This window comes from Leuciscus leuciscus (genome assembly GCF_965113295.1).
Source record: "Leuciscus leuciscus genome assembly, chromosome: 23".
Taxonomy (NCBI): domain Eukaryota; kingdom Metazoa; phylum Chordata; class Actinopteri; order Cypriniformes; family Leuciscidae; genus Leuciscus; species Leuciscus leuciscus.
Genome location: NC_138747.1, coordinates 30,306,941 through 30,451,119, shown reverse-complemented (window position 1 = coordinate 30,451,119; position 144,179 = coordinate 30,306,941). Strand labels below are relative to the sequence as shown.

Genomic DNA, 144,179 nt, shown 5'->3' with positions numbered 1-144,179 from the left:
AGAACCACGAGGCTCGCGAGCTTGGCCGAGCTGATCAAATATAGCAAGCTGCGAGCGCAATACCCTCAGCGGCAGCTTCTCACACTCGCTACAAGCGGCTCCCTCGAGAGCCGCTCTAGCGTGCTGCGCGCCGAGACAATGCACACACATGAGGTGTGTGTCCGTGCCCGAAATGAAACGTGGACACGGGTGCACACACCTTTTAAACTGCTCGCTTGCCATTGATAATAATGCTTGTGAAAACCTGGACAAACAACACCAAATAAGACTCACAGAACACAGAGCGCTTTAGCTGAAGAGCAAAAAGCTAACGTGTGTTTGAGCCAGCGTCCCTTTGTATCTTCCGGGCATGCCGTCATCTACTACGTCATGACGCAGCACCTATCAGGATTGGACAGATTTCATTCATGCTTCAGATGCGTTACGCTGGGGGCGTTCCCATAGTGTCGTCACGACGACGACGCAGTGCGAGTTCCCTCGAAGGGGAACCATACCATTATCTCCTCCTTGTAAACTATGTTTTTGTGAAAACGGCAACATCATGCACATGTGTGTCTATAGTCATGTACAAATACTTGACAACCACAACAACAAGTGTTTATTAACACTTTCACAACATGAACATGAACACAACATGCTTTCACCATCTTGATTGTTTGTATTCACCGCTCTGTAGAAGAATGTTTCTGTACAAATTGGCATTGCTGACTACTGGCCTGGCATGCATAATACAGCGTTTTTAGTCATTTTCGGGATTCCATCTCAACAGGGATTTTTTTTTTTTTGTGTCTTTTCAAAATGTAAAGAAAAAAGTTTTCCGTCTTTAGTACATTGTTGTCGTGTAAACGTCCCCTTAGTTGACATGCATGTGCAAAGTTAGTAGAATTCCTAAATTGGACCATCGAAATAAAGTTTAACCAACTGGGTATTAGGAAAATTAGGGGAATAAACAAGTGGCACAATGAAAAAAACAGACAAAGGGCCCTATTTTAAGGATCTAAGCGCATGGTCTAAAGCACACGGCGTAAGAGCACTAATGGCGCTTTTCCACTACACAGTACCAGCTCGCCTCGGCTCGGCTCGACTCGACTCGGCTCTGTTTGGTTTTCCACTGTGTAAAAGTTGTACCTGTACCTGCTTCCAGGTACTTTTTTTCGTACCACTTCCGGCGGGGTTCTGAGCGAGCTGAGGCGATACTAAAATGTGACGTGAAAACACAGCAGACTGCTGATTGGTCAGAGAGAATCGTCACTATTCACTGCGTCATCATTGCACGCGCCAGACGGAGTATCCTGAATAAAAAACAACAAAAACAAAAACATCCAAAAACAGCATACACTCGATTTCCTCCATTGTCCTGTGTGTGTGTTTGGGTAGCGGGTGTGTCTCGCGCGTCTCGCGTAAAAGATTAAGTCACGGCAGTTTCCTGCGGCGTCGCTATGACGACCAGGTACTATTGTGGAGGTACTATCTGCAATGGAAAACGGAGCGAAAAGCGAGCCGAGCCGAGCTGAGTCGAGTCGAGTCGAGTCGAGTCGAGTCGAGTCGAGTCGAGTCGAGTCGAGTTGAGCTGGTACTGGTAATGGAAAAGCGCCATTAGTGTGAGTCCGAATCCACTTTTGCTAGTTTAACGATGGGAAAAATGGTCGGCGCTCCCGTCGCATGGTCTAAGTCTAAAAGGGTTGTCCATATTCTCTTATAGTAATGAGTAATGGGTGTGTTTTGGGATTTACGTGCGTTAATCAGAGTCTCTTCTCCCATTCCCTTTAATTCGCTATTTACATGACGGAATTTGCAAGCAGAAAAACTGAATGCTTCTCTAGCGAGGAAACGGATCTGCTCGTGCACAAGGTTAAAGCTGTGTGTGTGTGAGTGTGTGTGAGTGTGAGTGTGAGTGTGAGTGTGTGTGTGTGTGTGTGTGTGTGAGGGTAAAGCGCAAGCAGACCATCTACGGGACAAGCCGGATTCCCCCATATCTTTATGTACACAATAATAATCTTTTACATTGTAATCCTCTTATTTTTGATATTTGACATATTTGTGTGCTGCTGCGCATCCCTGTGTGTATAATAAGCAGAGTGTGCGTGTAATAAGCAGAGTGTACACGCCTATAGGCGCACATTACTAATGCGCTCTTTAAATAACAAAAAAAATATTGCACCATTGACTGGCTCAGTCTATTTCTGATTCCTCAAAATAGCAACGCTCCAACAATGCGCCTGAACACACCTCGTTTTCACACCAGCAGCCCATGGGCGCACAAATAGGTGCAAATGCATTTGCTATTTAAACAACGTGGCACAGGACGTGAAAATGAAAACTGCGTCGGACTGAAATCAGCAAAACTCACTTTTGTCACGCCTGGCGCTGCATTGCACCGGATGTATGATAGGGCCCAAAGAGTTGAGTGAGGCAGGCATAGAGAACCAGGCGCCAGAGAGAGTGAGTGAACGAGAGAGAGAGAGAGAGAGAGAGAGGGAGGGAGGGAGGGAGGGCAGAAGTTTTGGGGGAAAGTTAGCACCCCACTGGGGCTGGCTTTAAGAGTTCAGTCCTCGTGAATGAGGGGAGGAAAAGGGAAAAGCAGGGAAGGTGGATCATATAGGCTGTGGGTTTGTGTGAATTTCATGCCACTCTTCTCCTCTCACACTTCTCTGGAGGAAATGTGATTATAATGAGACTCATGAGTCAGCGATTACATTTGATTCAAAGTGCTATGCTGCAGAAATGCAACAAACAGGGGAAATTGCTTATTTCAAAACACTAACAATTAGTCTTAATATAAATAGATTACATGTTGTTTTACTTAGGAAAATGACAAGCTGAAATGTCTGGACATTACATAAAAACAACACAAAAACATCTCTGTCATTATTAACTCACAGTTTCCTCACTGACACAGTCTGTAAATACGTGAAACGTTTTTTTATCATCCTTTAGCACTGCTTTCTAAATAATGCACAACACTATGAAAAACATGTCAAAGTAAGAACATTTGATGCAGACTTTGGCTGGGTCAAGTCAAGTTTAGAAGAATAAAGAAATGCAATACAGAGTCAACAGGGACAGTTGACGTAGATTTCGGCATATTTCAGTAGCGACGGATTGGAAGAGTTACCGCAGATCTGGACAGCATTAAGTTGTGGTGCACTTGATGAAATGAGAGAAAAATAAAGATGATGTAGTAAACCCGTGGAGGAGAGGTGAGGTGAGGTGAGGGTTTGGGGCGATGATGATGATGATGATGATGACAGTCAAAACATCACTGAAAGACAGGCTTGAAGAGCTTGAGTCGCTTTAATGTGGCGAAAGTCTTCAAATAGTCACACTGTACATCCATAACCCTTCACAGTCAAACCAAAGCATATTTCTTCTCTGTAGAACTGGATGGAAACTTTCAGTTAATCTATGACCTTTTATTTTATGCAATTTTATTGAGAAAGGACAGGAAGTGAACAGTAGAAGAGGGAGGAATGCGATCTGAAATACTGCAGATGGAAATATTCCTCATGTTTATGGTTTTTTTTTTGTGTGTGTTGCTATATGAATATTTTAATTGTTATAGTTGACTGTTAAGCAGCACTAAAGTGCAAAAGGCTATCACAGCACATCATGTAATGTAACATCATTACATCTATGTAATGTATTGTATTTATGCCTATATTGAGACCCATTATTAATAAAATCGTTGTGTTTATTTGTTTAGAGATCAAATTGGAAAAAAACAACTACAATATAAGATTAGGATAACATTAAGACATATTATTAATTTCTGTTCATTTTCCGTAAGTTAAAATCATTTAAAATCATTGGCCAAAAGGTCCAAGACCACTAGTGAAAATGCTTTTTGTGTTTTCTTAGTTAAATACAAATTGTTTCATTACAAATTATATTATTGGAATATACTTGAGTGAACAGTCTGAGTGAAAAGTTGAACTGAATTAACATGAATTTCAGCATAGAATGTTACACATATATTTGCATATACTAACATTTAAATGCTAGAGAATCTTAAATGTTTTTTCTTCGTTTTGTGTCTTTTGTTTAAAATGTTCTGTATATATGATTTTTGAACTTTTTGGATAAAAGTCAGAATTGAAGAAGTGGCTCCTTGTATCAATATTACAGTAATTCAAAGTTGTTTATCGATTTCCGTAAGATAAAAAAAAAAACATACAACTTTAATATTTTGAAAACTTTTTTTCAAATCTTTCATAAAAGGCTTTTTGACAAAAATCAGGGTTCAATTTAATTTAGTAGCCAATAAGTTCATCCCTTAAAACTCATCTCTGATCACCAAAATTACATATCTAAAAGTGTTTTTCCCAGCCCGTTCTCATCCCAAGGCGTCATATATTGACGCTTTTGACATTTCGTCTACATCGAACGCACATGGCACCCTTTAGCGTCAATATGAGACGCAGATAGAAATGGGCCAGAAGGCGCCTCCTAGCGGTCTAACCCTATCCCTACACTACACCTAAACCTACCCATAACCGAACAAAGCTCTGTGCGTCTCATATTGACGCTAAAGGGTGCCATGTGCGTTCGATGTAGACGAAATGTCAAAAGCGTCAGTATTATGACGCCCAAGGATGAGAATGCGTTGGTTTTTCCTTGAAAGAAATTATTCATGCCTTAAAATATCTTGAATGTAACTCGACACCCTTGCCTCATTTAGTATGCGCGGTTCTATGAATATGCAAATGGGCCCCGCCTCCACTCACTCACTCCGCTCAGAGATCCACTGGTTGACGATCACACGTTGATCTGATTGGTTACAAGGTAATTTGTGACGTCAGAAACACCAGCGATTTCAAAGCGTGTGTTTGAGACTGTCTTTGGTTCACTGCAGTTTTAAGGAGAAAATACTCAGCAATGGAGTCGACTTATGAACTTACACATGCTTTGTCTTAAAGCATATTAAACACACCACATAGACACATAAACAACATTAAAAGCTGGATTTTCACCACAGGGGGACTTTAACTTATTGTATTCTAATTAGAATTACATTCCTGCATGTCAACTCATATTCAGGAAGTGTAATTTAAAAGGCATTCTTCAATTCAGTTGCACAGCCCTGTGAGTATCAACACTTTCGCATGAACGAGTGCGTCTAGAGAAAAAGAAGGCGATATATTTCAAAGGAAGAGTGCAAGAAGATTGATAGATAGAGGGAGTGAGAGGAGGTCATGTTGTTTGTTTTCATTTGCAAAGGTATAAAATATGATGCAGGCTGACAGATTGCTCTAGCAGAAAATGGAAGGGAAAGTTTTCGTCCTTCAGCCAACCACAAAAGCACCCGCCTCCCTCCCTCTTTCCCTCCCTCCTTCACTCCCTCGCTCTGTCATTCCTCTCCCTCTCCCTGCGTTGTGGGCTGAGCTAAAGCCGAGGCAAGTGAAGGTTGTGGAGACTCAGTGTGTTAGCTGACACTCAAGAGTCCTGACAGTTTGATAAAGCTCATGAACTCAGACAGCAGAGAGGTGATGATCACTATAGACCAGCGCTGGAGCCGTTTGACTCGACGGAGAGAACAGAACACAACAGTTCCAGTTACTGAGAGAAAACCAGTCGGCTAGAGTGACAGCTACACCTGAAACAGAAGTCTCAAGTCCTTGAGACTTTCTATTGTGATTGATAGCTTTGGCAGCCGTGTCAGACTGACTGGAGGACTGTGTTTGAGTGGGTCATCGTCTGCTGGATCTGCAGTTCTCCGACAGCTCGAGACTCGGCGTTTGGGTTGGTGTTGAAGACTGGACGTGATGTTTGACTGCGTGGAGGCTCTCGGGGTCGGGGCCAGACCCCTGTTCGACGTGAGCGCTCAGAGTTCATGCATGCTCAGGAAAGCCAGCTCCTTCTTCCCTGCACTCGAGTCCTTCTCATGGAGCAACACCACGAGCCTGCAGTGTAAGTGTGAGGAGTCTCTACTCTCTCCAGCTGCACGTGTTCATATCTCTGTGTCCTCTCCAGCATGAGCATTAGTTATTCTCGGAGTCTGAGCGAGTGTGGTGTGTGTGCTCAGCATCTTGTCATGCGCTAACTGGCTTAAATGGTACTTTTGTTAACTTTCTAAAGGCCAGGCCTTTTGCCTAGTCGTCAGAACAAATTTACTGATGATGATGATAAAATGCTGATCCTTTTGCATAATATTAATATTTCTGAATACTGCCATTGTGATGGATGCTTAGTAATTAGTGATGATAATGACAACAATTATAAACAGTCCTGCAAAAGTGACGTTATTAATAGTGGAGTGTTGCAAATTCGTTGCGATGACTGCAAATTGTAGTTTCATGCTCATATTTGGTTGAAACAGTCAAAAATGAACATATAAATACAGGCCCAGGGCTTTTAAACGCTGTATAACCTTTAATTGTACGCAGAAAAAGGTGGTAAAACTATGACACGTCAAATATTATATCATTATCCTGATTATTAAAGAAAATATGTATTTATGGTATATGGTGATAAAATTAAATATATACAAAAATGAAAAATGCACACACTCTAGTTTTAAATAATGCACGGAAATAATGTACATTGTAATGTTTTATATCTTTTCATAAATAATTGCAAGTTAAAATGCAGTATATTTGCAGATTCTTGTTACATCTGAAATTTGTTTGTCGTATTTTAGTGCATTATACTTTCTAAAGGTGTAACAGAGAATCAGTAAGTATTATAATGTATTATAACTGTGGTTACAATTATTCATGATATCATGCATTGCCTTATAAGGTGCATTACAAAGTATAATTAACTCATTAAAACACTTTTATAATGCATTATATATATACAGGCCTCAAGTCAAGTAATCTCTCGTGTGTGTGTGTGTGTGTGTGTGTGTGTGTGTGTGTGTGTGTGTGTGTGTGTGTGTGTGTGTGTGTGTGTGTGTGTGTGTGCTCAGAGTCTCTCAGCATCATTTTGACTTTAATGGATGTCTTTAATTATTTAATTATGAATACAATGAACTCAATTAAAGGATTAGGGAGCCCGATGGGACAGAAACCAGGAGAGAATGGGAGGATTAGGGGTTTTTCTGCTTAACATTTGCCTCTCTATGATCACAGGAAAATCCTTTGGCAAGTTCATTCAATATGGAAATGCTCCACATTTATAAGGTTATTTAAATGCCACGTAATGAGATCCAAGTTATTTAGTTGATAGTAAATAGCTGAACTGAAATATGACAGTGAGTAAGAGTTGTGATTATCTTAGTGCACCTACATGAAAAATATTCAGTGTCCTTCATATTGTCTCCATCTTTGTCCAATCATTTGGAATTCATTACATATTTCAATGAAGAAATAACTCATTGACTCTTGCAATGTCTGTCATCAAGTTTAAAGCACGCTCAGGGAACTAGAAAGAAAAATACAGAAACAAGAGTCGTATATGAATCACAGCCATGTGTCTGCGTCTGTGTCTTATTGTATGTGCGCGTGAGTGGATTTCACACGGTCCTGCTGGAATTTGTCTCTATGCCGTAATGCCATTTTATAGCCAGACTGACGGCTTGAAAGAACATCGCACCCCACAACAAGGCCCACCTCACAATGAACCGTTTACAATAGTCTGAAGTGTCTTCTCACCCTCAGAGGAGCAACAGCTGAGTCCTACCTCTCCATCTAAACTTGAACTTGTTCGCTTTTGCTAGTTCATTACCCTTAGTAGTGATGCACGATATATCGGCCACCATATCGGTATCGGCCGATATATGTTCATTTTTAATGTTATCGTTATCGGCCCAATAAGAAAATCTGGCCGATATATTAAAGCCGATAAATAATGGGTTATTTCCTCCAGCTGAGACACTTCAGATGCGAGCTGTTCGACGTGATGGTTTTGAATTGCTTGAAATATGATTGGAATCACTTCAAAAAAGGAAAATACAGTCAAATGCAACATTCACAGCACAAGTCTGTCATATAGGCTACATACAATTAGAATGAGAATATTATAATTGTGTGCTTGGGACATGGCTTTTAATGGTGAGACTTGTTTTTGTAATCAGGCTCTCAAAAAGTTTATAAAAATTGGGATTAAGGTTTATTGCCCAAATATATCGGTTATCGGCTTTCAAATACTATAACAAATTATCGGTCATCGGTATCGGCCAAAATGTTCATATCTGTGAATCTCTAACTCTTAAGATCTGTTGTTGTAGAAAGGTTGTTAATAACTCATAGTTCTCGTCTACATGCTTCAGTTGATACGTTAGATGCAAGTTTAGTTTCCTCTTTTGACTGTTGCTTATGGCTCGATGTTTTGTAGACCTTCACATCAGCAAACCCTTCAAGACCAAGCTGTGTTACTAAATGCAAAGTGATTTACTTCAACAAAGTATGGTTTGCTAACACTGCTGAACTAACATGGATGCATGGAGATTCTTCATCATACATTCAGCATCTTTTTTAAAACAAATTGTGATGTTTTGTCAGGCTAAAGTTCATGTCTGAAGGTCAGGTCTTGTCTGGATAGGATGATTCTCTGGTCGATGTTGGGTTCTGGTCAGTGACCAGTTGTCTTAGTGTTTCGGTTGTGTGGGGTGTAATAATGTGAAGGTGGCTGGGGAGGGGGTGGCCAAATGTTGGTTCAGCTTCATCCTGAAAAGGCAAAATAAAAAGGGTCAGTTTATGAGGTACTATAAAGAAGAAAGCTTTGTATGCATGCAGTTGAATGAAAGGGGCAATCCAAGTTTAACAACTTGCTTCTAAGAAAGACAGCTCCTGTTTTACCAGTCTGCGTTCATCCCATCAGGACATGTGCTGGTCCATGTGTGCAGGAGATGCTGGTTAAGCTTTGAGCAAAGCTGTTCTTCAGTGTTTCATAAACTGCTACTTTTAAATGAGAAACTGAAACCATGGTTTACATTCACTGATATAGTCAATCCTTATTCGATCAGCACATTTTGTCAAAGAGACCAAAATTGCATGTCTGACTTTACTACATATATAACCTAGTTTTAGGATGCTAATTTAGAACAAAATGTCTTTTAATGCTACAATGTCTGTTTTCACCGTTTTATCTCTTGGTCATTGCATTTCAAGTGCTCCAAAAATGGTAAAGTTAGTTGCTTGGCCATTTTTAAATTAGGCCAAATTTAATTTAAGGATTACCGTTTATGTGTTGGTATTATTAAACCACTATTTTTAAATGTTCTTTTTAATTTTAATCCTGAGCTACGAATTTGAGGTTTCTGTAAACATCTGTATAGCCCAAAGTTTGTTGTGTGCCATCACACAAAGATGGCCGCTATGGTTAAACCAAGCAAAGTACAAATCAAAAAGAATTTGTGGTTTTGCTGTACCTTAAGATAATCATAAAAAAAAAAAAACTTTAGACCACTTGAGATGGATTGTCAACCAAACAATGAAGTCCATAGAAAAGAGATCTGCATATGCAAATGTCTGCAAATGTCTCACAAAAAATGCTTTTATTTAATAATAGCCACAGAGAGATAAATGCAGATGTTTCGATCTTCTTCAGTCAGGACTTACCACTAAATCATTCAAACATGTCGACATATTTATCAATAATGATCAGTGATGGCTTTATATATGGGTTAAATAATAGATTTAAATATGTGTGTGCCAGATTAGGTCTGACAGACCACTTTATTTTTTTTTATTTTTTTTTTCCTCTGTCTCATTTGTAAAAAAAAAAATGTTTTCATACATTTCAACTTAAATTATTAAGTATAATCAACATGGTTGTACATGTCATTTAAACTTACATTATATTAAGCTGATCATTTAATCTTGTATAACTCATAAAAGTTTAAATTGCTTAAATTATTTCGATAAGTTACAGTAATGTAAAAACACAAGTTGCCATGACGTACTGATCATATATTTTTATCACAGTATCTACAACAGACTAAGAATATCCCCTAATTCAACTTTTAAAAAATTAGTATAATCAAATTGGCCGTACAAGTCATTTCAGCTCATTTAAAAATATTGCCTATAGTTAAATCATGTATAAAAAAATAAATAAAAAAAAGGTTAAATTATTTTGATGAGTTTAAGTAATAGAAAAACATGTGTTGTCATGACTTATTGATCATATCCTTTTTTTTTTTCAGTGTATTAATATCCAGCAGTATTGGTGCTCGGTCTGGTCATATGCCGACAGCAGAACAGGTCGTGTGCATTAGTGCATGTTTAGTATGTAGTTTCACACAGGTGCTGGTTTGACTCGAGCACAGCTTGTTACAGGATTAAATGAGCTTTTAGTCTCTCCAAACACTGTGGCCTTTGTTATGTGTATCTCCTGCGAATGTGAAAACAAGAATCGGCTCAGTCCACAGGCATGAGCATTATGTGTTCTGAAATATTTAAGGGTGTTATTTTCAAAATGTTGACATGCCAGGGCAGGGAAAAGCCTGTATGTGTGTGTGTGTGTGTGTGTGTGTGTGAGTTCACCGGGAACATACAAAGACATGCAAATAATAATGCTGGGAGAGACTCCAACACCAGTGGTGTAGTCTACGTGATACGCAGGTATACGCCGTATACCCACTAGAAAAGGCCAAGGATTTGCGTATACCCACTTAAAAAAGCGTGAGGATACGTAACAACTTCGTTTTGTGTCAGAACTTTCACTTTCATTCATAAATTCACCCCGTCTGTGTTTGCGAAGCGACACGGATCGAATCGCGGAATCCAGTCACAAATGGAACTTGCTATAGGGCAGAACGTCACGGATTTTGGCTATTTTTGAATGAATAAATCAAAAGTAGGGCTGTACAATGAATCAAATCTCGATATGGACTAGTGTCTATGAATATTAAAGCTAAAAGAGACTGCAATTGTTCTACGCGTCTCTGGGAATGAGCGCTCAATGTGTGCTCCACCACACACACACACACACACACACACACACACACACACACACACACACAAGCACGGGTGACTCACGCTCGTGGTTTTTTCAGCGTTTCACTGTATTGAGACATTAATGATGTAGGCTACACATGTGCATTTCATCGCAGAGCTGCTATGAGAGTCACTTGACGAGAATTTCACCATTTCATTTGATAAAACTATCGTCATTCATTCGTTTCATATACACACACAGAAACTGTTATGTCTTTACGACAACCTGTCAAAATAAAAGTTCGGTATAACTTGAAGAAATTATAACAGAAATATATTACTATTGCACAGTAGAGTATACTTCAGGCCTAATAATAATAATAATATTAGTTTATTAAAACACACAGAAACTCAAATGTCTACAACCCACCAAAATAAAAGTTCGGTCTAACTCAAAGAAATTAGAAAGAAATTGCACAGTAAAATGTATTTTAAAATAACACTTTTTTTTTTCAAAAACACCATTTCTAAAAGAAAATTAGTATTTGTGCCTATAATGTTTAAAAAAAAATTTTTTTTTGACAATTGTCAGCTGATAAAATCTGTGCTTCAGGGACCATTATTCATATAACATCTAAGGCTAAAGGTAGCTCTTAACTGACTTAGTTAGATGGTGATTAACACTAAACAGTAGAAAATCAGTCCAGCCTCCCCAGCTGTAAATGTCATTGGCTGTTAAAGTCTTGTGTTGCTTATAATAAATTGACATGTTGATAACACTTAGTATTTCATAATGCTCTCAATTACATGTCGATGCATACTGTATGCATAGTGAGTGTGGTGGTGCTTATGGGGTGACGCCCTGGGATGGGTGAGTATGTGGCGTGCGGTGGGGGTATTAGAGTATACGCACTACAAAAAACCAGACTACACCACTGTCCAACACCCCGAGACCCTACAGAGGACAAGCGCTGTAGATAACCCTGATCTAAGCCCTACCCCTAAAACAATCTTATGACAGGTTTTATTACAAAAGGATACACACACACACACACACACACACACACACACACACACACACACACACACAGAGAGAGTGATTGTGAGTAATAATAAATTAATGACAGTATTAATATTTCAAACATGCATGAAAGTAATTTTGCTGAGGCATTTAGTGCTAGTCATTTACATTTTGTAAAGTGTCTTGCAGTAGTCTCTCAGATCTTCAAAGAGATCTGCAAAAATTATGTTTATTATTATTAACACAATATTGATGTAAATTAATGTGACGGCAATTTAGTTAATTGCAATTACAAAAAAGAGAATAACTTGATTGCTTGTTAGTATGTTTGTTAAAACTAATACGTTGTTGCTCTATTATAACTATTACAGTCCTGAAAATATTTTAGACCTAATAACAATTTGTTATTTGAGGATTAGGAAATCAAATGAGGTTTTAATGCCTCAATCCCATATCTAATGTTCAGAAGCGTCCAAGCGTTAGGTTTTGGAAGCAAACCTGAATTGACCCAACCTGTTAAATTTCTCAGCAACGCTTCAAGTCGAATGTTGGTGAGATGTTACAAAATCTAACAACATGCAGAAAGCCTGTAAAATCCACTGTGTCAGCATTTGACTAAAAAAAGAGTCAGAACAAATACTGTTGTCTTACCAATGTATTTTTTTTTTTTTTTGGTAAAAAAGAGAGAAAAGAAGTACTGTTTAATGTTTGCTGTATTCAAATACATCCACACAACTGATCCTGCATGTTCTTTCAAGTTTTCTTCTTCATTCCTTTATAAAATCAGTTCACTTCAAATCTGTTTATGCACTATTTGCTTTCGCTCCATATTGGAATTCAGAACATCAAGAGTTTCATGAACGCCTTTTGTAGTTTTTAGTGACTCAATCATGCAGTTCAATCCATCCACACATACAGTACAACCACGCAGAAGAAATGAAAGAGCCATTCATCTCTGCCCTCAGTCTGCAAACCATTATGTGTGTGTTTGGATCCAAAATATGCATGACAAATGTATGAGCGATTTTGCTTTAAAAACAACATCCTTTTTTGTGCCAGTGCATTCATTATGACATGAGGAGCACTTTATTTAATTATATACATAAGAGAGGAAACGATGAACTGAGAAATAAAGTACAAAGAAAAGATGATAAATTCAAGACTCTTAAAGTTCATCAGGAACATAAAACACAAGTGATGCACGCTAGATTTATTCTGTTCATCACCTGCTGGAAAAACTAGGCCTTTTATACTTGTATGTAATACATATTTTTATGTTTGAATAGACACTGAAGCAACCTTTGTACAAATATAGTGTATGTAGCCATATATTAATCTATTACTAATTCATTAAATAATAATAAAACATCAGAAACGTAATAGTCTTGAGCAGATGTTGCATTACGTGATGCTTCTATTGAGTGATGATTTGCTTCTTTCTGATGATGTCAGAACCTGTTTACTCCTGGTATAAAGATGATTGATCACAAGTAGACGAGGGAGACAGATTCCCGTTTACACCTGGTGTTTTAATGCGTCTCTTTGTCCACTTTCAGCCACTTCTGAAAAGAAGTTCAACAAAGTTTAAATCCTGTTTGGCTAGTGCGCTTCCCATAATGTTCACGTATTCAGTCAATAGGTGGAGAGAAGCCTTTTTCTGCTGTTCGAACACATTTGACTACATGAGCATCTACAATATGGAAGTAATGTGGTCGAATGTGTTTTCGATTACCTCTGGAAGTGTTTGAAAGTGAACAAGCTCAAAATGTTTTAGACCCCGTTTACACCTGCATTTAGTGTCGTCCACTTGTGATCCGATCGACCAAAACGCATCTTAAAGAGGTCCTATAATGCCCCTTTTCACAAGATGTAAAATAAGTCTCTGTTGTCCCCAGAGTGTGTGTGTGAAGTTTCATCTCAAAATACCCCACAGATATTTTTTATAGCATGTTAAAATTGGCACTTTGTGAGGGTGAGCAAAAACATTCTGTTTTTGTGTGTGTCCCTTTAAATGCAAATGAGCTGATGCTCCCGGCACAGAGGGCGGAGCTTCAAGAGTTTGTGTGTGTGTGTGTGTGTGTGTGTATGTGTGTGTGTGTGTGTGTGTGTGTGTGTGTGTGTGTGTGTGTGTGTGTGTGTGTGTGTGTGTGTGTGTGTGTGTGTGTGTGTGTGTGTGTGTGTGTGTGTGTGTGTGAAAATTTCAAAAACTTTTAGCCTTTTATGTTCAAACCGGAGTCGGACAATGATGGAGAGACTCAAGAAGAAGTGACAACATGTAGAAGCAACAGGACATTTCTGAATGGTTAGTTGATGAATTTATGAAGTTGATGTGGAGTTAACTATCTTCTAGTCATTGATTAGCATATTCTGTCATTATATAATCTATAAATTGCTTTCTGGGGGGCGGGGTTTATGTAAATTTTACAGTTAATGATGTCACTAACCTGTGAAGAATCTCATTGTAGTCCTTACCAGCCGTTTGTTCGAGTCCTTAAAAAGCGATTTCTGTAAAAGCAAATATCTCCCTTTTTTTTGCACTCTGAGTGTCGTAACTTTGCAGATGTTGTTTATGATCAAACAGCAACATTACACACTAACTAAAGTTGAAAAAGTTCAATCATAATCAACCACCCCTTTAATAGCAGGTGTAAACAGGAGCTCACAGAGACGGTATCGCCTGATAGTGTTGCTGAGTTTGCTGAAAGACATGGATATTATCAGTGTTTCCATGCAATTCGAGCCAACAGAGAGAACTTGGATTGTCAAGCTGAAGCCCTCGACTCCTTTACTGATAAAACCTGCATCACCTTTCATTGAGTTTGTTGTCTAAACAGTGCAGACACACAGTAATCTGCAGAAATGTGGACTGAGACCACTTACAATACAATCATAACAAATAAATCATTTTCTTTGTGTGTAATTCAGTGCTTTAAAGCGCCCCTATTAGGCATTTTCGAAAATTCCCTTTCATGGAGTGTGTAATAGAGCTGTTTGTGACTGTAAAAGATCTGTAAAGTTTCACAGATCAGTGCAGATAAATGGAGTTTTTGTCGCTCAAAAGAAAGAAGTGATTCTGAACTGAAACGGGTGGTCAGTAACTCCAGTCTCACTTCCTGCTGAATCTGCGTAGGTTTGTAACAGATTTGCATAATGCCAGTCTATGTTCTTCATTGGCTGCCGTGAACAACGTCTACTTTGACCCTCAAACACTGTAGTTTATCTGAGACTGGAAGAGTTTGGTTTGTGTTGTTCATGTGGAGAAGACGCTGTTTTCTGCTGACAAAGCAAATCCACTTTGATGAGATTGATCCGGTAAAACCGACGCCATCGTTACTGTTCGTATCACTGAGTATCAAGAGCTGAGGAAGATCCGGAGCTGAAATTCAGATATGATAATGAGCGTTTGGTTTCTGACACGGTCGACCAATCACAACAGACTGGGCCATCTGACCAATCAGAGCAGAGCTGCTCTCAGAGAGGCGGGGTTTAGAGAGACTGAATCCTTGATCGAACTGTTTCAGACACTGAGAGAATAGAGCTGATGCTGCAGTGGAGATTATGAGGAAATTAAAGTGTTTTTTGAGCTTGGATGCATGCAAACCTGTTGTAGGAGACGCCAAAAAAATTAAATAAATCAGGAATCTTTAAAAAAACATAATAGGGGCATTTTAATGGAAGTCTATAAAATTAATTCCAGTTCAAAAAAATTATTTTTTCATCTTTCAAATTAGTCTTTTTTTTTTCAGTACATTTTTAGTTTGTTCTGAAATCTGATTATGCTGTCAAGTGCCAATTCAGACAATAAAAAAAAAATTTTTTTTAACTGTTTCTTCTGAAAACTCCACCTGCTTTACTTCAAAATCGACCATAGACTACTTCATGTATTCTCCACGAGTCATGTCAAATATAACAAAGAGGGAAAATGGAATGGGAACAGAATTGCATTCCTTCTTTCTTCCCCTTTACGTCTGTCAGTCATTCCTCTGGTGGCGCCAGGTTTCCACTCCTCCAGCACAAAAGAGGCTGATGTTTTCAGAACCGCTCTGTGTCACTCGAGCATTGCTGCCATATAAACACATAAAGCCAATTCAGACCAAGTTACTACATAAACACAGTGATCAGGTTGCGTTCTCACCCACTCACTCGCCCATCACCCCGACCTTGTGTTTCACAGAACATTATGTGCAAGAACTACGTCTATCAGCATTCCAGAGACCTAGAAGTCTTGCATGACAGAACCACACAAAATCCAAAGAAAAAACTAAACACAACAACACACAGTATCAGTACTTGATCCTATTACCTACTGCATAATGCACAATAATACACACACGCATCAGACGGATGTCTTTTCCAGCTTCATGAGTATTGCTTTTTTAAGATGGTGTGTCAAGCTAAAATTAGTTAAACTTTTAAAACCGTGTCTTGTGACCCTGCGTTCTCTTCCATTGCGTCTGTTTGTGAACACAAGAATGTCCTGTTTGAACACACACTTGTATTGTAAGAAAATATGTTCTACAAGTTACACAATAGACTATTATACTTAATAATAAGTCAATAAGCAGGTCAACACAATACAATCTCAAGGTCTTAGATCATGTCTAATTTGAACAACTAATGTTTACTGTTTTTTGTCTGTTTTTTTCTCACTGGAATTCTCAGTGTTTCAGCAAATACATTTTGTGCCTTAATTATGAAACGAGAACAGAATGAAATGTGTATTCTTGCATACACATTTGTAAAAGTTTGGGATTTTGAATGACGTCTCAACAAGGCTGCGTTTATTTGATCATACGGTAAAAACTATAATATTTTGAAATATTATTACTAATTAAAATAACTGTTTTCTATGTGTATATGTTGTAAAATGTAATTTATTCCTGTGATTTTTCAGCATCATTACTCCAGTCTTCAGTGTCACATGATCCTTCAGAAATCATTCTAATATGATGATTTGCTGCTCAAGAAAAATGTATGATTATTATTAATGTTGAAAACAGCTGTGCTGCTTCATATTTCCGTGGAAACCATGATGCGTTTTTTCAGGATTCTCTGATGAATAGAAAGTTCAAAAGGACAGCATTTATTTGATTATTTTTTAAACAATATAGAAGTCTTTACTGTCACTTTTGATCAATTTAATGCATCCTTGCTGAATATTTTTTTTTTTTTTTTAAATGGTAGTGTAAGTATATTTATTAATGTATGCATCTGTTTAATAGTTCTATGAACAATTTACACAGAAATGTGCTTTTGCTTCATGAATTCGGTCCATTGAATGCATTGTTCATCCTCTCACAGCTTTGTTTTCATTCCAGTCAAATTAAATATGGCGTCTACCCGGAATAAGGTCCATATATTTTGAAGTTCGAATATCTTCTGTTCACAACAAAACTGGGTTGTGACTTTGGAACGTCTCTAGCACAGATTTCCGTGCTGTTTGGAAAGGAAATATCCTTTCATAGTTTGCCAAATGTCAGATCATCAATGTAGCATATTTTATCTCCGAGGTCGCGATTAGATCACTGGCAGTGTTTGTGTGACTCTCGGTTCATGTTCATGTCTTGAGAAGCCAAAGCCAAGGTCAAAGTGAAACTCACCCTCTCTCACACATTCTTCATCCGTCTCCCCCAACCCCCTGGTTTTTATGAGATTTCTCATCTATACCTTCTCTCATTTTGCTCTTGTTAAACGGTGCCCGTGGAGGGACAGAGGGAGGAGAAGAACGAGAGAATGAGAGGCACATTTGGGGGATTCACTCCATTCAGTAGGAGGAATGGCCAATAAAATCTGCCCCGTTTTAGCTGTTTTTCTCCCATTTTTTACAAGTGGAGAGTGAGGGACAGCTGGTGCTGGTGTGAATGGCTGGCCAAGGTGACTCTGCCAATAAAGAGCCGGTCAGGCAAGCCTCGGGCTTCGGTCAGACCACAGACGGGCTTTACGGGGGATCTCGAGACTGGACCTCTAGTAAAAAGCCAGTCATCCAGGCCTGAGGAATTTAGGGTCCAGGAAACAAGAGCATGAGGGGGGAAAGGGTGTCTAGAGGTGAAAGTTGAACCGAGTGACAGCGTCGACTTACACAAAATATACACCACTGGATTCACACGGTGGTGTTTAAATTGGGCAAAGCGTGTTATATTATATGTTTGCGCCTGTATGGCTGCTTTCCAGGATGTTTCTGAAACTGACTGGTGCCATTTGGGCGCGTGACAGCGAGTTGAACACATGCTGAGGTGTCAGTCAAAGCATGTTATTCATTCATCCAGTAACACTTTACAAAAGGGTTAACATTAGTGCTACATTAGTTAACATTAACTAGCAATGAACTAATTCTACAGCATTTCTTTATGCATTTTGAATAACACGAACAAACAATGATCAATTGTATTTTTATTAACTATAACATATTAGGGGTGTAACGGTGCACAGGAGTCACGGTTCGATAGGAGTTCGATACAACAGGAAAAGCTATTCATTCATCTGTCGTGTTAGTTCATTTTTCTCATCTCTCTTCTCTTTCAGCACTCAATGTGCTCTCATAATATTTGTCTTTGAGCTCTGACCCCTGGACAGAGGCTTCCTAATGCATTTGACAACTTCATCCTTATTCTCTTACATTCTTGATAAATTAAAGAGGACATATTATTGCACTTTTTCAAAGTCTTGATGTTGTTTTTGGGCTCTACTAAAACAGGTTCCCTTTCGAGGGAACTCGCGCTGCGTCGAGAATCGACACATTGGGGAACGCCTTCAGCGTGACGCGTCTGAAGCCTGTATGGAACTAGTCAAATCTCGATTGGTGTTGCGTCATTACGCCGCATGTGACGCTGATGTGGAAGCTATAAAGGGACGCCGGATCACAACAGCGTCAGCTTCTGATTGGTCGAAGCAAGTCGTTCTCAGGAGCGCAGGAAGTGTGGCCGAGGGACGCAGCGTCTCGTTCTCTTCTCAGGGAACGATGTTTACAGTCGTAACCCAAGATGTTCTCTTTCGAGGGAACTTGCGCTGCGTCGAGAATCGCTTGAATGTTCAAAAATATTTTCCTAATATTTTGTTGCACATATTCTCTTCCTCTTGGGTGTGTTTCCCGAAAGCATCGTTAGCCAACTATGATCGCAAGTTCCGTCGTTATTAGCAGTTCAACGAGTCTGTGTTTCCCGAAACCATATTTCCAACAAACATTCGCAAACAGCATCGCAAAGTTGTGTGTTTGGAATGACAGATCTCGACCTGTGGTTCTTGTTTGCCTGACCTGTGGACTTACATAGATCATGCTCTTGAGCAAAATATGCAAGCTGACATTCAGTACAATCTATATCTTATATTTTGAATATAAACACATTTAAATGACATTCTTTAGTTTGTCAAGAGATTTAAAGCACCATTTTTAAAGAGTGCGCATGTGTGAACGTGCTCTAGTGCGTAAGAACGAGCCTATGACTGAATATGGAAATAAAGCAAAATAACTGAGAAAAATGATAATTAGTCCTCAGATGCCATGTCTGTAATTTATAGCAAAAATCTACTCCACCACTTGTGTGACATCATTAACCAGTGTTTGAACGACTAATTTGTGACAATACAGTTTCGGAAAACAGTTAGTTGACTAGTTGGTTTCTTCAACGACGCATCGTACTATGGTAGTTAAGCAGCGAGTTATGTCGTTGTACGGGAAACGCACCCCAGGATAGTTCCTGTCTCTATGAAGCCCCTCCTTCTGAAAAGCACACTGTGCTCTGATTGGTCGGCTGGTGAAGTGTGTTATGATTGGTCAACTGCTTCAAGTGTGTTTGAGAAATGTCCTGCCCCTTACCATAACCGCCAGTTTAACACACTACTAACTAACTCAACCAGGCCCCGCCCCTTTATTCTACGTATTAATTATTTAAATGAGGAATATTGTGACGTGTTCGTTCCCGGAAGAAACTCAAGACTACAATGGAGGCGTTTCAGGGAGTTCAGAAACACTGACACTGATATAGAGAAGATCTCCTGCTGGAGGGACTTTGTGCTTTGTAACTTTGCAGAGCTTTTTCATGCTTAAACAGCAACATTACACACTAAAGAAAAGTTGAACAAAAAAAACAAACAAAAAAAAGCATAATAGGTCCCTTTAATATTCTTTAAAATAGCAACCCACCTGAATTCAAGTCATTATTTTTGACGATGCACCCAATAATGTTATATAATCAATCAAGAATGCACCATAAACTCACCAATCCAAAATATGTGAAGGCGAAAGTGGCTTTGTTTTTTAAAGAGTAAGTGCATGTTTTGAAGAGTGTGGGAGTGATGTTTGCCAGTTAAAAACTTGCCTGTAGGGCTTGAGGATTTGAAAAACCAATAGAGATTCTTGTCTTAGTAATCATCTCTAAATATCTTGTCCTTTTCTTCCTGATGTCTGCAGCGGTGGAGACTCAGAGCACAAGCTCAGAGGAGATGGTTCCCAGTTCTCCTTCTCCACCTCCTCCTCCTCGCATCTATAAACCCTGCTTTGTGTGCCAGGACAAATCTTCTGGCTATCATTATGGAGTGAGCTCTTGTGAGGGCTGCAAGGTACACACTCTTAGAAGAGACAGTTCGTAAACATACTTTATCGCTAGAAAAAAATAAACAACCCATTAAACATGAAAGTATTATGCAATCTTTTAATTTTTTTCTCCTCATATAGAACCTTTTGGCATAAAGGGTTCTTTAATTTTGAGTAAAGAACCATAGGATTCTATTTCGAACCCAAGTGAAAACATTTTTTATACTTTGGACCAAAAAAAAACCAAAACCATTTTTTTTCTCAAATTATTATATTTATGGTTTGTTTCAAACCTTAAATTTGAATGTAAACATTAATCAAAAATGCTATTTCTTTTCACAAAAACAGACATTCATAAAAAAGTAAAAAGATTATTTATTATAAAGACCATATCATACTTAATCAATATATTTTCTTTAGACAGAAGCCAAAATGTTAATTAATGTATGTATAATTATTAATGTAGCATTAGATAGCATTAGAAAGCTCACAGTAGCTTATAATGACAGCATGAGGCTGCTGCTAAGAGTTCCAAGAGACTCCAGTGCAAGCCATATGTTTGTTAGTGCCGGGGTACCTACCTGTGCTGCAGTCTTGCGTAACTTAATGTTTAGATTTATGGGTAGGGTGTCTGAGTCAAAAAATGACCTAATTGCTGTGTTAACTAACCCTAGACGAAGTTCTGTAAGATTGTCGTCCAGACTGTGGAACCATTGGGGTACATGTCTGTATGTTAGACATTGAACACGGTGTGTTTTACTATGTATGTGTTTTTGTGTATGTGTTTTTTAATATGTATGTGTTTTGTATTGAATTATGGATCCCTCTGGGTCTGGAAATAAAAGTTTATTATAATGTAGGTCAATATAATTATTCTTTGGCTTTTTACAACTTAATTGAACCATTAACAAAAGCTAAATTAGCTATATATGAAACTTATGTTAAAACTAACAACATTTTGTTAGTCAAAGTTTAATTTAGTTTACTTACTAAAAATAAAGATAACTCAGAAAGACCTTTTTAAATATGCATCATATTTTCTGTTATGTACCTAAAAAAAAGAATTTCTTTTACCAATGTTCTGCACATCAGCACTCTGGTGTTAAGCTAAAATAGTATTTAAACAAAATGGTTTATTTTAATTTTTCAAACTGAACAAAACAGGTTTAAAAAACATGACTAATATTATAATGCACTTAAAAATAAATGACTCATTCATTAATCAAAACCTGAGAATGGTTAATTATGTTAGAATCCCATATTGGCAAAAAGATTTGAGTCAAATACAGCATACCATGAAGACAAATAAGACAGTTATTATTACTCTGTGTTTACATTATAACAGCACATGATGTATAACAGTGGGCAAAGGTCACGGTTTGAGTGCTGCCATCTAGTGTTACTGTCAAGTTGAAGAATGTTGATTTCATTCACACATCTATAGTGCCCTCTGCTGAAGGCTCTGGTGAAGTTCATCAAATCTGGCCACTATTAGACAGAAGATTTTGAGTTATTGTCATGACCTCAGCTCCATGTTAATCGTAACGTAAATACTTATATTTCTTTGTTTCTCTCTCTCTCTCTCAGGGTTTTTTCCGTCGCAGTATCCAGAAGAACATGGTGTACACCTGCCACAGAGACAAAAACTGCCAGATCAACAAGGTGACGCGTAACCGCTGTCAGTACTGTCGACTGCAGAAGTGCTTCGAGGTCGGCATGTCGAAGGAAGGTAAACCTCAGAGCAGTTTACATCACTAACTATACACTTCTCACTTCACAACACTGATGAAGACAGAGGACAGTCAGTTCACAAGTCTACGACTGTACGTCTTGGCATGAAGAACACTGCACTCAACTCCAAGATCAATTCACTGCTGCTTCCAACATGTGTTTTTTTTATGTACAGTATATTAAATTTGTTGTTCTTCTTTTAGCAGTGCGGAATGACAGGAATAAGAAAAAGAAGGACGTAAAAGAGGAGGTGGTTCTTCCAGAGAGCTATGAGCTGAGTGGAGAACTGGAAGAACTGGTTAATAAAGTCAGCAAAGCGCACAGGGAAACCTTCCCTTCGCTCTGTCAGCTGGGAAAATACACGACTGTGAGTCCTGAGTCACTTCATCCTCACACACCTCCTTCTGTCTGGCAGATTAACAAACACTGCAATATTTCAGAACATTACACATCCATTGAACCACAGCAAAAATAAAGAGTGTGTTTTTATTGAGACAGAGACTTTGGTTAACATTTTTATAAATGAATAATGGCTATCTTTGATGGTGTGACTAACCACAACAACTCTTAATCACTCTATTTAATCATCTTTTGCAGTTCAGTTAAATTCTGTGTGACAAATGAATTATTAGAAGTTCAGAGAAACATTTTAGTTTCTCACTTATTATGAGGTCACAGATAGACTTGGACAAATATATTTCAATGTCAAATATGTCCCACATACTCACATAACTGTGTGTAATTGTTTATTTAGTGCAACAAAATGAATGCATATAAAAAGTGGAGTAGAACTGTAAGCGGATACTAGTACTATTGCTACTATAAAACTAAACAATACACATATTCTCACATTCAAATACAAGTAGAGTATACATACAGAAGTTGTAAGAAGTTATATTGACAAACTGTGACAAGATTTAACAAGCATTATGATTCCCATAAAAAGTTAAACTGAATATTAAGCATATGCATCCATTTGGAAAAACATAATTATATTTTTGCTAGTAAGAATTGCATTGTGACTAGTTAAAACCAGATACTTAAACCTTAACTGATAACATATATATAAAACATACATCTGTCTGTCTGTCTATCCATCTATCTATATGAAATATGAAACATATGTATATGGTCACTGCTATAAATGTTTCTTGAGTGCTTTGAGTTACACTCATTCTCAAATATATCTATATATTTGACCTGTAATAAATAATTTCATAATTTCTGCATGCTATTACGACTAGACATAATTGCAACTGAACAGTTCTTGAAGTGCATTATAACTAGATCGAAGTAAAATCTAAAATAAAATGAATAAATGAAATATGAGCCTGGGATTTTCATTAGTTAAAATTGCATTGTAGATTTCTTCCATGTGAATTATTAGTCAGAAATTCATTATAGATATCTGCATTGTGAATTATTAATAGTCAAAATTCCCAACTGACTAATCAAAACTGAAATGTGAATAGTAACACTGAATGCATTAAAAATGCCCTGTTCATCTTCTATATATCTCTTATACATTCACTGCTGCTGTACATCCACACACTCATGTTTTTATGAATCAGTGATTTAACAACGATTACTGTTTAAGAGATATTGGTGCAATTGTATGGGAATGCATGGAGAAGTGTGCTCAGTTTCCCTGTTTTACTCTGTTTCAGAACTCCAGTGCGGATCACAGGGTTCAGCTGGATCTTGGACTGTGGGATAAGTTCAGTGAACTCTCCACAAAGTGCATTATAAAGATTGTGGAGTTTGCCAAACGTCTGCCAGGTTTTACTTCACTCACCATTGCAGACCAGATCACCTTACTGAAATCTGCCTGCCTTGATATACTGGTAAATACAACAAAAAACGATATGATTAACAACCAACAAAGTTGTCTCATCTTAAAGGTCCATTTTTTGGGGGCAGTGGAAACAGACTCATTCTTTAATTCAAAAACAGCTCGATGCAGCACAGTGCAAGTGGATAGAATTCATATTTATTTTAAGTTTTTCGTTTAGATGCAACCTCTTAATTCAGTGCAAATGGTGCAGGATTCTGAAAAAACAATGACACATTTCCTCATTGTCAACTTCAACTTTATTAGATTGACTCTGTCTTGATGCTTTGTTTCCCGCAGATGTTGCGTATTTGTACTCGCTACACTCCAGAGCAGGACACTATGACCTTCTCGGATGGGCTGACCCTCAACAGAACACAGATGCACAACGCTGGTTTTGGGCCACTCACAGACCTGGTGTTTGCCTTCGCTGGGCAGCTCCTGCCTCTGGAGATGGACGACACTGAGACCGGGCTCCTGAGTGCAATCTGCCTCATCTGTGGAGGTGCTGCAGTCTCGCCTTTAGGAGTCACTTTAGTTCTTCTACTTTATGCATAGAAATTGAATTGCATCAGGAAACTTTAAATTGGGTTAACAATGCATAATTGTAAAGGTCCTTGCACACTGAGGCCGAAATTTTCGTATGCGTTTTTTCTTATTGGTCGTTCGGTGGCTCTGAATTGTTAAAATACCATAAAAAATGCTTGCTATGGATGCGAAAAATGCAGAAAATCGAACCCGATCCGAATTTTTTTATGACGGACGAAAGTTTCGGAGGCAGTGTGTAATCGTGATTGACATAACGTGAGGTCGAATTTATTTTTTAACGTCCAAAAATTTCAGACACGAATTTCATGCAAGGACCTTTATAGTGAAATTCTTTTGAGTGAGTGAGTGAGTCAGTGAGTGAGTGAGTCAGCGAGTGAGTGAGTGAGTGAGTGGGTGAGTGAGTGAGTGAGTGAGTGAGTGAGTGAGTGAGTGAGTGAGTGAGTGAGTGAGTGAGTGAGTGAGTCAGTGAGTGCCTGAGTGCCTGAGTGCCTGAGTGCCTGAGTGAGTGAGTGAGTGAGTGAGTGAGTGAGTGCCTGAGTGAGTGCCTGAGTGCGTGAGTCAGTGAGTGATTGAGTGCCTGAGTGCCTGAGTGAGTGAGTGAGTGAGTGCCTGAGTGAGTGAGTCAGTGAGTGAGTGAGTGAGTGAGTGAGTCAGTCAGTGAGTGCCTGAGTGAGTGAGTGCCTGAGTGAGTGAGTGCCTGAGTGAGTGAGTCAGTGAGTGAGTGAGTGAGTGAGTGAGTGAGTGAGTGAGTGAGTGAGTGACTGAGTCAGTAAATTAGTCAGTGAGTGAGTCAGCGAGTCAGTGAGTGAGTGAGTCAGTGAGTGAGTGAGTCAGCGAGTCAGTGAGTCAGTGAGTCAGTGAGTGCCTGAGTGCCTGAGTGCCTGAGTGAGTGAGTGAGTGAGTGCCTGAGTGAGTGCCTGAGTGAGTGAGTCAGTGAGTGAGTGAGTGAGTGAGTGAGTCAGTCAGTGAGTGCCTGAGTGAGTCAGTGAGTGAGTGAGTGAGTGAGTGAGTCAGTCAGTGAGTGCCTGAGTGAGTGAGTGCCTGAGTGAGTGAGTGAGTGAGTGAGTGAGTGAGTGAGTCAGTAAATGAGTCAGTGAGTGAGTCAGCGAGTCAGTGAGTGAGTGAGTCAGTGAGTGAGTGAGTCAGCGAGTCAGTGAGTCAGTGAGTCAGTGAGTCAGTGAGTGAGTGAGTGAGTGAGTCAGTGAGTCAGTAAATGAGTCAGTGAGTGAGTCAGCGAGTCAGTGAGTGAGTGAGTCAGTGAGTCAGTGAGTGAGTGAGTGAGTGAGTGAGTGAGTGAGTGATTGCTTATTTTATCTCTTGAGTGCTATATTCATTTTATACACCTTCAGTAGTAACTGCTCCAGTTGCCCTGTTTCTTTTATAAACATTTTGACTCCCTGGTTGGTTTATTCCTTGTGTTGTTGTCAAACTCTGATTGGCATGTCCTGCTCTTCTCTTACTGGTTGAATGAGTAGACCGCATGGATCTGGAAGAGCCTCATCGTGTGGATCAGCTACAGGAACCTCTGCTAGAGGCGCTAAAGATCTACGCTCGCCGTCGACGTCCCAACAAACCTCACATGTTCCCACGGATGTTGATGAAGGTCACTGACCTCCGAGGCATCAGCACTAAAGGTAGGCATTGTTCATGTCTGTATGGTTTACAATATAGTTTGTGTGGTTCACTAAGTGTGATAAAGTCATGGATCTTAAAGGAAGGATGAATTTCATTAACCAAACAGTTGATGGACCCCATTGACATCCATAGTATTTTTTTTCCTACAATGGAAGTCAATGGGGTCCAACAACTGTCTGGTTACCGACATTCTTCAAAATATCTTCTTTTGTGTTCAGCAGAAATTTACACAAATTTAAAACAAATTGAGGGTGAGTCAATAATGACAGAAGTTTAATTTTTAAGTGAACTATTCCTTTAACATTGTGATATCTTTAAAGTGTGCTTGACAGCAGCTGCGTTTTTTTAGAGTTATTAAAGGGTTAGTTCACCCAAAAATGAAATTTCTGTCATAAATTACTCACATATGTCGTTCCAAACCCGTAATGCATTCGTTCATCTTCGGAACACAAATTAAGATATTTTTAATTAAATCTGAGAGCTTTCTGTCCCTTCATTGACAGCTACGCAACTGTTTTCAAGCCCCAGAAAGGTAGTAAAGACAAATTGTTAAATACATTGTTACATGATACATTCATTTTTTTTTTTTTTTTGCACAAACAAAACACTTGCTTCACTTTTATAAAATCGAGATTAAATTACTGGAGTCACATGGATTACTTTAATAATGTCTTTACTACCTTTCTGGGGCTTGAAAGTGGTAGTTGAGTAGTCTGTCAATGGAGGGACAGAAAGCTCTCAGAAGTATAGAAGTTTACCCAACTATGACGACTTCTGCTTCTGAGGATCCTGGAAATGAGAAAAGGGTCGACCAGTCGTACTACCTACCTTCTTGCTGCTGCACAAGCTCATGATAAATAAGTAAAATATGAACCTAAATGAAGAGATTAAAACCTCGAAGCATAAGGTCGATCATGCCTGTGTGTCTCTGTTCAGGAGCGGAGCGAGCCATCACTCTGAAGATGGAGATCCCAGGCCCGATGCCTCCTCTGATCCGAGAGATGCTGGAGAACCCTGAGGCCTTTGAGGAGAAGTCTGACTCTAAAGACAATGAAGCTGCCGCCCCCCTGCCTCCTCCTGCCATCCAGGCCATCAAACGCGAACGGGATGAGGAATCTGCCCTGGAGGACGAAGAAGACGAGGAGGACGAGGTTGTGGAGGAGGGACGGGACAGGGCAGGGGACAGTGAGGATGAGGAATGGGGGATCCTGCAAGTGGACATGAGCGGAGCTAGAAAGAGTGTGTCAGGACGAGCACAGTGACCGCTGCACGACAGTATGTATGCGGGTCTGAGACATACACACAACAGCAGACAACTTTAGATTTCAGTTGATGCGAACCGATTTTCCATCATTCAGTCAAACAAACAACATCGTTTCCCATAATGACTTTCTATGACACAAATAAGCATGCACAACTTTGCACATCAAGTTTCCCTCAACCACCCAAAAGCAGTAAGAAATTACATCATGAAAACTGAGAAAGACATGCCAATGTTACTTTAGACAGTGTTTCTCTGAATAGAGAGAGAAATTAAAATGATTGCGAAACTAGAGAAAGAAAGGCCATTATGCCATATCTGGATGTTACTTGGTATATGCATATTTTGTTCTACATTTGGAGATGCCAAATATTTGAGAATGCATCCCAAAGCCTTGTTCTCTATAAGGGAAGCGATTTTCACGACTGTATATGGATGCATAATCAGAGCTGATCAATGAGAAAATAGAAAAAACAAGAAACAACCACATGACCAATTCAATGGTCTAAAAAACTTTTTTTCTAGAGATACATTTACTGCATAACTTTGTACTCTTGATGTTGCATTGTCTCAGATATATTACATTTTGTATATGCATACTTTTCAACAGCTCTATTCTTCTTTCAGTGTGTTTCTATGTGTTTTTGAGTACTTGCTTTTTACTAAACGCTCCAACAACATCCTACAGCCATACGCTACATCTGAATTTACCATTTATACCAATTTTAGGGTTTGGGGCATTAGAAGATTAGAACATAATTGTTATTAGGTGGATATTTTGAATTGAAAGTAAATTTTTTAGATTTATTACATTACATCACATGATTCATTTCATTATTACAAATCAAACTTTTCACTCAGGGCAAATCAAGGACCAAAGGTGCTCTACAGTCTCTAGATCAGAGCATGCGTGCACTAGCTATTCACGTACATTTAGATCTTTAGTTATACTGTATCATTACGCAAAAATTACCATTAAAAGCTGAAATGTAACATTTTACTCTGGGATCTAGAAGAGTTACGTGATTAGGTATTAAAAGCAATAAAAGCTACACTGATATGTGTTACAATGTAAGAACTCTATAGTAATGTGTCAAATATGAGCCGAGCACATGTGGCGTGTAAAAGCGATGTGCACTTTCAATCCCATAACTGTCAAAAATGTTCCTTTGTAGGTAATGTGGGAAAATGCTAGTTAGGCGAATCTACACTACACAGATCCAGCAAGGCTTCAAGAAAGTGTTTTGCTCAGTTCTTTAACTCTTTCCCCGCCATTCACGGAATTTTCCGTCTTTCCGTGTTTTCACTGTTGTACGGTAGGGGGCGCTATTACACATCTTCTGAAAGAGCACTGAATCTCCTGATCAAAACACAGGTGAAGAAGAAGCAGCAACAAGCGCTAGCATATGCGTTCATATGCATTATGTAAAATATTGTGATCATCAACATTAAACAGCATACCGCCTAAATCAAAACTAATGAAACCCTAATGAATGAAATGTCGACCCAGGATGAACTATAGGACTGTAAAGCTTTTTTTTTTTTTTATTATTGCTTTTTTATTAAACTTACCCACATTCAAGTATTGATAAAAAAAAAGAATGCATGAAGCTAGAATAAAGCTGGTACCTTTTTTTTTTTAAAAGCAGAGGGTCTGTTCTTTCTTTCGATATGTTGCATGTTCAGATATTCATACAACAAAATATCCTGGGAGCCATTAAACTCTAGTGAAAATGGTCAAAAATGCTGGCGCTGGCTGGCAACTTTAAAAAGAAACGCTGGCGGGGAAAGAGTTAATATCTGTTTGTCAAATTAATATATTAAAAAACTGGATTTTAGACTACGTCAGTCAGTCGACATCATTATAAAAATGTAATCTCTCATAGAATACCCATACCAAAGAATACAATCTAATCTTCTTTTTGTTAAAACTAATAAACAAAAACCAACTATAACATACTAAAATGTACTATGGTAAAACCATGCCATTCTTTAAAGTGGGTTACAGATTTCTGTAAGACTATGGTAATCATTCAGTATCATGGTATTACTGACTGTATATTACAGTCCTAAATTTTAATGACAGAATATAGTAAAATAACATTTATATAAAAATGAGTTGAGATAAGACAAAAAACACCAACTACTGTGGTGTCATTTACATAGTAATCCACGGGTCTTTACAGAATACCATGGTACCATGTCTGAAAAACATGCAACCGTATTTATTTGTTGGTGAGAGAGATTACAGAGTAGGGTGTTATTGATGATGAATAAGAGAATAGAATAGACAATAATAGAAAAGGCAAACAAAATGAGATTTTTTCCAGTGTCCTTCTTCATCCTTCCATCCCTGCTGAGGTTTGTGTGCGCCGCTGATGACAACATTATACCTCCGTACATGACAGAACAGTGTTGCCAAAGCAAAGTCATAAGCTTCTGATCGCTGCGCATTCTGTGAGATATTGGGGATAGAGCCATACGGTTTAATGTGTAAAGATGTGTGCATGTATGCTATTTGCTGAACTGTAAAGATATCTTCTTTCTACTTGTATCTTTCTACCGTTGCGTCACTGCAAACTGTTTCATTTGATGCATCAACAGGACATCTCAGTTTTTATTTTTACAATGTTGTCTTTTAAAATATTTCAAATATAAACACACACATTATAGGCTATACATGTACTTTTATTTATTACTTATTTATCCTTGTCTTGTTACATTTTTGTTCTATCTGTAATCAGTGATGCATGTTATGAACGTTTTTTTGACCGCTCCCATAATTCCTTGTGTGTCTCTATAGAGTGTGGAGGAGTATTTCTGTGTGTACCACCAATGTCATGATCAGCCACTCTTCAAATGTGGTTAGACAACACAAATGAGATCATTTCAACTGACCAAAACGAATGCATGATTACCACATAGTGTGCTGGATAAACCTGCAGTGATCATCGAGTCTAGCAGCTTCATGTAATGCACTGATCCGGATACGTGACAGGGTAAATATGACCTGCAGCAGTAAACCGTGGTAAACATTGGCTGAAATCATCTCTTCTAGTGTCTATACTTCCATTTCCACACCAAAACCAAGTTTGAGTTTAAGTTCAGGCATGTACACGTGTCCAAATGTGTTGTAAATACCAAGGGAACACAGCCATATCTCTGAAAATATGATAAAAGTCCCTGGAAATGCATTAACCATTCCGTGTCCGTTTAATTTTGACAAATGTATAAATGTAGCAGTCCATGGCAAAGTGTAATTCAAAAAGGCCGGAGGATATTACTGTTCTTGTGAATTATACGAGCAAATGTTTTTAATTTGTTTTTCTTTTTTGTACATTAAACATGAGAAATTGGATTTAACATCTGAGACTTTTGTTCTTTCTTTTATTTTTATTTCTTAAATCGTGTTTACCTTTTGTGCTTATATTTGGTCATTTATTGCATAGAGTGCAAATTTTTTCCTTGATGAAGAATGATTTTTGTGGTGGTTTGGAATATGTGTATATTACATGTTTGTTCGTTTGCATTATTTGTTGCTGAATTTGTCATTTTATTTGTGACTTTGTCTCTCTTTTGGGTTTTGAATCATAGGAAACATGGTGGGTCGTTTAAGGCTTCCAAACGCTAAGGAGAATAAACACGTTAATGTTTTAATGCACATTTGTAATTTTACAAAATGATCTTTTTTTCTTTTTTTCTTTGTGCTCTTAATATGGTGTTACAAAAGCAGCCTAGATGGGTTATTTCTTGTAAAAACAATCCCTGTTTCTTAGCAACACTTTTTAAATATAATAGCATTTAACATTTGTTTTTATTCTCCCCATAACTGTGTGTTTCATTGTTCTTAATATTTCTCTCAGTTATGTGCCTTGCAAAAACGTTTCAATCGTCTTGCACAAATCTCATGGAAATCTTTCTGTACATCTACATGAAAATCCTTAATACAAAGACACAAGTGGTATTGATGACTGTAAATGATGTCCACATCATGTCTGGACTTCTTCTTTAAATGCATTTTCTGTATGTTTTCCAAATGTTATGATTTTATAAAGAAATTTCTCATCATTCTCTGTATTGTCATGATTTCCTGCTGAACTAAGAGAGGAACATTTTTACGCTCCCTTATTTAATCTTTACCTTCGCCGTGAGTGTGTGTCATAGATCCAGATTTTGCTTCAAGATGTCCTCGTCTTATGCTGTGCCATTAAAGACACACAATCAAAGCTACAAAAGAAACCTGTCTGATAACAGGAGCCATCATTCTTCTCCCTTTTCCTATCGCATATCAGCTTGGAGAGGTGTTTATTTAAAAAAAAAAATATTAGAAAATATTCATAAAGTGGAAATGAAGTGCCTAACAGGTATTTAATAGTGGGCATAACATGTTTAACGGGCAAGGTTAGAAGGACTTTAAAGACAGGGACAAGCAGCATCCATTTACAGTATGATTTTAATTCATATAATCATGTACACGAAATATGTTGTTGTTATTGCGTACTGTTTTATAAATACTACTATACACTGAGGTGCAAATAGTATCTGTCACTATTTCCACTAAGTAAGCCCATACAACAACTAAAATACTGCTATTTTTAACTATTTTCTGCCAAATCGAAATTATTCAGATAATATTAAATACTATTAAAATCAATCAATCCAACACACTCCACAAAGGAGAGGTAAAACTTACTGGACAGAAATTCAGTAGTCCTAATATGTCATGGATAAAGACACTGTTTAGTATTTCACTAAAACAAAGCCATAGAGAAGTAACAGGGTGACTGAAACCTATAGTTATAGAGGAACTGCTATGAACACTTTTAAAACATCAACCGAGTTGCCTCTTAATTTCATGTAGGATTTATCTTATTTTAAATATACAAAATTGTAATAAATTTTTGATTAAAACCTAGCTCTGCAGGTCTCTAAATACAATCACTGCGTTCGAAATCTCATACTGTATTAGGTCACTCTCCCACCGGAACTAGACTCGCGTACGGCCGTTACCAGAAGCCAGTGATCACTGTAAAATCCAACAGTGAATCTTTTTAGTTAACTTAATGTCTTAACTTAATTGTAAAAATCTAGTAATCTGTACTACAAGGAATTGTTTACTCAAAAAAAAAAAAAAAAAAAAACCCAAGTAAAGATTAATTGATTGGTTTGAGTGCGTTTTTCGAGGCGGAAAAATCTTAATGGACGTTTCACTCATTTCCTCCAATTCTGCAGTTATTTTTCTCTGTTTGCATTTACTCATTTCCCTAAGTCATCTTGAATGTTCAAGTGTCAATATAACTGAAAAATTTGAGAGAACGTCACATAAGCTGACTTCATAAATTGATGTTGATCCCCCCCCCCAAAAAAAGTCACCATTATGGTGATCAGTGTTCCTTTATTTGGGCACTTGGAACTTCATTTATACTATTGTAATTCTCTTCCCATTGATGCAGCGATGTAACAAGAAATCAGTTATTCAGTTTCAAAGGAAGATAAGTAATATTTACATATATGTATTACTTATATGATTGTATATTATTATATATGTATATGTTTTTGTATGTATGTATGAATGAATGATGCATAACATAACTATATTTCATGTCAATTAATGATCTTTTATAATTTTGCTGCTGACACTTATTTCCTAAACACCTTGTAAAACTTTTAATTGGGTTTATATAATCCCTCTACATTTGTGACAGTCTTGCACTTGATCATACTTGAGTCACACAGACTTCAACATTCAGCATGCAAACACACCAGTGGTAACTGTGGCGAGCAGGACGAGAATGCATGATGGCGGCGGCACTCTTCTTCCTTCCCGGGTTTCGGCACCAATGTAACACGGTTCGTTGTTATGGGAAGAAGGAGGCGGGAACCGGCGAACATTTAAAAACTTTAATAATAAAATAAACAAATACAAAATGAAAGTAAAAGACAGCAGTCGTCCGTCACATATAATAAAACATAAAACACAACACAAGTCCAGGCCTGGTCCTCTCTCGATCTTCACTGTCGTCGCTCCTCCTTTATGCCTCCGCTCCTCCACTCATCATTAATCACGCCACCTCGTCCTGCTCGCCACAGCAACAATTATATTTTAATTTGTGGGGGGCTTATCTCCCCCCCCCCCCAACCCCCCAACCCCCCAACCCCCCCACAAATTACGCCCCTGTTTGTCAGTACCACATACTATTCCTATTTCACTTTACTTGTTTTTTTAAGGCAATAGGTTTGCATGTTTTTTTTTTTAAAGTAAGTAATTAGATTTTACAGTGTATAAAGTTATAAATATGGATATTTTTCTAACAAAAACGCATGGCTTCTCTTCAGAAGACCTTTATTAACCGCTGGATTCGTATGGATTTCTTTTATGATGGCTGCGCTTTTTTGGCCTTCAAAATCTAAGTTACCATTCACTCCCATTATAAAGCTTAGAAGAGCCAGGATATGTTTTAATATAACTCTGATTGTGTTTGGCTGAAAGAAGAAAGTCATATACACCTATGACTTGAGGGTGAGTAAATTATGGGATAATTTTCATTTTTGGGTGAACTAACCCTTTAAGCACAACTTTAAAAGTTATACTCTTGAAGTGTCACACAACAGGACAAAGCAATATTGAATCGATCCACCTTATTATTATTATTATTATTATTATTTAATAAGAAATATGACAGAAAGAGTTTGCCACTAAGAGATTTTAGCAAGAATAGGCAGTCGGAATAGAGTCCTTGAATGCTTCTGTTGAAATTAAACAGACTTACACATGAGATATGCATCTTGTTTTAGACTCATTGGCACCACAGGAAAGATGATTTTGGTTAGGAAGATCATTATAATGAATAGAGAACAAAAATACAGAGAAACAGGATAAGACTAATTAAATCACTGCCATAATTAAGGTTCTTTGAACAGAGATCAATAATGTGCTAGGTCCATATATTATACAATTTTACAAGCTATAGCTTTTAACAACCTCATTTATCTGACCACCGCAAGGGCTGTTTCCATAGTAACTGAACATGTTAGAGGGGTTCTGCTGTGTATTTTATTCCTTAGTTTTATGTGTTTCTGTCTTCATGAATAATTGATATGCTAGATATAGCACTACTGTAATATAATGCAAAACAGTAAGGACCTGCTGAGGAAAAAAGGTGCTTTTATTGAACCTTGTTTATTGCCTTGCTAGCATTTTGTGCTTGAACTTTAAATATATCTGTGTGCAAGATTAAATCTAAAAACCTGTTGACAGTATTTTACATTAGTAATTTTAGTCTTCTTGTTTCAGTGCTGGAAAGGTTAGCCAGCAGATACCTAGAAACTTAAAAATGATGGAAGGAAGTTTGGCATAAATTTGCTGATAGGAAAGGACAGATGCTCGAGGTTCAAAGATATAATAGACATCCTGAGGATCTCTATGTTTTCTGTGTGTCTGATGGTTAAAGGTAAAGGAGCAGAGGACCATCACTCCACCTTGTGTTTAAAGGTTCAGAGGAGACAGTAAAACCACAGTTTACCACAGATGATTTCACAATGAGAGAGAAAGAGTTCAGGACAGGAGTGGAAGAGAACGAGATGGCAGATAATAGAAGGGGAAAACAAAACATAAAGGAGAAAGAGATATAGATAAAGACAGATACTATGTAAAATAAAATAAATAGGGTTTCTACAAGAGACTGACTACCAAATTTATTCATAATTAGTCATAATTTGGAGGTGGTTGAATTTGTAATATTTCTATGTGGTTTATCATCGCATTGTGTCAGTGATAGAAACACTCCTGACTTGTTTTCAATCGAATTTGAATTTAAGTCATTAAGCATGAACCAATACATTTTTAAGCCTGATCCATTTTCTTGCCTTTATCAAAAAAAAAATAAAAAAAAATAAAAAAATTCCGATAGACTACACATTTATGAAAAATCTCAAATGTTGAATAGAGGCATTATAATTAAAATAAATACATACACAATATACACATTTATGTTGAAAATGACATATATATATATATATATATATATATATATATATATAGTATGCTATTGTATGCTGTTGTTTTTGTATATATGTATATACTGTTGTTGTTTTTCTTGGAATTTCAGGTCCAACCAGTCTGAGGACATATAGAGATTAGATCAAGGATGGATAGCATAACAGCATCACAAACTGGGAAGAGAACAAACAGTCACAAACTCTTAAGATAAAGTGTTTATTTAATAAATAAATTAAAATCTAAAATGGAGAACTGATCATTTAAATCCACTTATGTAATTGTCAGGTAATACAAAACAACCAACCTACAACCAGCACACCTATCTAAACAAAGAGATCACATTCTTAACAGAGAAAACTAAAGTGAAATCAAAAGCTAAACTGTCTCCCGGGTAAAGATCGGAATCAGTCGCATCAACTCATCTGATCAGAAACACTCCACTTGCTTCCTCAAAATCCAAAAAGACTAATTTCTGCCTCATCAAATATATAACAATTCATTCCCATTATTTAAAATATAAACTTTGTATTATAGCACTCTGTAATGGCATTTCTTTGTCATACGGAACTGATTTCCATACTGAGCGCGCTATATATGGCATATCTAGACATCATACATCATTTACATCACCTTCCTCTTAATGCAGACTCATACTGACAGACACTTTCACACAACTGGAACTACCACAGACCGCACTCTTAGCATCGATTAAATTACATAATAAGTCAGCTCAGAAAACTCTTTTGATATTACACACTGATGATCTTCATGTGCTGATGTAAACACAGGTTTCTTCTGTCCACCTCTGCTTCGCCTCAAGGGGGCGTCAGTAAGACCACTGTAGGGAAGACAGAGAACATGTTGTCTGAGGCCACATCCACACGAAGCCAGAGCTTTCCCTATCCGATATTTTTTTTTACCGTTCAAAAAAAAAATTCCGTAAACACGGCGTCGTCTCAAGAAATATCTGCGTACACACGAAACCACTGAAACCGACTCAAAACGATGTAGTATACATGCCAGACCAGTATGTGGCGCTGTAATTCTGCCTCAGACATACACTAAAAACGGAGAAGAAGACTTGGAGCTCGCGCATAAACCTTGCGCGCTGTATACAACAATAATATTAGGCACAGCAGCTTCTTTTTTCTTTTTTAATCAAGAACTTTGTTGAACAATATGAAAAACCATAAATGTAGTTGCTGTGACTTAACGGTGTCTGACTAGTTGACACTTGGTGTGATGACATCATCGTTTCGCAAAATACGGATTGGCCGTACACACGAAAACGCAAGGGCGGCGTTTTCAGATTTATCCACCTTGGGACCCGGTTTCAAAAAATAGCGGTTTCAGTCTCCGAAAACGCCGGATCCGTGTGGACGAAACGCCAATACGATAAAAAATGTATATACAGCGAAACGCGTCTCCGTGTGGACAGGGCATGAGTTTGTTTTCACACCCAGGTCGCTTGGAGCATTTCAGGAACCTAGTGAGTTTTCTTTTATCCCTTAGTTTGGTTAGTTTAGGCATATATGTCCCTGTCCCAAATGGCACACTTCATATGCATCCTTGTGGATGTATAATGGCTGCCGTGTGCGCGTGTCCGTTAAGTCCATGAGACCGTAGGGTGTCCAATTTGTAATTTGAGGTATTTTAGGCCCTCGATGCGCACTTCTGCCGAGCCCGCACTGGTGCTAGTATACGAGTAGTACTGTATTCTAGTATGCGCTTCCAAATTGAGCGACAGGTCAGAGAAATTAGTGTGACGAAAGGTACACAATGCTACAAGCCGTAACCCTGACACTCCTGTATTGTCTTGTCTGTGTGCCTTGTTTCATGTGCTTTCATGTCATGTTTTGTCTTGTGCTGTGTTGCATGCAGCTTGTGTTTATCAATGGCTGTGTGCTTTCATGTTGTCGTGTCGGACTTGGTGTTGTTGTGTGGCAGTGCTTCACATTGCCACCTAGACGCCTGTAGCCTAGTGCATACTACATCGAATTTCACACACTTTTGCGTCACCATATGCACGCAGATTTCCCCCCCATAACACTCGTCTAAACGCAGAATAAAAAGTGATAACGCGACGCCACTTTTGCGTTTTCTCTTTAGATCGTTTCCGTGTAAGCATAGCCTTAAGGCCAATTTATACTTCTGCGTCGAGTGTACGCCGTAGTGTATGTCGTAGGCTACGCACGTAGGCGACGCCGTCATGAGCATTTATACTTCTGCGAATGTCTGTGTTGCTCTGCAGTTACACCGCCGAAACGCTAGTTGGCGCGGGTGGGTTTTAATGTTCCACTGTGTTTACATTCCTCGCAGCTGTTTTGAGTTTAGGTTTCTACGAGCAATGGCGACTGAAGGAGTCATACAGATGGCTGTATTTCCGCACTTCTTCAAGCAATCTCTCGGTCACTTGGTCTATTTCCATGGCTCTTCACTGATCTTCGGAATTTAAAAATGGCGGGCGGGCGGTGCAGAGTGCAGAAGATCATTCCGGAAATGCGTAGGAGGAAACGCGATGCTCTCCAGCCGACCAATCACAGATCTTGCGGTCCGCGTCGCCGCGACGCGTAGTTACATTTTTGAGGAGGTGCGCGTCAGGGTACGGCGAAGGGTACGACGTATGGTATACGTCAATGCTTATGCTACGCCGTACCTTCTACGCGCACCCGACGCAGAAGTATAAATTGGCCTTTAGTCTCCCTGTGTTTGCAGTCCTGTGCTGGTTTGTTGTCGTAACTTTACCCTGTTATGTTCCTCCTGTAGTCCTAGTCCAAGTCCAAGTCCAAGTCCAAGTCCAAGTCATCCCCCTCGGGGTAGTTTTTGTTGTCTGTTTTGTTTTGTTGTCATTAAATACCCATTGTCCTGCACTTGAGTCCTTGCTCCTTTCACTTACCCAAACCCTGACAGTACCATGCAGTGGTAAAGCGCCATAAGACTAACCCTACCCTACACCGTCAGGCAGCTTTCATGACCGATTGTAAAGAGATTTCAGCATGCGCATTACTCTGACCTGCAGATAACCACACTTGGGCCCTGTCCCTAATGGCACACTTCACGTGCACTAGTGGTCTTTCAGTGGCCGCTGTGTGCACGTGTCTGTTAAGTGTCCCATTTGCCATTTTAGGTTTCAGAAGTGTGTTTGCGAGCGCCACGATATACTCTCTTTTGCGGTCACGACAGTGTGGATTCGGAGGAAGATTGTGAGGGCTTATGGTTCCATCTGGGACAGGGCCTTGGTTTTAATTGCAGCGAAATTACAAAGTGACCAAAAAATAAATAAATACATTGCTCTGTTAAAGATTTGAAATTGCAGTTAGTCAGTTCTTGTGATGAGTAGTGAGAATTTAAGGAGCTGATGGTGTGAGATGTACCGGTTTTGTAATAACATTACAACATTAAATTATAAAGAATGTAGTGAAACACATTACAGATGCAAGTCATATATATTCCAAACACTTATTGTTCATAAGGAACACAGGAACTAATGTTCCTTAAGTATTAATATGTTCACAGGCTTGAGTTATTCAACAGAAAAACTCAGTGTATCATATCACCTGAAGACTGTCTTTGTGTTCAGAGAGCAGTAAAGGTTTGTCAGCAATGACACTGGAATAAAGCTCCTCTTCTAGATCCTCTTGCTTTTTATAAGGGGTTTGGTACAAAAAAAAAGTTAATCACATGTTTTATGTATAAACTTTCACAATATATGATGAAAACGTAATTATCTATGAAGATAGAAAGTAAAAGTGCTCTTTTCAATTTAAATATTGCACAGATTATAAGCACTAGATTATTCTAAAAATACACTTTCTGGGTGTTATTAACTTGTTGGAATTCCATATTAATTTGAGCCTATATATCATGTTGCAAAGGAAACATCATTCTTATTTTGTGATTAAGATCCCTTTTGAGGGCAATACTGTGTTTTTGGATGTCATGCTTCAAATTCTTTTGTTAAACGTTGTTTTTAAGTTTAGTTGAATATAAATCAATTAATTTCATTTTTGTGGTACTTGCCATCATATCGTTCTCACTATCCTTTTGGCTTTGCTCTGTTGACCCATGAGAGCTGAACTGTTCACCGTCTTGCACACTTAAAGACAGCTCGGGTAAAGACTCTTGTTGTGGCTTTTCTTCAGTTGATGGAGGGCTATCAATGCAAGCTGCAAGAAATAAGATGATGATTTACTGTAATATCACAAGCACTACATCCTTTTATGTATGTCTGCATAAAGAGAAGAAATGATGGATCATGAGAACTGACGTGTTGGTGAAGCCGCTGCCTCCGTCCACTTGGCATCTGTCTCAGTGTCCAGTCTCAGCTCCAGCACACGGATATGATCCAAGAGCTCCTGTTTGTGAATAAAACACTAGCAGTCAGCAAGCATGACATCAGTTCAGATCAGTCAGACACAGATTCAGAAAGCTTTGACCTGTTTCTCCAGCTGATTCTGCTCTTGCTCCTTCTGCAGGGCTCTCAGACTGGCTCTCAGTTCCTATGATTTACACACATGATAGAGAAAACTTCATTCATTATTAGAGGAGGGATTTGATCTCAAAGCGTTTGCTAGCAAACTCCATCACTTATCAGATTCATGCCTGTATTTGCCTAAGATGCCTGTATAGGTATATGGTCATCATTGCCTTTTGAATTATAATGTCTAATATAATTGAATTAAATTATAACGGTCAGATGTAAACGTCTACCACAGTGTGACATCAATGTGGAGGAATAAAAAAATAAAAAAATAAATGTGGCAGCTTGGTTTCAACTAATTTTGTAAGTATGAAACTTGCAGTATTTTTTTACCTCTTATATGTCAAAAGAAAAATGTATGTAATATGTCATTAATGAATCCTTTAACTATTTTAGCTTGCAAATTAACTTAAAGACACCATGAAATTAAAATTGACAATTCTAGTTTTTTTTTTTGTAGAATATCATATTTATTTTTAAAGATTTATGATGATTTATCTGTGCACATTTTTTAAGTTCACGTGGCTCATATTCTGTAATCAAAATAACTTCCCCTCCCTCTTGGTACCGAGCAGAACCTGAATTGAAATACAACATGTTCCTGGATCAACATCTTTGTTGATCCTGGAACAACATTCCAGTCAACCAATCAGATTTGAGGGACAAGTTTACAGATTATGTCAAGTTTAGGGTTACAACCAGGGTTAGGTGCTTCTACATCAGTGTTATTCACAGATCATTTCCCTCTTATTTTAGGGAGAAGTTATGGGTAGGGTTAGGTTTAGGGGTAGGGATATTGTTAGGACAAAATTTTTGGACAGGAATGTTGTTCTAGGATCAACAAAATATGTTGACCAGGAACGCGTCAAACTCAATGACATCTCTTCTCTTCTCTAATGACGAGGGTGGAGAAACCTGTCACTCACATGAGATCCACCAATAGCAAGCAACAACCAGCATATCAGTTCCACACAGACAAAATCAAGCCCCGCCCACATTTGTTTTTGTTCCAGAAGTGTTTCACTCAGATATATGTCACAATAGCGAAGACGATAGCAAATTCTGTTTCATGCCGAAATTAAAATATGTTTCCACATTAAATATTTCAAGATCAAGTGTTTTATTAAGTTTCTTATCAACCAAGTTAACTAGTGTGTCATGGCATCCATTCACATGAATAATCAGGGGGGAAAACACTTCTGTAAACATATACATGTGCAATTTATAGTGGTGTTTCAGATCTATTTTGGTCAACTTATTTACAGTTTTTTTTTAAAAGCAACACATGACTCATACTGGTGTTGCTTCAAGACCAGTAACCTGACCCACATATGTGCTGGGTATGCAGAAGGCTCTGAACGAGGTGAAAGTTTAATTATAGGGCCATGCATGTGTCATGGAATATTTACCCGGTTACAATCCTTCTCATTCCCAAGCTCCACTTCCAGTTTCTCTCTCTCCGTTCTCTCTTCCTGGAGCCACTCTTCCTTCTTCTGAAGCTCACGGCTCAGTTTCTGGACACGATCCTTATCCAGCTTTAACAAGAGCACAAACATTTTGAGTCACACACTTACTAGTAAGTGTTATGGCTGGACCATCCTGATCTCACAGCAATCCATACACATTTACGAGGTGGCTAATTCGTACGAATTCATACGACCTCACTCGTACGAATTCGTACAATATTTGCTAAATCGTACATATTTTACAAGTTGCCCAATTCGTATGAATTCGTATGAATGACCTACACCTGACTCCGCCCCTAAACCTACCCATCACGTGGGTTTCAGCCACCTATTAGCCACCTTTCACTCACTTGTACAAATTTGTACGAATTGGTCGTGAGATATAAAAGTGGTAGTACTGTAGTAACCTCAGCACTGTGTCTCAGAGCCTCTCTCTCCTGGGCCCAGACGGCTTGTCCCTCACGCAGAGCCAGGTTGGCCTGGGACAGTTGTACATTGATCTGTGCCGACTGCAGTCGGACTTGGTGCAGCTCTGCATGGCTGTGGCTCTGCATGGATCCCAGTTCACTCAGATCCCTGCGGAGGGCATCAGTGCTGCGCTCACTGGCCTCCAAACGCTCCTGTAGGGTCTGCAGATCTATGTGTATCTGCTGATTCTCAATCTGCAGAGGAAATACTCATTCTCATACAAATCATGCCATTTTACAGCATCAGTCCGAGATATCAATTCTGAAGTCCACATAAAATGTAGCACTGTTTTTAAAAAAAGATACGCCATTAAACTTTTTTAAAAATCATTTTAACGAAAAGCCAATACATCAATCCTTCTTCCAAAGGTGTGTGTGTCTGGTGTGGGATTTTCAGAGGTTAGATGTCACAATGAGTGAGAAAGGTTGACATGGAGCCTCTAAATCTCCAACCTTCGGGGAATCACCCATTTTAACCAAACGCTGAACAGAGGAGAGTCTGCTGGAGAAAATAAAACGAGACAGAGCTCGTAATAAAACAAGAATTAACATCGGCTTGGTTTTAGGACATGGAGAGAACTGAGAGATTTGAAATGTTGTAAAAGCGATGCTGAGATTATGGTGTTTAATTGCTCTACATGTGAGTAAGGTGTTTTATTGAACAGATAAACTGTCATATGTATCTCTCAGAGTTCACTGTAAAGTATTATCTATTGTGAAGATCATTTCATTATGTTGTTGTAGCGCTGTGCTGGATGGGTAAAGCTGCAGTAATGTCTTCAGCTAATCAGCTTGAGATCCTTTTTAAACTGGTTATACCTCTTAAGCTTAGTAGTGAATGTTTAATGAGCAGTAGGAGAATCATATTCATCCACACTGTCAGGCAGAGCCGAAGCACAACCAAAACAATGTTCCTCTAAAAAAAGCATGAAGTTTTGTTTTTGAACCGCTACCTTTAAAAAAAACGTGATGTGATCACAGAATGCAGAAAATAATACAATGCCGAATGTAAAAAGTTATAACATTCCGATGTTGAATTTCCTACTCATTTCCAACCCCGTAAGACCTTCGTTCATCTTCGGAACACAAATTAAGATATCTTTGATTAAATCTGAGAGCTGTCTCACTTCTCCATAGACTTCTAAGGGACTGAAACTTGCTGGCCCAGAAAAGTTATTAAAGAGATCGTTAATATAATCCAAGTGACTACAGCTCTCAGATTTAATCAAAAATATCTTAATTTGTGTTACGAAGATGAACGAAGGTCTTACGGGGTTGGAACAACATGAGGGTGAGTAATTACTGACAGAATTTTCATTTTTGGGTGAACTATCCCTTTAATTTACAGTTATTGAACTGAACTGAACTAAATCAACACTGAACTGAATAATTTTCAGTAATTTTATTGATTTGACTGCACTGACACTATTGGATGAGAAGAAAGCTGAATTGAGCTGAATGATGACACTTCTGTTTTCTGTAGAGCTGCTTCACACCTGAATCCACTTTGTTTCATAATTTGTTTCATAAACCGAACTGAATCAAAACTGAACTGACTTGAGCTGAATAATGACACCACTGTCTTTTTTAGAGCTGATTTAAAGCAGAATTAAACTCACTAGAATTAGATTCTGTTTGCATCATTTATTCTGTTGTTTTCCTCTTTATTGAATCTACTTTGAAACAATCTGCATTGCATAAAACGTTAAATAAATTAAGATGAATTGACCAAATTTATATATAATATAACTCACCTGCAAATCTTTCTTCTCCTTTTCTTCATCTCGCCTTTGTGTGGTCATCTTTTTAACTCTTTCCTTCATTCTGCAGAGGAAAATGGCATGTTTCTATCTTAATGTGTTTTCTTTTCCTTAACCGCTATTTGACTCAATCAGTTAGTTATGTTATTGAACTGAACAGTCCATAAACAAAGTGTAATATAAGTCGTAAATCACCTGTCCAGCTCGGCCTCTATGTCCTGTTTTTGTGGAGTCAGAGTGGCAGCCTCATGTTTGAGTTCTCTGATCCGCTGATGGTTTTCAGCTCTCTCTGCTAGAAGTCCATTAAGTTCAGCAGACATGTTTTCATGGGTGTTCTGCATATCCTGATGGTAAATGGTGTTTTTGTTTTTGCTTTTCTGATTACAAATTTGTGGTGGTCCAGAAACATGCCCAAAAAATGTATTGGGTAATACTTTACAATAAGGCACCACTGTATTAGTTGAAAATTTATTCTAAAGCATTTATTAATCTTAGATGATGTTATAGGGTTAGTTCACCCAAAAATGAAAATGTTGTCATTAATTTCTCACCCTCATGTCGTTCCAAACCCGTTAGACTTTCGTTCATCTTCGGAACACAAATGAAGATCTTTTTAATGAAATCTGAGAGCTTTCTGTCCCTCCATTGACAGCTACGCAACTACCACTTTATTTATAAAATATTAATTTCCAATGCGCGTTCACACAACAACATCTGCTCTTGCATCAACACAACACGCATGTGTCGTGGTGCTATATGAACGCATATTGGAGATTAATATTTAGTAAATAAAGTGGTACATTTTGTGTTTTTTGTGCAAAAAATCACTTGCGATAATTTAATAAATCTTAACTAACTTTCTGGGGCTTGAAAGTGGTAAGGCGTCACTTTTTGTCACTTTCAACCATGCTTCAATATCTGACGCTCAAAGCACCCTTTAGCGTCCATATGAGACGCAGAACCCTACCACAGACCTAAACCTACCCAACCGAAGCGTCTCATATTGACGCTAGGGGGTGCTTTGTGCGTCGAATATTGACGCTTCCGAAAGCGTCAGTTACATGACGCCTAAACCTACCCATAACCGAAGCGTCACATATGGACGCTAAAGGGTGCTTTGAGCGTCAGATATTGAAGCATGGTTGAAAGTGAAAAAAAGTGACGCCTTGGGTGTGAGAATGTGTTGGATTTCAATGGAGGGGCAGAAGGATTTCATCAAAAAGATCAGATTTCATCAAAAAGATCCTCATTTGTGTTCCGAAGATGAACGAAAGTCTTACGGGTTTGTAACGACATGATTGCGAGTAATTCATGACAGAATTTTCATTTTTTGGTGAACTAACCCTTTAACTTAAACTTTTATGAATACATTATTAAAATGTTAATACAAAAATGTTAATATCATTTAACAAATCTAAGCTAAAATGCACTAACAATGAACAATTGCATTTTTATTAAATAATGTTTAGAGAGACTATTAAATACTGTAACAAATGTATTGCTTTTACATTGCATTAACAAAACATAAACCAATGAAACCTAAAACTTTGATTGTACCTTTTGTTTTTGCTCCAGTTCCTCAATTTTTTCAGTGCTTTGCCTCAGGTTGTCTTTTAGCTCGTCAATCTGTATCCTCATCTTATTTCGTACACTTTCAAACTCATCTCTGTCTATCATCCATTTCTTCCTCTCTTTCTCCACCTCAACATCTGCATTCTCAAACCTCTTATGCAACTCATGAATATCACGCTGACATCCTTCCAAGAGACTCTGTGGATTTTTTTTTTTAAATAGGAAGAGAGTAAGTAAAATATTATGGCAGAAACAGTGGCATAAAAAGTGGCATAAAAAGCCTGAATGTCATTGCTAAATAACATAGAATATATCAGTAAATGATACTAGAGCTAACTCACTTTTTTAACCTATGTTGCACCATTTGAAACTTTGCTTTGTGAAACTTTTGTGATATTTTGTCATAAGATGCAATGACAGACATGTTTTGCATGTGTCTTCTTAGGTGTCCAAATATGAATTGTGGTGTTTGAAAAGCATTGTTACAGTCAGATCTGTTCTCTGACCTCTCGTGTTGAATGAAGCCTCACCTGTAGGATCTGAGCCTTCGGCACGACCAGCAGCAGGTCGTCTCCATCCTCCTGTTCCTCGCCGTTTTTCTCCTGCTCTAGCATAACAAGTTCATCCAGAGGTCTTGGAGCACAGAAAGAAAATGGAGAACTGACTGCAGATACCTCACCATGTTCATCCACATAGACAAACTGATACGCCTCCCCACCGGGTTTTGGTAGATAAGATGCTGAAAGATGGCAGGAAAAGTGGAATAAAGATCAGAAACCAAAAAACATATACACATAAATGTCCTGCCACAGCCTTGTAGTGACTGAGACAGTTCAGACACACAATTTAAATTTAACAAATAATCCACAATACCCCTCACCCAACGAGCGAAGGTTTACAACTCAAAGAAATCATAATCCTATAACTTCTATATATAATCACTTGAGATATGTACAATCTCCCTATGTAATCATGCATGTTCTTTTATCTACTAATCCAAACTCTTTGAATGAATGCTTTACTTAATCAAGATCACATGTATATCATGTTTGGTATCTATGATCTTTTCGATCTATGATTTTTCTTGAATGATCATGTACATTATATGTCAATAATTATGCAGCATATTAGTATTATAAGAATCTTTAATAGTTTCTCAATCAACAACCAATCAAATTATCAATCACCAATCACCATACTAGAAGACAAAGGATCGTAAAGTTTCCCTCCAAAGAAACAACTCTTCATTGGCTCATTCGCCTCTCACTTGTGACATCTTCACTTTAAAAGATCTCTGATCACAAGGTCAGTCCCCCTTTTTTCCCTTTGCTGATTCTGAGAAATTGAAGATGGGCTAGAAGTCTTCTAAGGAGCCCTAAGTTTGTGCCAGGCTGTGGCCTTGTCTTTCCATCCATCAAAGATCATCTGACTCCAATTGGTTTTCTCTCATCAAGACAACTTCAGCAAAGATAAACTGGAGCCTCAACAAATTGCATCAGGACAGTTTTATTCAAATGGCCGAGACATGCAATTATCAAATCATTAAGTATTCCCTACTTCTTTTAATGAAGTGTGCATTAAAACTAAGAAGCCGATGGTTTGCTCAAGGCTGTTGATCTGCTGAACAATTTCAAACAATGCTATAACTTCTTGCTTTCCTGTATTCTACCTCAGCTCTCTTTCCTTTGCTAAACTGTATGCATGTATGTTAAGTATTTAGTCTGTTTACTAAAGACTTGTTTTGTCACACGTAAAGTTGTTTGTGGTTCATGCTCATATATAAATCATGCAGATTTTGGCAACATGCTCTGAGTAGTGCTCCGGAAATTAACCCTGGAAATTAACATTTCTTAGAATTAAAAAACTATTAACTCTGAGTTTTCATTAGTTGATTGTGGTGTTAATTCTGCTACATTAAGTTAATTCTTACAGCTGATCTATAATATTTATAATATTTATAATAGTTATAACTACTCATATTTCCTTAAAGATGTCAGGCACTTGCAATCGTGTTGCAATAGTTATTAAGTATCAGATAACTTGAGTGTTCTTGTTCTACCAAGAACTGCAGTTGTTATTTCACTGGTGTAGGACATGTGACAGCATGCATGCCCAGCAAATGTATCAACTAGGCTATAAACAAACATAAATAAAATAGTATATCATATATCAAATATAAACATACAGTAAAAGGCCACACTACAGTTGGCATCCGTTCCGGTTTGGTACCCTTCTGGTGCTAGAGCCCAGGCAAACGTGTGGTAATCTTTCAATGTCAGCCATCCCACCTGTGAAACAAGATGAGTTATAACAAAAAAAAAGATTTGCTTTGCAGGTTCATCCTTTCCACTCATTAGCTGTATCCAAATTCAGAGGCTGCATCCTTTTAAACGGAAGTATTAGGTTTCAACTTACTCAACAGTCACACGCTTGACCGTCCCATGTAACAACGCCGGTTCGAACTTCTAAGGATGCGGCCTTACAGCTATTGTGTTCTGTAGTGAATAAACACTGTGTTTTACCTTAAATAGACCTATCCAGTCATGACTGCTCCAATCGTGTTGACTACTTATAGTGTAGCGACAGTCCACCCTCGTATCTGAGAAATAGTTCTCTGCAACATCTCTGAAGTTCACAGTTCTGTTTTCCTCCATAGTTATAAATCAGCTCAGATGTCTGCACTGACAAAGAAAGCAATCAAAAACAAAAACCTACTTTGAAAACTCTTTTGGTTATGTATGTTCAGCATCCAGGACCATAACACTGCTGTTCGCATGGATCAGATGTACGGTTACTGAACATTTTCAGTCCTTCCAAATAACTCAAGTGTCTGGAAATATGAGTCAGCACAATCATGTTTGTGTAGTCAGCTATATTTAGTGTCTTTCCATTAAACTACAAACTACAGGAATGCTTGACACCGCAGACGACTGTATTATATGTCCATGTGTTGTGAAACTGCATGAGAGATGGGGTAACAGAGTTCTGTCTGTGGATGTTTACACAGCAGAAGTAGCTGTCAAATCAGATCAGACTAATCATTCTCATTTCATGATCTTCAACATTTCTAATATTTTAATTTAATCACTGTATAGGTTATTGCTAACACAACCACTGGGTCCCTTTTGTAAAAATCCATAACAGTTATTAAATATAAAGTCTGGTATTGACAGCTGAATTTTTACTTATTGAGAGCTTTTCAATAAGTAAAATGCAATATTTCACACATTAATTAACATTTATGCATTTGGTAGACAGTTTTTAACAAAGTGAGCATCAAGTTTTTATCACTATGTGTGCTGCCTAGGAACTGAACCCATGACCTTTGTTCAACTACAGGAACACTAATAATGAACAGCAGAAAATAAGCATACAAACGAACAACAATAAACACTACAAGGAAGTTTTTCATGGTCTAAATCTGCATCTTAAAATGCCATAGGAACACCATGGCTAAAATAACACGGTACATTTTTACTCTTACCTTAATAAAAAGATAGGTTTATTGCAGAATCAGATCACCTGAGACCGTTCACGTCCCTGTACGAGTGCTTATGATCTTGATGAGACTTAAACTGACAGTGTGAGAGCAACAAACAATAACAAATGCACATGTTGATGAACTGCCCCCTCTGTTGCACTCTGGGAAGTGAAGTCCAAAACAGCAACAATCACTCAGTGAGATCACATGATCTCATTGCCACATTTGTCTGAAAACTAACCTGTGCATTTTGATTGCATGTCATATGTGTGTGTGTGTGTGTGTGTGTGTGTGTGTGTGTGTGTGTGTGTGTGTGTGTGTGTGTGTGTGTGTGTGTGTGTGTGTGTGTGTGTGTGTGTGTGTGTGTGTGTGTGTGTGTGTGTGTGTGTGTGTGTGTGTGTGAGATATATTCCCTACTATGTGGAAAAAAAAATGAATTTAGATCTTGTTTGGACTGTAGGAGTGGGCTAATGTGGAACAGTGATAATAAGGACTACAGAAACGGATGATGGGGAATTTTGAGATTATGCATAGAAGACATAAATCATCCATAAATTATGTGGTAGGAGGACGAGAGTAACAGGAGCAGTCGGGGAGAATGAGGAAGCAGTGTGTGAGTGACAATGTTGTTGATGAATGGCATAAAAAGCACTGAGAAATGAACTGGGGGAAATGTTGTATTAAGAGCAGTAGAAATGTTCCCTATATGACAAGAATGAAACGGTAGAGAAAGTATAAATAGTGAAGAGTGAAAGATTGAGGGGCTGAGGTGGTGGTGGGTTAGAAGGAGGGTTGAAGGTACTTAGTATGCAAAGCCAAGCTTCACCATCTGCCTAGTGCAGCGATTCTCGTCATATAACTGTCTCTGCGCTTACAGCCAAATGAAGAATGTTCTGGGTTTAGTCATTCCACAAAATTAATGACAGCTGTGTGCTTGGTGGGCCAAGAGGGAATGAGGAATAGTGAGGAAACGGGAATAATGATTGATTGACCAAATCCCCTGTTTTTTTAAGGAGATTTTCTGTATTCTTGTCAAGAATCTCACCCTCAGTTTATCTAAAAGACACACTGGAGAGCTGCATTAGAAATTGAAGTTGTAATTATAATTGAAAGATATACTTTCACTGTTATTTTCATGTTTAACTCTTTCCCCGCCAGTGTGTTTTTTTTTGTTTTTTTGTTTTTTTTAAGTTTCCCGCCACTGCCAGTATTTTTGAAAATGTTCACAAAACTTTCATGGCCCCAAGAATATTTTGTTGTATGAATATCTGAATATATTATAGCTTAATATAACAAATCGCAAACATTTTGCTGTGATCAGATGCTTTCTTAACTGCTGTTTTCTCACTGCTGTCATTTTTGTAGTGTGTTTATTTTGTTTTTGATAGGAAAGTGCACAGCAAGCATTTACATTTTCATCTAAACGTTGTCAGGATGGTGTCAGGATGTGCACTAACAGAATACCTCTTAAAGGTACTTCATACCTTGGTTTTACCCCTAAGCAAATAAAAGAAAAAGAACTTTACAGTGAGTATACAGGTCCTTTAGAAAAAGATGCCATTCACCCCATTATCTTTGACCCACATCACCTAATCACCAAACAAATCATTAAAGACTATGATGATGGACTGCATCACCCAGACCCAGAGAGTATGAAGTATGAAGCTCAAAAGATATTGGGTGCTAAAAGGACAATCTGCAACAGCAACAAAAAATGTAGAGTGCAACATCATCCCCACAGAAAGGCACATCTCCCACCTGCCCGCTTGTGAACCCACTAGCCGGTCTTCTAGTAACTGATATAGACTGCTTTGAACCATAGAGGCGGGAGGTCGGAATGATAAAAAATGGGGGTCATTTTGAAGTGTATGATCCAGAGCAGTGCATATTGATCTCGATTCTCCTCACAAACATGGACACTGACTCGTTCCTGATGGCCAACAGCTTTATCTTGAGGCAAAAATAACCCTTTGAAATCCTGTCTGATTTCAAATGTGGGAAAAAAAGGAGTTAAATTCCCCCTGTGGTGAAAATCAAGGTTTTAATATTGTTTATATGTCTGTAGTGTTTTTTTAATGTGCTTTAAGACAAAGCATGTGTAAATTCATAAGTCGACAGCATTGCTGAGTATTTTCTCCTTAAAACTGCAGTGAACCAAAGACAGTCTCAAAAACACGCTTTGAAATCGCTGGTGTTTCTGACGTCACAAACTACCTTGTAACCAATCAGATCAACGTGTGATCGTCAACCAGTGGATCTCTGAGCTGAGTGAGTGAGTGGAGGCGGGGCTCATTTGCATATTCATAGAACTGCAAATACTAAATGAGGGGAGGGTGTAGAGTTACATTCAAGCTATTTTAAGGCATGAAGAATTTTTTTTCAACGAAAAGCGCTTAATCATTTTGGTGATCAAATATGAGTTTTAAGGGATAAAATGATTGACTACAGGGGGACTTTAAGAGAGTCATTTGCTGCACTGCATCCAGAGCTACAAGTTAAATTTGTCACCTAGCAGATTTTTTTGATTTTTTTTATACATTTATGTTCATCCCACTCAGCACATCACACTTTGGTGAATGTTAGGAGAGTGAAATACAATCTCTAAAGGCAAACGGTGCTGATAGAAATAGAGAGGTCCTCAGCTTTTAGCCCATCGGCTATATCTCCTTATTGCTGACCTCATATCTTGATGATGGGGCGGCGAGATACTTCACTCCCCCAAATAATCTGAACTTCTGAGCCGCAGAAGATGAAGACACAGCCAACTCTTGGCAGACTACTTCTGGAAACATTTCACCAGACACTACTTACCCAGCCTCCAAATTCATCAGAAATGGAGATCAGAGGGAACTGATGTTCAGGTCAGCAACACTGTCATGGTTGTTCCCTTTGGCCAGTTGGAACAGTCAGCCAAGTCTTTTCTGGGTCAGACAACCAAGTCAGATCAGCAGAGATAAGAGTAAAGGACGAGACCTTCATACGAGCAGTGGTCAAGCTTATCTGGATTCCCTTCTGAGTAACAGTAGTCCCATTTTTCTACCTCTGTAATCTGTAATCTAAAACCAATTTGGACTGCAAAAACTACAGACGATGCAGGATAGATCACATGACGAGTGATTACATTCGTACTGAGACGTGTGCTACTGGAGTAAATATGTGAAATGTAGACCTTCTCACTTACACACACCTCTTTGCTTTACCCTTGTGTTTAATCCTTCTATGGAAATAAGTATTTTTTGGTGAGCATGAGCCATAAAGTGGCCCTGGAGCAGATCGGTTGTAAATCTTGCCATAAAAATGCTATGCGGTCAGTGGTGCCATCAGCCATCAACTGGCTTTTTCGCTGCTCTGATTAAGGAGAAATAGACAATAAAAAAGCAGCATTTTCTGTAAATTGCACCCATCCTTCCATTTGCAAAGTACTGCAGTAGTATGGCACTAGAATTTTAATGGTGGACAAGTGCAAAAAGAGAGATAGAGAAAGAGAGGGAGTGTGAAAGAAATTGAGAAGCAGAAAGTTAGAGGAGAAAGAGTAATTATCTTGTACAGTTTTCCTCTTTATGGAGATTCCAACACTAGTGTCTCAGGGTACGTTTACAACGATGTACTAAGAGCGGAAAGGTTTTTCTTCGTGAAAGATTCGTGAAAACAACTAAAAACACTGTATTCTGCTGGCAGGCCAGTAGGTGGCGATGTCACTTTGTGAAGCAACACTACACACCTATAGACTGATCACATTTTCAAAAATGTGTGTTTTCAGGCCCCCAAAACTCTGTTGTGGTGTAAATGAACGGCCAAAATACAATACATTTTTTCCAATTTTAGTTGAAAACTGTGTCATGTAAACGGCCCCTAATGTTTTAGTCTTCAAACACTCTAAGGGTGTTACACGTCAACTCAGAACTGAAAACTTTGTATATGTTTTGGCCGTTCATTTACACGACAACAGTATTTTGGGGGCCTGAAAATGCAAACTTTGGAAAACGTGTTTCACAGTGCCAGTTTTTGAAAACAATACCATTATCATCTCCATGTAAACTAGAATGCAGTTATGCACATGCATATTACATGTATAGTCAACAGGTGCATAATGTTTCTTTACAAAATGACATCGCCACCTAGTGGCCTGGAATGAATATTACAGCATTTTAGTCGTTTTCACAACCCAGCATATTTTAAAGTGTACTGTTATTTTTGCAAATAGTTTTTCATTGTTCTTCAAAGTTTAGAATTAGAGATTTTTCCAACCACTATCCACAGTTTCCAACTATCCAACCACAAAACCAAATCCATTTTGTCAGAGCAGCAAAACTCAACTCCAAACTGAGAATAGTTTTTCTAATAAAATGTATGTATTCTATTTTATAATAATTATCTGTTCTTCCCTACTATAAAATCTCTACACTAAGTATTTTGTCATGATAGATTCTAGTCATACCAATTATTATGGTTGTGGTATTTCATGAAGCCAGATATGTAACCAAACATATGTTAAAGAAATATATATAAAAACATTATATAAAATGTAGACATTTTTCTTTCTTGTTTTATTCTATTTGTAAATGTAATTCTGTTCATTCAGAATTAGATGTCTATTTACATTGAGATTTTGGGATCTTTGCTGCCACCTACTGCATTCTGGCTTTCACAAGCCTCCAAACTCTGTTTTTGCATCTGCATTATGACAACAAAATGCTTGCTATTTTTATTTAATTTTCCTGCTATCCTAGATGTACAGCAAGTCACATTCAACCATTTTAGGGCTTAGCAAAGGGCCATAATTATACATAATTATTTTAATTTCAGACGGTCATGGGAATAGAGTGTGACTGATCAGAATCTTTTTAGATTGTTTAGTCATCATGCAGAAGTCATGCATTCTCCCTAATACAGATAAGTGTATTGTGTACGCCTGTCTGCTCATGTAGAAGTAGCATATCCACTCGTGCAGCACAGCAATAAACCTGAGGGCACACAGATCAACAGACACACTATAATAAATGTCTTTTCCATGGTTGAAGCAGTTTCTCAGGCATGTTATATAGGCAACTGAGCTTCATACTTATTCTACATGCATCTAAGAGAAAAACTGTTCTGAGAATGTCAAGTTCTTCACTGTGATTTAATTAGGCTGCCACAGATTTAATTCAGAATCGGATGTGCATGCCTTTTTGTCCAGTTTCTTTAAGCAAGCAAAGCTCATGACCACAGAGTCATGTTAAGATATGGGGTTTATCTATAGTATTTTGAGCCTCTACCACAATCTTAAAATGTGGGGGTTTTATGAATGAACAGCTATGGTAAAGTGGGGGTTGGGTGAGGAAACAAAAGACAATTTTATTGTTGAAGTTCTTTTTTGCCTGCAAGGTGGCGCTGCTGAGCACATAGTGGAGTTGGTTTGTCTCGCATAAAAGGGGGATGAGAGGTTTCAGAGACAGAAAATGTGGATTGCAGACTTCTGACTCATTACAGCAGTAAATCTTGTTGTCATTGATAACATCAAAATTTGAATGGTCGCCAAGTTGTAAACAATGAGTTCTCTCTTTAAACACACCAAGCTTTTCTCTGTAGACAGAGTTTTTATGTCTTGAGACATTATAAGACTGTTCGTATTTAAAGTCATTTTTCAAAAACACTGTTTTTATTGCCCTACATTTCCAAGCACGCTAAGAGGATTGTATTGTTAGACATCCACATGGAAAACTGCCTTTGTATCCTCCAAGAAAACGCACTTAAATTTACAAAGTATTCAATAAAATTAATTTGATTCAATAAACTGCTTCTCGTGCTTGAATACATACTGCTAAATTTCGACTTCTACTCGAAAGGCAAGAGCTAAAGAAACATTCAAAGTAACTTGTATTTTTAGGACATGTGCTTTCTCATTCTTGGCTAGACTTAGGTGGCCTGGATATGTCTTCTCTTCTTCTCACAGACTGTCTCTCTCTATTTCAGTGCAAGGTCATAAAAGTCTTTTTGAACTACTGTGTAAAAAAGAGCACCTGCATACGAACACACAGTGAGCTGCTCTCTAATGCCACTGGCGCATTTATGATGCCATGGTTCTCGGCATCCAACACAAATGCTTGCAAATGATTTCTGTCGCACACATAAGCATTGGATAAGTCTTGTCAGGACCACCTCTGTCAAATATTTATTTTCATGAGATACATCATTGTATAACAACTTCAAAAAACAGAAACAAGTATGAAGTACTAAAACAAATCCGTTTGCCAGCCTGGATTTCCTAAAAGCAACAGAAGAGGTGGGAGAGCTGAGATGAATGGAGAACTTCAAAAGAACCACTTGTTTTTTAAATATCGTTATCAGCTGAGAGTCAGATAATTGTGAGCTTTAATAATGTTAACAAGTGTGACAATTGTCTGAAGCGTGAATAGAATCACAGCAATTCATTGAAAAATGTGGCCACACTCACTGAAAAAAATGATTTGTTGAATTTAATTAAAAAAATTATGGTAAGTGGTTGCACACAATTGATTTAAGCTACATTTAAACAAATGCATTAAGTTGAACTAAAATTAAGTTGAACTTAATGCATTTGTTTAAATGTAGCTAAAATCAATTGTGTGCAACCACTTATGATAAAAAATTATTAAATTCAACGAATCAAGATATGACCAGTGTTGGGGAAAGATACTTAGTTGTGCATTACAACATTGTTTTACTCCCTAAAAAAGTAACTAATTGCGTTACTTAGTTCTTTTTTATGGAAAGTAATGCGTTACATTACTTTTGCATTTCTTTTTCTCACCTGGGCTTGTTTGTTTTTAATAACAACAAAAAAAGTTAGATTTTTGGCAAATGTAAAGGCCCTTTCACACCAAAAATGAAATGAATTAGCCTCAGGCTGAAAGAAATGCAAATTCACACCCGTACAGTAGAGGATGCAGCTAAAACAAACCTTTCAGAAGAATAGGATGTAGAACAAGAAAGTGTAACTTTCTCAAATTACTCTTACTTCAGCAATAAAAAAAAAGAAAGAAACCAAATGTGATGCTTATCTAAAATCATTTTTGCTTATTATATGGTTGAAGTGGTTTACGAAGGTCAGCAGCAAAGATTAAATAAAGTATATTTTTGTATTTTAATATACTTAATTATTGCAGAATTGTGTAATATTCAGAGTTTGCATTTCACTTTTTATATTAATTTTGTGTAAAACTGATTCAGGTTTTTTTTTCCTTCAAGTGAAATGAGTAAATGCATGCTCACTTTGATTCTGAAACTGCAATAACCATCGTTTACACAGCGCACACAATGCCTCTGCACTTACTCCCTATTTCTCTCAACACGAGGACAGGAGAGCTGTCAGTAAATGGATAAACAAAGAAACATGTTTTACTTATTTGAAAAAGTAACTCAGATATTCTGTTGTAAATTTAAAAGTAATGTGTTACTTTACAAGTTACTTGAAAAAAGTAATCTGATTACATACTGTAACTCAAGTTACTCAACACTGGACATGACACAAAAAATAAATGCAGCTGGCTTCAGATACAAGCAAAGCCCTGTAGAGGTAAGGAATGAGTGAGGGACTTTGCAAGTGTCACAAAGCGGAGGACTGCAGCACATAAAAGGGAGGAAAAAAAGACTGATGGTGGTGGTTCATGTTTATCTCGTCCTCTGACTGCAGAGGAAGAACAGTTTTGCCCATTCCTGGGACCCCAGGCATTGGAATGGATCCCTGGAGGAATCCCTGTTACTGTGCAATTGCTCCCTTTCCCTGACTCACCTCACTCTGAGAGATCCTCATGTGCTGAGTGATGTACAAAGCATGAGAGGAGGTCATATACATAGCTGACTCACTTATGTTCCTCAACAGTTTTTCTTCGTCCCTCCGCCACCCCGACTCCTCACTCTCGACTTGCTCCTATCCCAGCCAGGGGATAGCCCTCCCTTCGGACAGCACGCCAAACACGCACGCTCTTTTACTCTTTCTTAATATTTGTAAGCATGAACTCGTGAATAGCTATGAGAAGCAAATCCAGCATCATGAGGAGGCTATGGCATACAGGAGGGATACATTAGAAATATTACAGCAGGCCAGCTAGCCCTCTTTATCCTCTTTATACCAATTGCATTGTACTCTGTATGGAAAGTCAAATTATGATTTGTGTTGCTGATTCTTCTGTAACCTTTTTTGAAGTGTTGTTTTTCACAGGTCCATAGGAGTAAAAAAAGTTTGAAACTATGTCTCTGCATTCGCTGCTATTTCTTGGTGGGTTCCTCAAGGATCAATCCTTGGTCCGACTCTGTTCTCACTATATATGTTACCCCTGGGGTCTATTTTTAAGCAGCATAATATTAACTGTCACAGTGTCTGTTGTGTTCCACTGGGTGTCACTAGAGGTCCCTTCCTTCCAGTCTCCATTCTTCCTGGAACCACATTTCCCATGATTCTTTGTTTGTTCCCATCACTTGTGATAACACCCAGCTGTTTCCATTTATGTTGTTAGTGTCTGTGCATAAATACCCTGTTGTGTTAGTTCATGTCACGGAGTCATTATTGTATGTCATTTGTCTACACTAAGGTCTGTTTCTAGTCTGTTCTCGGTTTTGTTCTGGCTTGTTTTGTTTTATTGTTATTCTGACGGATTAAATGGTTTTTGACACTGGCATGGATGACTACGATTCTGATTATTATAACTTAGACGCTTGCATGGATGACGATGATTTGGACTGCCCTGAGTACTGTGTTGCTGCATTTGGATCCACCCATTTCTCCACTAGCAATCATGACAGAATGACTCCGTCGTCAAGTGGATCCAGCAGCATGAACCTTCTACAGGCTTTTGCATTTGTGGCCCGTCAAAGGGAGGAGGCAATGACGCTCAGGTTTCCCAAGGACTTTTCGTCCAACGACGGAGAGTCGTTTAGAGGAGAGCGTCTGGCCCGGTTTTCGGGGACCCGTGGAGCTCGCAGAGGAGGAAGTAGTAGAGGTGAGTCCCGGACTCAGTCTCTACTTCGGTCTTCCTTCGACCATGGGTCAGTGATACACAGACCAGAACACCCTTCGCCGCGGGTCCTGTCCCGTCCTGAACCTGCACCTCGCCAGGAGGGACGATGGAGGAGGAGGAAGACTTCCTCCGTGTCTGTTCCGGTGGTCCCAGTTCCGGTGGTCCTGAGTCTGGTGGTCCCGAGTCCGGTGGTCCCAGTTCCGGTGGTCCCGAGTCAGGTGGTCCCGAGTCAGGTGGTCCCGAGTCAGGTGGTCCCGAGTCAGGTGGTCCCGAGTCAGGTGGTCCCGAGTCAGGTGGTCCCAGTTCCGGTGGTCCCAGTTCCGGTGGTCCGGAGGCGGAGGAGGAGGAAGACTTCCTGCCTCCCCAACGTCCCGGAGGCCGTCCCCTCCGAGCAGCCCACTGTCGTCCCGGAGGCCGTCCCCTCCGAGCAGCCCGCTGTCGTCCCGGAGGCCGTCCCCTCCGAGCAGCCCGCTGTCATCCCTGAGATCGTCTCGGAGCCGCCCACCATCAGTCCTGCCACGGCCAAGAGAGTGGTCTTCCTTTTTTATGCAGTGGTGGTACTGCAGGCGTGGAGGAAGCACAGGACGTCTGCCGATCCAGAGACTGTTCTTGAGCCTGTGTCTTCGGACAAGATGGCCGCCGCCGAGCCTGTTCACGTCACGCCTGCCGAGCCTGTGTCTTTGGACAAGATGGCCGTCGCCGAGCCTGTTCACGTCACGCCTGCCGAGCCTGTGTCTTCGGACAAGATGGCCGCCGCCGAGCCTGGGTCTTCGGACAAGATGGCTGCCGCCGAGAGTGTTCACGTCACGTCTGCCGAGCCTGTGTCTTCCGACAAGATGGCCGCCGCCGAGCCTGTTCACGTCACGCCTGCCGAGCCTGTGTCTTCGGACAAGATGGCCGCCGCTGAGCCTGGGTCTTCGGACAAGATGGCCGCCGCCGAGCCGGTGGTGTCTGTTCCTGAGCCGGTGGTGTCTTTTCCTGAGCCGGTGGTGTCTGTTCCTGAGCCTGAGCCGGTGGTGTCTGTTCCTGAGCCTGAGCCGGTGGTGTCTGTTCCTGAGCCTGGGCCGGTGGTGTCTGTTCCTGAGCCTGAGCCGGTGGTGTCAGTTCCTGTTCCTGGGCCGGTGGTGTCAGTTCCTGTTCCTGAGCCGGTGGTGTCAGTTCCTGTTCCTGAGCCGGTGGTGTCAGTTCCTGTTCCTGAGCCGGTGGTGTCAGTTCCTGTTCCTGAGCCGGTGGTGTCTGTTCCAGTTCCTGAGCCGGTGGTGTCTGTTCCAGTTCCTGAGTCTGTTCCAGTTCCTGAGCCGGTGGTGTCTGTTCCAGTGCCATGGCCGCCCGAGGGGTCGTCTCCGCCATGGCCGCCCGAGGGGTCGTCTCCGCCATGGCCGCCCGAGGGGTCGTCTCCGCCATGGCCGCCCGAGGGGTCGTCTCCGCCATGGCCGCCCGACGGGTCGTCTCCGCCATGGCCGCCCGACGGGTCGTCTCCGCCATGGCCGCCCGACGGGTCGTCTCCGCCATGGCCGCCCGACGGGTCGTCTCCGCCCTGGCCGCCCGAGGGAAAGTCTCCGCCCTGGCCGCCAGATGGACTGACATTTCCGCCCTGGCCTCCCGATGAACTGTCATCCCCTATGTCTATTCCCTCCCATGGTCCTGATCCTCCGTCCCTCCCCCTGATCCCCCACAGTTCCACCTCCCTCCTGGACTTTTGTCGAGTTTTGTTTGCTGTCGTGGAGCGTCTGGTAGCCGCTCCGTAGTGGGGGGGTTATGTCACAGTGTCTGTTGTGTTCCACTGGGTGTCACTAGAGGTCCCTTCCTTCCAGTCTCCATTCTTCCTGGAACCACATTTCCCATGATTCCTTGTTTGTTCCCATCACTTGTGATTACACCCAGCTGTTTCCATTTATGTTGTTAGTGTCTGTGCATAAATACCCTGTTGTGTTAGTTCATGTCACGGAGTCATTATTGTATGTCATTCGTCTACACTAAGGTCTGTTTCTAGTCTGTTCTTGTTTTTGTTCTTGCTTGTTTTGTTTTATTGTTATTCTGACGGATTAAATGGTTTTCGACACTGGCATGGACGACTACGATTCTGATTATTATAACTTAGATGCTTGCATGGATGACGATGATTTGGACTGCCCTGAGTACTGTGTTGCTGCATTTGGATCCACCCATTTCTCCACTAGAAATCATGACAATTAACTATCACTTGTATGCTGATGATTTACAACTGTACTTTCCTTTGGAGTGTGATGGCTGTGAATCTTTTACTAATTTTTCTAAGTGCTTGACTGAGGTAAAGGGATGGCTAGCAAATATTTTTTTTAAATTAAATGAGGATAAGACTGAGTTTATTATGTTTGGGAACAAGGAGATTGGGATTGGTCTGGCTGGAAATAATGGACCATTGTCCAACAATATGCAAAGTTATGTAAAGAACCTTGGAGTATTTTTCGATTCTGAAATACGCTATCAGGAAACGTAGGGATGCTGATCATGAACGCAGAGCAGAGTAATAGCAGAAAAGGAAACAGAGCTATGCCAGTGACATTGACACATAAAAAAGAAAGAGAATAAGTGATTTGAGTGAAAGGGTGTAGAGATATGAATGCAAGAGGGTCCGTCAGCAAAGATGCAGGCAAAGAGTCAGAGCAGGAGCACTGAAGTGAAAGAAGCGTAACATACGACTGCAGCGTGCAAATCTTGACAGCCCAGAAGAACACAAAAAACACAAAAAGTTCTTCAAGGTCAGCAAGTCAACACCCGTGTCAGAAAAGCCCTGAAATATCACTTTGCTGTTTTGGGAGCACTGAAATACAAATACAAAAGTTTTAAAGACACAAAGTCAAAACAAAGTCTTGCACAGCTGGTATCAGAGAAGCTGATAAAAAAAATATAAATGCAAGACATACTGCAAGAAGCTCATCGGTTGTGATTCTCGAATCATCAGAAAAACAAAGCAAGTTCAAGAAACTGGCATACAGAAGGAGACTGTAAAATCTGTCAGACCATTTTTTCTCAGGGATGACGTCAGCAGACTGACTACAGGGAGGAAGAACACACTAACTCTCAAGAAGATTCAGAGACAGAGGAGGCTACTGTCTGATTCTTTGCTCAATCTCCACAAGAAATATGTATCTGAGCACCAAAAAATTTCTTATGTTTTCTTCTGCCGTCAGAGACCATTTTGGGTGGTTCCACCAAATGAGAGAGACAGAGAGACGTGTCAATGTAAGACGCATGAAAACTTGCAGGTCATGGCTGACAAATTATACAAGCTGGGCATTTCAGACTCAAGAAACTTAGAGGAAATGTCTAACAACACTGTCTGCAGCATCTCCAAGACATGTGCGTATGGTGATTGTTTGGACTACAAATTGTCAGCCTATCCCTTAAACAGGTCTTCAAATAGGGTGGTGACTCTAATCCAATGGTGCCAGGAGAAGGTGAACATCTCACTGCAAGGTGGAGAGACAAGAGTGAGTACAATCACTTGTGGCACAATTCCAGGACCGGCTCTTTAAATTCAGGAGACAAATTTTTAATATTCACTGGCAGTACAGCGAGTACAGGAATCTCAGAGAGAGCCTCACTGCCAAAGACTGCCTTATCCACATCGATATCAGCTAGAACTATTCTTGTAAATACTCCAATGAAATCCAGTCAGTTCACTTTGGGGAGTCACATCAGCAGGCAAAGGCACATTTATCTGGCAGAAGGCATGACCCACCAGCTATATGGGCTCATTTGGATCCTTTTCTTCATTTCCTGAAAAAGGACCACACTGATGTCCAAAACCTTCACTTTTTTAGTGATGGCCCTGCCGCCCAATACAAAAACTGCTTAAACTTTTACATCATATTCACGGAGCCACACCAGAGGTGTTTCTCGACTGTGACATGGAACTTCTTTGAGGCAAGTCACGGTAAGGGTTCACCAGATGGAGTGGGGGCTGCACTGAATAGAACAGCTGACGCATTAGTTTGTCAAGGGAAAGATATCCCTGATGCACAGAGCTTTTTCCAGCTGCTGAAGGACACAAACAAGGTGAAACTCTACTATGTGAGTGAGGAAGAAGTTGAGAAGAAGGATGGAGGTTTAAAGCAAGTGCCCCTATTCACCATTAAAGGCACCATGAAAATGCATGAGGTCCTTAGCTTTTCTCCCGGCATTCTCAAATACAGGTACATAAGCTGTTTTTGCCAGGCTGCTAAGGGGGTGTTTGAGTGTCCATGCCACAGCCAAGAGGAGGTTAACTCTTGTAGCTATGGATGCAATCAATCAAACAGGCAAAGATTTTAGACCCAATGTCATCGAACAGCATCACACTGGGCAGTGGTGTGTTGTGCGATATGATGATGATCCCTACCCTGGCATCATCCTGCAGGTGGAGGAAAACAATGTGCAAGTCAAATGCATGCACCGCAACGGAGTGAATACGTTTTTCTGGCCATGCCCCAGAGATGATGTTAACTGGTACGGTGATGACCAGATCATATGCCTGATTCCAGAGCCCATGGCACTGAATAAGCGTTCAGTTCAGATTGATCAGCGGTTCTGGGAGTTCATTATGGGGCAGTTGGGCAAGTAAAAAAAATATTAAATGGGGACAGTTCAAAGTTCCCTTTCAAGGGAACTCCCGTTGCGTCGAGAAATGACGCTGTGGGAACGCTTTGCGTGATGACGTCTTGAAGCACATGTAAAATCAGTCCAATGGTGTGGCGGAACGTCAGAGGCGGGTGACGTCACGTACCAGGAAGCTATAAAAGCCGGCCCGAAACAGAAACGAAAGCTTTCTGAGTCTTCAGTTGCGCTCTGTGTTGAAATCTGTCCTTGTTATTTGGTGTTGTCTGTCTCTATATATATATATTGATTCAGTTATGGCGAGCAAGCAGCAGTATCGAGTGTGTGTCCATCCCTGCCCGCGTTATTTAACGGGAGGTGACACACACACTCTTTGTGTTGTTTGTTTGGGAGAGGAGCATGCCCAGTCAGCACTCGAGGGTGGTGACTGTGAGCATTGCTGTGCGCTTCCATTGCGTACGCTCCGATCCCGTTTGGCTCGGTTCAATCCCGACCACGTTCCCCAGGGCTCGGGTCCCGCCGCGGCTGAGGCTCGGCGGCGATCTCAGACCTGGGGTTCGCAAATGGATCTGTCAGTGGATGTTGAGACGGGCTCTGCCTTATCTCAGCATCAATCTGACAGATCCAGTGCCTCTCATCAGGGTGCGGAAGCACGCGCTGCGGTTTCTTCCCCCCTGATAGAGGCACCAATGCTGCAATTGTCCAGCTCTGAGGAGTTGGATGTTGTGAGTGTTGAAGCTGAGTCTGAGGATTCGCCACCTCAGTCTCACGCGTTTGAGGAACTGCTCGATGTTATTACTAGAGCAGTTGACAGACTTTCCATTGAGTGGCCAGAGGATAGGCAGGACGTTCGCTCAAAAAGCAAGCTTGACGAACGCTTCCTGCCATCTCGTGCGCAGCCCCAGCGCAGGAGTCTTCCGTTTTTCCCCGATCTCCACACCGAGGTGTCGAGATCGTGGGAAAAACCAGTGTCGTACAGAGTATTTTCACCACACACATCCCACTACTCTTCCATTTATAAATATAAAGAGCATGGTTATGGGGAGATGCCGAAGGTGGAAGAGACGCTTGCGAGCTATCTCTCTCCAGCAACGGCATCTTCCCTGAAGACTCCTACACTTCCATCTAAGCCAGTAAAAATAACATCTTCCCTGGTTCATAAATCGTATGCAGCCGCTGGTCAGGCAGCAGCGTGTCTGCATACGATGTCTATTATGCAAGCCTATCAGGCTGAACTGCTGGGTGATTTAGAGGAGGGCGGGGGTATTGGTCCCGACACTGTGGCTGAACTACGCAGAGCCACAGATTTGTCTCTCAGGGCCACCAAGGAGACCGCCAGATCAATTGGGCGGTCTATGGCAGCCCTGGTGGCCACTGAGAGGCATCTGTGGCTCAATCTGAGCGACATTAAAGATAAAGAAAAAAATGTTCTCTTAGATGCTCCGGTCTCCACGGTTGGTCTATTTGGCGATGCAGTTAATAGTGCAGTAGCAAAATCACAGGGGGGTCCTGCCCACAGTGGTGGGCCCCGAGCAGGTTCTGGTTATGGAACAGGAAGTAAACACTCTGTTAGAGAAAGGGGCCATAGAATATGTACCTCCCTCCAGCAGGGAAACCGGGTTTTACACCCGGTACTTCATAGTTCCAAAAAAGGACGGGGGATTGCGTCCCATTTTAGACCTTCGAGTTCTGAACGAGTCAGTCATGCAGCTCAAGTTCAAAATGTTAACATTGAGGCAGATCGTGCCACAGATCAGGTCCGAGGACTGGTTTGTCACGATAGACCTCAAGGACGCATATTTCCATATATCCATCCGTCCGTGTCATTGGAAGTTCCTGAGGTTTGCTTTCGGGGGCAAAGCATACCAATATCGAGTTCTTCCATTCGGCCTAGCTTTATCACCCCGCACTTTCACCAAATGCATGGATGCAGCTCTGGCGCCACTGCGCCTCCAGGGTATTCGCATTATGAACTACATCGACGATTGGTTGATTTTAGCTCATTCGCATCAGATGGCGGTTCAACATCGAGATGTTGTTCTCGCCCACATGAAAGAGTTGGGGTTACGGCTGAACGCCAAGAAGAGTGTGCTTTCTCCACTACAGAGGACCACTTTTCTAGGCGTGGTTTGGGATTCTGTGTCGATGCAGGCGCGCCTGTCACCGCCACGGATAGATTCCATCCTTGCAGCTGTGAAAAGTGTAAAGCTAGGTCAGCTACTCACTGTCAAACAGTTCCAGAGACTGTTGGGTCTCATGGCAGCAGCTTCCAACGTGATACCTTTTGGACTGCTACACATGAGGCCCCTGCAGTGGTGGCTCAGGACCAGGGGGTTTTCCCCGAGGGGCAACCCATTTCGCACAATCAAGGTCACGCGGCGATGCCTACGTGCCTTGGTTATGTGGAAGAAGCCTTGGTTCCTGTCCCAGGGCCCAGTGTTGGGAGCTCCTTGTCGTCGCAAATTGCTAACGACGGATGCTTCCCTCACGGGCTGGGGAGCGATCCTGGAGGGTCGCTCGGCTCAAGGTCTGTGGGAAGACCATCATCGTTCCTGGCATATCAATCGCCTAGAGATGTTAGCTGTCTTCCGGGCTCTGAGGAGCTTTATCACAGATCTCAGGGGGCACCATGTGCTAGTACATACGGACAACACATCGGTAGTCGCCTATATCAACCACCAAGGGGGTTTGCGCTCGCGCCCGTTATCCAACTTGGCACGCCATATCCTCTTGTGGTCCCAGGGGAAGTTACTGTCACTCAGGGCAGCTTACATCCCCGGGGTACAGAATATAGGAGCAGACACTCTGTCGAGGCAGGGGCCGAGGCCCGGGGAATGGAGGCTCCACCCCGAGGTGGTGGAGCTGATATGGAGGGAGTTTGGCCAAGCACAAGTGGATCTGTTTGCGTCTCGAGAGACGTCTCACTGTCCACTTTGGTTCTCCCTCACGCATCCAGCTCCTCTGGGACTGGATGCTATGGTACAGACGTGGCCGAGGCTACGTCTGTACGCCTTTCCCCCAGTTGCTCTGCTCCCGGGAGTTCTGGAAAGAGTTCGCAGGGACCGGGTCCATCTACTTCTTATAGCCCCGCGCTGGCCGGGCAGAGTATGGTTTCCCGATCTTGTGTCCCTCCTCGACGGGCATCCTCTGGAGTTACCCGTCAGGAGGGACCTTCTGTCCCAGGCAGAGGGCTCGATATTTCACCCTCGGCCAGAACTGTGGAACCTGTGGGCTTGGCCTCTGAGGGGGCCCAGCTCATAGAGTCAGGTCTCTCAACCGAGGTTGTTGAGACCATTCTACAGTCCAGAGCTCCCTCCACGAGGAAACTTTATGCCCTGAAGTGGAGAGTTTTCACTTCCTGGTGTAGTGACCGTCGGTTGGACCCAGTCCACTGCCCAATTGGTACAGTGCTGGAGTTCCTGCAGGACCGGTTCACTGCAGGTCTGACCCCGTCCACTTTAAAGGTTTATGTGGCGGCCATAGGTGCTTACCACATTCCTTTGGGTGGAATGTCTGTGGGGAAAGACCCTCTGGTATCTCGTTTCCTTCGTGGCACTTGGAGGCTGAGGCCTGCAGTTCGCTCTAGGGTGCCACCTTGGGATTTGTCCTTTGTGCTACAAGGCTTATCCCAGGCCCCCTTTGAGCCCATTGAGGAGGTTCCTGAGAAGTTTCTTACTCTGAAAGCTCTTTTCCTTCTGGCTATTTCTTCTCTTAAGAGAATAGGGGATCTTCAAGCATTGTCGGTGGCTCCGTCATGCTTAGAGTTTGCTCCGGGTATGGTTAAAGCGTTCCTTCATCCGAGACCGGGTTATATCCCCAAGGTCCCCACTAATGTGGCTAGACCTATTGTTCTGCAGGCCTTCTGTCCTCCTCCCTTTCAAAATGCTGACCAGGAGGCTAATAATTTGCTTTGCCCTGTGCGGGCGTTAGACGCTTACGTCCACAGAGCTGCCCTGTGGCGTAAAAGTGATCAATTATTTGTGTGCTTTGGGTCCCCTAACAAAGGGGGCCCGGTGTCTAAGCAAAGGATGAGCAAGTGGGTGGTCGAGGCTATCTCACTTGCTTATGAGGCGGCTGGGCAGCCTTCTCCTTTGGCTGTCCGGTCGCACTCGACGAGGAGTATGGCGGCCTCTAAGGCCCTTATTTCAGGAGTTTCTTTACAGGACGTCTGTGATGCGGCAGGCTGGTCCTCACCGCACACTTTCGTCAGGTTTTACTCTCTGGATCTAGACTCTGCTCCAGGGTCTCATGTTTTGTCTTCCTAGTGCTGCTCTACGGATTTCACACAGGACAGACATTTGTAGCTATGGAGGCGTTGGTATAGACGTTCCCACAGCGTCATTTCTCGACGCAACGGGAGTTCCCTTGAAAGGGAACGCCTCGGTTACGACTGTAACCTCGGTTCCCTGAAGAGGGAACGAGCGTTGCGTCGCCCTGCCATATCTCCTTCATGCCTGTCAGCTCGACTTCAGACTTTTACGAAGCTTTCGTTTTCTGTTTCGGGCCGGCTTTTATAGCTTCCTGGTACGTGACGTCACCCGCCTCTGACGTTCCGCCACACCATTGGACTGATTTTACATGTGCTTCAAGACGTCATCACGCAAAGCGTTCCCACAGCGTCATTTCTCGACGCAACGCTCGTTCCCTCTTCAGGGAACCGAGGTTACAGTCGTAACCGAGGCGTTTTCCCCTCTTAGTTATTACCTAGTAAGTAGGTACAAAAGCATGACATAAAATAGTCACAAATGGACAATTGCAGTTTAGACAATGTACTTTGTTGTACATTTTAGTTGTTTTCTAATGAAGTTAAAATGTGTTTTTAAAATGTTGTTTATGATATTTTACTAACTGCTTTCAGTTCTTGTGTTATGTATGTCACTGATTTGTTGTGTCAGTGGTGTTACTGTGGTTTTTTTTTTTCTTTCACATTAAATAAAATGTCACATGTGACATGATAATAATTTTTAATTCATTGAATTCTGCTACACTCAAGAGTTAAGCTTTAAAGGATTGTATCATTACTTGTTTAAAACTGTTTTTCAAAAATGTTCATTGTTATAGCAAATACATGGTTGCGCAAATGAATCATTCAGCCACACTTTTAACAAACCTGATAAAAATAAATAAAACATAATCTCCTTAGCCTATTTGTTAGATTATCCTTAATTTTCTGTAACTCTGACTATATCTACTGAAAAAAATTGAGAAATAATATTTCATAAAAACCTTTAATATTGCTAAAGAAGTAAGGTAACACCAGTGACAAAAATAAATAAATCATAAAGTCAAAGGGTAATCTAATAATGTGGTCTAAGTTTAAATGTTAGAAAAGGAAATACATTTTAAGACATCTTGCCATACCAAAAGTGGACGTTTCTGTAGAATGACCCAAATGCAGCCACCAGAAGTAAAAAAGCTAAAGTTAGGCTATAAACAAACCGCACGGTCCCACGAGTTCAACGTCACCATCACTAAGTTACTGACTCTTTCAGTTTTTATAAAAAAAAAATTCACAGAACGTTTGAGTTAGAAAAGTTTATAAGAGCACAATTATAAGCATATTGAGGCTGTAAAAGCGGTCTGAGTTTATCTTTTCGTCATAATCTCCTCGACAGCCTATAGTCCCATTTAAGCCACTTGCTAGCAAGTGGCTTAAAAATCACGAGTGGGGTAATATTTATGTATTTTATATTGTAGAATCAAACGTGAAAGTGTCTTGAGCTTGTGTTCACCGCAGAACTTATTTCAGCCATTTAACCAAAATCCCATTCAATAGGCTATATGACTCAAAATACATTTCTTATTTCGGTAGCCTACTCAGATGATTCTTTAAATGGATTCTAACTGTCATAATAAAATAAGTGCATTTTGAATGCTGAACAATGGCAGCTTTACAACCCTGCAGTTTCATCGCGGAAGTCAAGCGTTCTACATAAATGCCTATATCTCTATGATAACATCATAATAAGAAAATTCTGGCTTCCAATGAAGATCCTTGAATTGCTGCTGGTTGTTAACCCACACTTTCAGAGGGACACACAGTGAAACTCTGCCTTAAAAGCAGTGCATAGCCTATATCCGATCTCCTCATCTAGATTAAACGGTTTATAAATTGGCCAAATCAAATATCTAAATCATTTAGATATAAACTTGATTTGGCCAATTTATAAACAGTTTAAATGGAGTTATTTTCACAGATTCTGCGTTATGTTTATGTTTCATTATCCTGATATTAAAAACTATGGAAATATTATGAGATGTCCTCACTAATAGTGAAACAACGTGTCACTATAGCAGGACAAAGAAAAATGGCGCTCAAAACTAAATGTTCATAAGGCTTCATTACAAAATCTTTAAACAAATATGTTATTTGAAACTGCCAGGGATTTGCTGGGGCATTGCAATGTATTTGAGCAACAATTGTATAGTCCTAAGGATTGCATATCATGTTTAATTTTCTATATTTATCGAAGAGAAGGTGTTCAGACGTGTAGAGTATCGTGGTATTTTAATATGACTTCGGAGATGAAACCTTTTCCGTTTAGCTGATTTACACAACTGGGCGAAACATGATGTTTAGTCTGTGAGATGTCCATATAAATTTGTAAAGAATTTATATTTCCATTTTTAATTTAATGTGTAGCTCAGTGGAATGTCCTCAAATACTGCATGCTTAAAAATATGTATTTAGTTTATCCTCTTGCCTTTTAAAATACATTTTTTAACCTATTGCGTAGTTTTTCAGTGCAAACTAGTGTTGCTGAAAAATAGCATTCTGCTTATCTCTGAACAGTTACTGGCAACGGATTTTTTATTAATATTATTATTAAATGAATCCTTTGAGCCATGAATGCAATTTGCAAATCTTTGTCATTGCAGACCACCCCAGCAAAGTTCTGTCCTGAAACATATACGACTTGTTATAACGTCAGCCATCTTACGGTGCCTTCCTCTGAAGTTAAAAAGAGCTTTATCCCAGTTTGACGACCATTGTGTGGTCTGGAGTCTGGACAGAGATCCCTTAACTTGAACTTGGACTTCTGCAGACAGGAATCCTTGTGGTGGTTTGAGCAAAGACTGAAGGGCTGTTTTAGCTATTTAGTTTAAATGCTATAATTTAAAGAATGGATAGATCGTGATTATATAGTTAATCTAAACTTAAATCTACAACTTAGGCTATAATTATAGTGCACATGATCAGTCTATATATTCCACATGGCTTCCATAACGTAAATTATAAAGATATAGCCTAGCAGTTTGTAAGATACATTTTCGATGTAGAGATTTTAGGATAGCCGATAGAAACTCACAAATGATAGTGGAAATAATCAACAAACATCGACTTTTCCAGTTGGCCTCATCGTTAGGATTTTAAAGAGACTGAGCAAGAATGCTTGCAGTTGACTAAGAGACTTTAGATATTATATAAAATATATGCGTCCTTATTTTCTGAACAGGCTTAAGAACTGATCGGTGGTATAAATAGGCCTATAGACTATAATAACCTTATAAGGAGGTATATGCGTCTCATTCACAAATGAACAACTACGATTAGGCTAGCTTTCTCTATATCATTTTCTGAAGGCATATTTGTAAGTTTCCGTTTTCCTCTTACTATACCAAGCATCAATCACATATAAAGTTTAGCCGATTTAAGTTTTTGCGTTATTTATTTATTACTAATATTGGGATATATTTGAACGATCTCACGTCTAACTAAAATATTTAAATTTAAACGAGAATTCGCAAAGATAATTCGCGGTGGAAAAGCCTCAACAATACGTTTCTGCAGCGAATTCGTATGATTCCCGTATATAATTTATGCCCCCAATGATGGTTGTGTTTAGAGGTGAAATTATGGGTGCTGGTTCATGCTTATTTTAATTAAATGTTATTATATTTTCGATTTGATAAGATTAGGCTACGAATACTTTTTCTTATAAACATCACATGCGAATTCGTAATTGCGACTTCGACCTTGTCGTGAGATCGGGTTGTAATTTATCATTGATTGTCAATGATATTAAAAGGGTACTTGATATATTTCTTCTTATTTTTTGTGATAGCCTATTTCTTGTTAAATTCTTGTTTAAAATGGTTAAATTTCCGCAAAATTATTTTAACATGTCACGCCGAAAGATGAGAAATCTGTATAAAGCAATTCTGTATCTGTATTTAAAATGTTGATACATAATGAACAATATCTTTTAGCATTTTAAGTTAATTTGAGAATATTCTACATATTTTAAAATTAATTATACATAGGCTAACTTTAAATTAGTTGATGCATTATGAGCAAACAAAAATTCATAAATTAACATTGAGTTAATAAATGTTGTTATTGGTATAATACTATAACTTTCAATGTAAATTCAATGTAAAGTGTAACCATTTGTACACTTTTTATGGCAAATTCTGAAGGAATTCAGAGTCCTGTTGAGGAAAGCCTACTTTAAAGTCGAAATATATTTTAAATATGTTATTATAAGTTTCAATCGAAGGTCCCTCTGGTAGATTTAGTGATGATTATAGTGTAAAGATAAAGAATAGGAAGGAACCATTGAGGACAATAAGTGTCTATATAAAGTCTAACTGTAATGTGCAATTGAACTCGACAATGTAAGTGTGAAGTTCGTTCCTTCTGTCTAGACGTATTACGACACTCTTTGTCCGTTTCCACCTTGACCTTGGATTTCCTTGCAGCTGGTGGCATTTGGACGATTAGCCATTATTTAGGCTACTTGCGCTACCACAGCAAATAGCCACTTAATCGAATTGTATGCGTTAACTTTACATGTAAAGTTCCGTGCAAATAACATGCACAACTAAAATGTGAAGTCCTACGAAATTAATCTTGGTGTTTGTAAACTTTAAATTATGCTAGGCCTAGCGATTACCTCCTTTTTTATTTAATAGGACTATTACTTTTTTCTGGTTAATTATCAGGGGTTACAGTGTTTGCATATTCAATAAATATTGTGAATAAATGTCGTGAATGTGCATGCGATTTACTTGATCTAACCCTTAAATTAACCTACAGTTGTCCTACCAGTATTTTGGAATTAGGTGAAACCAATTTATTTAGATGTTACACTCAAAGCGAAATGTACAGAGATAGGGTGGGTTATGGAGTTCTCTATAGACTCAGAGAACTATTCTTACTTCCATGTATATTCTTTGTCATTTTATTACTTTTATCCCCATTTTATCCCACACTGAGACACTTCATCGAATTCCCATAGTTCCCCTGCTGCAGACAATCACATTAGCGTGTTTTTGTATTATTTGAAACTGATAAGTGTTTATGTAAAACAATGTCTAACACTCGTCGGGCTAATGCATTATGTGTGTGTGTTTTTCTTCTTTTTTTCCTCAGTAGCAGAACGTTTAACGAAGCTTTTCCAATCCAAATTAGCAATTGTTTGCCAGACAGTGTTATAAAACAAGAAAAAAGTTTCTTCGAACAAATATCACATATTCTCAGTATAACATTTGCATTCAGTGTCTGCAAAAATGTTAGGCTTAATTTAATTGATTTATCTTAATTTCATAATTCATTAACCTTTCCAAAAAAATATTCTCGAATATGTAGGCTATTTGTTCTTGGAATTGTGGAAAAATAAACCGTTTTGCTTGATATATAGGTCTACAAGCCATCCAACAAGTTTTTCATTTTTGATGACTGTTTTGTCGTCAGTGATATTAAGAGAGAAATTCATCTTCCCCTCTAAGAAATCCGCTTCGTCTTGACAGCATATGTCAGTAATCAGGGTTTAACTGTGCGCATGCGTGCACGGAGAAAATGAGCTTGGAAGTGAGGTGTCAGTCTAGTTTTAAAAAGCAACCCATGATGATTTCGCTGATTCTGCGTGGACGCTGGGCGGACACATTGTTTAACGTGTAATGAAAAAAAAAAACTTCGGATGAACAAACAAAAGCATGGAGGGACTGAGTGGGAGCTGTCCTGCCTCTCACTGCAGTGATTTTATCCCGCACCCTGCACTGGGACGCCTCTCTGGGAACCACCGGACAGTGTACTCGGATATCCCTGCGCCACAGACCTCATCGGGCTCACCCTTGAGCTGTGGATACCCATTCGGGAGTCCATATTATGGATGTCGACTTCAGTACTCTCACAACGTAAACTTGCAACAGAATCCATGTTCCTTCCATCCTGGGGAAAAATACGTGGAACCAAGCGGTGTGCAACCATCTGAAGAGCTTTCCAGTAGATCCAAAGAATTCGCTGTTTACCCAAGCTTTGCCAGCTCTTATAAGTCTGTGCCCGGATATTTGGACGTCCCGGTTATACCAGGAATCAGCGCGCGCCCAGAGTCCCGGCATGAAACTTTATTCCCTATGGACAGTTATCAGCACTGGGCACTGTCGAACGGCTGGGACGAGCAACTATATTGTTCTAAGGAACAAACACATTTTAACTACCTATGGAATTCCCAGTTTTCGGGTAAAATGAAATATCAGCAAATATGATAAAGCTTGGCATTGGTATTCATGTTTGAAATGCTGTGTTATACACTAATTATACTTGCCCTATTGTAGTTTAAGAGGGGGAAATAAGTAGTAGAGAGAATAAAAAGAGATACAACTTAAAAAATATTAGGAAATTTACTTTATCGTCACCCAATCTTAAATATAATTTCTATATGTTCATGTAGGCCTCCTTGTTTTTTTATACACTAGTGATTTTCCGTATAGTTCTTAGATTAATTTTTAACCGAGATGTAGATTGGCAGGTGTCCGTTTAAACTGTAGCTGATGTAAACTTCAGAGTTGAAATATTACCTTTTTATAAATATGCATTTTACTTAAATAATAGCTCTTGTATACGTTTTTTTTTTTTTTTTTCTTGATATTGCAAGTAACCAATCAGGACTCTTAATAATTTCCCGCTCACCCAATTGCAGTTAAAAGAAGAAGAAAAAAAGAAGAAAAAAGAAGAAACCTCATTGATTGGTTTTGGTCATCTTATTGTTAAAGTAAAACAAATGTGTCTGCAAATGTACAATATTTGGATAAGTAACCATTTAAAATATCTCGTCTGTCTATTCTGCCTTGACAAATAACTAGTTTATACAAACCGATTGTCCGATTGACTAAATCATATTATTTGTGATCATAACTAAATTGTTTATCTTCTTGTGTTTTTTTGCTTCAGAGTGTAATTCTATACTAGGCCTAGATTAAATTAAGTATAGGCGATATGAACCGACGGTACAACTGTAGTTTCAGCGTGCTTTGCATGGGACTTAATTTGGAGAGTAAAAAATGTTGAATTTAAGTTCTATTCTGTGTGCTTTAAAATGGAAGGGGGGGGGGGGGGGGGGTTAATAGTGTTTAATGTTCAATAATAATGTTGCAATTATTTAAAACCACTGTGTGGAGAAGAGTGGAGCTTTTGCTCATGAGGACCAGTATAAAGATGTGATTAACTTAAAGAACATTTAACTGAAAATTAACGACTAACAATTATTCTTTATGGTCTTTCGGGATTCACCAATAGGCTTTCTCTCAGTTATATGCCTACCTATGTATATATAGGCCTAAGTGAGTGTTGGAGTTAGAATTTCTTAAATACCTTGTGTTTGTATCAGCTCAAACGTAAACATTTCCAAACCATTTGAAAACGTTCATTTGAAACAAACAATTTTCTTATTCCAAGATAAAATGATAGATTAGATGACTCACAGACAACAAATCTCATATAGGCCTACTTAAATCTTTAAACACTTGGTCAGAATTGTGGTCACAGTTTCATTCACCAATAATTTTACTCGCTATGTTTGAGAGTCACGAGACATTAACAGAGAGTGTACTTGACATTGGCAAATGATTTCTAATATTTTCTTTCCGCCTTAAACTTTTTTTTTTTTTGTTTGTTTTTTGCAGATGTTATGCCGCACCAGACCGAGATGAACGGGTATCGTCGCGGTCGTAAGAAGAGGGTTCCGTACACTAAGATTCAGTTAAAGGAGCTGGAGAAAGAGTATGAAGCCAGCAAGTTCATCACTAAAGACAAGAGAAGGAGGATCTGCGCCACTACCGATCTCTCTGAACGCCAGGTGACCATCTGGTTCCAGAACCGCCGGGTTAAGGAGAAGAAGTTCGTGTGTAAACCAACGCCAAGCAAAGTCATGCATGCTATTTGATTATCGTCGAGTTGGTTGCGCCAACAATTTCATCATTCAAGTAGAACAAAAAAACTTCCTGATCTGCCATCTGAACACACTCTTGTCTAATGAAACATGTACTACTTTACAGTTTCAGTAGCCTTACAATGCAGTAATAGATACATTTCCAGAGAGGAGTCACAACATCATTCATCTTATTTTAAAGAATGAGTTACGTTTACGTGATCTGGAATGCTTAAGAGGTCTGATGATTGTTCATTTTTACTTAAGATTTATCCCATAATACACGTGTCAATCCGCCCATCAGATTCGTTGGTTTGGCGTTTGATATAGCCTATGTAAACAAGACTTCTAATGTTAAATTGGTCACTGCTATTTATAATTTAATAGCCGTCTATGGTGTGACAGATTTTAAATCATGCCTATGTCTTGCCTCGTTTGTGTAGGCCTATATTTGTTCTATCACAGAAGGTTGTGACTTTCAAAAGCAACTGGAATGTTAATTATTAATATGTGTTGGCCTATAGCAAAATCATCAAAAGTCCATCAAAACGTATGATGTCATGCATCCTTGAATTGTTTGTTGTCAGCTTTGCAGCAATGCCCGGTTTCCTACCCGAGCGTTTTTGCTCCATTTTATAGCATGCATACATGCAAAGTTCTTGTGTTTTATAGAAACGTATTGAATTGAAGTTAAGGCGTGTTTACATAAATGCTTTGTTACTAGTAATGTACTAAACGACAAAAAAAAAAAAAAAAAAAAAAATCATACCTCTCTCCTTTCAACGCTTTTATTCCGCAATATTGTCACGCAATTTCATTGTATAGGCCTAGCCTACGTGAAGTCTCTGTCTTATTAAGAGTGGAGATCAAATCTGAACTTTATGGTCCACGGAACACAAAAACACATGCATGTAAGTGAAAATAATGTGCAGAAAATAAATTGACAAAGCAGGAATTATTTATGGGTCAAATTTTCGCACACGTCAATTTCCAGATGTTTGTCATCTTATGCTGTACTATGATTGACTGAAATGTAACAAACTTTATTAAGTTATGAAACGGCAGGATGCATTTGACTGTCTGTAACGAAAGCCATGGAGAAACATATTTATTATCCACTTACTGCGAATCAAACATACGTTCCTCTATATGTAAAACATTTTACTCTATTGTCATTGTACGTTTAAATGATGTCAACTTGTCTATGTTTCTATACAGGTTTCATATCCATATTCGCTCTCCATTGCTGTATTTTTTCAGTCTTTAATACGCGTGTGCGCGGTGTGTGTGTGTGTGTCCTGGTAAACCATTATGGGTTCCCACAGTGATAACAATATCCTAAATCCTTGTCCTTGTGGGGACATTTTTCCTCGTGAGCAAAACAGCTTATAAATCATTCTAAGTGATGTTTAGTGAAAATGTAAAAATGCAGAAAGTTTTTTGTGATGGGTAGGGTTTAGTGGTAGGGTTGTGTGTGTGTGTGTGTGTGTGTGTGTGTGTGTGTGTGTGTGTGTGTGTGTGTGTGTGTGTGTGTGTGTGTGTGTGTGTGTGTGTGTGTGTGTGTGTGTGTGTGTGTGTGTGTGTAAAGAACAAACTTCCTTGACAGTATTTATGCTTAATGTATGCTTATGCTTAACACTCAACTCCTGTGAACATGTAGGTCTAACAAAGTTTGAGATCGTAAATTGAGTTTGTGTGTCTGTGTGTGAATATTCTCAGTCAGAGTCAGGATGGTAACAAGTGAATGCTGTTAACCCTGCAGTGCAGGTTTGGTGGGACAGAGACCGCAGACGGCACATCTTACCCACACTTCCTTTGGCTTTGAGTTGCCAAAAGGCTCCATACAAACAGCAGAAAAAAGTTTTCATTGTGTGAGGTCTCAGAATCCTCACCACAGGCTTTCAACATTGTCTTCGCAACTGATCTGACTGACCTGACCTTCTTTGAAACCTCATCAGTTTCTCTTTTTTTTAAACATTGGCAGACATGATCTGTCTTTTTTCATTGTTTAGGCATTCTGAAAAAAAATATTAAAAACAAACTGTTCTTATTGTATGTAAGGGGATGGTTGTAACACTTTTTAAAGATGTTTAAAGATGACCCCTGTCAGCCAGTGTTTAGCCACACCTATTTCTGTTTGAAATTAGCAGGTTAAAATGCATCACATTTTGCTTGAGAAACAACAATTTATTCTAATGGTTAATATGAAAAAGTTTAAGTACTAAACAAAATATATTTTTGGCCCCAAAAAAGAAAAAAGAAGACATTCTTAGCTCAAAATCTGTTTATTATATTATATTATGATCAGCTAAAATCAAGGAAGTTGACCAAAATATTGGTTAATAATTGATCGTTTAGATTATCCCACTTTTTTAACAAACATTACTCTCATATACACAGGTAGTCTATATTTCTCCAATTTTTCTGCTATATGATATCATCAGCATGAATGTGCAACGCATTATAGCATGAATATGGACTGTGTGCTGGTTGACCATAGACAACAAGTAGACCATTGTAGTCTATACTGATGTCTAGCATTAAGATGTCATTGACACGGTTAAGTTAAAACTACAAGCTATTTTTACGTGTCTCAAAGCTGCAAAATGACAAAACAATAGGTCATATTAAAGCATTTCCATGAATGTTCAATTTTAACATTTAATATTGTGAAGGGCCTATACCAAGACTACAAGAAATCCTCATGGTTGCGTGACAGTTATTCATATAATACAATTATCCATCAAAGGAAAATGTGACTTCTGAATGTTTGTTTGTTTGTTTGTTTGTTTGTTTGTTTGTTTGTTTGTTTGTTGAATGACAGTATGGGATTCTCTTCTGAATAATTGTCTCAGTGACTGTTTTAAAAACACGTTAGTAAAACACTGTTTTACTGCTATTATTTAATATCCTTAATTATCCGTAATTCTAGTGTTGCAATTAATATAGGCCTATGAGCTATTTTCAGTGACCATTTGCAAAGCACAATTTAAAAAGAAGACCTATAATATGGTCTATCACTGCCTCTAGTGGAGAAAGAGTGTAAGTGTGCAGGTTAAGAGCAGTACGGTATGGTAGGCCTACAGTACAGTATGGTACACATTTATTTACGTTTCCACTGTCAAAAGTTGTGAATGTTACCAAAATGCCGAACCGTCCGTCCCTATACCACTTTTACCATTGCACAGTGGTACGGTACTAAAGGGAGCTAGACTCAATGCAGAACGTTGATTGTTTGACAGAGTATCATCACTTGCGCGTGCTACAAGGGGAATGACAACAGGGTTGGGGTTAGGGTAACCTTGAGCCATTTTTTTATATAGTTGAAATACAATACTACTGTTATTACCGGACTCGCGTCCTCGGGAGTCATTCTCCTGAGTCGGACTTGGCAAGTCCGAACTTTGCGTAGGCTACTTGGTATTGAGAAACGCCTAATGTCGGCGCTTGTCTTCTTATGACAAACATGCCGAGAGGCAAGAACAAGATCTGCTGAATGTCATCCATTGTTGTTTACTATGTCGCTTTCTTCTTCGCGCGAAAATGACGTCGATCGCTTCTTTCCAGCATAGGCTAGGCTACACCACGCCTATCAAGTAAGGGTAGGCTACTGTTGGCGGTGGAAACGCTAGCCGGATCAGGGTTTACCGTCCCGAATCGTACTGTACTGTACCGTACTGTACCGTACCGCTCAGTGGAAACGAGCCATAAAAGACGCTTGGATGGGGAGGGAGATGCATATTTGATATATCCATAGATATATTTTATTAAAATGTCTTAAATGGTCTTAATGTCGATGATAATTTGGATTAAATATTTTAGAAAAGTAAATAATCTGCTGCGTTTATTTCTTTTTCTAGGCATATTAACTTTACATTTAGCTTTATATCCTTGTACAAATTGTGGTTTAGATAAATCGTACTATGGTAGTTAAGCAGCGAGCTATATAGTTGTAAGGGAAACGCACGTCCTGGGGTGCGTTTCCCGTACAACTATATAGCTCGCTGCTTAACTACCATAGTACGATGCATCGTTGGAGAAATCAACTAGCTAGTCACGACTGTTTCCCGAAACCGTATGTCGCAAAGTATCGTTCAACCACGTTGGTTTATGACGTCTCGCACGTGGTGGACTAATAACTTATTTGAATTAATCTGTTTGAGATCGAATTAACGCTAGATTTTGTCATATAAGTTACAGACATGGCATCTGAAGACCATTTCAATTTTTTCTCAGTTATTTTGCTTTATTACCAGACTCAATATTTGGCTCGTTCTTACATAGTAGAGCACGTTCGCACATGCGCACTCTTCAAAAACGGTGATTTAAATCTCTTGACAAACTAAAAGACGTAAATTACATTTGTATGTATTCTAAATAAATAACACGGGTTGTACTGAATGTCAGCTTGCTTATTTTGCTAAAGATAAGGATTTATTCAGTCTACATATCATGTAAACTAGAAACTATGCTTCTAACCACAGCTCGAGAGCTATCGTTCCAACCACACAAGTTTGCGATGCTGTTTGCGAACATTCGTTGGAACGATGGTTTCGGGAAACACCAAATCGTTGAACTATGCTGATAACGACGGAACTTGCGACCATAGTTGACTAACGATGCTTTCGGGAAACGCACCCCTGTTTGAGATCGAATTAACGATAGATTTTGTCATATAAGTTACAGACATGGCATCTGAAGACCATTTCTAATTTTTCTCAGTTATTTTGCTTTATTACCAGACTCAATGCAGTTTGCGAACGTTCGTTGGAACGATGGTTTCGGGAAACACCAAATTGTTGAACTATGCTGATAACGACGGAACTTGCGACCATAGTTGGCTAACGATGCTTTCGGGAAACGCACCCCTGGGTAGACTGGGTACAGTTGAGACACTTTTTGCGTTTTGATTTTTCACACAAAAAATAGATACTGAAAAGAAGTGAATTTCCACATGGCATGCCACATGACATTTCATTAGCTTGTAGACAAAGATATTATCAATCAATAATACCCACAAGTAGTTTATATTTTCCACAATTACCTAATAAAAATAAGGTGCTTTTTGTCTCAACCTTGTCTCAACTGTACCCATATGTGGTACAGTTGAGACAGTGCATGGTACAGTTGAGACACCCATTTTTAATGATGTAAAGATAACTTACCATTCATTGTAAATATAAAAAATAAAGACAAATAAAGAAAATAACAATTGGGCAACATTTTTGTTTATTCAACCATTTATATTCATTCATTTTATTTAAATTAGCACTGGTTAAAATTTATAAAGCAGGAACAAGATATTAAACAATATTTATTAATAATACACAGTTTAAATATCACAAATATCAAATTTTATTTTCATTTGCGTCCTATGCTGGCTAATTACGACCTTTAACCTGTTATCATAACACTGAACAATTAAACAGTGTGTTTCCTAATAGAGCTCTATCGGGGGTACAGTTGGTACACGTGTGTCTCAACTATACCCCGCTGGCCACCTCGCACATTTCTCTAGATTTTGCAATTACCTTGCATGACACAATACCATGAAATATGCCAGTTTTTAGGGCACAGAATAAAGTTTGTGGTGATACCAGTTATGTTTAACAGTCATATAGGGATAATAAGCTATTCATTGTGGAGAGTGCATGGTGAAGTGAACGTCCTACTTTAGAAAAAAAACTTTACCCGATATTTTCGGATCGGAGATGCGTCCACTGTTCAAATTTCCCACAAACAAAGAGGACACTAATACGCATGTGCACAGCAAAAATCACAACTTGTGCTTGCTGCGAACGCAAGTTATTAAAGGTGTCTCAACTGTACCTATGTCTCAACTGTACCCAGTCTACCCTACAACTATATAGCTCGCTGCTTAACTACCATAGTACGATGCATCGTTGGAGAAATCAACTAGCTAGTCACGACTGTTTCCCGAAACCGTCTGTCTCAAAGTATCGTTCAACCACGTTGGTTTATGACGTCTCGCACGTGGTGGACTAATAACTTATTTTAATTAATCTGTTTGAGATCGAATTAACGCTAGATTTTGTCATATAAGTTACAGACATGGCATCTGAAGACCATTTCTAATTTTTTCTCAGTTATTTTGCTTTATTACCAGACTCAATATTTGGCTCGTTCTTACATAGTAGAGCACGTTCGCACATGCGCAGTCTTCAAAAACGGTGCTTTAAATCTCTTGACAAACTAAAAGACATAAATTACATTTGTATGTATTCTAAATAAATAACACGGGTTGTACTGAATGTCAGCTTGCTTATTTTGCTAAAGATAAGGATTTATTCAGTCTACATCTAATGTAAACTAGAAACTACGACAGCTCGAGAGCTGTCGTTCCAACCACACAAGTTTGCGATGATGTTTGCGAACGTTCGTTTGAACGATGGTTTCGGGAAACACCAAATCGTTGAACTATGCTGATAACGACGGAACTTGCGACCATAGTTGGCTAACGATGCTTTCGGGAAACGCACCCCAGGTTAGATCGACCGCAGTTTCAAGAATGGATGATCGTTTGGCTATGTTTGTTTTTTTGTTTTTTTTTTGTTTTTTTTAAAGGGTGAGTCTGGTGTTAGAGAAGGTCATGGAAGGAATGCGACCTTAGTGTGATTCAAGTCCACAGAATCCGAGAATGTGTCGCACACATGTACTAGACAGTGACCTTGAACCGACACAGAAGTGGGAAGCTTCAGGACAACTGAGGATATAAACTACTGGTTAAGATAATGAGAAAAACTGTATTTTAAAAGATGTTAAGGCAGGCAATTTAATAATTTTTATAGGCCTACTCACGTTCATTTAATTAGTTGTAAGACTTGAACGTGCTTATCAGAAGTCTTGGAATAAAAAACTCGATTCATGGATTGCGTTTGATGTTTTTTATTATTAGCCTATTATTATTTGCATACATGCATGTGTTGGTTGTGCAAAAATGATAATAAATTATTTTTAAAAATTCATTTGCGCTCTGAAGATGAGCGAAAGGTTTAGGTTTGAAACGACATGATCACAGAATTGGTGCACTAACCAATTAGATTTAATTTTAGTCGTAAATGTTGTCATATTTTGGAATTTAAAATGTTTACGTTTCAGAAAGAGAAATGCTATTACACCTTGAGGAGGAAGATGGAGTGTGTGCAATCCTATACTTTACTGGATTACTCTTCCAATTATTCATCAAATTAGATACTTTGTCTTACAAAAATAACCCTGAATGTACAGCTAGCTATAGCCTATTATTATACAGTTCCATGAAACACTGTGTATAGCCTAATGTATAATTGTTTATGACGAATACACACTGAAGGGATGAATGATGTTGATGCGACTTTCCTGTGTGTAATTTACTAATTCAATTGCTCTCAATTTAATGTTCTATGCTTCGAAGATGGACTTTAATGGTTATGATGGCACGATGACATAATGGACGCTCTCTGCCTTTTATAAAATGACTGACTTAACAACTCTTGAGTTAAAACCACTGAATGGAAACCTGTATCGGATTTTAAAGTAATATAATTTGAGAGAGAAGTCTTGAATGTAAATTTTTTTACAAACGTATTTGTGAGGGGGTGTAGTTAATGCAAATATAGCCTGTTATTATTGTAATGCATTACTAAGTACTTTCCCCTTGAAAACGTTAAGTAATTTAATCTGATATTTTTTTGTCTGAAATTAAATTAAATTCTATATAAAACAATAGTGAATTTAACATAAAAAAATTAACGTGTAATGATGAAATGTATGTTTTCATGTAACCTCTCTTAAATACTTTGGTCAGTTCAAGAATAATTTATGTAGTTTTCTATTATTTATTTGAAAGAATTAAAAGAGCAGTTATGTATCCTTGTTTTGTTCAACTGGTCGAGGTTGATAACGGATTCAGAGAGTTCAATACTTTTTAGAGAGATAAAGAAGTATAGGAATCTGTTGAATATAATTAGTAGCTATGGGATAAATTAACTTTTTAGAGTAACTTACCCAACACTGTTAATATACCATACTGTAAATATGAGGAGAGCATGTTTTTGAACCTGGATTTGCTTTGTGTGTTTTAAGCTAGATGTTTTAAAATGTTAAAATGTCCAAATAAAGCCGCGCAACATAACTTAAAGGGATAGTTCACTTTGAAATTAATTTTTGGTATGTTTTAGCTTACCTCAAGGGCATCCAAGATGTAGGTGTCTTTTTTTCCGCAGTAGTTTCAATTTTGATATTTTTAGGTCAAACCGTTCTTGTCTGTCAGTCATATAATGCAGGTCGATGGTCACTGTCTCAAAGAGCATGCACAGAGTCCAAATTAAAACAATTCCCCATCGTCCAAATTAAACAATTCCCCATCGTAAGTACACATTGATGGCCCAAGACACGAAACGAGCGGTTTGTGTGAGAAAACGAACAGTATTTATATCGTTTTTACCTCTTGAACACAGCTGCGTCCAAATGATCTGAGAGCGCGGGCGGGTATAGATATATACACTAGATGTCGCATTGGCTACTGCGAAACCGTAGCCAATGCGACATCTAGTGTATATAGTGTCTGCGCTTTCAGATCTTTAATTTAACATTTCAAATAATCCTGATGCTCGTCATTGCATAATGAGATGACATTGTTTTGCTGACAAAATAATAAACAATAAAAAGTAGGCTACACCTAAATCTGTAAATGATTTTAAATCACAAATAATATATATTTAAAAACAATACATCCAAATCTGTAAATAGTTTTAATCACGTAATATAAACTACCAGGATATCAGTAGGCAACTGAGTGAAAAAAAAAAAAAATCTCTTTTGGAAGTACAGTATAAAAGGCATTATAGTATAATAAAATAAAATAAAATAAAATAATAAACCAAGCTAATACTTTGTCAGACACGAAACACAGTGGGTGGCTCCTTCTGCAACTCACTTGCAACCAGTGTCATGTGACCACTATGCAGCCAATAGGGCTCAGCCTGGTTTCCCCATACGTTAATGTCAGATTTGCTATAAACTATAAACTCTTAGTCGGGCCCGCCAAAATGGGCGAGCACAATCTCCTTAATCCCGGGTTTGTTGGACAATTGGTTAACATTCATACAAGAGATGCATGTTATCTCTCCAGTTTCCGTGCGTCGGACGAACCGCTAGGGATACAAACCTCAAGAAGACACAATGTCTGCTCTTTGTCTTGGAACCCATCGGAACCATGTACTGGATACCCACAATCTTATGTTTCCCTAAACTCCACATACACTCAATCATGCGACATTCCTCGGCAGGAAGAACACAGATGTTGTTATAGTGAGAGTGCGTGCGCCACCAGCGGTGCTGGTGACAATAACAATACCATTCTTAAACTGGACAACTCTTCAGTGTCAGGACTGAAGAATCTGAACGGAATGGACAACGGTGGAAATTACTCCAAATATGACTACTTAACGACTGCCGAACATTTAACCCTAAACCCTCCATCGTGCCGGTCCCTTGAATCCGATTCTGGTTCTTCACTCGTTATGGAGGGGTCCAAGACCCCACCGGGCATCACGAGTCCACTGACATCCCCTGACATCCACACAGCCATACACGGAGGTGAGTCTTTATAAAGTGTTGTATTTAGATGAGAAGATGACCCAGCAAGCAATAGCCATCATTTCACCGTTTCGGTGAATAACCTTGAATGTGGTTACATGTCGTTTTTGCCAAAATAACTTGCGAGATATATTCTAGCATGTAAGCAAAGTCAACAGTGATTACAAGGTGTTTGGTTTCATTTCAAATTGATCTAATTGATGACTATAGTCTTGGGCTATGGTTAGACGTCTATTAAATTTTCACCGACAAATTTTGTCTTGTTTTAGCCTAGACTTCAGGGCTGTGTATTGACGGCTAGACGTCTTTTAAATGCAAAATTGCTTGCCGTGGAGGATCTTGAAGAGAAATCATGCATGTTCTCTAAAAGGAGTTGGACAGTGTGCGCTTTCAAATAAGTGAATTTCGTTGCTTGTGCGTTTGTCTTGCAAACATAAACAAAAATCATTGCAGAATTTTCTTTTTTTTCTAAGGTGCGCTGTGGTTCCCAATTCACACACACACCCGAAAGAAGCGTAAACCCTATTCAAAGCTTCAGCTGAATGAATTAGAGTGTGAGTTTATCCTCAATGAGTTCATCACTCGACAGCGGAGGAGGGAACTGTCGGACCAGCTCAATCTCACGGACCAACAGGTCAAAATCTGGTTCCAGAACCGTCGCATGAAGAAGAAAAGGCTCTTGATGCGGGAACAGGCTCTGTCTTACTTTTAGAGCGAGGCGGATCCTGACTGAGATCTGAGATGATTCATAAAACATCGGAATGATTGCTGATTGTTTTGTTATGAATGGAGGATCAGTTAGCGGTTTCCAAATAGTAGCTAATTCTCATTGAAGCTTGACTGGACTTTAAGTAACCGTGCACACAGCTTAAACGAAAAGTTGATGCGTAAAATAGAAAAGACCAACCCGATCTCCGACTAAATGTATATAATTTACAACTGCAATAAGCATGAACCTGCTAGCCCCACTCCTAAACATAACAGTCATGTGCAAAAATGCTTGTCAAATCTGTTTACTGCAGATTGCCAGGGTAAAGGGACAAAGAGGTTTTATTAGCTTTTATTAGAGCCACCTGACGGCATTGAGGCTTCTAAGTTTGTAGTTCAAGATGAAATTATGATCTTTTTTGTCTCTTTGTTGTAGTCCAGACCAAAGTGCAGCATGGACGGTGCCAGGCTTTAGCAAGTACTAGCCTACTATTGTTGTGATATTTGCATGTGATGTTTACAACGCTCGAACATTCACTCACTGCCGTCTTTCTCAGTGCGGTCAGTTGTGTTTTCCTCTAGGAACGCTGTGTTAATGATATATTGGTTAAAACGGAGTACATGATAGCAGTGTAGGCTATAATACTACTGTTGTGGGTTATGACGTTTTATAATCAGTGCAGTGTCTTCCTGATGTTTGGGTGGCAAATGTCTGCTACACCAATAAGCATTAAATGATTGTATCAGTGTGGGGCTAAGCGTTCGATTCATTTCCAATAAAATGTGATTACCTAATGTTGTCTGTTCTCTGTTATTGTCTATGACCTAACGTTTCTTAGCTGTATCTGACATAAATGTGTCTCTAGCTATAGTTTTAGCAGTCTAAATTAGCCTACTGAAATGTGCTAGAGGCATAGGTTTCGTGAAATAGCCTAAATTTGCTAGTCAGAATTATGAACCTTTTGGAAGTTTGTTTTTAACACGCTCAAATGTAACATTTCTCACCAAAATATATCCAACCCGTCATGGTTTTTATTTTGTATGTACACTACTAATTTCCCAATGTCCTGTAATGAGGTTGTGTAAAAATGAATGCTTTGATACTAGCTTAACGCTTGACATTTAAGACATTTTTGAACGTCAGCATGCATGATGATAGCACTCATTTGTCTTTCCACAATAAATGTCCTTGTTATAAAGGTTTCGACTTTGAGACAGTAGGGCTCTTTACAGCCTCTGGCTGTGGCGTGGACTCGACCTTGAATGTGGCAGTGGGAGGAGTGAGAGAAGAAGTAAAGTAAAGTAAACATTCAGATGTCTTCCTAAACATTTTCATTTAGCTTCCTGATCCAAAAAGAAAAGAAAAAAACTGCCATACAATAATGTTTTTTAACTGTATTAAATGTAACAGAAATCAGGAAACATCCTTGTCACAGATATTTTGAGATAGCAATAGGACAAACAATAATAGCATGACAATTTAATCAAATAACCTGCGAAGTTATTTATATTTAGGTCAAAAAATAATATATATCATCTATCATCATCATCATCATCATCATCATCACTTAACTTGCAAGATAATGGTTACCACCTTTTACGGTGTATGTGAATCTTAATAGTACAGATTAAATGCATTTAAAGAAATAATAATTTAACACTGAAAAACAAGACTAATTTCACAGTTTTTTATACAATTATTATGGCAGAAATAGTTTAATCTACAGGCATACAATCAATTGCTCATTGTCATTATTTATTTGATGATTAAAGCAAGTATTGTATGTAACAAAGAAAATACGTTCATCAGATAAACACATTGTAATCATACATTTATTTCTAAGTATGTAGCATTTCTTGACTTGTTTCTGAACATTATATAAAACAGTGCCGAACGGAAAGATTAATATTACTAATAGTAAATAATGTTATTGTTGTAAGTCGAACTAAGTCGAATGAAATTTAAGAAACTTTCTGAGATATAATCTTTAATGTTTCTAGTCTCATTTCCTCTCATTATCACTCGCTTTTGTGTCCTGAAACTAAAAGCAAGAGGGAATGAAAGGATTCCTGCGGTTTATGAATAATCTGCACTGTGCCGCTGTTGTAAAGGTCTGTCGGTCCGTATTAAACGGTTTTACTGAAAATGTCTATGATTTTTAGGAGGATTGGGCATTAAGATTTTCACGCGAATATAGAGATGTTTTAAAGTTCATTTTTATGTATATACTTTTGTTGTAACCTAATTTGTAACTCAAATCAAATGTCATTTCTGACTTAATGTAAAGCACATTTTAGGTTACCTGAGGAAAGATTAATTCGTTATTTTCTCACTAATCAATAAATTTTTTATAGCCTATTTGATAATCCTGCGGATTTTAAATTAAGGTTAAGAAATAATAAAACGGTTTTAGAAAAGTATGCCATTGTACGTATTAAAATTTATAACATTCAACTATAAAATCACCACCACTGAAACCCTAAAGAACGATCTTTTGAGTTTAGATTTAGGTTTTCGATTTGTTTTGTCAGTGTGGAGAAGGAAGACGATATAAAAAAAAATCACCTTAATTTAGTGTGACAGGAAAATGGCTTTGGATATATTGGAAGGAAGAAACAATTTTGCAGTAAGACCAGGGCATAAATATAATATATGAAGGGATTCTAAATGCAACTTCAAACACCAGCACTCTTTCTCTGAATTTAAAACGGTAGGAAGTAGCGGAGGAAATTAAACATCATAAAGGAGAAACTACAGGGTGCATGACTTGCTGCAACCGAATCCTGTGGGAAGTAAAGGCTCATAAGGTCCTGCGCTCTTAGAACCCTCCATAAGGTCCTGCGTTCTCCGCCTAAAGAATTATTGTTATTCAATTCAAAAGTTATCCCACCCATTTCAACCATACGTTGCTCACATCTCTGTTTCTGAAATGTATTGCTCATCACTTGTTAGGATATTAACTTACAGCGAATAATTAAAATAATTAAAGCTCATATTCTAATGCTGAAATTATTCATACATTTTATTAGCTTCCCATGTTTAAAATATTTCTAAATTCTCAACTAAATTCTATTGTGAGCACATCGGATCCTTGTTATATTTCCCAATGCAGTCCCTGTAGGTACAAAAAGAGTAGGCTACACATTTTAAACGGCAGGGTTCAGAATAGATGACTTCTCAGGCAAAAATAGTAAGCGACTGTAGGCTATTCTTTTATGTGTTCGATGATCTGTTCAGGTCTTTGTGGCTGTTCTACCAACGAGCTGATGAGTTGAATCACGTGTCTTTAACACCATCAGCTTAAAATAACAATGAATACATAACCAACACCATTCTGAAGTTCTAACTTGTAGCCAAGTTAAGTCTGTCTAAATTAATACAACTTTATACACTTTATTAGAGGCTTGTTACAATTTGATATAATTTGATTTGAAATAAAATTGACCAGAAAGGAAGAATTTATTTTATAGTAAAATTGTCATAACCATCCCGATACGAAACCCCTATATTGCAGTCTTGACATTGTGTGTTTTGTTGTTGTTTTGCACATATTTCTATTCATTTCTTTCGTCGCCATGCAGCTTAAATGTGAATGTGGTATATATATAGCTGCATGTTTCATTGGTCCAGCTTTTAAAAGTTGTTGCCGATCACTTACTCTTGACCTTTTTATTTTTGTTATACACACTGCCCTAGTTAATACTTGAAACTGTTCACAGTACAAGCAAGCAAGATGAAAAGTTTGGCTAACATCCAATTAAAATGATGTGAGTCTAGAGGGACAATAACATAATTTCACACGCCTGCCATGTGTAGTGCTTGTTTTATGATAACATATTATGACAGATTTGCCTCAATGAAACAGACAGCTTGCAAAGTTAGCTTTCTAATACGGTTGTTTGTTAAATAGAAAATGACAGACTCGACCAATTCGTACGAGTGAGTACGAGGTAGGCTATCTAAACCCAGTGATGTGTAGGTTTAGAGGCGGAGTCAGGTGTAGGTCTTTCGTTCGAATTCATAAGAATTGGGAAACTCGTAAAATATGTACGATTTAGCAAAAATCGTACGAATTCGTTCGAGTGAGGTCGTATATTCGTACGAATTAGCCACCTCGTAAAATACGTAGGCTAGCCTACGAACTGCCGTGAGATCGGGTTGGACTTTTACACCGGCCTTCTAATGCATATCCTGGCCCTGCACAGCACTGCACATTGTGTCTCTCTTCATGAAGCTCAAATGAGCTGATTATCTGGATCAGATGTGTTAGATAAGGGCGACAGAAAACCTAACCAAACCAAATCCGAAACTAACAAGAACCTCAAACCAATTAATAGTCCATTAAGTCCATTAAATAAATTCTTTCTATTTATGCACTAAAGGCACATTCATTTCAATATTTTTTTTAATACTATTGAAAACTGTAACACTCTGTCCTGCAAATGTGTAGGCTATATGCCATAATATGGCATTACAAGTACATACTTAGATTGAAATATTATGTAGTGAAAAAACTAATAGGCTTCTTCCAGAGCACCATGATCTCGTCGTCTTTGAAACAGTCAATTCAGCCGGCTTTACCTTGAGTGAACCACTCCAACGTGTGAAACGTTTCTAAATTGATATACGAGAATTTCAACTTTGGATCACGTGTCTTAGCGCGAGTTAGTGGTGGGATATAACGTGTCATCTCGCCTTCCCAATTTTTTTCTTCTGTTCGGATCCAAAGCATTCATTTTGATCTACCGGAGAACTGAAGGGAATAATGTTTAACTCTTTCAATCTAGGTAACTTCTGCTCCCAGTCTTGTAAACAACGGACTTCCGAGTTTGGAGAGCGGGCGGAATGCGCCACAAAACTCTTCCTCCCCAGAACCCTTTACGCCCCAGAATATTCTACCGTTTCTTCGCTTTTACCACAAGCCCAGTCACGGCAAATCACATATTCGTATTCCACTAACTTCACGCAAGTTCCGCCAGTCAGGGATTTATCATATGAGTTGAATCAGTCGGGTAAGTGGCACAACAGGGGGAACTATTCCTCTTATGCGGAGGAGGACAGAGATTGCCTTCCGCCGTCAGCCACCATGACGGAAAAGTGGATGAAGAACGAAAATGTCTTCAGTCACCACTATCACCCGGGTATTAACCATTCCAGCACTGGCTTTTACTCCAACACTGGAAAGACCAACGTTTTTTCGCAAAGTTTTGGTCGTTTTTTGGACTGTTCCAATAGCGGATTGGAAGATAACTGTTTGCAGAAAGGCAGCTCTGGAAAGCCGGAGTCTTCAGTCCTCGTCAGTGCTGGAGATGTAGAGAAAGAGCATGAGAAAAACAGAACCTCGGGTTCTTTTCAAACCTCGTCGGGGACAAAAAACGACAACCAAACCAAATCCGGTTAGTATGTGTTCGTCGCTGTAAAATGTTGGCTAGAGCGGTGTTTCGTATTAGATTTTATGTGGAGTTTTATAAGCATTCAAGGGGTTTTATTATAACCTGGCTACAAAGCTTTTTCTGTGAGCGGGAAGAATTTTTACAATGGGAAAGGTCTTTGAAAAAACACCATGTTTCACACAATGTGTTAGTCAGTCAAATTGTGCGAGGAAGCAATGGTGACAAATAGTAACTTTGATCATGAACTTGTATCGAACGTTTTAATGGATGTTACTTTTAGCAGCCAATAATAAAAAGCAATTGAGCAGAACGTTGCTTTCAGCATCTGAGAAGAGGAAAACCGCTGTAAGTAAAACCACAGCAAAAACCTTTCGAAAATATAATTCTATAATTTAGCAGAAAGTTTAATGCGTTTTTGAAAATAACTTTTTCTGAGAAATGCATTAAAGTTAAAACAAACCCGTTACTTCGCAATAGTGTATCAATTTGAATAGCCCGACTGTATAGACGAGATCGTTCTCTCCATTTATTTTATTATTGTTTATTTAATGGTGGCACGTGACATAAAATCCACTGCCAAAGTTATATTTTAATATTTTACATGTTTGTTGTTGTTGTTGTTTTTATGGGGGGAAAGGTTAATTAGTAACAAATAGAGTACATAGGCTGTTACTAATATTGTTGTTTTTCATTATTAAAGTTGCTGGTAGTGATACATCCATAATGAAATAAAGCCAGTAATTGATCATTTGATAATAGCATTGCTATGGCAGTTTTTGACCTCTCTCTTTCTTGTTTAATTGCTCTTAGCTACCCCACGGCTGAGGAAGAAGCGATGTCCATACACCAAGTTTCAGATCCGAGAACTGGAGCGAGAATTCTTCTTTAATGTTTACATCAATAAAGAGAAACGGCTTCAGCTCTCCAGAATGTTAAACCTCACTGACCGACAGGTCAAGATTTGGTTCCAGAACAGACGGATGAAGGAAAAGAAGTTGAGCCGAATTCACCTGCAATATTTTTCTGGAAACCCCCTATTGTGAACTGTGAACTTTTCTTCGAGGGACAAAAAGTATGTGACTTTTGAAAGGCATCGATCTTTGTGTATAGTTGTGAATAGAGTGAATGTTTCTCCGAGATATGCTGTGCAAATACAAACAAACATTTGCGTCAACTCGGAGACAATGAAAAAGCATGTTTCGTTATTGTATGATTCAATGCAACAGTACTTAACCTCTACAAAGCTGTTGTAATTATTCTCATTACTGGCTCAGCTTTTAAAAACAAGCTGCTGAAAAACCAACGCAGTGTTAAAAATCTCTTCGCACCATTTTATTGTTTGCGTTTTCCATATGCCGTGAAGAAGCAAAAATGCTTAGGCTACACGATTGGACGTGCAAAAAAAAAAAAAAAAAAAAAAAAAAAAAAAAATATATATATATATATATATATATATATATATATATATATATATATATATATATATATATATATATATATATAATACTGGGAGGAGATCCCGGGGAAGACCTAGGACACGCTGGAGAGACTATGTCTCCCGGCTGGACTGGGAACGCCTCGGTGTCCCCCCGGAAGAGCTGGAGGAAGTGTCTAGGGAGAGGGAAGTCTGGGCATCTCTGCTTAGACTGCTGCCCCCGCAACCCGGCCCCGGATAAGCGGAAGAAGATGGATGGATGGATATATAAATATATGTTCGATATGTTCAAATATGTTCAAACTCGCATATAATGTTTAAAAAAATCCCGTAAATCAGATGTGAATATGAATGGCTAAGAATGTTGTTTTTCGGTCAAGTCAAGGTAAGAATAAATTTTGTAATTTAACGTTTGACTTAAAAGTAAAAAAAAAATATGTTTTAGAAAATGTTTTAATCATCCAGTGTAATAATGCTTGACATAAATCACATAAAGTACTTTATTATAACTATAGCCTGTTAGGCCTATTTGATATACATTTGAAGTGAACACAGGCTGAAGTTATTGAATTGCAACTTCATCATTAATGCGTAATTACAAAAAAATAATTAAATACATGACATAAATACAAGCGTCAATATGAATGGCATTAATGTATATATTAGTTTAACATAAATAGCATGGTCAGTACATTTGACAGTCACTTTAACCATATTTCAAATACAATATAATGATTCATTTACTTTTAAAGTAGCCTAATTAAAATAGTTTATTTATAGTCAACTACTTGCATTTCAATTTAAACTACATTTTAATCCAATTGTAAATAACCTCCAATTAAGTGTACGAAAACTTTACATTCAATTAGCACTTATACTTGTATTCTTTTAAAGTACAGTAGTCTGCATTTCGAAGTGGTTCATCAAAGTTGTCCTAAGACAAGAACGGGTATTGTTCAATTATATGTATAACTTTGATGAAATGTGTTGATCCACTTCAAATGTTGGCTACTGTATAATATTTTCTTAAGCCCTCTTTTTAAAAGTATGCTAAAGTGTAGGCCTACTTATTTTTCACAAGGGAAAGGATCATTTGCGCTTTGTCAAAATCTCGTCCAGTCTAGAGACAGTCTAAAGGCAGACGCAACACGCAAGTGATTGTTCCTTCAACCGAGATTCTTTCTGCTGTCAGAAAGAGAAGGCACAATTTATATTTGTAGCTGTGCTTTCACAACATTTTAGACATGTAAATATGTAAGAACATGTCAAGTCGGTGTTTAAACAAAGAGGTCTAAAAAACATGTTCATTTTTTGTTATGAATGCACCTAACACATAAAAATCAACTTTTTTTTACTGATTAAAGGCGCTCTTTTAATTAAACAAATATTTTGTTTTATCATTTAACCCCATAAGCACTGCATGGTTACTTTTTACTTTTCTTAAAACTAATTATTATTATTTTTTTAACCTATTTTGGAACTTTTGGTAACCCACGAACAGGTCTCTAGGCTATCTAACAAAGAAAATGAGCACGGCAGGCGTTATGGAGATATATAATAAATAATTAATCAAGATTAATGAAGAATGTTTTGATAATAATGCATTGCATGTAAACTGTTTAGGAGGTCAAACATTGTCTACCTTTAAAAAGCACAGGTCTGAGGGAATTCTGTTATGACGTGTCTGGATAAGGAGAAACTCCATCAGAAAGCAGCTCTAAAGGAGCTTACAGAGAACATGAGGGCGGTTCTCAACGTTGCTGGGGGTTTTTGGTTTGTTTTGTCTTTCAAAATAATCGATTAAAGATTGATTGAATTGAATTGATTAACTGTTTAATTTTAGGCTAATATAAAATGAACATTTTGCTTCGCTCTATAAATTAATGGAACAACTCAATAATAAAAAAATGTGTTGCTTAACTAAACGGGGGTGCATTTCCCGAAAGCATTGTAAGCCAACTATAGTTTACATTTACATTTATGCATTTGGCAGACGCTTTTATCCAAAGCGACTTACATTGCATTTCAAGGCACACATTTACATTCTTAACAGTTTATCAGTTTGTTATTCATGTGTAAAAACTACTGACTATTATTATTTTTAATAGGAGCGTAAGGGACGCTCAGAGGGTTCGGTTAGCAAGTGAAAATGTGGGTTCTTAATCAATCAATTACTCACAGGAACAACAAACATGCACCAGTCCATATTGTGAAAAAAAAAAAAAAAATATATATATATATATATATATATATATATAGGCCTATATATATATATATATATATATATACACCTGTATACATATAGACTGGACTGTCCCCTGATATTTGTTCAGGGATATCTTTACTTGTCTAGGCTTGTTCAAGCATTAATAAAGATATATACGTTGTTGGGCTTTTTGTACATAGTCGCTCCCAAATGTTGCTCGGGACATTTGAACCTGGTAGAAAGTCCTTCCTAAGTGGAAGGATTGGTGTTGTCATCATCCAAGTTTCGGAAGAGGGATTGACCAAACCACAGGTCTAACATAAATCCAATCTTGAACCTGAACTGCAACTGTATTACTTATACGTCCATGCAGGTCCAGGGAAGGTATGGGTCACCTTGCCCACTGGCCAGAGGGCTTGTGGAAACTGTGGGTCCATGATGAGCACTGGTCAACCCTGAGCTTGTTGTTGTCCTTTTGCCATTTTTGTCTTTCATTGAGATTTGGCAGATAGGGATTAATACATCTATAGCCAGGAATTGGTCAACAAGTATTTGGTTAGGCCTCCATCTCCTGGTTCCCAAAAGATTACTGGAGTCATACATTACTTATGGGAGAGAAGAGTCATGGTGACCCATGAGCAGAATGCTGGGTGTGATTGGGTCTGGGTCTGTAATATACGATGATACGCTTGACATTCACAATGCCCTCCACCTCAATGAGAACAGTGTGGAGGACAGTTTCAGGGACTTATCTGTTCCTTTACAATGACTTTCAAGGCTTGTTTCACTGATTTTACTCTTCTCTCCCCAAAACCACCAAAATGTGGAGGAATAAATCTGAAAAAGATTTTATGTTCAGCTAATTGATCCTTTAATCAAGCCGCCATTGCTTTATAGGCCTGTTTAATCTCTGTTCCCTCCAACAAATTTGGTACCACTATCAGAGAAGAGCTGGAAAGGCTTCCCTCTTCTAGCTATAAAATCTCCAGAGACATCAAGAAGGCATCAGTGTGGAGACTCTCAAGTAGATCCAGATGGAGGCATCAGGTGATCATACACTTGAAGACTATTTCCCCATCTCTTTTCAGTTTGTTAGCAGTCCAAAACAGTCCATTCCAGTGGAATATAAGGGGGTCTTGTAAAGATGAACTGGTGGGAGATCGGCCATCATGGGGATGTTAGGTTGGGCACGCCACTTTTGACATTCAACACAGATGAGTTGATGTTTCTTCATGACTCTTAAAATCCAATAGGTGACGTCTGAGCTCTGCAAGGACTTCCTTTGGCATCATATTCATTGATAAGGAGTTTAGTTAGTTGTTGATGGGGATTGAGAACTAGGGATGCATGGCATTCAGAATACGACAAGAAAGAATTCTGTAGGATACACCTTTGAATCCTTGCTCATAGCCGCCCTGCCTTTCTCCTTACTGCCTTGTAAGCTCCTTTGAAAGCTTCCACACTCCTCGTTCATCGCCTCCTCTCGGTGTAATTAGAGGATGCATTTCCTTTCCTCGCTTCCTTTTCTCGCATCTGAGCTCCACCCCCTTAGGACGCGAGAGAACGATGGACCGGAGTATCCTCCTCAGGATGCTTACACACTGGGTGCTTCTCAATATCCCTCCTCGTTTCCTCGCTCCTCCGTCCTCCATCCGATGACCAGGAAACCGATCGAGCTCAGCCATCTTGAAGGACATCTCAATTCTCGAATTGCACCGTGAGGATGCGAGGATCGAGGAGTGAGGAGGCTTCCAAAGGAGTTATGAGTGAGGATGCACAGATGTATCCTATGCGGAAGTCTTTCTTGTCGAGAAACCTGACGCACGTATAAATTCTCCTCCCCCTTCACATCTGTTACAATCATTTTAATTTATACTTTAACTTTGCAGTTTAAATAAACCACACATCTCACATATTTCAACAGGGTATCTTGCTTTATTATTATTTATTAAGAATTTCTTAAATAACCAAACTAAAACAACATAAGGACAGATCATTTGAGCGCAGCTGATGACGCTGTGAAGTGACGCTCGAGTGATCAATAATTTCCAATGTATAAATAAGCTTTCCAACAATAGGAATATTTTATTTAAGAACAAGTCTTTGTTCTAATTACTGGTTCAGTAATGGAAAATTTCATGTTAGACAGCTCTTTAATAACGAAGGTCTGCTGAGTTTCTTTCAGAATATAATATACCACTAACTCCCAAAGAGTTTGCCACAGTTATGGATGTTATTCCATCTGGCATACTCATGCTTTTCAAAAATAATACTCTCTCTTTGGGTTCATTATCTTCTCCTGAACCTGCAACACACCTATTGGTGAGATATGTTTCACTGAAAAAAAAGGAAGAAATTATAAAGTAAGAGTTCTATTCCTTGAGAACATTATTTCTGCCCCTCCTGCAATCTCATATTGGAACGGACTTTTTGATCATTTAAACTGGAAAAATATATGGTCCATACAACAAAGGTTTTTCCTCACAAACAAAGTAAAATGAATATCTTTAAAATTAATTCATAATAAATTCAGATCTGATTTTGACACCAATTTCTCTTTCTGTCAGAATGACACTGAAACTCTTCTTCACTTTTGGTCGTGCAGTTATACTTTGCAACTTTGGAAAGATGTTAGTTGGTTTATCTCAAGCAATATCTTGCAAAATTTCTCTATGAATCCCAAAACTGTAATTTTTGGATTTTTTGAAGCAATTTCATCCTCTTTTAACCCAAAAGCACTCAGAACATGTACAATTTACAAGACCTACAAACGTTTTACCTTAATGTTTAGATTTATTTTCATTTCAGTAATGCCCTCTTTCTTTCTTTTTTCCCCCATTGTTGTTTATTTCACTGTCTAACTGTTTTTTTTTTGTGCTGTGCTGTTGTTGAAGTGTTTTATTTCACTGTTCTTTGTATTTTTGTTATTGTTAATTTACTATTGTTCCAGTTTTGTTGTTTCACACTGTAAACTGAATGTTCAAATAAAGCATTAAGGAAAATTCCTCGATTCCTCCGTCCACCTTTTCTTTCCTTGCAGACTTCCCTCGCAGACTTCCCTCGCATCCTACAGGGGTGGAGCTGAGACGCGAGGAAAGGAAACGAGGATGCAAAAATAAGAATTGAGAAGCACCCTCGCCTCCTCGAGGTGTAATTAGAGAATTGAGAGATGACTGAGTTCGATCTGTTTCCGGGTCACGGGCTGGAGGACACACACCAATTTGGGTGCTTCTCATTTCTAATTTGAGCATCCTCGTTTCCATCCCTCGCGTCTCCAGATTACTGGCTGGAGGACCGAGGAGCCAGCAAACGAAATTACAATTAAATTAAAAATATATAAATTACATTAAATATATTAAAGCTAATGAAACAGGTTTCAAGTGTTTTTCAATTGTCCGATGAACGTCCTCCTGTTCATTCTCCCCATCCTTCTTTTATTTTTATTGCATTTAAAAGTAATAGCACAGTGTACTCTACTTGGGCGAAGAGACCTATAAATATTAATGTACCGAATGTTTGAACGCAGTTCTTCATTAATCAGTAGAGTTTGGAAAAAAAGAGAAGATATAAGCCTAGGCTACATGTCCCCTTGAATGATAAAAGTGGGGCACTATACAATTCAATAAAAGTGGAACATGGCACGAAGTGGAACGAATTGTTTCAGATATCATCCAGGTGGTAACAGAAAGTATGTCATAAAAAAACGTCAGTATATGGACTCAATAGAGTGCCAGTCAGATTCATATTTTACCAGCATATTACCAAGAGCAGTCGCAACAATGATGCGTTTTAATGTGAAGAGTAGGACGGGCTTGTTAAAAAAAAAAAATCTTATTTTTCTCAGGAGCTCATTTCACATGGTGCACAAAGGCGCTTCGCCCCTCAGAGGCTGCTGTTACACTGGGACCGTTTTATAATAATGGTTAAAAAGGCGAGGACAGCAGAGTGATGGAATTAATATGTGGAGGAGCTCGAGCCGTCGCGGGAAGAATAAGGTAATAGCCTACACTTTGGCACTATATGACTTAAACAGCACGTTAAGAGCTGATTATTTTTTTCATATTTCAGGAAATAGGCTGCCGTAGATGTCGAATTTGTGCGGTCTGTTGTTTTAGGTGTAGGCCTATTGTGGTCTCATACTCATTATCTTCAGAGAGCTTTCAGATTTTTAATGGCGTTCATGTGTCTTTGAGTATTTTTTCCGTACGTCGTATTATTTGATTGGATATAGACATACGTATGCATATCCACCTCTAAATATATGAAAGGAACGGTTTGAAGTGTAGCTAGCCTGGGGTGCGTTTCCCGTACAACTATATAGCTCGCTGCTTAACTACCATAGTACGATGCATCGTTGGAGAAATCAACTAGCTAGTCACGACTGTTTCCCGAAACCGTCTGTCGCAAAGTATCGTTCAACCACGTTGGTTTATGACGTCTCGCACGTGGTGGACTAATAACTTATTTTAATTAATCTGTTTGAGATCGAATTAACGCTAGATTTTGTCATATAAGTTACCTGAGAGAGACAGAGACAGTGTGTGTGTAAACCTGTGGCACCTGTAGTTTATCACACACACATGGCATCTGAAGACCATTTCTAATTTTTCTCAGTTATTTTGCTTTATTACCAGACTCAATATTTGGCTCGTTCTTACATAGTAGAGCACGTTCGCACATGCGCAGTCTTCAAAAACGGTGCTTTAAATCTCTTGACAAACTAAAAGACATAAATTACATTTGTATGTATTCTAAATAAATAACACGGGTTGTATTGAATGCCAGCTTGCTTATTTTGCTAAAGATAAGGATTTTTTCAGTCTACATCTAATGTAAGCTAGAAACTATGCTTCTCGTTCCAACCACACAAGTTTGCGATGATGTTTGCGAACGTTCGTTTGAACGATGGTTTCGGGAAACACCAAATCGTTGAACTATGCTGATAACGACGGAACTTGCGACCATAGTTGGCTAACGATGCTTTCGGGAAACGCACCCCTGTTCAGCTGATGCGTGGTTTAGTTTGATGTTGTTGAGATTGACTTCCTGGCGACAACAAGAAACGTCAGTCTTCATTACGTCAGTTGGCCTTCATCAAGGCCGTGCATTTCCGCCAAATTATCCTTCCTTACACACACCTCAAATGGCATTGTAAATGAACCACCGCCGCCGGTTCTACAATAGCCTACACTATCATTTCTATCCTTTCAACATCTTCCTCGGTTTTATATGGTGGCCAGTAAAAAATTATATGGCTTCCAGTGGGTGAATTGGGGATATAAACCCAGAGGTTGAAAGCAACGATCTCCCTGCTTTGTTGGTAGACATGCTTTGATATTGTTGGCGAACAGGGTGATTTCGTGGGGTGTTTCAAAATAAGTGTATCTTGTTTCATATTTAATTGTTAGTTAATTGTGACAGTGTGTTTTGGAGGCGGTATGTTCAGTTTCATCATATTAGCATTTGTTTTTTGTTTTCATTTGATAAGCAAACGTGTAAAATAAGAGGCACATAATCCTAATGTTGGACTCTATTTTAATAAAATATTGTGCAACTGACAGTGTACCGAAAATAATTAAAGTAGGCCTAATATGGGGTAGGTACAATCATTTTTGTAAAACAAATGAAATGGATAAAAGACGTATAGGCCTACCTTTCCTGTCGCAACATTTGTATCTAAAGTAAGTGCAATCTCTCATGAATCGGAATTATTCCTCAATTAAGTTAAAAAAAGCTCTTCTGAAGCCTTTTTTGTCACATAAGACATGTTTTTAAATGCATATGTTCACCTATAGTTCTGTTTAGCCACAGGTTGAGGTGTAGCTATTGTGTATTTTTACAGATTAATTTATGTGTGCTTGCTTCGTTTTTAGCTCTTTTCTGATTATACAGAACAGAACGATTAAGGATTCTCTATTTTTATTTATCTAGGCGATACATTAAAAACTGCATCTACTGAGCTACAATTGTAAGCCTTTTTAAGATTTACGCAATTTAATTAGTAAAATTCCACCAAATTGAATTGAGTTCAATTAAGGATTATTCAATTCAATTTGATGGAATTTGAAATCTTAAAAAAGGCTTCTTTTTTTTGAGTGTAGCCTTCGCATTGCATAACTGCAATGCCATTATCTTTAACATAACTCATGTCATCTTCTGTTAACTTCCACAGTGCATATCTTGACATGCAGAACATTGTAGGGTTTATGGAATGAAAGGTGCTCATTGGAAACTGTTGATGTGTTCAGATTTGTTTCTTAATTTGTTTAATACAAACTAAAATGTGTGTTTAGATAAACCAACCTGGTACAATTCATTTGATTATTTGAGGCTGACTGAAAGTTATGTAAGTAGATTTGCACTTAAGTGATAAGGCTTAGTTCCGTGACTTTTAGGCGCAAAGTATTGTACCTAAACTACTACTTATTGTACTAAGTACCAAAGTATTGTACACATTACATAGGCCACTAAACGTCAATTACATAATCAACTTCTCAATATGGAATTCTATCAGAATTAATATTTCTAATGTAAATGGACTGAAAATAACAACAGTAGCCTAAATCCAATAACAGACACAAGCTACCGGGCAGAAGTTTGGAATAATGTTTTAATATTTTTTTGAAAGAAGTCTCTTCTCACCAAGGCTGCATTTGTTTGTGAAATATTATTACTTTCTTTTTAAATGTTTGAATTTTCTACTTTTATATATTTTAAAATGTAATTTATTCCTGCTATACAAAGCTGAATTTTCAGCATCATTACTCCGTCCTCAATGTCACACGAACCTTCAGAAATCATTTAATATGTGGACTTGCTGCTCGGTTATTTTTAATTAATATTGGTTTTCGATATATTAAAAGTTTTATATAAAGTTTTTCCCCCAGGGTTCTTTGGTGAATAGAAAGTTCAATTAGGCTAAAAAAAATCATATTTGAAATATAAATATTTTGTAACATTAGCCTATACATGTCTTTACAGTTACTTTGAATCAATTTAATGCGTCCTTGATGAGTACAGTTATTATTATTATTATTATTATTATTATTATTATTATTTACTTATATTACTTTTTTTGAATGATTGTGTCGCGGTTTCTACAGCAATAATATTAAGCAGCCAAACTGTTTTCAAATTGATAATAATAAGAAGAAATGTTTCTTGAGCATCAAATCATCATATTAGAATGATTAAGGATCACTGAAGACTGGAGTAATGATGCTGAAAATTCAGCTTTGATCACAGGAATAAATTACCTTTTAAAATAAATAAAAACGATGTTTGTATATTAATATTTCACAATATTACTGTTTTTAATGTAGGCCTATTTTGATTAAATAAATGCTGCCTGTGGTGAACATGAGAGACTAATTATTCCAAGCTTTTGACCGGTGTTGTAAAATAAATGTGTCTGGTAGTGGTCAATTAATAAATCCCCAATCCATTGAGGCAATTTAAAATGAACACATCAATGAACACTAGATGTCACTGTCCTCCAACCATGTCAAACCAGGTTGGGTTGCATTTAATAACATTGCAATTTGCCGACGGTCCCTGCTTACTGTCTCTCAGCCTCCTGCTCATAGAGACCCATTTATATTATAAAGCTCGTTTTGTGGCAAAACTGGGTTGTAGCTCGTTGTCTACGACGTTACTATGTTTGTAAATAGGTGTCATTTGTGTTTTAACAACGTTTAGCTCACGACTGAATTTAATTTAATTTAATTTAATTTCATATAATTTTTGCATATGGAAGTCAATGCCTACCGCCAACTGTCTGGTGAACAACCTTCTTCACAATATCTTATTTTTTGTTCAGCAGAAGAAAGAAACTAATACAGATTTGCAACAACATGAGGGTGAGGAGATGATGGCAGATTTTTGGGGGGTGAACTGTTCCTTTAACTTGTGAGCTCGGCTGTGGAAACTTCAAGAGCTGAAATGGCTGTCAGATAAAGGAGACATCTATGTGGACTGGGCCAAGGTACACTCAACATGTGGCCTAAAGTCAAGAGTGTGAATTTGCAAGTGTCCACCAGCAGGGAGCAGCCTTCCTTTCTCTGAGCCTGTAACCACATAGGGGACCGCATCAGTTTGTAACATCTAAAAATATTTTGTAACATTTGAGTGATTTGGACAGCACATCTTATCATTAGTTTAGGCTAGTGTTAGTATAGTTATTACATAAGTTATTTCATAGTTAATTTATATTTTGAATATTGATAAATTGATATTCTTTTTTTCTGGTCATCATTAAGATTTTCACTCATTACCTGGCAGGACCTAAATTAAGTAAAATATTTGTAGGGTGAACTAAGGGTGATTGGGACAGTAGGCTATAAGCCTATACTCAACTCAGCTTGTTTAACCATCAAGCTGAAAACATTCAGTGATATGTGTAAGAAGAGAGAAGTGAAATCAAGTGGGAGGGCAGTCATCTTGAAAGCAGACAGGTCTCTGTTTGGACGCATCATGATGGCACAAGTACGTAGTCTTAACATGGAGGATATCCTTTCTCATCCTCTTGGTCCATTGCCCTTGGCACTCTCCACACTAGATGGATTGCTGAGAAAAACAAACAAAGCTACTATGGCCACAGCCTTGCAGAAAAATGTAGCACTACAGGAAAAACACCCAGAAAACTCTGCCACAGTGGTTGATGGGATGAACTTAGTCCAACGAGTTAAAGGTGATGAAGTTACTTTCAGAGATGTTGCCACAACAATCCTGGGTATGGCTCTGAGGGAAGGCAGTCAGAGTAGAAGAATAGATGTTGTGTTCGACACATGCAAGCAGAACTCAATCAAAAATAGTGAAAGATCTTTACGGGGTGAAGAGACTGGTCATGAGTTGTAAGATATCACAAGCACACAGATGGTGAGGCAGTGGAGGAACTTCCTGACTAAAGTCAATAGCAAAACTAGTCTCATTAGCTTCATAGTGAATGAATGGAGGAAGCCAGAATACAGAGAAAAGCTACAGGAGAAGATTCTATATGCAACTGTGATTGACAAATGTTACAGAATCACATATCAAGACAGTGAGGAGGTGTCAACTCTTCAATGTAAACAAGAAGAAGCAGATGGACGACTACTTCTCCATGCCGCCCATGGCGCAAGAGAGGGATACCAATCTATAGTTATCTGTTCAGAAGACACAGATGTCTTTAGCATTCTGTGACAAGATTGAGGCCCCATTGTTCCTGAAGTGTGGCACAAGAACCCGTACAAGGCTGGTAGCTATCAGGAAGGTTGCAGCCACTGTTGGCATGGACACTTGTCGGGCTCTCATTGGGTTGCACGCCTACACAGGATGTGACACTGTAAGCGCTTTTGCAGGCAAAGGGAAGACAAGGGCACTTACACTCCTGATGAACAACAAAGAAACACAAGACACATTCTTGAAGTTGGGCCAGGAATGGGTCCTCTCACCAGAACTGAGCAACAAACTGGAGGCATTTACATGTGTCCTCTATGCCCCAAAAGCATCAACCACCATGATCAACAAGCTCAGGTACCACCTTTTCTGTGCAAAGAAAGGTGAAATCGAGAGTCATCAACTCCCACCGTGCAAGAATAGCTTGAGGCAACACACACTGCGAGCTAACTATCAGGCTGGTATTTGGAAAAGATGTTTAGAAAAGGACCCACAAGTGCCAAGCCCTGTTGGCAGAGGATGGAAGATGGAGACAGAGGAGGAAGGTGAACAGTTGGTGCTGCACTGGATGGAAGGCCAGCCAGCACCTGAAGCTTTCCTGGATCTACTCGCATGCAACTGCACAAAAAAAAGTTCACTCCCACGATGTATGTGTCTTGCAAATGGCCTCAGGTACACAGACATGTGTAAACTGACAGAGTGTGAAAACCAGGTGACCTGTGTAGAAAGTTCAGATGAAGACGAGGACGACATGGAAAATGATGATGATTAGATAATAAAATAATGGACATTAACATACAAACCAGTCTTTGATTAAATATATTCACTTTACAACCTGTTTCTTTATTGACTTTTACAACTAATAGGTCTCCATCCTATTTGTTCAATCTATTCACTCTATTCTATTTTGAAGACTTGTGCTGGCTGCACAAGTCTAATTTAAGGCTCTCACAAATATATATTATGGGTATATTATACATTTTCTAAATCATCAGAGTGCCTTGAGTATTGAAGTTGTTGAGTTTTGTGTCCGTGGTGTTCTTTCATGCCACAGGGATAAAAGAAAGCATACAGTTTAGGTGGAAATTGTGAAAAAATTTGTGTTATTTCTGGTTTAAAGAAGTCAGACAGATTCAGTACTGGGCTTAAATGAAAGCCTAAAAGGTCTCCTTTCCAACGATACCAAGCACCATATTATAGAATATTTACAATATCCCTAGCATGAGCCTAAACCAGATATACACCAGATTTCAAAAACAGAATTTATCTTAGGGGGTTAGTAACTTCATGAGCTGAAAAAAGTGATTTCGCTACCACCCCTGCACTGCTATCGTGATTTTTCTAGTACTAGGGGTGTATACCTTGCCAAAAATCACTATGAGACTTTGTCCCCCCAGATGATACCGATGGACCAAATTTGGGGCCCTGGCTCATGGACTATTAGAGCTCAAACATGACACTCTGGGGCTCAGGTCAGGAAGCAGACAGACTGGCTAAACCGACCGTCTGCTAGCTGTCTCACGTCACCAAGGTCAGATAAATCCCATCACACAGAGCCTCTTTCACCTAGATATCATCATATAGAGACTGTGTCTGTTCCCCGAATTAGGACATAGAAAAAACTTCCAAACCCATAAGGGTAAAAATGTAATTGGTGTTCAACAAATAAAAAACAGATATAATACAAATGAGCAAATGATAAAGCTTGGGTTGCTGAATATTAGATCCCTTACTTCAAAAGCACTTATTGTTAATGATATGATTACATACTATAATCTAGATGTGCTGTGTTTGACAGAAACCTGGCTAAAACCAAACGATTACATTACTTTAAATGAGACCGCCCCGCAAGATTACTGTTATAAACATGAACCTTGTCTGAAAGGCGGAGGTGTTGCTGTAATTTATAGTAATATTTTTAGAATTACTAAGAAGTCTAGTTTCTAATATAATTCTTTTGAAGTTCTCCTTTAAAGTTGTCCCGATTATTTTCTGCCTTTAGCTCTCTTTTTCAGATATGGCACTTTCCTTCTGAGGTATATGATGGCCCTCTTTACGATTCGCTAAATAAAAAACAGAAAGAAAAAGAGAGAACACACAAAAGAAAACCTTCTCCACACAATTTACAAGCAGAAGATATTTCATATCGTCACCTTCCTAAAATAATTGATGATCAAATGACTTAGGCAATTATTTTAGGAAGGTGACAATATTTCAAAATTTCATATTAATTTGAACTGAAACAATCAGAATATATAAAATTCACTTAATGTTTTGTATAAGCTCAGCCTTGCATTGCACAGCCCTGATGCCGTATTCAGCTTAAGTCGTCGTCTTCCTCTGAGCGGGTGGGTGTGGACACAGTCCTGTGTAAAACATCACATGTTAATATGGTTCTCATGAAGGAACTTATGTTCATATTCAAGTGATTTGTTTTGAATTAAAATGTAGGAAACCGGTTTCAGATTGCTGGACTAGCTCACCTCTGGCAGAGACATAGATCGGAGGAAGCCTGAAAGACTGCGGTCGGCTGGAGATCGTGGACTTTTCCTGTTGACGATACATAAGAATAAGAAAACACCTTAAAGGGATAGTTCACCCAAAAATGAAAATTCTGTGATCATTTACCCTCCCTCAAGTTGTTCCAAACCTGTATGACTTTCTTTCTTCTGCTATACACAAAAGAAGATATTTTAAAGAAGGTTGGTAATTAAACAGTTGCTGGTCCCCATTGACTTCCATAGTATATTTTTTTCCTACTATGGAAGTCAATGGGGTCGATCAGACATTTGGTTACCGACTTTCTTCAAAATATCTTCTTTTGTGTTCAGCAGAAGAAAGAAAGTCATACAGGTTTGGAACAACTTGAGGGAGAGTAAATTATCACTGAATTTTCATTTTTGGGTGAACTATCCCTTTAATACAGTGCTCAACATATGAACGCAGGCTTAATATTAATAATGACTGATGATGGTTGAAAAAACATATTCAATACTATGATAGCTTTCTTACCTTCATCGTCGCAATGCCTTCTGGGCGTCTTTGAGGCGGTGGTTGTGGATGTGGTCTCAGTCTAGGAATGTCTGAAGCACACAAAGGTTTTGCAGTCTGAGCAGGACTGACACATGTCTGGGGCAGAGCCGGATTATCCATAAGGGCACTTGGGCCTTTCAGGTATAGTGTGCACTTACTATCTTTCTTATAGAGCTTTTGTGAGATTTGGAGATCTCCACTAGGTATTTTAGTCGCTCTTGCTTTTGTTCTGTGAGGTTACTGTTCATCAACTGTTTTTCTCTCAAGCGGTCACTCTGATGTTTAAAGCCGTCTGTCCTCTCTTTCCTGCACAAAAAAAAAACAAAAAGAGGGTCAAACACTGTTACTGTCTTCAGTTCCCAGACTTCCCACAGATTAGATAAGAAAGTGTGAAGAAATCATGGTTGTGCACAAGAAACTTACATCTTTTTCATTTTATACTGATAGCGATTGTCGTTCTGTTCCTTTTGGTCCATGATGTCCAGATATTCCAACTTTACATCTTCTTTTGACTCTTCCTATGACTCTTCAGGTCCTGCCAAAACCAGCTCTTCACTTTCTTCTTTAGGTTCACGTTTCTGAAACGGATTACAGTAACAGCGATGGCTATGAATAATGTTATCATAAGCAGTATCTTCACTGTGCATATGCAACATGTACATATGCAAAAATAGAAAAACATAAATTGTTCACATTGGCATGACAGTACTATGTGCTGACCTTTCAAGAGCTTTACGTTCTTCTGTTTCCTGTGCCCTGTTCACATCCCAAGCCCTGAAACATGAGAAAAAAGAAAAAAAAATCAGTGTCTGGCAATCAGATCTATATAAACTGAAACTGGATTATTTACAAATCATTTAACAATGAAGTAAAAGTAATTACGCTTTTTTGGCCTCTGGTGCATTCGGCACTTTTAAACAGGGTTTAAGATTGGCCTCAAAGTTGTCCCGAATTTTTTTGCTGCCTTCAGCTCTCTTTCAGATATGGCACTTTCCTTCTGTTGTATATGATGGTCCTCTTTCCACTTCGCTATAGCAGCCTGATAAAGAAAGAGAGAACACACAAAATAAAAACTTAGTCCACACAATTTACAAGCACTAGATATTTCATATTTCAAAATGTCATATTCATTTGAACTGAAATAATCAGAAGATACAAAATCATAGTGAATGTTTCGTATAAGCTCAGCCCTGCGTTGCACAGCCCTGATGCCAAATACAATTGGAGCTTGTAGGAAAGCCAATGGTCTCAGTCTAGGAATGTCTGAAGCACACACAGACACAGGTTGTGCAGTCTGAGCAGGACTGACACATGTCTGGGGCCTGAGCTTGCTCAATGTATTGCTATACATTCTCTGATCTAAAATACTGCGTTGATCCAAAATCCTACTAGTAAAATCTTATGATCTGAAACCGTACACAGATCAGAAAGCTCTAATGTGCAATTCAACTGTTGTACACAGATCTGGAAACAGACACCTGATTAAAACGGATATAAAATTGCACACTGATCAAAAGCTGTAGACTGATGCAAAAATCGTAAATCGACTCTGAATGGACACTGAACTTATATTAAATCAACTAACGTTAGTCAAGTAGGACGAGTTTAGTCTTTGAAGCCTGCAGCTCTATGACGTGTCGAATAGAAAGCATTCTGATGACGTCACACAGCAGCGCTTCAGAAATGCAAGAATAGGATTATTGTTTTGATTTAAAATTTTAAAAGAGAGAATGACCTGTGTTTATATGGTTTCTACAAGAAGTCCATGGGTGGAAATTATGTAGATTAGATTACTTGTTGTAATAATGCCTATTAATATTTTGTGTCTAAAAAAAAATACAATACGCAGGGGTCTTAACCTTATGTGCTGTTGGGGATGTTTTCATCCACTATGGGGTATTTTTGAGTCTTAATTTGGCCATAACTTTCTCCGTGTTTCAGCAAATGGAATGATTTTTGGTGAGACATCTTATTTTGACACATATTTTGGGAAAATGCTTTGAAAATTTTCAAAAACTCAACAGTACACTGTGTGCAAATTCACTACCCTTTCGTTATGTTCGTGCTGAAAACCACTACTTTAAACTGCTGTAAAAATGTATCAGATAAATATTTTTTTCAATTTTTTTTGCATAAATCTATTAATCAACCTCAGTCCTGTTCAAAACTACTAAATGTTTTTTTAAAAAATTCAGGATTTTAACTCTTTAATTGCCAAATTCATAAATGATGTCACTGATTTGGGGAAAAAAACACACAAAATGACTTATTTTCAATATAAAATGTGATTGTGGACTGGATTTTTTTTTAACCTTTTATCACAGTCTTGGACATGTCAAAGATTAGAAACAACATTGGTTTTGATGCATTGTTAGTTTTTGTGTAGCATCAGATTTTAACTTTTTTTCCTTCATTTACTGTCCGTGGCTGTTTTTGCCCCATTGACTTCCATTATAACCACATTTTTTTGATTGCAAAGCCATGACACCATATAATCATGCATTTTTGATTGTTGGTGGTTTTCCCTGTTGGAAAGAGGTAAAATTTGTCATTTTTACTGTTGATAACCAGGTGGCACCATTAACCCTTTAGATAGGCCTGTGCAAAAAAAAAAAAAAGCTTATAGTTTCTGGCTTTTACATGGAGTTATATGGATTATATAGTGTGTGTGTGTGTGTGTGTGTGTGTGTGTGTGTGTGTGTGTGTGTGTGTGTGTGTGTGTGTGTGTGTGTGTGTGTGTGTGTGTGTGTGTGTGTGTGTGTGTGGACTGTGGACTGTGGAGCTTTTTAATCTATGGTGCTGTTAACGTTACTGTGGTCAATAACGTTAATGGAAATTGATATTAATTGGCTAATTAATTAATCACAGAAAGCTGCAGTGACTGTATTATTATGTTTATATAAACAAAGTTGTTATAGTCGATGAGAAGTAACTTTAGATAAATCCCGCTGCGTTTTGTTGTTGTTGTTGTTTTGTTGTTGTTGTTGATGTTGTTGATGATGATGATGATGATGATGATGATGATGATGATGATGGTGATGATGATATATGAATTCTCATTCATGGAGTTAAACACTTAAGCTACATGAAATCATTACTGAGAAGTTACAACATTTTTTTGTGGATGCAGTGCTTTTGAACACTTTTAATGTTTTAATGTTTTTTACTACAGAGAGGATTGCTTATCATGATAATAGCAGATTGTCTGAGAAAATAGTTTCGTGCAAATAATGCACAACAAGGTCTATCTGTTTCCATTAAAAATATAAATCAATTAAAAATACTATTTGGCCAGTGGAAAAGATTGAGAAAAACTTTCTCTGAAATGTATTTTATATTATTTGATTGATTTATTCAAAAACAAGGCAAGGATAGGCTACTAAATGAAAATGTTTATTAATGTAATGTGACAGCACATCCTTATTTTATATTTTCCTAATGTCTTGTACCGTTAAACATGTTATCACGTGGATGAGTATGCATATGCAAATTATATGCAGATGAGGATATGCATAGTAAAACTAGGCTTCATGTGTGCACAATCTTCCGCTGACTGGGATTTATAAAGTGAATTCTGCGCAGGTTCTGGCGTACGAACGGTTTTATAAGTCTGAATATTTTTTGCCATACGCGGACATACACTTTTAGTAAGGATCCTATGCAAATTTTATAAATGAGACCCGAGGGCTGTACACTCTTTAGTTGGTAACACTGTTCCTAGCTGAGTAACTATACAATAGCTAATATTTTATGAACTATGACATTGAATTAGGAGATAAGTTGATCATGCAATCATTTTAATTATACAATCCAGTAGAAAAACGGGCAAATTGGTCAACCACCAGACTGTCTCAAACATCCATCACATGCCTTGGGAACATTCACCTGTTAAATCAATACTCCTTGGTAGTAGTAGTTTGGTAGAACAATCAGCACTTGTTAGGTCTATACACATCTCTCTTTGATACTACGGCTGCAACTAACGATTATTTATTTTGTCGATTTTTTTCTTGATTAATCAATTAGATGTTTGGTCTATAAAATGTTGTAAAATTTGTATAAGGTTGATCAGTGTTTTCTTAATAATTCTGTACTTCTACAATGTATGCTGGACCCCCTCAAGGTGCTGCAAGTCGATGAACCCTCATCAGCCCAAGTTGAACCTCCAACTGGACCCCCAATGGTCACGCCCGATCCCAGGGTAACAGTGGCCCTGTTTCATCCCCCAGCAACTCCAACTGGACCCCTCAATGGTCACGCCAGATCCCAGGGTAACAGTGGCCCTGCTTCATCCCCCAGCAACTCCAACTAGACCCTCAATGGTCACGCCCGATCCCAGGGTAACAGTGGCCCTGCTTCATCCCCCAGCAACTCCAACTAGACCCTCAATGGTCACGCCCGATCCCAGGGTAACAGTGGCCCTGTTTCATCCCCCAGCAACTCCAACTGGACCCTCAATGGTCACGCCAGATCCCAGGGTAACAGTGGCCCTGCTTCATCCCCCAGCAACTCCAACTGGACCCTCAATGGTCACGCCAGATCCCAGGGTAACAGTGGCCCTGCTTCATCCCCCAGCAACTCCAACTGGACCCTCAATGGTCACGCCAGATCCCAGGGTAACAGTTAGCCCTGCTTCATCCCCCAGCAACTCCAACTGGACCCTCAATGGTCACGCCAGATCCCAGGGTAACAGTGGCCCTGCTTCTTCCCCCGGCAACTCCAACTGGACCCTCAATGGTCACGCCAGATCCCAGGGTAACAGTGGCCCTGCTTCATCCCCCAGCAACTCCAACTGGACCCTCAATGGTCACGCCCGATCCCAGGGTAACAGTGGCCCTGTTTCATCCCCCAGCAACTCCAACTGGACCCTCAATGGTCACGCCAGATCCCAGGGTAACAGTGGCCCTGCTTCATCCCCCAGCAACTCCAACTGGACCCTCAATGGTCACGCCAGATCCCAGGGTAACAGTGGCCCTGCTTCATCCCCCAGCAACTCCAACTGGACCCTCAATGGTCACGCCAGATCCCAGGGTAACAGTGGCCCTGCTTCATCCCCCAGCAACTCCAACTGGACCCTCAATGGTCACGCCAGATCCCAGGGTAACAGTGGCCCTGCTTCTTCCCCCAGCAACTCCAACTGGACCCTCAATGGTCTCGCCAGATCCCAGGGTAACAGTGGCCCCGTTTCATCCCCCAGCAACTCAACTGGACCCTCAGTGGTCACGCCAGATCCCAGGGTAACAGTGGCCCCGTTTCATCCCCCAGCAACTCAACTGGACCCTCAATGGTCACGCCAGATCCCAGGGTAACAGTGGCCCTGCTTCTTCCCCCAGCAACTCCAACTGGACCCTCAATGGTCATGCCAGATCCCAGGGTAACAGTGGCCCTGCTTCATCCCCCAGCAACTCCAACTGGACCCTCAATGGTCACGCCAGATCCCAGGGTAACAGTGGCCCTGTTTCATCCCCCAGCAACTCTAACTGGACCCTCAATGGTCACGCCAGATCCCAGGGTAACAGTGGCCCTGCTTCTTCCCCCAGCAACTCCAACTGGACCCTCAATGGTCATGCCAGATCCCAGGGTAACAGTGGCCCTGCTTCATCCCCCAGCAACTCCAACTGGACCTTCAGCAGCCCTTTATTGGACCACCGAAGTCCACGATTGGACAGCCAGTATCACTATTAGGACCCTCAGCACACCATGCAACCCCACAGCAGCAATCCCAGCACCTGGGGAAAGGAACCCAATCCCCAGAAGGACCTTCGGCAGCCTCCCCAGTTTCTCTTGAAAAAGGTAAGCAGAAAAGGGGCCTATTTGAAGAGTATTGAAAATAAGTTGTAAGCCCCATAAAACCATACTCTTACTTTGTGCAATGTGAAACTGTAGACAAATTCAGAGTCCGGACATCCCTGCATTCAAAGCAGTTGGAATAGGGATTGCAGAAATGGGTATTAATATACAGTATATATATGTTATATATGTTTACATATGCCTGTGTTTGCCCATATTTTAGGACATTGTGTTTATTGGTGTTTTGGTGGCTTCTCATTAGGGGTGCACAGTATATTGACTCAATATCATTATCACAATATCACGTTGCGCAATATCATATTGAAAATGTTGCAGAAAATGTTACCTTGACAGTGTATGAGTGAAGAGAGAGAGACAGAAACGAAAAAAAAAGAAAAGTTTTGTTTTTATATATGTTTAAGAATATCGAAAATAATATAGTTTTCGCAGTATTCATGATCATGCAACCCTACTTCCCATACACTGTAAACCCAGATTTTGTTTCTAATTAAACTTACGAGTAATCATTACTTATTCTTTTATGTTTAGTAAAAACCTGCGATCATTACTAAACAACATTAGTTGTTTGTACTATTTAGCTGAAAGATTCATTGCACTAATCATGTTAAAGTCCGCGTGAACCGGAAGTTGCAAACGACTTTTCTCCAGTGCTGTGATGTATTTCCCAGTGAAAAGGAATATTGAACAGAGGGCAGGGTTTTACTCTCCATCTCTCGCTCATTACAGACTAACGATTTGAGGGGAGTGGTTAAGCGTTTCCCAACCTAAGTCCTCAAACCTACGTCATCAGGGAAGGTCCTCCAATGCAGAGGGGAGGGGCATTTTCAGATTTTGATTAAAGATTACGAAGCCAAACAATTTTTTTTTGTGTTTTAACTTGCACGGATTAATTGTTCACCACAAGACTAGTAAAATGCGCTAACAAAGTAAATACGGTCCATTTTGATTTCAGTTGGACTTTAAGCTGAGATAACTCGCTATGTTAAGCTTCTGAAAGGGAGGGGCGTGGCCTATTTAAACAGGTGACAGTGCGCAGAGTGCGCCATTTAAAGTTTGAACGGAAGAGTCGAACATTACCAGCTTAACTTATTACTAAACAGACTGACTTTATTTCTGTCAGACGTCTACAAAAAATCTTGTTGAGAATCAACAGAGGTTTAGATGTTGATTATTTATTGTTTCATTTGTAGTCACCATGATGGTGAAAGGTGTTGGCTTTAGTTGGTCTCTTGCCTTAGATGGTTAAACATTATAATTTCTCTGGCTGCTCTAACGGTGAGTCTAAAAGCTATAGCAAAAAGCCAAGAGTAAAGTGATCAATTGATTATAGCTGCCTATTGATGTTGTTATCAATAGAGATTATAAATCATTAAAGTCAGTAGCACCTCATATGATCTATACCTTAATCTCATAATGTCTGTGTTTTCAATTATAAAAGTGCTGTGATTATACAGCAGGAAATCCAACAGAATTGTATATGAATCTCAACAATGGTGACACTTGCAATGCATGCTGGGTACCCAATAGTAAACCTATTATCCTAAACCATGTTAATACAACATAACATGTTTAGTTTCAGCTTGTGTAAAAGGTTAGGGTTCCATGTTAATACAACTCAACATGTTTAGTTTCTGCTTGTGTAAAAACTAAAGTGGTATAAGGCAACGGGTTTCCACGCGATTTGCAAGTAAAGTCAACTAATTCGGGTTAAGAGTATAGACACTTTGATGGAAATTAATTTAGCAAGATCCACTGTCTATTCAAGGTTAAAAAGTTGTGAAATGATAGGCTATTTTCAGTTGTGATTACTTCACTGTGTTGACATTATTCCAGACTGACTGTAGTCCTTCAGTGGCTTAAGCCTGCTAACGGCAGAACCTGGTTCTCCTTAAAGGAATAATTCACCCATAATGCATTATTTATGTAACTAGTGCTCACCGTGTGCTGCCTTCAATCCCATGCCTGGGCCGGTTCTGCTCGGGTCTCCTCTACAGAGAGAGGAACATCCAGAGACTGACGCTCCATTTCTACAAAGTTCATGGAAAGACATTTTGACAATTGAAGTCCAGTCTTCCTTATAAACTGTGCCTAATTTTATGGCTCATGTGGTTGAAAAGCATGCAATATTTTGCAATTATTAAATGTTTCCCTGTAGTTAACAGATGGAGGTGGAAGGAGGCTGTCCAGCTCCCATAACAGTGCGGCCACATAAAAGGAAAGGTGTAAATCCAAACACTGGAATTGACATTAATTGTTTTGAGTCTTCATGAAGGCTGTATTTGTAAGTGGCTGTGGCCTGTTAGGTTTGGGCAATGTCCAAATGTGTGTGTTCATTTGTTTATTTAACTGTAGGGCTGAACAGTTCATCCAAATCTTATCAAAAGCGCGATATGGCCTTCTGCAATTTTCAAATCACAGGAGGTGCAATATTTGTTAAAGGCAAAATGTGTGTCAAAACACCATTTTAAATTAAATATGGTGGTGCTGCAGAGATGTCCTGGGGCCTACACATCATATTCTACAGTTTTAAGAAAACGTCTTTGTTAAAACTTTGGAAAAATCACACCATAATCATTTAAATGTTTTTCAATGAAAATGAGAATAATTATGTACAAATTATAATTCACTCCAATATCACAAATCATATCGCACGTATGGGAAAGTATGGAATTCGATTCGAGTAATTTCCAGGTCTGAATAAGTATGGAACAAAGAAAAGAGATTATTGAAAAATATTTGTTTCCAGACTATTGCCCCATTCCCTTTTCTAAAATATATAATTGAGATTTTCTAAATACAAATGGACAAATAAGTGTCCAGTTAGTGTTAACAGACAGTGCAACTGACACAGGATTTTGGATTTTGGATCAAACTGTAAAAGTGCTTTTGATTTTCACAGTCCAAAGCACATTAGTCTCTGCTGTGAGAAAGCGATCAACACCTCCCAGTCAGCACAATAGTGGAACCACATTTTTTAAATGTCAATATAAATGAACTTGTATAGCTACATAAATTAAAGAAAGCAAGTCTGAAGACTACAGTATGAGATTTTAGTTGCATTCATATACTAAGACTCTCAAGAAAAGTGGTCGTCCATGATAGAAAGAAGGCGCAACATTCTTGGCTGGTTGGTGACAAATTTACAGCTATGTAATAAAAGTTTACGACTTAGCCAAGCAAGGAATGGATTGGCTGTGCGAAGTCACATGGTGTCCTCTCCATGATAATGAACTTTATAATGTTGTCTCTGCGCCGATCATATTCGTTCCCCATCAAGCTGAACACGGAACATTAGTTGTTTAGTCTTACAACTGCAACAACGGTAATAATTTAGTTGACAGTCGTTTCTACCTCCTCTCCCTGCATCTGCTCTTCAAAGGTAAATAGTTTTAGTTTTGAAAGAAGTCGAGAGCGTTGTCTTTGCACTACTGGAAACAGGAATGGATTTTCAACAGATGTGGATGGATCATTATTTGAGAAGATGCTTGTTAATAAGCGCTCTCTCTCTCTCTCTCTCTCTCTCTCTCTCTCTCTCTCTCTCTCTCTCTCTCTCTCTCTCTCTCTCTCTCTCTCTCTCTCTCTCTCTCTCTCTCCTCGCGTCGCGTCTCGAGCTTCTCAGCGGATCCGTCACGAGGGTCGGTGAGTTTGTGCTTCTGCACTTTAATCAGACAGTTTGTAATTAACACACTCGCAAATACACTTGTAAGAGAAGTAAACGCCGATTTACATATAGGCCTGAGTCTCTTAGATATTTCAATAGCCTAAACAAAGAGATTATTTTTTCATAGAAAGAAATCTATTCGAAATCTATTTTAGTTTTAGAACACTAAAATACATCAGAATGAGAAGTAGCCTAAAGTACTAACTTCTCTTTGTAGACATTTCTGGCGGCAGCACTGCCATCTAGTGTTCATTCATTTATGATTCGTCCTCAGCGTTTATCTCCATTCATTTACGATACAATGTGGGGGAAAACCCATCAATTGGGTAATTCAATAAAGCTGGAATTGTCATAACCTGCCAACAAAATTGGATAAGACAAACGACATAATAGACAAAATATTAGGCCTTCATATATAGGCTTCTTGTTAAAAAAAATTCCCATTGATCCAAAATTGAGATATCAAAGGCTTCAAATACTAATGTTTGAATATAGCCAAGAAGAATTCCATGAATTTTAGAGAATTGTCTTTTTCTTAAAAAAAGAAGCTAAAGGCATAAATAAATAAATGCATCAATAAAAAATTCCAACCAAGCAATAGAATTCTAAGGATGTCCACAGACACAATGTAAGTGCATTAAATTATACATTTTTAAAAATATAACTTTTAAATCTGTAATATATTAATAGTAGGCTAGTTATCTGTAGTTAGTTAGCAACATCTGTGAATGAAGACATGTACAAATCATGTTTTAAAAAAAAAGAAGAAAAACAGCATTATTTGCTGGCGTCCAGGCATTCATTTCAAAAGGTCAAAAGGTCATCTGAAGGAAGCAGAATGATAGATTCACTATTTGCTATGTCATCGGTAGGCTACCTCCAAAATATTTCGATGTTTTGGATTAAATAAAAATAGTTTGAAGTTACATATTAAGATTATTAACTAATAATAAGTATTAAAAATATATATATAAAAAAAATTAAAATAAACTTTTTTTAATTTTGTAATTTTAAGTAATTTTGTACCTATTATCTACCACGTTTATTTTATTTAAACGTATCACGTATTTAGTGCATGTATCATCTTATTATTATAATTCCCCTTCTTATAATTAGAAGAATTTCTAATTCTTTTCTTTTTTTTCTTTCCAGGAAACAGAAGCTTAAGTTAGAGCCTATTGACTTCATTTCACTAATCAATGATCGCAACTGAACACACTCAGTGCAACAACTTACTAACATTAGGAGAATTGTCCAGTCTTTACACAATTGTTTCCAGTCCTGACGTATAATGCTCCAAAACCTGAAATAGTGTAAAGAAGAAACTAATAGCGGCTAGCCACCTCGTAAAATACTTACGAATTGATGTGAGATTGCGTTGAATATTCAGTGTTTAATACAAAAGATGTATATCTACTTTATATATACTTTACTTTTATTTTTTTAACAAGATTTACGGAATTAATGTTGTTTATAGTCATTTCGAAGCAAGTGTTAACAACGACAGCATTTGGACCGTTGTAAAGGCCAGCCAAGCCTAAAAGAACTGAAATAAAACACTTACTTGCACAAAACCACTCCACATTTCAACATGTCTTTTTCTTTAATTCCAATTTACTTTGCCCATTGAGAGCCAGTGAGAAATGTTGTGAAATATTGCTGTTTGAGTTAGGCACCTGTTGCCATGATTTCAATTTTAATAATTATAAGCAACATATATAAAAATGAATGTAGGCCTATAAACGGGCACTAATTAAATCATTATGAAAACGGCTGATTATCAGCGAAAAACAATCTGGAAAAACAATACGTTTCTCCATCTCCAATGATGACTAGCTGCGTTTAAAATGCTAGCTATCTTGCCTTTGTCAGCCCCTATTTAGCCTGTATTTTTTAAATTCATATTTCTTATATATAAATATGAATATGTTTGTTTAAGATTCCATGTTAGTTTACTCCCTGTTGTGAGTATTTCTTAAATATTACAGAAAAATATCAATAAATATTTCTGCTTCTTCCCTGTTCATTTGTTTAACATAACGTGATTTAAAAGTAAGATTAATTTGCTCTTGTTACGCTTTGAGAATATCACTGTGATAACAACCACAGTAAAAAGTAGTTACAGTTGTTAATTTACAATTATGTAAAATCAGAATAGAATAAAATCACTATAGGACAGGATCTTATTCAAGACTAATTTGCACAGTGCAAGCCAAATGTACAATTTGGTGTCATTTCCGTGTAAGAATACAGCATATGCATAGCTGCTAAAGCCAGTAAACCATGCCACTTGTTGCTTTTACGACTTTAATTGTTACAGGCGTTAAGGAATTCTTCTGCAGTAAAACCATAAAACACCCCTCTTTTAAACAACGGGTAAAGCCATTCGTTAAAGCGAAAATATAATGTAGCATACTGTACATCTTCACCTGATAGTGGATTCAGTTAGCCTACTCATTTATCTGATATGGGCAATTTTGGTTTAGGCCTAAAATGGTCAGAGATGCATGGATAAAATAAATAAAAAAATATTTTGAATTAAATTATTAATGGAACGCGTTTATTTTCCATGTAAATAGCATATCTAGATGAGCAAGAGCAAGATACATGCCGTTTATATTTGTTTAATGAAGGCTAATAGGCTAATCCATCTTACTATTACATTTGACATGTATGGTTTCGAAAGCCAACTTGTACATTTTCCTAACGCATCACTCAAGAAAAACAGTTGTTTTATAGGCTAAATCGACACTATATGGTTCAAAACGAATAAATGTCAGGAGGCCTATGTATGAAAATACTGTTTCTTTCTGTTCTATCTCTATTTCAAATGTTGTGGCTTTATCATTTATGTAATAATAAAAAAATACATAGAAACACAATGAAATGAATAACAATCACAGCTTGCACTCCTTACCTCGTTAAGCGTCTGGGGGAAATAATGTTAATCGATTTGTTCAACCAAACCAGTGAAGCGAGGGCTATTCACTAATTACGTAATTTTATTACTAAACCTTAATCTCATTTATCCTATAGGGGCAGAGGCTTGTGGACATAATTCTGTATTACAGGACATTACTTTGACGAGCCAGAAAAAAAGATATATAGGCCTTCCAATGATTTATACAGCTAAGCCACCCTCAAATTACTTAAGAAATGTTTGGAAAGTGTGTGTGTGTGTGTGTGTGTGTGTGTGTGTGTGTGTGTGTGTGTGTGTGTGTGTGTGTGTGTGTGTGTGTGTGTGTGTGTGTGTGTGTGTGTGTGTGTGTGTGTGTGTGTGTGTGTGTGTGTGTGTGTGTGTTTGAGAGAGAGAGAGAGAGAGAGAGAGAGAGAGAGAGAGCGAGAGAGATTGGAAGGGAGGGAGAGAGAGAAAGCTTGAGAGGAAAGAGAGAATCAATAATCAAATATCTCAATAAAAGGGGTGTTCGTGCGTTATGTTCCCTTCCCTACGCTGTTGTAACAGGGCAAAGAAAAGATATTCGTACTTTTATTGTTGCTTCCTGTATTTATTTATTTCTTATCGGAGTGGTCAGCTGATATTGTCATCTTGTCAATCTTATAGCGAAGATTTTGGATGAGTGCACATTCTCTGCTCGGGTTCTGAAATAGATTATAAAGTAAGTTATTTATAAAAGACGTGAAATAAGATATAGGTTGATAAGGATAAAGAGTGCGTGAGGGAAAAAGAGAAGGGAGTGAGAGAAAAAGTGGCGTGTAAAGGAAAGAAGGTATGAATTCCTATTTTACGAACCCGCCGCTCTCGTGCCATTTAAACGGTGGTCAAGAAGTTCTGTCCAATGTGACCCTGAGCTCGACAAACTATGACCCGGTCCGACACTTCTCTCCATATGGCGCGGCCGTGGCCCAAAACCGGATATACGCAAATCCGTTCTATTCGCCGCAAGAAAACGTGATGTTCGGGCCAAGCCGAGGACCGTACGAGTACGGGTCAAATGTGTTCTACCAGGACAAGGATGTGCTTCCTAGTTGCAGGCAAAGCCTTGGGCAAACACAGGGTTCATTGACCCAGGATTACGCTTCAGACCCAGGCAAGACTGCGTCTCAGGAACCGAAAGGAAATATTCAAATATATCCGTGGATGCAGCGGATGAACTCGCACAGTGGTGAGTAGACACAAAAGAGATATATTTAGTGCAGGACGGACCTGTTTGCTTTTACGACTGGGAACCCCACGTTTTATGACCCCATAAAGCACTGACGAAACTGTTTGTTGCCCTGCGATAAACGCGTTTGGTCGTCAGAGAAATTCCAACACGCTTTAGGCTTCCACTAACCAAATCTATTCAGTAGCCTAAGAGAATGCATAGACGTTAAGAATTAGGCAGAGAATGTTAAAATATCTAATTAGTAGAAAAGGGACTGTGAACTTATTTTTAGCTTGATGCATAGCCTATAATGCTCTTTACATTTACATTAGCCAGCCTATTTTTGAATATAGTTGTACAATATTTGGAGCCTTTTCTTCTGACTTTAACCAAATAATCTCTTTTCTAACAGGAGTTGGCTATGGGTCCGACAGACGGCGAGGTCGCCAAATCTATTCGCGATACCAAACTTTAGAACTAGAGAAGGAATTCCATTACAATCGTTATTTGACGAGACGCAGAAGAATCGAAATTGCCAATGCGTTGTGCCTGTCGGAACGCCAGATTAAGATATGGTTTCAGAACCGCCGGATGAAGTGGAAGAAGGAGAGCAATAATCTCACACCCGTCCTCAGTGACAGTGGCTCGGCAGGAGCTGGGCAGGACACGGACAAAGAAGAAGCAGGGGAAACATCCGAGAAAAACGAGCATAACTGACGGCCTTACCGCCCCAACATTCTACTAGGCTACCTGTCGAACTTTCATAATTTGCACAATTTATTAACACCAACAACTGTTACATTTAGTCAATTAAGTCGTGAAACGTGTTTTTCCTCTCCATTTATTCTTTCCCCAAAATTGTGGAAACCTGTTTAATGGCTATTATGAATCAAAGAAAGCTACCACTGGACAGAAAGCTGCAAACATTTTTATCCTCAGTGTATATTGATTTACCCTTTTTGGGATATTATTTTTTCTTTAAAAAGCATCTTTTTTTATTTTGATATCTTGGGTGATGGAAAGTGCATAAGGGGATGCAGACTTTGCTCAAACGCATTAAATTCCAAATATAAGGCTACAATAATTTTTAATAGTTCATTATCGTTTATTACCATACACTGTAAAATCGGTAATGGCAAGTATAGCCTACATTGTAAATGTTTGTAAATATATGAGATTCAGATTTGTGTAGCTTTCCTTACAATGTTCTGTTTTGTGCTTTTCTTTACTTTGTGCTTCGTTCTGTAAGAACCAAACGGTGTAAAAAGTATTCTCAGATCATTTTTCAAAACTTGGAATATTAGCTAACAAGCGATATGAATTAAATGTTTGAAAATCACGGAAAATATTATTCAATAAAGTTGAAATGAATGTAAAGATACCTGATTTCCTGTTAATTATTAAATAAGTCGTGTGCGCAACTTTGAAACATTAAAATGACAACAGAAACCAACCCTTAAATAACAAGATGAGATTGGCATCGAGATATGTATTCTGCCTTACTCCTACTGAGATGTTGTTAAAAAACATTTCTCCCAATTATCTTAGAAAATAAAACTTTTAATGATGTAACACATGGGCCAACACGATCATGTCCACTCATGATTACGCTTTAAAAACTTGTGATGGTTAATCTGCCAAACCGAGAGATTTTCATGCTGTGGTGAAAGTAGTGGTGTAAACTCAAGAAAACAGATGCACACATGAATAGCCTAAAGTTTAGTTTACAACATGCAGAATGATCGAAGGCAATAAAATAATCACAAGACAGGACGAATATTTAATATTTAACGTTAGTTTTACTTAAGCCCACCTTTTACCTTACAATCCCATTGAAACACGATACAACATCGTCCCGTTGGATAGGGACTATCTGTTTTTACTGTGGCTTTTGTGAAGTCTTTCACTGCAATATAGGCTATTAGGCCTACTCGTACTGAAGTAGGCTCATTGCTACTTAAACAATTAAAAACTGAACACGTTATTTTTTATACGTTTGACATGTCTTTATTCAACTAAATAAACTAATATTAAAAGTACCACGAAATAATTGTGAAATTACAGTAAGATGCAGTAGGATATGTTATATTGTCTTTGTGTGCTTTTGGTCTGACAGTTGCGCTGCTATGTGCGGCTACTAAACTGTTTAAATAACTTAAATTTAAGTGAGAACTTATTAACTACAGCTGAACTGTTACATGTTCTAAATAGAGTAGCCTAGATACAATATTTACAATATAGCCTACAATACAATATTTCTGAAGGTGAAGGAACCTATTTTATGACGGGATCGAGATCAAGATTGAAAACCTCAAAGCAAAACAAAGAAACCAAATCAAATAGCCTAGGCTAAATAATGATAGCCTAGGCTACACATTCTTATACGGTTCATGAGAAACTTTTCAATTTAGTAGCCTATGTAGTCCTATCTATCCCATTCATTGTTCAAGTAATCTCATACTTTAGGCGCCCGATTTCGCTGTTCACAACAGTGATTATTGCCTCAGTTTGCTGGATAATCAGCACAGGTCTTCTGAACTGAACCCATCATCATCGACAGGTCAGGTGTTGGGTAGTCAGCACTTCAGTTAATAATTCCCCATGACCATCTAATTCCGATTTCATCATCCTAAACCACGGAGACGAATGAGTCTGTAAGAGAACGGACAACATCTGATGATTCGTGGGAGATAGAAGAAATCGCCGTCGAGAACAAACCTGTCCAGCCTGTGGGAAATAGCTGTGAGCCAAATCGGACCAGAAACGAGGATGAGTAACTTCACATGAGACACGGTAAGGTTTCATTTCACTTTCTCTGCTACATGTGTTCGTTGTCGTTTTGTCTTTCCAGTCTCTTTAGTTCATTTCTTGTTTTCTTAAGTTTTATAGACCTTATTCGGACATAGTAAAACTAGCGGTAGTAAATTTAACAGTCATCAGTTGCTCGTAAAACTGTCCGCTAACGCTAAATTTATGATGGTATAATTAAATAATTAAACTTTTCAAAACATGGACATGCAGTGATACGTGTTTTAACATCGTTATTTTATAGCCTAAATATGACAGCATTAATATTTTATATTATAGTGATATTATACATAGGCCAGCCTATCTGTGTGGCTATAGCCAGAGTGATTTGATTTGACAAAGGAGAACCATACGCCAGCGGAATAGCACTTAGTTTAAAACATTTGAATAAACAATTGTAAGATAGCCTGCTGCATGTGTTCTCATCCTAGGTTCTTAAAGAACTGAAGATAGCGCATTACATTCTGTGACTTGGGCTATAGGCTATAGGCTATTACTGTATGTGGAGTTTAATACCACAGTTCCAAACAATTTTAACGTATTGTGATTTCAAACCAGATTCTGATGGAAAATTATTGAGATCGACGATAGGCTATACCAAAGAACTGGAGCAAGAATTTCATTTCAACCGATTCTCACGCGTCGAGGTGAGATTCTGGTTTAAGAATGGAAGGAGATAGATTTCAAGTTAGAAGTTATGGAGCAAAATAAGTTATGGAGCAAAAATTATGACAGATTTTCTCATGTTCTTAATGCGACGTTGTTATGTGGTGTAGCCTGATGTAGCCTAGGCCACCGCGCTGCCTTTAGCAAGTATTTCCTAATATTTTTCCTAATAACTTTGCTTTCTCCCTCGCTTATTAGAAATTAAAAATATTATAATATTTACATGTAAATATATTATAGGCTTATGTAGTTTGTTCGTTATAGTGGAATGAGTACGCGCACAGACATCATTTGAAATAGCAGTCTGTGCACCGTTATGCGTTTGCATTTTCTACATTTTCTCTCAGGAAATCCCCAAGGATCCCCAGTACAATAGGCTATCCGTCCTTTAAAAATAATATATGTCCTTTAAATATGTTTTCTGTTATTTAATCACAATTTGAATATTTGAATGTTTTTTCATGCTATATAGAAACAATGTTAAGTTGTTCGATCACAGTTCACAGCATATGCCTATAGGGTCACAACATACTATTAATTTATATTAACCGATCTAATAAATAGCGATTAAAACAGCAAGGAAAATAACCTTCAATTGTGATTTTATTTAAAAACAGCCATATTCCCGCCAACAAATTACAACTGTTATGATGCAGCCTATATGGCCAATGCATGGCAGTTATAACAATAATGAATGATTTGTGTCAGACCTATAGCTTTAGCACTGTTTTAACACTGCAGCACTGTCCAAGTCGAACACCTTTTGACTTTATGACTGATGACGTATTGCATTAAATGAATTAAATAATAAATGAAAAATAAACAAATTAAAATATAAAATAATGATCCAATGGACTGGCCATCCGTTCAGGCCTACATAACGCCCGTTTCAAGACAAGTGGTTTGGGAAATAAATTGAGGATGGGTGGATAGATGATGGGTGGGCAGGTGTGGATATTTTTGTAGCCTACATTTCTTTGAAAACGCACATAAAAAAAGTAACCTAACCTTTCACGTAGCCTATGCTCTTCTTTAGCTTAATCTTCATGATAAATAAGAATGCAAAAAAATGTGGGAAAAAATCGAAGACATGTCCTCATAAATGCACCCTTATGTTACTTTTTGGGCGTAATTTACACTTTGTGATATCGCTTGTCTGAGGTGTTGTCTGCGGCTTTCAAGAAGAGCATCTGCTGTAATGCGGGATCATTGTCGGGCTCCACTTTTGTTTCAGTCATTTACAGTAGGCCTACATAGGCTACTTGTAAAACATTATTGCTTTAACAAGTCATAAAACTTTATGGCTTTCTTCTTCACATCTAAATTAACGACAGTTGCTTCCTGTTTAGCTAAATACACAGACAGGCAGGGGTATGGCAAGCCATTTGATCTTTTATTCATTTCCAGGATATGAATCCTTGATATCAACAATTGAATATCAACTAGTAAAAACTATAATTCTTGATATCTGTAATTGTATTTTCACTAGTGAATTGTCACCATAGGCTGCCATTCAAAATCAATTGTTGATATCAAGAATTGATTTCTTACTAGTTGAAATTCTAATTTCACATATCAGAAAAACAATTCTTACTAGTAATGTTCATTTTTTAAATCAATAATTCCATTTTCACTAGTGACAATGTTCATTTCTGATATCATGATGTGATTGTTACTAGTAAGAAAGCCATTTTAGAAATCTGAAATTATATTGAAATCAGAAATACATTTTCAGATATCAAAAATTTACATTTTTACTAGTAGCAATTTAATTGTTGATTTCTAGAATACACATTTTTACTAGGAACAATGTAGGCTAATTATTGATATCAACAAAGCAAGTTGATATCTGAAATTGCCCTTGCAGTCGACTGCAGAATTCGACACGTCCGCCTTGCGATCGCGAGAGTTTTTTGACATAATAGGCTTGTTTGAGATGAGCAAAATCTGCGCAGAATCGATCACCGGTGATCAGCGCGAGATGCATGCCGGTTAGAAATGTGTCCGAGTGCGGTCCGCCTTGCTCTGATGTCATGCTGACGTATGTCAAAAATCTCTCGCGACCGCAAGGCGCACGTGTCGGATTCTGCAGTCGAGCGCAGTTGGGACATTCTACCAGAAACGTACATTTCCACTTTAAAAAATCTTGGGGAAAAAAATATATTTTTCTTAAATCTGAACGTTGAGACATATGGAGGACATGTTAAACTATGAGAAACACATATCATCCCATCTCAGCATGTTTTTATGATTAAATAAAATACATTTTTATACGCATTTCACCCCTAAAATGTCAGGCCCTGTCACAGACAAATTTGTATGTTAGAATGGTTTCCTAATGAATTTCTTTGATACAGATAGCATTTTCTTATTGATCACATGTCCCTGATTGTATCTAACATGGTTTTATAATTCCTTTAAGAAATATAAGTAACTTTTCGGTCAACTGTAGTACACAAAATCACAGAATACCCGCAGGCACTCATATAGTTGTAAAATAACTACCTTTACATAGGAGATTTTTATAAAAACATAGTAGTGGATATATACCCCCACCTTCATCTACACAGTTAAAGAGATTAATTAATTAATATTTCCTCAAATAGTACACTTTTATCATAATTTCCTGTGTGACAGGACTGACCATGGCGTGACAGGACTGACGGTACTGTGACAGGACTGACTTTATGGATTTTGATGATGCAGAAAAAGTTATGTTTTGTGTTCTTTATTTAAGTTTTGATTGGCATTTCTTTTTTTAAATTATTATTATAATTTTAATGTTAAAGTAATATTAGACTATGGTAAAATTCAGCCAAGGACATACATAATATTGCCAAAAGTATTGGGACAGCCCTCCAAATAATTGAATTTAGGTGTTTAAATCACTTCCATGGCCACAGTTGTATAAAAATCAAGCACCTTGGCCTTCATTTTACTATTGCATGCGTTAAATACATAACATATGCAATAAATGTAATAAAAAAGAACAATAACATTAATTTGTAAGGCCGTGTCACACAGGAATGTGACAGGGCCTGATGTGACAGGGCCTGACGGTTGGCCATTGTAAACTGCCATTACTCAGCCTGCTAGCATGCTAGCATAAAAACTGTTAACATGCAAGCAAGGAATTTCAATAACCTTTTTAGACATGTTTTGGATTTAAAACATTTTCATTATTTTCTGGAATGTTTAACCGTGACAGGGCCTGACCCTTTAGCTCGTCTTCCTAAAAAAAACATACAAAAACAAGCTTAAAATCATACAATTCAATGAAACAATTCAACCTTAATCAATGTAAGCTTCACCTGGGTCAAATGATGTCACTTCCTCTGAGTGATACCCTTAAAGGTGTATTTCACACATTTTATGTAGAGTTTTATGTAAACGTGACAGGACTGACCAAAACATGGGGACAGTTGTAAAATAGAATTTATTTGTAGAATTTATATATAATTTTATGTTTTTGATCAGTTGATGTGAATGATAACAGCTTAAACTTGTTATTGATGAGTTTTTTTTTTTAAATAACAGTTTGTAGCATAACAAAACTATGAAAGCTGTAGCTCCAATTTGGCTGAGGACAAGGGCATGGACAGGATTTGTAATTTTCAAAAGTGTTTTTAATAAAGAAAAAAATATCTGAGAACCTAATGAATGACATATTCCTTTACAGAACAACTCACAGAAATCAACTTTGAGCCAGTTTTAGAAATTTTTGGATGAAATACTTTTTTATTCACTGTAACAATTCAAGGACAGATAATGTACGTTTCTGGTAGAGTCCCAGTTGCTCTCCACCGACTGCGCTGATCAAAAGCATTATGGGAAACGACTTGCTGACGACACAGCTTAATGTTCATTGGTTTAAACAACCGTGATGTATGACTCTGTCTGTGTGTTCCTACTACTTGTATCGCAATGATTTAATAAAGATAAAAGATAAAAAAAATAAATAAAAAAAAAATTAAAAAAACAACAACCGTGATGTATTGTTCTCTTTTAAAATGTTTGATTTTAAAACTCTGATATCATGTTTTATGTATGTGTGAATATTCCCAAACTATCTAACAGTGCGATCTCTATGGATTATGCAATGTATTTTTTATAAAAAAAAAAAAAAAAAAAAAAACACATGTCTGTAGGCCTATTAAAGAAAAAAGACTGATAAACATGTATTTGGAATGGAATTAAATAATAGGCTACTTTGGGTGTCTTGTTCATTATATTTATTTTCATATAAAAGCAACAGAACTTAAATTCCATCCAGTTTATTAGCAACACTGTGCACGAGCGTGAATCCCGCGAATCCCGCGATATCCATCTTTGATCTCACAGCTGTCAGATCCACTGCGAGAAGAGAAAACTGTCCGGCTTGCCTGCGCTTTTTTCACTCCTCCCCTCACTGCAGCCGCCTACTCTCGCCTACATTTCAGGCGAGGCGCATCTCAAACAAGCCTAATATGTCAGCATGACATCAGAGCAAAGCGGACCGCTCTAGCACACATTTCTAACCGGCATGCATCTCGCGGTGATCACCGGCGATCGGTTCTGCGCAGATTTTGCTCATCTCAAACAAGCCTATTGTGTTCTCATTTTTTTGTCTTCAAAACGAATAAAATAAATAAATAAATAAACAAAGCATTCATTTATCCCATATTTTTCCCTTCTCATGAACATAAACAAACCACATGGCGTTTTTTCATATATTTTGTTGTTTTCTTCACACTTTGTTCTAATGCAAATGAAAACAGTACAACCAAAATAATTTTTTTTTGTAAACATTAGCTACCATTTGTACAGTTGTGTACTACTAAATCATGAATTCGTGAATTATATATTTTTTCACGCATTTTTCCGATTAATACATTTACGTTTAGTCATTTAGCAGACGCTTTTGTCCAAAGTGACTTACTCAGAGTAGCAAAAGCCAGATAAGGGAGGATTAAAGGAAAAGGAAAGATTTATTTTTATTTTTATGAGGTTAAGAGCTCACGGAAGAGATGAGTTGTCTTTTGAATGTTGTCAGGGATTCTGCGTTCTGGATGAGGGTGGGGAGAGCGTTCCACCAGCATGGAACTGTGAATGAGAAGGTTCTGGAAAGTGATTTTGTGGCTCTCTGTGAAGGAACCACAAGCCGTCGCTCGTTGACCGATCGTAGGGTTCTGGTAGGGACGTAGACTCGTAGGAGCGAGTGAAAGTAGGAGGAGCGGAGCCTTTGGTAGATCTGTAAGCAAGCGTCAATGCCTTGACCTTGATGCGAGCGGTAGCCAGAGCAGAGAGATGAACAGAGGAGTGACGTGGGCCCTCTTGGGCTCGTTGAAGACAAGACGAGCTGCAGCGTTCTGAATCATTTGTAGAGGACAAATAGGTCTATTTGTTTAGGCTCTATACATATCATTCTTTCTTCATTATATTATATTATATTATATTACTTTTATGCAATGAATTCTGTAGAAATGTACTTAACCAAGGTTTAAAAATGCTTTAAAATGATAAATCCATGTCGGATGAAGAAGATTCACATCAGTACTGGTAGGCATAGTCTCTGCTATTGTTTTTGTAATCAACTCCCAAACCTCCTCTATCCTCTTTGTCTCCACTTTCTATCACTTTTACTTTTATCACTATTATCTTGACCATCTATAAGCAGTCATGTACATATGTCTTCAGCCAGAAGCCATGCAAAGCGACATATGAAGCGGATTCACAGCCCTGGCAATAAATGTGATAGCAGAGGCTCTAGGCTAGGCAGCCGATGTGGCCTTTTCTATCATGTCTGCTCTGGAGAATGGAGGCTGAATAAGCAGGAGGACAAAGTAAACAAGATGAGGGATTTTAACCTAATTTAAAATGAATTATTCACCGTCACTATGTTGGAAATCACCTTTCATTTTTTTCCAGTGAACCCTGTTACAATGGATCAGAGTCGAAGCGCTGCGGTTACTGGAACTGGAGAAGGAGATCGAATACATCGAGACTGACCGTTCGGTTGTACTCTCTGAGCAACACAGGTTACCATAGACCTTCCTAACTTAAGTTTGGTCCATTGCTGCCTCAAGTTCAGGTGCTATAGGAGCTCCATCCTCTGACAGAACGGCCCCTGAGAAACAGTCCGGCGCATCAACCGAGACCAAGATGCTATGAGGTTATAGGGACATATTTGTTTCATGTGGTTATAACTTTTCATTGTTTTGTTGGGATAGGTATGTACTATATTGATAATGGATTAATGCTTTTTTTCAAATACTAACTTAAACATCTGAAATGGATAGACATCCAAAACGTGTACTGTTGGGGAACCAATGTGTAAGATCATATTTTTGTGGTCAAGGAATTCACTTTTCACAGCTACGGTTACATTTTTTACCGGCATAATAAAGTAAATTGTGATTTTTAAGCTTTGTGTATTTGTAACAAATAGGGGCAATAAAACTATATACTGTCTGCATCCAATATAGAACAGTAAAAGTGTTAGTTTTCCTCACCTAAACAGTCTGGACATATAGATCTTTTAGGCGAAAGCAGTCCAAAATTGTTCCATTTAAAGACAGAGGTGTGGTTTCTTTACTTTACTCCTGTACACTGTCAGCAAACTCTTTAAAAGGTACAGTTCACCCAAAAATGAAATGATGTTTGGAAAAATGTCTCAGTGTCTTTGTTCATATGTTGTTTTGGACAATACCGACTTTCATTTTATAGACAAAAATACATCAAAATATAACTTCTTGTGTTGAAAGAAATGCATACAGTTATTATAAATAAATAAAGGAGCTACACTGATTTGCAGATCTCTGCAAATCACAAATAAATTTGGGAAAATAAAAATAAAACTCTGAAAACGCAGAATGTTTAAAAGTAGAATTAGAATTAAATTGAACATTTAAGCTAACTAACTTTAATCATTTACTGACCTGGTAAATTACACATATTTATTTACATCACACACACATGTTAGGAAAGTTTTGGAAAATGTTGAGGTAGTTTCTGTCATTGCTCTATCAGTTCTGATTGTATCTGTTATGGTTGATGGTTGGTTTGTAAGCTATATTGTTGTGAAGGATGTCACTGTAAGTAACGTCCAGAACAGCATGACGTCACTGAAGTTCACTTAGAGTTTTTTTAATGAATCTATCATTGGCTGTAATCAAAACACAAGCAAGCTGGAATTAGAAGAGACATTAACTAAAGCATCAATAAATACACCAGCAATAAAAGCAGAGGAAGAAGAGCAAGCGTGATTAGTGTTGTACACACAGAGCCTATTCTTAACCACTTATCTGTTTCATTTTGACTCAGCAATGGACCATCATAAATGAATTTAGTCCTCTTGAAATATCCATCTGAATTACAGCACATTTATGAACACTTGTATGAACTGTGTATGCATTTGTAATTGTGATTGATTGCAATGAAGGGGATGGGTTCTGGAATCCACTGCCGCCTCAGTGTATATCTAATGAGTGATTATAATCAAGGTATTAATTTTTTTTCTGTCTACATACCAAATGAGTTGAATGACTTCTTTAAGCCAAGGAGATTTATTGTAGAATTATATGTCTGTTTATGTAAAGTAGTCCACTGAAGGCAAGTTTGTAGAGAACCCAAGTGCAGTTTATTTACAAAACGTGATCAAACATAAAGGCATGTCATGATGCTTACCAACAGAGGTTACAATGAAACAATACTAGACCAAAACACACGGCAAACATGAAGGCTTAAATACACAAGACAAGGGACACCTGTGAACAATGAACCAATGACAACACAGAACACATGGCAGGGTCATATGACTAAAACGGGATCACATGACAGACATGAAACAAAACCAAATCGAGACTGTTTACTGGAATGTTAAAACATAATCTACTCTTCTAGCTGACCAAGACAGCTCTTCCTTAGAGGAGCTACCGTTCGGCTTGTCCCTAGCACCCCGTACATTTTACGATGTGCATGGACGCAGCGCTTGCACCCCTCAGACTACAGGGCGTGCAAGTATTGGACTACTTGGACGATTGGCTGATTCTAGCTCAATCTCACTCGGAGCTCATAGAGCACAGGACCATTTTACTCGATCACCTCGAGAATCTGGGTCTCAGAGTCAATTGGGCAAAGAGTTCTCTGTCCCCCAGAAGGATAATATCTTTCCTGGGCACAGAACTGGACTCGCTGTCTATGATAGCGCGACTGTCACCACAGCGCGTACTAGACATTCAGCGCGCAGCGAGCTCTTCCGCTGCGGCGCATTTGTCCCGCTCAAGAGATTTGTTGACCCCCCTGTTGGGAACCGATGCTGTATGGGACCTTTCTACGGTACTGGAACTCATGAAAGGTGACCCATTCGAGCCTTTACAGACGATTGATCTTAAACACCTGTCTTTCAAGACAGTGTTTCTTCTGGCTCTCGCTTCAGTGAAGCGCATAGGGGACTTACACGCGCTCTCAGTAAGCGCGACATGCATGGAGTTTGGGCCTAATGACTCAAGAGTTATACTCAAACCTAGGGATGCTAGGTCTCATGGCCTCAGCATCATCAGTACTTCAGGTGGGCTTGCTTCGCTACAGTTCTGGCTGAAAGCGCGAGTACCGCGCCGAGCGTGGGCTTCCGGTCTGCTTCGTCTCAAGGTCAATCAGAAATGCATCGCAGCTCTGAAACCTTGGAAAGCAAATGACTGGTACCAATCAGGTGTAAGCCTGGGGACTTCCTCGAGTGTGAAGGTAGTGTCTACGGACGCATCCACCTCGGGATGGGGAGCGCTGCTCGAGGGCAGACCATTCTTCGGCCAATGGTCAGAACGGGAGAAGCTTCTACACATAAACTGCCTCGAAATGCTGGCAGTAGACAACGCGCTGACGCGTTTTTGTCCCCAAATACGAGGACACCACGTCCTGGTCCGCTCGGACAACATGTCAGTGGTGTCCTACATAAATTGCCAGGGCGGCCTCAGGTCCCGAAACCTGCACAGGCTGACAGAACGCCTCCTGGTGTGGGCTCAGCGCAACCTGCTCTCGCTGAGAGCAGCGCATGTGCCAGGGCTCTTAAACGTAGGACCGGACAGACTGTCCAGGAACAATGTTCCGACAGGCGAGCGGTCTCTACACCCACAGACAGTCCAGCTGCTGTGGAAGAAAATCTCAAAAACAACGCTGGTCAGTCAATAGGAAGGAACGATTTAGTCATCTGCTTCCTTAGAGGAGCTAAGAGACTGAATCCTCCCAGACCTCCCTCAGTCCCTGTATGGCAGTGGTTCCCAACCTTTTTTTGTCTGAGACCCCCTTTTTCCCAAGAAAATATTTGAGGGCCCCCCTTCACATTTAATGATATTTTCGCTCTTGTAAGCTTGCAGCAAGTATGACAAAATATGTTGTTTTCAAACAAACGGTATGTTTACTATAAACAGATATGTTTATGCACAAATAATAGCCTATAATATTGAAAATACAATAACAAAAACATTAGTAGGCCCTTTGTAATTTAAAAATGTAAGCCTAGGAGTAGCCTATAAATTTGCCCTATTTTAAATGCAATTTTTTTAAAAAAAAATCAGTATTCACACTTGTGTGTAGGTAAAAAAAAAGAATGAATATAGGCTATTACTAAATTACTTCTGTCTGGGGCCTCAATACTTGTTATTTGCGAGGCTTTATCAATGTGAGGCTTTATTTTTTAGGCTTTTGGCGCTATAGCGAGCGATAACAAACATGCGTTTATTTACAGAATAATGCGTCTTTCGGAAGAACATTGTAGCCGGAACTACTTCTCTCTCTGTGTGCGTCTATGACGAGTCACGCAGGTACTGGGCTACTCCGCAGCGGCAGCGATCCGAACCAGGGTAAAATAGTCCCAATGTAATCACTTATTATAGGTGTACCATAGTGACCATAGTGAAGACAAAAACACGGTTTGGAAAATGGATTCATGATGAACTCGCTCATTATATACATTTTGAACAGAAAAAAGTTAAGGACTTTTATTTAATGCAGATTGCTCAAAACTTTTCAAAATATGACGCGACCCCCCACAGAGCTCGCTGAGGCCCCCTTGTGGGCCGCGACCCCCCTGTTGGGAACCGATGCTGTATGGGACCTTTCTACGGTACTGGAACTCATGAAAGGTGACCCATTCGAGCCTTTACAGACGATTGATCTTAAACACCTGTCTTTCAAGACAGTGTTTCTTCTGGCTCTCGCTTCAGTGAAGCGCATAGGGGACTTACACGCGCTCTCAGTAAGCGCGACGTGCATGGAGTTTGGGCCTAATGACTCAAGAGTTATACTCAAACCTAGGCACGGTTATGTTCCAAAATCCCTCAACACACCGTTTAGGGCTGGCAGGCGCATTTCCCTGCCAGCCCAACCGGTCTCTAACGAGGAAGGAGACGCGAGCTTCCTTTGCCCAGTCAGGGCATTAAGAGCTTATGTGTCTCGCTTAGCTGTCTTCAGACAGACGGAGCAGCTCTTTGTTTCGTTCAGTGGACGTTCCAAGGGACTAGCCGCGTCGAAACAGAGCCTATCCAGATGGATAGTTGACGCCATTGCGCTGGCGTACACTTCCAAGGGCATGCAGTGCCCGTTGGGTGTCAGAGCGCACTCCACGAGAAGCATGGCTTCATCGTGGGCCTGGTCAAGTGGGATTGCCTTGCAAGATATATGTATGACGGCAGGCTGGGCCTCCCCGTCTACATTTATAAGGTTTTATAACCTAGAGGTTCCCGCCTTACAGGCCAGGCTGTTGTCGGTCTAAATAAACCAGTACTGTCTGTTCTGATGCTATCGGTTCAGAATACTGTGTCCGCTGAGCACTGTTCGCTGATCGACCATAAGATGCTTATGGGCAAATGAATAAGACCCACAATTTTCCATCAGTTCAGGCCGTACTCCGCCCTGTCTGTATGATGTAATTTGCGTCTGAGGAACGCTGCTATATGTGGAAGAGCGCGGTTCCGCCCCTCCCTCTTCCCGGACTCCCTGTGAGTTCGGTGATTGTGCACTATATGAATCCTGGGCTTTCGCCCTTGGGTCTTTGGTGTCAGATCCCAGCACGCACAGCGTTTTACATTGGGTCCCCTAGCGTAAGATACTTACGCAGTACGAGAGACCTCTCGTAAGAGAACGTACTCGGTTACTAACGTAACCTCGGTTCTCTCTAGAAGAGGGAACGAGGACTGCTTATCTTGCCGTGCATGCACATGCTCTGGTTCGCTTCGGCGATGAAAAACCAGATATCAGCTGCCTGCGAGCCGGATTTATAGGCCTAAGCCACGCCCGTTTCGGCGGGACATGACGCAGCGGGCGCGAAGCACCCTCATTGGGTCTGACGTCACGCTAGGCCTCGCTCGATAGGCTGCTGCAGTTGCCGCAGAACAGCCAATAGGCACACGAGCCGTCTTGCCTATGTCTGTATGCTGCCGCAACGCGTTTTACAATAATACAAAATTAAGGATAATTTTTTTGGCTTCAATATCTCGCGGAAAAGGGATTTTCCCCTAGCGTAAGATACTTACGCAGTACTCGTTCCCTCTTCTAGAGAGAACCGACAGATCCCTAGCGCACGTGACCCGATCATCTCTAGCTAATAATAAATAAACACGAATGAACACTGTTGAAAGATACAGTACAACTTACCGAAATGTATATTCCTCATACATAATATCGACCAATCATTCAAACAAAGGGGTCAATAAACAGCTGGAGAACAATTATGTCACATAATTTACATAATATTTACCTCAGGAAAACCATTTGATGACCATAATATAGGTTATAGCACGTTAGTTGGCTAGAAAAAAAGAGCTATAGAGAGTATTTTGCTAAATATGTGTACTATATTACATATTTATTATATTTTTACTTATATCATTAAATAAAGTTGTTATTATAATAAAAAAAAACGCATTATATTTAATTTGAGTTATTTTTAACCTTACAGCTGATAGGGCTCTCTGTATGTTTACAGCATTAGGTGAGTTGTTTTTTTCTTGAGAAAAATTAATGTCTATCTTGTGTTGCCTACCTAATATTTATCCAAAATGAGTTAGTATTAAATCAAATCACAATAATTTAATTGAATTGAAATAATAAAAAAGCGTAGCTTACCAGAAATTGTAGCCTACCATGTAAACATTGTAACATGTTTTCATTATACTTCAGATTATCTATATTAATAGCCTTGCGATTACATGGTACTCGAGCACTAAACTTATTAATACACGTGAAGGATTTTTTTTCTGGTTTAAACTGAAAAACAACATATTTATTAAAGGGTCAGAATAACAGACCATTACGCCAAAAAGAAAGAAGCTTCTCAATTTATATCAGATACGATGAATATATGTGTTTTCATTTGACACTTTGGTTAACAGAAGAACACAAAATTGTAGGATGGTGATGAAAATGAGGTAGAATTTATTGTTATCACCTACACATTTAACTCAACATTAAAGGTTAACCACACTCCACTACAGCAAAAACCGGATTGAACTCTATACAAACATCCTGCTTAACGAGGTCATGAACTGCATTATTTTATAATGTTTCCTGGAGTGCACTTATAATGTTAGTATGATTTTTACATCGAAAATAATTTAAAACATTTTTCAGTTCAGAAACTTACAGGATATCACCTCTTATATGTCAAAAGATCAAGGAAAATGTGATTTCTCAATTCATGACCTCTGTAACTCACTCTGGGTTAGTTAGTGTGTAATAATTAAATACTTGTGTACAGTAAGTACAGTAGTTTTTAAGCCAAATTTAATTATGTGCATTTGCAATAATTCGATTTATATGGAATCGTTGGTTTAACCCTTTCTAGGTCTACAAATGTCCTAATAAAAATAAAATAACACAATATAAAATTCCAGAAACAAATTCCAAATGTATATAAAAATACATTTTAGATAAAAAAGGGGAAAAAAGTAAAAAAAGAAATGATCACATATTCGTATACCTTAACATTTTAACATACAAAAGATTTTCCCCACAAAAGAAATGAGAAATGACATACACACACACGCAGAGATAAATATTAAATGTAAAAAGAAATAAAATAAAGTGTTTAAGTACTCCATTAATGGGCATAACATCTGTTGTATACATTATCTCATCCACCGATGTCTCACTTCATTAAGTAATTTAAAATGGAAAGAGAAAGGTTCAAAAGCATTGCTTGGGGAATTTTAAAATGCGTATGAGGTAGTAGCTGTCATCATCATCATCATCATCCTCATCTGGTAAGCAAACTCAACACCCCCAGATGATCTAGTTTCTCTCGGACTATGTTTGCCCATCCTTTATTAGCCAGTGGGTTTCTCGGGGAAGGATGCATTATCCCCTCCACCCTCACTGTGATCCCTGCTCCCGAGAGCGCACGTCGAGCTCGTTGCTCAGCTAGCTTACCCACTCCGATGACCATTGAGACGCCCAGTGCAGTGACCACCTGACAGAGAGCGCTATCACAACAGGACAACAGGGCATCCCGCTCCGCAGCCGGGAGTTCAGGAGGCGTGAGGTTCTTGCCAGACTCACTCATAAAGATGAGAGGGCACAAGTTGTGCACAAAACAGTGGCGGAAGAAGTTGTGAGGTTCACCGCAGAGCTCTTGGAAGAAGGCCCAGAAACGGGCTCCACTCACTTCACTGTGAGGACAGTCGAGGCCCGTGATCCGTCGCTTCGGGTGTTCCTCTGCCGGGCGCCCGACCGATCCACTGATCTTCAACCAGTTACGAACCGCTTTCACCTCGCCGAACGGAACCTTGTTAAGGGATAAAGAGATCGAGATAGATTTGTTTGCTTCAGGAACTTATGTTACACTAGCATGTATTTTCAGCAAACGAGACCCTCACAAAAACTTGCTAACCACAGTTTCCATAAAAAATACCAAAGTTGCTACAGTTATTGTTGCTTTTTTAAAACCATGAGAAATTATTATAAAATCTCATGCAAACAGTGTAAGAATCTTACAATAGTAACCAATAAATATAGCTGCAAGCAGCAATTATCGGGGCCAAACACAAAGAACAGGATAAGTCACGCCAACATGCCTGGAATTATCAGACCATGTGTAAGTTCATAAGTCGACTCCATTGCTGAGTATTTTCTCCTTAAAACTGCAGTGAACCAAAGACAGTCTCAAAAACACACTTTGAAATCGCTGGTGTTTCTGACGTCACAAACTACCTTGTAACCAATCAGATCAACGTGTGATCGTCAACCAGTGGATCTCTGAGCTGAGTGAGTGAGTGGAGGCGGGGCTCATTTGCATATTCATAGAACCACGCATACCAAATGAGGCAAGGTTGTAGAGTTACATTCAAGATATTTTAAGGCATGAATAAGTTTTTTTCCAAGGAAAAAAACTTTTAAATATATAATTTTGGTGATCAAAGATGAGTTTTAAGGGATAAAATGATTGATCACAGGGGAACTTTAAAATAAACTAATGTAGAGTTGTAATCTTGCATTGAGACATTTGACTAAATTAGTTGAATAAGCTCCTCCTAAAGCTTAGTTCAGGGGCCTCATTTATAAACGTTGCGTACGCACAAAAGAAGGCGTACGCCGTTCTCTACGCAATAATTGGTATTTATAAAAAGCAAACTTGACGGGAAAATGTGCGGTCCTTCACGCAAACTCTGACCCAGGCGTACGCACAAAAACGGGTGAAATGAGAAATGGCGACACCGTCGGTAGATGGAAGAAACACGTGAAAGTGTGTGCATCTGGCGCATCAGTGTCCTCCTCCGCCTCAGTCACCACTCCACTTAATAGGGATTCCCCAATAGTTGCCGCCAGTCTCTGATCAAGAGGGGTCAGCTCCGGTGTCCCCTTTCCCCCACCCGTGGCAGACACACACTCTGGCGATGGAGCGCTAGACGCTTTTTTGCATCGACTTTGATGTCCGACCATTTCTTTTTTATTTCGGCCACGGTCGAGGTTGTGAGGCTACAGCATTTACGGCGTCTGCAACCTTTTGCCACTCAAGTGCCTTTTTTGGCATTAGTAATGCCCACACTGTGCCCTCCAAACAACATTTTACTCCTCTTTTCTTCCTCGCCAACGATAATTTCTACTTCACATTGAGTGAAGTTACGTTTCTTGGTTTTCCTCTCTGTGTTTGCCATGATTTCGCAATCGATGAATATTAACTTGTGGGCGTTTCACTGACTATTTATGGGCAACTATGGGCGTGACATGAAGCCGCAAAAGCTGCGCTACATTTAGAATTGATTGTGATTTATTAAGGGAAAACTGCGTAGGATGTGCGTGCGCACGGTTTTATAAATCCGAATATTTCTGTGCGTACGTACGCACGTCCTATATTTCATCCGTACGCCACTTCTGACGCAAATCCTACACAAAGTTTTATAAATGAGGCCCCAGATTTTTGCTATTAATTTTACCTTCACTTTATGTGAGGATACCAGAGTTTTTTGTAATGATGTTCAGTGTTTTCTTTTAACAGCTGTATGTGTATGCAATTTTGTACCTCTATTTTGGACCTATTCTGTCTTTTTGTGAATAATTAAAGTGACAGTTCATCTAAAACTGAAAATGTACGCACGTTGTTCTAAACCTGTAAGAATTTCTTTCTTCTGCTGAACACAAAAGAAATGATGAATGATGTTGGGATCCATACACCATTTATCCCAGTGACTTTCAATGTATTGACAAAACTCAAAACTTAGCCTATAATTGATTAAGTCATTTAACCGAACTGAATCAACGCTGAACTAATTTGAGCTGAATAATGACACTATTGTTATTTTAGTGCATCTTTACAGCATTATTGATTCTCTTATTTTCCTAAGCTGCTTTAAAACAATCTGAAGTGTTTAAAGTATTATATAAATATAGGTGACTTAAATAAAATAAAATAAAAAGACAAAAAATAAATAAAGTGTGGGATCAATGAGCAAAAAACTGCAGAATTCTCATTTTTGGGTGAACTTGCTTCCTATGTCTTCATGTCTTTACTGAGCAAAGATAAATATTGTGAATTGTGAATTGAGAATAAAGAATGAAAGTCTTCTGACCCCGGTTTGTGCCATGCCAAACGGCCCCGGGTTCATGCCCAGAAAGAGCACGCTCTGCCCTGCCTGACAGAACGTCTCCACGTAGCATCGGTGTGTGTCCCAGGCGTACTCCAGCGGGTTGTACGTGTATCGCACTGGTTTTCCAAACGACAGTGTCCGTAACCTTAGATTCAGCTCCAGTTCAGCCTGCAGGAACCTTGAAGAAACTGAAGAGCTGTTAAAGAGCTGGTCAGGAAGACCGGTGGGATCTTTTCCCAGTAAACAGTCTCCCTGAGATGCTTCTCCATTTTCCAACCTACAAATGGAAAGAAAGAAAAATAATAATAATCATAACTGACTCAGTTTAAACAGATTGCTGGCATGGTGGCTATTGCAAAAATTAATCTGATTGTTTTAATAAAATCATACCAATGAATGCTTGTTTCAAGAACTTTAATCAGGTGGGAAATTATTTGAGAATTAACATAACTTGTAACCACAATTCTTGACACAGTAACTGTGAATAGTTAATTTTGCAGTACAGCTGTGGTTATATTGGGCTGAACTGATGTTCTGCTGTATTGAATCTGATTTGTATTACCCTGCAACACTGAACTATATTTGTATGCTAGTTAAATGCAATTATATTATGGGGAAGGCAATGTGAGTTAACTGAACTGTCCTTCAATGTACAGACACAGGTCTACAGCAGAGGTATTAGCACAGGTCCCACTGCTTTAATGCCTCACACAAACTTCAGCTGTTTTTTGAAGTATTACTGCTACATGATTACTAATGTTTGACTGAAGGTCATTTCGTTACGCTGCTTTATGAGTTTCTTTTGCCATTAAAAAAAACATGACTTTTTGACGATACATTCAGTCTTTCTTCCATTCAAATGCGGAGATTTCGTGAAGGCAAAACCACTTTATTCATTGGCGTAAAGTCTTACAAACACACATCTTATAACAGCGCTTATTAGATCTTATTTTATCGGGTATTTTGTGTTTTACCTCTCAGTATCTGGCTGTGACTGCATTCTCCTAAAGGGGTTTCCGGCAACAAAAGCGCGATCGGACCGCGATGCATCCTGGGATCTTCTTGTTTATTGGTGGTTGGCAAACCAGTGTTTATGCGCTTTATCGCCACTAACTGAACGGAGTGAGGAACAGCAATGCGGTAGGACTACTCTTTATTTAGGCTATTTATTGAGAACATTATATAAACAAAGAAGGAAACGGTCACAATGTAAAAAAAAAAAAGTATAGTGGGGTATATAACCAATCAGAATAGATCACAGTCTATCAAAGGAAAATATCAAAAGACTTACATGTTTCAATTGTTTTTAAGTCTTCTTGTTAAACGAGTTAGAAATAGTTCCAAAGTAATGTGGTACTTAAGTAAGCAAAACAAAAAAAGTGCTCTCTGACCTGAAAATTTATATTTATATAACATTTTGTTAACAAAATAAGTTCAAGTATGTATATTGAGCTTTTGTGTAAACGCTCCTTTTTCAATTAACAATTCCAAACAAAATTTTTTTTCCAAAGTAAAGAAAAATCCTTATCAATGTTCTCAATAACAAATAGGGAAAAATCTTTCCACAATAATTTTAGAGTAATGGCAAAGCCAAAATAAAAGCATCATGGTTTCTGGGTGCCGTTCACAAAAAAAAGTAAAGTTTGTGTTAAAGGTGTAATATGTAAGAATTTTGTATCAAAATATCCCAAAACCACTTGCACAGTGTCATATTTCTTTCAATTGTGTACTTCCATTCTCCTAAATGCTTACAAGAATTTGTAAATTCAGAGAAATTCACAATTTTAAAAAGTGCCCGTCCCTGGTCATTGTCGCCTGTCAATGATGTAATATCCTCGTTTGTACTGACATAGTAACCATGGCGACAGACGTGGACAACTGCGTTACGTCTAAAGGCACGCTCACGCTGTTGTTGTTTCATTCAAACATTAATGAAGCATGGCAAGCAGACTTTGGACAAAAGGAGAAATAAAAACGAGGATCAATATCAGTTTGAGATGAGAGCTTCTCGTCCGCGACTAACTTCAACTTGACAGAGACTATGTAGAGGTGAGCTAATGTACATAAAACTAATCAATGTTATATAGCTCAACATGATGAAATGTTAGAATATGATCAGTATGTTATTCTAATGTTGATCTAGCTCACTGCTAGTCTCATACAGACAAACTAACACATAGAATAACATTATAACTTTCAACACACTCAAATGCTGTTTAGTGTGATAGTGTAACATTAGACCAAGTGAAACAGCGCTGCATTACCTCACAAGTTTCATTCATCAAATAAACTGCCCTGTGCGAGTAGTAATTCAGCACTCACGGGTAACTTAGTTCGGTAGAATGAAATGTCCTTATTCCTTTATATCCGCGGGACTCGCATGTGACGCTGAAATCTGTCTCTTATTAGCAATCACTCCCTGCTTCACACCACAGTCATGTTAAAAAACATGAATGTTTTCACTCATCAATAAACATTATTAGATCCATCAGCATGACAGCAAGTCCCATCATTCCACTTCCATCAACCTACGCCTTTGATATAGTAAGGGGTTAGCGACCCCTAGCAGCGAAAATAAATTACATATTGTAGCTTTAATATCTTTTTTGAACTTCTTTAAGAAGGCATTAACATAATGGACAAAACAACCAACACACAACAACTGAAGCACAGAGGTTTAGAGAGGTTAACAAGGGGCTAAAACGAGGGACAGGTGTTGGTGATTAGATGTGATGGGAACTAATGAGGGTAACTATGGCGACAAACAAGGCAAAACAGGAACTGAACACAGAAACAATGGGGAACTAATTATACACTTTAACATAAAAGTCCTACAAGACACATCGTGACAATCTCGGTTATTCCAGATAAAATACTATTGAGGAGAAAAGTTGTGCTTGTATAGCAGAGACCAGGCGAGAAGGACCTATTTATGGAATTTAGATCATTTAGCTGGTATGTTTTCAACATTATAATTACAAAGCAAAAAAATAGGAGAAAATATAATGTGGAATAAAGTTCCAGACAGAGGTTGGATTTTTGAGAAAGTGTTTGGCCCAATTCATTTTAAGAGTATTATTAAATATACGAAAGTCTAACATATTGAGACCACCATTTACATAAGAATTTAAAACAACAGATTTCTTGATATAATGTATGTCATTTTTTCCACATGAAATTAAATAACATTTTGTCAATACTTTTGATAATGTTGTTATCCACATCTTCCCCTCAGAGAAAAGTCTCTCTGCAAGACATACATTAAATTTTCTTTGTGTTTTATGAATAACAGGGGGGAAATTAAGTACACATCATTTTGATTATGTGTCAAAAATAAAATATCTTATCTTTAATTGGAATATTATTAATTGTAGTTAGGTTGCATTCTTTAATTCAAAGAAGGTCACATTTAGCGGAAGACTCTTTAGAACTTAATTATATTTAATTATATTCTCAAATATAAGCTTGTTGTTTTTATATAGGCCTATTGCAGAACCTCATCTTTCATATCTTGTTTTCTTGCCAACAGATTTTTTTTTTTCTTGGATTCCTTTTTCCTGCAATATTAGGAGCAACACTGGTCTTTAATTTTCATACTCTGTAGAATATCACTCTAAAAGGCAGTTTATGGGACCTGTTACCACAACTTCAATAAATGCATGGTTGCAAGTCAAAAATTCAAATGTATTGTTTTAATTAAACCATTTAAGTTGCAAAAATTATTTTGTAGAGTTCTGTTGACGTAATAATGTTGATCATTACATCAACTTAACATCGTCTGTAATTGAAACTCAATTTTTTGCATTAATTGGCTTTTTTTTGTTATTATTAGGTTGTAGTAACTTAGTTTTTTAAAATGTTAATAGGGGAGAGCGGGGCACAACCTAACGCTTTTTGACTTTCTCAGTTTGTGTAAATCTACTTATGGTTCAGAGTATTTATTTTTTCCCACATTAATTTCCCACATGTCTAGTACAATTATGTGGTTTTGTTTTATTAATACAGTATATACTTTTTTCTTGACATACCCCGAAAGAATGGAAGTGAAATGTGACAACATGCCCCATGGGGTACATTGTAACATGTGTGGGGCACATTGTAACATAACATATGACAGCTTAAAATGTTATCTGATCTAATAAAAAATATATACAAAACAAACTAAAATATTTTCTAAATAAAATACAATTAAAAAACTTTTTCATATAAAATAATGGCAATTTTTAATAATTAAATATAAACAAATTTTTGAGTTTTGACTACGAACACATGAAAACACAGCTATACAAAATAGTTCAAAACAAATAAATAATTAGTCATTTCTGAACATTGACTCTCAGTCTTTATTCACCTTTTTCTCACGTTTTCCCAATAAAATTAATAAAAGTATAGAATATAATAGCATATTTCTAATAGGGGCACATTGTAACGCAGTGTTACAACATGCCCCCGCCTGCACAACTGGGGTTTAAACCCTGCTAGTGTCTTCTGCTAGTTAGCGAAGCATTAAAGAACTATCTCAACTGTTAAATAACATCTTGGAGATTAAAATAATATCAGATTTGTCTTATTTTAAATAAACAAAAAATAGAGATGAAAAATTAACTTAAGTAAGAAATTTACTTTTGCTATGGTTTAATAAATGTCTATGGATATCTTCCAAAAAAATTATAATTTTGGCGGAATTTTTTTTTCTATATAGTGTTGATATGGCAACTAGTAAATACACAAAGTTTCGTCATCCAAGCATGTGCGGAAGTATTTAAAACAAGCGTGTTACAACTAGCCCCGCGTTAGGTTGTGCCCCGCGCTCCCCTACTTGTTTCTTACCTGAGGCCTATTTGTCTAGACCAAAAGCCTCAATACCTAAACTTCTTGTAGCATACCTTAAACACAGTGTAACCATAGCTTAAACACATTGTCAACTTTGCACTTTGTTTGCCATTCTGTAACACACTTATTGTGAAACACTACACATGTTTTCTTACATTAGACACTTTGTTCAAAAACGAAATCACCTGTTATCATTGGGAAAACACTCTGTTCAAAACGCAAAACTCATCTGGCAATTGTAGGCACTTCCATACACACCTGAAAACACTTACTCAGAAAACAGAACACCAATCGGTCTGAGCCTTAGCACTGCAATAGGCCTCAGGTAAACCGTTTTGAGAACTTTGAGAACAGAAAGGGGTGGTGGTGGCGCAATGGATAAGACACATGCCTTTG

At 38.6% G+C, this 144,179-nt stretch overlaps 7 protein-coding genes and 1 long non-coding RNA gene across 13 annotated transcripts in view; 6 read left to right on the top strand and 2 right to left on the bottom strand.

Annotated features, from left to right (window-relative positions):
• The window catches only part of rargb (retinoic acid receptor, gamma b), a 64,748-nt gene extending 33,302 nt beyond the window's left edge, over positions 1-31,446 (top strand). Inside the window, exons 1-8 of one of the 3 annotated variants that reach the window (XM_082156491.1) lie at positions 4,973-5,907; positions 20,249-20,397; positions 21,959-22,100; positions 22,306-22,469; positions 23,770-23,946; positions 24,234-24,438; positions 25,958-26,116; positions 27,054-31,446. In XM_082156491.1, the coding sequence (XP_082012617.1) occupies positions 5,763-5,907; positions 20,249-20,397; positions 21,959-22,100; positions 22,306-22,469; positions 23,770-23,946; positions 24,234-24,438; positions 25,958-26,116; positions 27,054-27,379 (1,467 nt within the window). In that variant the 5' untranslated portion in view covers positions 4,973-5,762 and the 3' untranslated portion in view covers positions 27,380-31,446. Of the gene's footprint in view, positions 1-4,972; positions 5,908-20,248; positions 20,398-21,958; positions 22,101-22,305; positions 22,470-23,769; positions 23,947-24,233; positions 24,439-25,957; positions 26,117-27,053 lie in introns of those variants that run through there. The other 2 variants (XM_082156490.1, XM_082156489.1) reach the window with 2 other exon arrangements.
• Positions 31,447-35,577: 4,131 nt separating this feature from the next.
• Positions 35,578-48,747, bottom strand: calcoco1b (calcium binding and coiled-coil domain 1b). 3 transcript variants are annotated; one of them, XM_082155647.1, is made up of 14 exons: positions 48,607-48,747; positions 47,645-47,798; positions 47,308-47,410; positions 45,653-45,861; positions 45,108-45,320; positions 43,746-43,894; positions 43,545-43,614; positions 41,731-41,985; positions 41,267-41,392; positions 39,814-39,876; positions 39,645-39,732; positions 39,394-39,543; positions 38,935-39,014; positions 35,578-36,215 (listed from the first exon to the last, which is right to left on the bottom strand). In XM_082155647.1, exons 2-14 carry the CDS (start codon positions 47,774-47,776, stop codon positions 36,204-36,206), a joined length of 1,650 nt encoding a protein of 549 aa, XP_082011773.1. In that variant the 5' UTR covers positions 47,777-47,798; positions 48,607-48,747; the 3' UTR covers positions 35,578-36,203. The 3 variants fall into 3 exon arrangements, with proteins under 3 accessions (XP_082011773.1, XP_082011774.1, XP_082011775.1); XM_082155648.1 differs by having other exon boundaries at positions 47,645-47,803; positions 48,607-48,734; XM_082155649.1 differs by lacking the exon at positions 38,935-39,014 and having other exon boundaries at positions 39,398-39,543.
• A 6,698-nt stretch (positions 48,748-55,445) lies between these two features.
• LOC309487563 lies at positions 55,446-132,427 on the top strand. The gene is made up of 2 exons (XR_014201887.1): positions 55,446-55,496; positions 132,130-132,427. It is a non-coding gene; the product is annotated as an uncharacterized lncRNA (long non-coding RNA).
• Positions 72,096-74,326, top strand: hoxc13b (homeobox C13b; the record flags this gene model as incomplete). Its single annotated transcript, XM_082155316.1, has 2 exons — positions 72,096-72,624; positions 74,067-74,326. The coding sequence occupies exons 1-2, from the start codon at positions 72,099-72,101 to the stop codon at positions 74,324-74,326; spliced, it is 786 nt and encodes a 261-aa protein (XP_082011442.1). The 5' UTR covers positions 72,096-72,098.
• On the top strand, positions 83,350-84,623 carry hoxc12b (homeobox C12b; the record flags this gene model as incomplete). The annotated part of the gene is made up of 2 exons (XM_082155083.1): positions 83,350-83,911; positions 84,385-84,623. Exons 1-2 carry the CDS (start codon positions 83,362-83,364, stop codon positions 84,621-84,623), a joined length of 789 nt encoding a protein of 262 aa, XP_082011209.1. The 5' UTR covers positions 83,350-83,361.
• hoxc11b (homeobox C11b) lies at positions 89,386-91,356 on the top strand (the record flags this gene model as incomplete). The annotated part of the gene is given in 3 exon segments (XM_082156695.1): positions 89,386-90,016; positions 90,019-90,024; positions 90,824-91,356. Coding segments are annotated over 3 exon segments (870 nt in total). The 3' UTR covers positions 91,057-91,356.
• On the top strand, positions 114,638-120,802 carry hoxc6b (homeobox C6b). 2 transcript variants are annotated; one of them, XM_082155294.1, is made up of 3 exons: positions 114,638-115,293; positions 116,468-119,439; positions 119,834-120,802. In XM_082155294.1, exons 2-3 carry the CDS (start codon positions 119,046-119,048, stop codon positions 120,136-120,138), a joined length of 699 nt encoding a protein of 232 aa, XP_082011420.1. In that variant the 5' UTR covers positions 114,638-115,293; positions 116,468-119,045; the 3' UTR covers positions 120,139-120,802. The 2 variants fall into 2 exon arrangements, with proteins under 2 accessions (XP_082011420.1, XP_082011419.1); XM_082155293.1 differs by lacking the exon at positions 114,638-115,293 and having other exon boundaries at positions 116,325-119,439.
• A 2,081-nt stretch (positions 132,428-134,508) lies between the features above and the next one.
• On the bottom strand, positions 134,509-140,028 carry LOC309487561 (single-strand selective monofunctional uracil DNA glycosylase-like). Its single transcript, XM_082155292.1, has 3 exons — positions 139,925-140,028; positions 138,933-139,227; positions 134,509-136,651 (listed from the first exon to the last, which is right to left on the bottom strand). The coding sequence occupies exons 1-3, from the start codon at positions 139,948-139,950 to the stop codon at positions 136,124-136,126; spliced, it is 849 nt and encodes a 282-aa protein (XP_082011418.1). The 5' UTR covers positions 139,951-140,028; the 3' UTR covers positions 134,509-136,123.
• Positions 140,029-144,179: the final 4,151 nt, after the last annotated feature.

What these genes read in the sequence shown, in the direction of transcription:
- hoxc6b (XM_082155294.1), top strand. Translation starts at nt 119,046, where the DNA reads ATGAATTCCTATTTTACGAACCCGCCGCTCTCGTGCCATTTAAACGGT. An exon ending in GCGGATGAACTCGCACAGTG is followed by an intron (nt 119,440 to 119,833) that starts GTGAGTAGACAC and finishes CTTTTCTAACAG; the next exon opens with GAGTTGGCTATGGGTCCGAC.
- LOC309487561 (XM_082155292.1), bottom strand. Translation starts at nt 139,950, where the DNA reads ATGCAGTCACAGCCAGATACTGAGAG. An exon ending in TCACAGCCAGATACTGAGAG is followed by an intron (nt 139,228 to 139,924) that starts GTAAAACACAAA and finishes TTCCATTTGTAG; the next exon opens with GTTGGAAAATGGAGAAGCAT. An exon ending in TTGGCATGGCACAAACCGGG is followed by an intron (nt 136,652 to 138,932) that starts GTCAGAAGACTT and finishes TCCCTTAACAAG; the next exon opens with GTTCCGTTCGGCGAGGTGAA.
- calcoco1b (XM_082155647.1), bottom strand. Translation starts at nt 47,776, where the DNA reads ATGGAGGAAAACAGAACTGTGAACTTCAGAGATGTTGCAGAGAACTAT. An exon ending in AACTGGAGCAAAAACAAAAG is followed by an intron (nt 43,895 to 45,107) that starts GTACAATCAAAG and finishes ATTTACCATCAG; the next exon opens with GATATGCAGAACACCCATGA. An exon ending in CTCTGAGACACAGTGCTGAG is followed by an intron (nt 41,393 to 41,730) that starts GTTACTACAGTA and finishes CTCTTGTTAAAG; the next exon opens with CTGGATAAGGATCGTGTCCA.